This window comes from Ciconia boyciana, chromosome 3 (assembly GCF_034638445.1).
Source record: "Ciconia boyciana chromosome 3, ASM3463844v1, whole genome shotgun sequence".
Taxonomy (NCBI): Eukaryota; Metazoa; Chordata; class Aves; order Ciconiiformes; family Ciconiidae; genus Ciconia; species Ciconia boyciana.
In genome coordinates this window covers 38,946,617-39,090,795 of record NC_132936.1, presented here as the reverse complement: position 1 = coordinate 39,090,795, position 144,179 = coordinate 38,946,617, and the positions used below count along the sequence as shown (strand labels likewise).

The 144,179-nt window shown below is 40.1% G+C and overlaps 2 protein-coding genes across 10 annotated transcripts; one reads left to right on the top strand and one right to left on the bottom strand.

The window, feature by feature from the left end:
* Positions 1-35,552: 35,552 nt before the first annotated feature.
* TPBG (trophoblast glycoprotein) lies at positions 35,553-40,436 on the bottom strand. Its single transcript, XM_072855370.1, has 2 exons — positions 40,338-40,436; positions 35,553-39,927 (listed from the first exon to the last, which is right to left on the bottom strand). The coding sequence occupies exon 2, from the start codon at positions 39,746-39,748 to the stop codon at positions 38,621-38,623; it is 1,128 nt and encodes a 375-aa protein (XP_072711471.1). The 5' UTR covers positions 39,749-39,927; positions 40,338-40,436; the 3' UTR covers positions 35,553-38,620.
* A 29,900-nt stretch (positions 40,437-70,336) lies between these two features.
* IBTK (inhibitor of Bruton tyrosine kinase) lies at positions 70,337-133,604 on the top strand. 9 transcript variants are annotated; one of them, XM_072855365.1, is made up of 29 exons: positions 70,337-70,526; positions 78,713-79,380; positions 83,351-83,447; positions 84,872-84,996; positions 86,008-86,118; positions 87,363-87,533; positions 88,688-88,805; positions 90,601-90,781; positions 92,026-92,149; positions 94,411-94,588; positions 96,115-96,289; positions 97,132-97,728; positions 99,077-99,163; positions 100,124-100,206; positions 100,312-100,349; positions 102,092-102,188; positions 102,582-102,683; positions 103,322-103,439; positions 105,063-105,123; positions 105,858-105,985; positions 107,785-107,897; positions 108,544-108,692; positions 109,441-109,604; positions 111,429-111,521; positions 112,692-112,850; positions 120,730-120,882; positions 129,133-129,189; positions 129,292-129,424; positions 131,871-133,604. In XM_072855365.1, exons 2-29 carry the CDS (start codon positions 79,057-79,059, stop codon positions 131,994-131,996), a joined length of 4,062 nt encoding a protein of 1,353 aa, XP_072711466.1. In that variant the 5' UTR covers positions 70,337-70,526; positions 78,713-79,056; the 3' UTR covers positions 131,997-133,604. The 9 variants fall into 9 exon arrangements, with proteins under 9 accessions (XP_072711466.1, XP_072711463.1, XP_072711465.1 ...); XM_072855362.1 differs by having other exon boundaries at positions 105,843-105,985; XM_072855364.1 differs by having other exon boundaries at positions 96,112-96,289.
* The last annotated feature ends 10,575 nt before the right edge of the window (positions 133,605-144,179 follow it).

Below are 144,179 nucleotides of genomic sequence, written 5' to 3'. Positions count from 1 at the left end.
TCTTTTCCTATCTAGGCAAGGTCCCCTCATCAAAATTACACACTACTGTGTACATTGTCTCCTTTACAGATACATGTAAAGAATTTACATGTGCAGATGCTCACACTGGTGCTTTTGATATTGTACCTGTCTTGCAAGTAAGACATGAGCAATTTATATATTTGGAAGAATACTGTTTGTACTATCCAAATGTTTCGCTGATGATCCTCTGAGCTGGAAGCAACTTATAGGGGGGGTTTGCTAACCAAACCTAATTTCTAGGGCCTTGTTCTTTATTCTTGGAAATGAAACTGGGTTTCTCAATAAGTTGGGAAAGGCGATAATGAACATTTAAATCCTACCATGTGCATTTACATGAATGTCCATGTACACCTATCTACTCACTGTCCTGTGCATAGTGGTGTGCATCATGTTGTTTTGTATGGTCCTGCACTGTGCTGGGGTAGACTGCATGTTTCAAATCCTAGCCTAAAATGCTGAACCTTGTTCTGTTTGTAGAATCTCCCAGCCCTTCAGAAACGTGCCCATTAATGGTGTGAGTTGAGCAGAACTCCCCCACTCCCACTCTTCTTCCACAAGCTGTTCTCTTCAGCTTTGCATGGCTGGGGCTTTGCAGCCTGCAAAAGAAACAGCCAAGAGGTCATGCTGAGTATGGAGTGGCATGGAGAAGGCTGGAAACTATTGTTTATGGTCCCTTCTAATACAAGAATGAGGGGCAATTTTCAGGTGGAGCCAGAAAATTGCAGGTTCAAACAAATCAGCTGGGAGTCATGCACACAGTGCAAAGGGATGTGGAAATCCTTGCCAAAGCATGTTGGAGGTCCTAAAAGGTTGCATGGGCCTAAAAAGCAATGGTACACATTTGTGACAGAAAAATCCAACAAGGACTCCTAATTATGAACAGACCACTTGAGAATTTCAGGCTCAGGGAAGTTCCTAAACCACAAATTATTTGGCCTAGGAAGGTATGCTGGAGAAATATTGCTATAGACCTATCTTGTTGTTACACTCTTGGCATTCACTAATGTCTGCTGTCAAAGACAGGATACCGGGAGAGAGAGTTGCATGGAGGATGCTGAGGCTGGTCCACATGCACAATGATTAATTAGTGGCATCTGTAACTGATGGGATATGTTGATTTTAAAGGTACAGATTAAGTTTTGGGAAAACCAAAGAACAGAAGAGAGAGAGAAAAGGAACAGGAAAAAATCCTCAGTGTCTGGCCATGAAGAGCAGTGGTGAGGTCCTAGATGATCATCTGCCATGGGGACTGTCTCCGGTGCACCCAGTGTCAAGGATGAAGATGACAAAGAGGAGAAGGAGGATTTTTGCCATGCTTTTTCCCTAGAACTATATGTTTTTCATCAGGACGTGCCCAAAATCCCTACTGGTTGTTCCTGTTAGTGATGTTATTAGTGCTGACTGAAGTGTGCTAATGAGATGCAAATGTTGCACGTTGATCGGTTGTTAAGTTTCTGCACATACACGATTAATTACATCTAGCAGGGCCTCAGCACTACTAGGGCTAAGGCACGAGGGTCCCTTGGGCACTGGGCAGCAACATGGTGTGGAGCAGGAGGGGAGATGAGCACCTAGAGGAGAGCCACCAGGAGAGCTGACAGCAGGCAAGGAGATGTCGCTTTGAAATTACCTATGTTTTTCAGATACCAAATAATATCTCAGGGAGAGAGAGAAAAAAAACATGTTTTTTTAAAGCATTTAAGAATATTAAATAAAAGAGGAAAACTGCAGAGGCAAAAAAAGTATGTTGCACAGGATTCAATTAAGCTACAGCACCACGGTTATACATTAAATATAATAAAAAAAAGAATTAGCAATTTTAAGGATTAGTTAGCCTGTCATAAGGAAACAAATTAAATGTCCCCATTCTTCTTTTATAGAAAGACAACTGCTTTCAGAGCGATTCAAAAAGGAAAAAAAAAAGGAGTCTTTTATTTACTTACTGTCCCAACAGGAGAAAAACTAGCCAGGCTTGCCAGCTTGCCACTATGTACACTGTCTGAGCTCCTAGGTCTTGTTTTATCAAGTGTTTATATTTTCATATTGAAAAGGCTGACAGACTTGCTATTACACAAGTGCTACCAGGTGCTTAAAACCAAAATACTTCCTAATACAGCCTTATGTCAGGCTTGATGAATTGGTATCTTTTTCAAACACCAGCAAAGTCGGACTCCCACCTTCCCAGATCTCATGTGCATTCTCACTCTCACTGAGGTTTCTTCTGCAGCAGAGTACACCTAACTATGTAAGTTGAAGTCAATGAGATAATTTTTATAAGTGCCCCCCAACACAAATGGGTGCCTGCCTGTGTTTACCATCCGTGTCTGGTTTTACCATACGAGTATACAACAGGTAATACAACTTGGCTTAGTACAGGTTACAGATAAATAAAGACAAACCTTTGTGACTAAGGTCACAAAGGTCACATCAATGAGAAGCAGGAATATACACCTATGTTTGTGATATGTATAAACTGTATGTTTTTGAGTATTGTTTTGATTACTTGATTTTACAGCCTTCTCTTCTTTACACACTACAGCAAAGAAAAGCACGTAACCTTGGGCAAGGATTTCTACTTACTTTCTTAAGAAGTGTAGCCTAAGGGATTCCTTGACTGTTCTTACACCTAAGTCAGGTAAAGAGCTGTATCACAGCTCAACGCCTATGGGCTGACAGTGCTCATGAGCATACCAGACTAAAGAATCGAGATCCTGGCTTTCAGCTGAATCCTAGGTTATAATAGAGACAGAGTATATTTTAACAGGAATAGCAGTAGGAAAAGTGGAAATTTTGTTTTGATAGCTGTAAGCCAGCAGTCTCTCAAGTAAATATGAGGAGCTGAAATAATATAGATACCTGACTATATGAGTTACAGGTGTAGTAAAGGATGTTGGCTGATAAATTCTACTCCTTGTCCCACTACTTGGGAGTGTTCTGGTTTTGGCAAGTCCCACAAGAGCTGCAGAAGCTGTTTAAATATATTAGTTTAAAGAGGTAAGGTGAAATATTAATATTTTGCTTCAGAGTTGGATGGAGACAGCAATAAGAACAGGTTAACTCTATTAGTCTTCATCCAAGGAATGAAGCAGTTGGAAGCTGTGAAGGAAATGAAAGGACAAAGCACAGTGTATTGGAAAGCTCATGCTACCTCAAGTTTGGGAATAACCTGTCTTTAGCTACTTTTGGACCCAGACTTTGTTGCAGCAATCTGTTTTGCATCTGGTTTTGTGAGTGGCATGTATACCTGTTACATAGCTCAGTGCCACAATACAGCGGAATCTTTTGAAAACCCTTCAGATGGCACTAACTAACTTGATAATTCAACCTAAGAAAAGTCATAGGTTCAGGTACTGAATCCTGAATACACAAGTCTGAAGAGGATTTAGGGGTCAGAGTGAACAGACAATTCAGCGTGAAATTCCAGAGTGGTGCTGGAGCAGAAAGGATTAAGGCAGCCTTTGGCTATGCAAGCAAAGAAGTCCTGAGTCAAAGTAGGATGTCGTTTTACCTCAGTACACTGTACTGGTGAGCCCAACATTGGAATAACAGACTGGGGTTCATCAGCACTAGCTTAGGAGAGATTCATCTCATCCAGAAATAGATATGCAAGCTGGGTCCAGGCGAATTATCTGCTAACAGAAAGTATTATAAAGGGAACCTTTTAGAGGTTTGCTGACTGGTGAGACGGGTCCCATCTTTGCTGCTTATAGTTTGCTTGCAGGATGTTGAAGAGTTGGAGGCTGGTCAGAAGAGGGCCATGAAATGATTTAAGAGCAAGAGAGTTGTAGTTACAGACTCAATCTGTTTAGTTTATCAAAAGAAAACTTGGAAGTGACATGATTACAGTGTACTTTGAGGAGACAAAATATGGGCCCTAAAAGGTTCTTTATCTTAACAGACAAAGGCATAAAAAGAACTAATGTCTGTAAACTCAGGCTTGTTAAATACAAATGAGAAATTAAGAACATTCATTATTTGTAATCAATGAGAAACAAATTACTAGGGTTGGTAGCAGATTCTTAATTTTTAGATAACTTCAAATTATGACTGGATGGAAGATATACTTTAGGAGAACACAAGTTATTTGGTTTAATATAATCAATCACTCTTTATTTGCTGTTGTTAATAGGAATATTAAATCTTTTCAGTCACTAAGGTTCCAGAACGATACACTATCTACAGATCTTGCTCCCATTTCTTTTTCTATAAAATACTAAATGCAATTTTGTTGTTTGCTTTTTGATTTTTTTCAACAGTTACTGTGGGAGGAAATGTGTCTGGGAAACTACAGTATAATAAATAAATAAATAGTGCATACAAAATAAATTTTCAAACATGGCTCCACTTCCCCTCAAGAGGCTTGAATCTAATATTGGTTCCAATCTCAGCATTTCAAGTCCTTCAGCAAAATTCATGCTAATAGACCCAATAGTTTTGGATTCTGCCTCTAATACCCTGACACACTCAAGTATGTCATATTAAAACAGCAAACACAAGAGTAATTCCCATTCTTATTCCAAGCAAACAAATTGCCTCGGAACCAGTGGAACTAATGCAGATGCCATCGTAGGGATTTGTTGTCTGCATTGCTTCATTTCTCCACAACAATAACCTGGCACCTTCCCTACCCCCTGCCATGATAACCCACCAGCCGTCCCCTCAGGTCATTGCCCGGCTTCCCCTGAGTTATCTCCATTTTCCCTCTTCATTTGGGCACAGAGGGGACCCCGAATGGCCCATCATCCCACACTCATGATATGCCTATGTCTCAGTCCTGTCCCTTTCTCCGTGGCCAGGCAAGGGGCCGTGTGCGGGTAGAGTTGCACATGTGCTGACCCATCAGCCAGCCAATGCACATGATGCATTTGTTCTGACCGGGTTGCTGGCCATTGCTGTTAGACTCACTCTGCAACCTTTTCCTCAGCGCAGAACATTAATTTAGATCTCTCTCATTTGCCTGGACCCAGACTTTCATGAAATTTGTAGGAAATTATTTGTCATTGATATCTTACGTTTCTGTCAGATGGCCTTGTAGTCAGCACATGATAGATGGTTGGACAGAGACAGCAAGATCAGTAAGCTGCATTCCCCTGGGAAACCAGACTGAAAACACATAAGGTATGTGTTACAGAACACACTGGCTTAACTTTTCTGGCCTGTAAATGTGTTTAAACCATAAATCTTCCATGGGAAATACGCAAGTTAGTGAGAAGCAGAACAGAGTGAACTTGAGATGAATTCAGGATATACTGAGTGTCAGTATCTCCAGAAAGTAATTGTACTTCTTTCCACAGACAAGTACTTTATTAATATTGTTTTTTCTTTGAGTAATAGCATATCTCATACACCATTAAATATTACAAAATTTCCTAGAAATATACAAATGGATTTCAGAAGCTTCATTCTTCTACCATTTATAGTCTGAAAAATATTAACAAGTTTTCCTTCAAAAGGCTGAAAAGTCTGAGCTAAGTGTAGAGTTATGTGAAATCTATTCTTCTTTTTCATGTATTTTTCCTGAGTATCTCTGCCTACATTATTGTCATCAGCAGGACCTATGAAGGTAACAGCATGGAGCAATTGATAAGATCAGGCCTTAAATCTGCAGTGCTGCTAACTTCTAGTTTAAAAAACAGAAGCGGAGGCAACAGGAGCCTGTGATTCCCTTTGTAAACTCATTTGAATCAACTCTAAATTAATTGTTATAATTGCGCTGAGTTACCAGCTGCTCTGATAATATGTGTAGTGTTAAGAATGCAAACAATGACAATGAACTCAAAGATATGAAAGTCTGCTGTAGGCTACATGAGGAACAACTTTGTATCATATAAATCCTTTTTGGTAGACCAACTTTTGCAGATTTCTCTGCAAAATGATTGTTAAAGGTGTTAAAGTACAGATAATGAACACCACTATGAAGTTCACTTCTAAAGCAATGTCAATTGAGCCTCATGTTCCCTGAGGTTCTTGGAGGAAATGATTATAAAGTAGAGCATAGAAAATCTAGATAACTGATTTAAATGTAACTTGGATTTGAACTGGTAAGAAATAATTACTACTGTGTATAAATATGCCAACTTTACAGTTCCCTACACAGGCCTGACTGACATACAGAACTACGTGGGGCCAACTAATGTATTTTAGGTATTTCATATTCACCTTCACATTTTTACATGGTTGTATTTTTTAAAGAACTATTGCCATGGAAATGAAAATTTGTTCCCCCTTTTTATTTGATTTTTTACAGACAATTTTTTTAAATTAGAATTGGTCTCTCTCTGCTCATTAAACATTTTTTTCCTCTGCCAGACTTAATGTCAGGTAGGAGGACAAAAATATTGCATACTAATGATAATGGGTAGTATCTCTAACTCAGCTGGCATGGTAGATTATGTTTTCCTTAGAAAATGTCACCCTCTGAGGAGAAAGGCAGATAGATCCCTTCTATGTTGCACACACTAAGGAATTTTGTCTTTTTCAGTGCTTATCTGATCCTCTTCATATGATTAAAAAAAGTTATTTTGATTGCACCTGCTTCTAAAATAAGGAATAAAGAGCAGATATAGAAGAACTTTGAGAAGCCCTACCCCCAGGTGAATATACACCCGGCAGTGCTGTCTCATTTCTAGGTAGACACAAAACATAAATGTTGGAATGATTACCTGCCTCAGCCAAGAATCTTCTACAAAGTCAGACTGAGTCTACAGGGTGTAAACTGCCATGCTCATGGCTCTTCTGAGAAAAAAAAAGGAAGTTAAAAGGATGTTGATACAGCCGTAGAAGAATTAGTGAAAACTGAGTGACAGATTTGTTCAGTTGGGGTAAAGCAGACCTGTGACAATAGGTTACATGAACTGAAAGAGCTCCAGCAGGAGCCTACACCAAAGCTTAAAGCCAATTCTTATGAGTGAAGCAGAGCAGGACCTTGGGCCTTGATCTCCCACATCCCAGGAGCATCTCTAAACGACTGGGATGGCTTTCCCCGTCAACCTGTTTGGGAAAATACCGCAGGAAGATGACACCAGATCCACCAAAGTAATTAGGCTTCTAGCTCTCACTCAAAAGCTACGTAGGAGTTACAGGCTTGATGCCTTGAGAAACTGCCTCTTAGTTTAGAGTTGTGCTGCCATTCAGAGGGACCTTAACAGGCTGGAGAAATGAGCTGAGAAGAATCTCATGAAGTTCAATATGGGCAAATGCAAAGTCCTACTCCTGGGGAAGAATAACCCAGTGTACTAATACAGGCTTCAGACCAGCTTGCTGGAAGGCAGCTTGGCATAAAAAGACCTGGGGCTCCTGGTGGACAACCAGTTGACCATGAGTCAGCAATGCATCCTCACAGCAAGGATGGCCAACAGTCTGCTGGGTTGCATTAGGAGAAGCATTTCCAACAGGTCAAGGCAGGTGATCGTTCCCTTCTCTTCATTACTAGTGAGATACATAGGGAGAGCTGGGTCCAGTTCTGGGCTCCCCAGTACAAGAGAGTCATGGACATACTGGAGAGAGTCCAGAGAAGAGCCATGTAGATGATGAAGTGCCTGGAACATCTGACATGCAAAAAGAGGCTGAGAGAGATGGGCCTGTTCAGCCTGGAGAAGAGAAGGCTCAGTGGGGGTCTTAATGATGTATAAAAATACCTGATGGAAGGCAGTAAAATGATGGAGCCCAGCTTTTTTCAGTGGTGTACAGTGACAGGACAGACAATGGGCACAAACTGAAATACAGGAAATTCTGTTTAAATGTAAGAAAAACCTTTTTTTACTGTGAGGATGGTCAAACACTGGAACAGGTTGCCCAGAGAGGTTGTGGAGTCTCCATCCTTGGAGATACTCAAAATCTGACTGGACACGGCCCCATGCAACCTGCTCTAGGTGACCCTGCTTGAGCATGGGGGTTGGACAACGACCCTGTGATTCCTACTCTGGAGGCTCCTGTACAGGACTAGCAAGGCAACAATCATCGTTTTGTCTCCTGGCACATTTTTAATGTTCCATAATAAATAATGTAAAACATAGTTTAAGAAATTTTCTGTTTGTTTTTAACATCATTTCCCTCTAACTTGCTCACCAGATTTTCATGTGTAACTTTCTCAACATCCAATTAGACAGGTTTCAGGCAGAGAAGATGCATTAGGTCTAATGCAACACTTGTAATGTGAAAAGTATTATATAGCGTAAGAGCTGACAGCCCACCCTTGGGAAAATATGGAAATAGGGCTTACAGCCGCAGTTTAAACTTGGATTTTGCTTGTTAAATTCCCAGCAGGTCAGTGATTCAGTGTATGCATTCAGGTAACCAGAGACAAGATATCTTGAAAATGACACCTTGTTACTTACAGAATGGGAAAAATGGGATGAACTATTAACTTTCCTTCCTCTTCCCCCTATTAGCTTATCTATCCCATTTTTAACTCCTATGTCTATCAAGGGAAGAAGAAGGAAAAAGGGTAATATATATGCTTTTCATACTCATTGCTGTGACACGTTACAAGCACGTGCACAGACTGGATCACCTCATTAAATTCTGGCGACAGGCTGTGCTCAGATGCCTCCCAGTTCTTCACAATGCACAAGTAACCTTTTCCAGCCACTCGCCAGAAATGAATACAAGCTGGTACAAAAACCAATACCAAATAATTTTAAAAGGATTAGCAAACCTGCATAGTTTAGTGTGTCCTGCTCTGTTGGAGAGGCACATATAACTGCCTCTCATGGAAAAGGGTTATTTTCAGCTGTCTAGGAGCAGCCCTGGGAGTGTTCTCCATCATTCCCTTCCGTTGCACACTCAATATTTGTTCACAGAGAAACTGATGTCATTCCCCTTCTGAGTCCTACCTTCCAGGTAGTAAAAGACAAAATAGGTAGGATTTTTTTCTTTAGCTCCATTCTGTGTCTGTTAAATCACTGCCCACCTTCTTCTTCTCAAACGTTTTTGGTTTTGATGAACTGTGTTTATGAAAAAGACAGTGCAAGCTAGAGCTCAATGAATAATGAAACAAACTAAATTGCAAATATTTTATTTAAACTTTTGGGGAAAAATTTCCTTCTATAAGATGTGAAAGTAATGAAAAAATGAATAATGTATGGGAAAAATATCATTAAATGCATTGAGTGACTTATTTGAGGAATATTATTCAACAATCCTTAGGGAAAAGAAAATGCCCCACATGCCAAGCTTCTAACCTCATGTACACCTGCTTTCCACATACCAATTAAATCTTTAGATGCCACATTTGAGGCTGTTATTGCAGAATACCCCAGTGGACAAAAAGATAAGGTGGTAACAACTATTACAGGTGATGATTCTGGGAAAAAGAGACCCCATGCTCCTTGGAGGACATAGTTTCTTTTCTTAGCGTCTTGCATACTGGCAGAGCATTATACTGAGTGGTCATTCTGCCCTCTCTTCCCAGTATTCTTGTGAAATGATCCATGAATACCTAAACTTTGTCGCAGCCACTGGAAAGATCTCCTAGTCTCAAATCCTGGAATTCCAAATTCTATTTCTAGTTTAGTACTAGTTTAGTACTATGGACTGTTGACAGCTCCAGGGCATACTTTCTGGAGCTAGGAAGAGCAGGAATACTCATTTAAGTGCACTTGTAGATTCTGTGTTTTGAAGTCTTGATCTCCCTATATGTCAGATTTTTATCTGTAAAACATTCTCAATAGCCCTTCCTTTCTACAGTCCTTTTCTCTCATCTAATAAAACTGCAACATCTCAAGGACAAGGACTATCTCTTTTCTATACATTTGTATATCACCTAGTGCAATGGAGCCTCTGGATGCTATCATAAGACATTTTAACTGGGTATTACCAGAGTGAACTCCTAAACGATGCAGTGAAAATTAGTGTTATCCATCATAAACCTGACAGTATTACAAACTAAAACAGCATAGTCTAGAATCTGACATTGTCCTTCGAAGAAACACTTGAGATTTGATGATTGTCTTCAAGGGATGATTTAGTATGGGATTTACAAGAGATGATGCAGTGGAGATGTCTATCTGATATATTTTGGTATGAAACTAGTTAATCCCCTGATATTCATTTCTTGTTTTGCTGGTTGATGCATGAAGACTCCAGGATTTAGAGTGCATATGGCTGCTCATCCCTCCTAGCTTTCCTTTTCACTCCTCTATAAAGGATCCTTTTCAAAGCTGGGCACAGATGCTAACAGCAGGTTGACTGCAGTTAATGGCACAGTCAGCCAAACCTCTTTACCAAATACAGGTGCAACATGCTTTTCCAGGGAGTAATTAGGGAATGTTTCAGACTAGGGGCTCAGTGTCGCTGCTGACCAGTGGCTATTCCCACCTCTCACTCATTCTTGAGGAAGGCTGTGGCCCTGTCTGTGGACAAAGCCTCATGACCACCCAGAGTACTGGCTCCCAAATCACTTTTCTCTTTGCTTTCTCATGCACTTACCTACCTTTCAAATTAGCATCTTGACTTAGAGTCTGAAAGCACCTTCCTGACATCAGAGTGCTTTCCAGGACATCAGCCCACAATTAAAGCAAAGAGATCCTGAAGGGGAGAGCTGCAATTAAAGCAAAGAGATCCTGAAGGGGTGATCTGTGCCTTAGGAAAGATACGTAATATCTCATTACTTCTGGTCTCTCCTTTTACATCTCCTTCTTACATTTTTTCAATTTTTCTTGCTTGAAACAAGACAAATATTTTCTTGGTGGACCCTTGGAGGCCCAGAAAGAGGCAAAGAAGGTTGTGGGTGCTGCTGTTGGCTGAAATCCAACTCTCATTTCAAACCTCTTATTTCAAATCTACTTTTGAAGTGAGAGTCAGACTTTTGGGGGGAAAACCAAAATCTTCAAGGGTGACAGTTGTATGCCATCAAGTAATAAAAATAGTGCAAACTTCTTAACGGTTTGATTTTTTTTTAGTTGATGCTTAAAGCAATTACGACACTGTCTTGCTATAGCCTGGCCAATGTGATGTAATGTGTGTTGCTCCACAGGCAGGTTGCTGTAGCTAATTTTCTCTAGTGTTTTGCTTTGGCACCAACAGCATCCCTCATTAGTTTCTTTATTAGTACATTTAAATACCCTTTTAGCACCATTAAGTCTGAAATGTCTTTATTCTTTGTTCAGCAGTATTTGTGTTCAACATATTTTCTCAGCATTCCCTACAAGGTTCCTTACAACAGATGTTATGACGCAGTTGAAGGAACGTGAACCAAATTGTAGGTAATGGTCCATGCTTATTTGTTTTGTGTAAGCTGTGGTTTCTATAGCTACTGTACATCTGCTTCATGCCATTTGCTGATCACTTTCTGTAGCTGTCTCAGTCTAGATATTTAAAGCACGCTGTACTGATTCTGCTCGGCACAGCAATCTGATAATGGCTCGACATGTGAACCAAGCTACAAATTTGGAAACATGTTTGAAAACAGCTGTTAAGTCTACATAGTCATTCTCTATCTACTACCGGCACAATGGCCACCTCACCAAAAATTGAAACACACGGAGGTCCAGTCTCAGCAAAAGACTTGAAAATACAACTAACATGAAGTGCAATTAGGCACAGTCTCAAGCTGGTGGCTGAATTGGGCTCCTAGGGCAGGAACCCAGAGGCAGAGACAGCGAATCTCTCTGTATTCTGCACTTTTACCAAAAATCAGAAAACATCCTTGGCTGAGGGATATAATTCTGTTGGGGTTGGTAGAATTACCTAAGAGCTGCACCAAAGATAAATTTGACTTATTGTTTTTCTGTTGAAGTTTTTCCTTCTGACACAGAAGCACAGTAGCAGCGTCTTGGCCTTTCAAACTTTGCCTTTATTGAAGGAATTCCTCTTCTGTCCTGAAATCTCTGCTTCTGTCATTGAAAATAATGCTATTTGGCTTAAACTGCTGGGGTTAAAGAGAGACAGTAAGGGCTAATGTTTTGTAAATTTTACATCATTTGTGTACTTTTTTTTCCTGACACCCTCTACCAGCCATCCTAGCTGCTTTTTCTGGTTTTGGTTGGTTAGTGTGAGTTTGCTTTTCTAAGTGTATAAGGGAGGCAAAAAAGCCGAATTGGTCCATTCTGCTTTTATAGCTTACTTTCCAAAGGAAGTTGGGCTTACACGATCTGTTTTTCAGGTCTTGCTTTATAATTGTTCATATGTCAGCTAATTTCAGTTATATTTGACCAAAAGGGTAGAGGTCTCAAAGGTATTACATGCCTACAAACTACTTCTCCCTGGCTCCTTTTACCCCCACGAAACACCCAAATTAGCTCCTCCACTGAGGAAAAGGCTGCAACGCTCGGCTGCATTATTAGACAGCTGAGAATCCACCTGGGAGACAGCCTCTGGAAACAGGACCTCTGAAGTGCTGCAATACATGAATCTGCTGGTTTCGGATAATGCTAAATGCTAGTTCAACTTTCATGGTAAAACTTAGGGGATTGTATTAATTTTCAGCATTTTCTTTGCACTGAATTTTAAGGCATTTCTGGTCTTGATGGCAACACAATAAAATTTGAATCAGTTACAGTGTGTAAAAGTTTCTTTATATTCGATTAATAGGCTCATTTATTTAAAATATGATGAGAAGGTACCCGGCACATTAATTGCCTTCTGTCAGCCACTGTCATGTAATACCTGGCTGGGTTTTATTAGTTCATAATACTGGTCTTTCTGTCATAATCTGACATTATTGATTTTCTACAAAAAAATGAATAAAAACAAATGTTCCCTTACTCTCTTTTAACTTCTTCTCAAATTTCAGATACTATCCATACTTTCTTTCAGCTCCAGCAGAGCCCACGGAAACTGTAGTTTGTGAGGAAGCAAAGAATGCTTATTGCATATGAGAAGTTGTAGCTGTAAGATAAATGTAAATTAGATCCAGAGGAAAAAAGAGAAATTTTCCTTACTTTATGCTGGGAAGAGTAGAGTAAATTTATTTACTCTGGGAAGAGTGTGAAAATCAGCAAGAAGAAAAAATTACTGAGATCTTACTTCCAGGGTAGAAGGGATTTTCTAGGACTAAATATGCACATTTTAATCATGAAATGGATACGTTTCAGCTAAGCACAGCCTAAGCAAGAAGAGCCCAGCCTGCTTTGCACCTGAGCTAGAGGCATTCAGGCTTGCTCTACCTGCACAGTGCATCACCGCAGGCCATAGTTTGCACTACACACGCTGCTGCAGCAAGAACACGACTGGTTTTTCCCATTTTTCTCAGAAAAGTTTCCTTTTTCATTTAGAAGAAGTTTCCATGGCTCTGCTCCAGCAGTTTATAGCGTTGATGTGGCAATAAAGCGGCTGTCGTGCTGCTGGCAGGAGCTGCCCGAACTTCTCGCCCTCCAGGGAGGGAGCGGGGAGCCGGTGGCTGCAAAGGGAAGATAAAGCTGTCCTGTGGCGGAGGTGGCAACGAGACGGCTCCACAGGGCACAGCGGGGCAGCTCGTGAAACACCGGCTGGGTGGGAGAGGTGTGAGAGCTCTCCTCCTCCAGGCTGGGTTGTTTCTGTTTGGACGCTGGGCACGGACATGTCGGCACGTTGGGTCAGGGATGGTGCTGCTGCTGCCGGGCTGTTTGCTCCCCTCGGGAAGCAAACGGGCACTACGGCATGGGCAGCTTGAAGGAGCCATTGGCCAAGCACAGTCAGTAACGGGGCTCTTCTCCAAACACAATTATTGTCCTGGTTGCTGCTCCAGGACAAAGGATGTTAAATGTGACTAATGTACACTTGTCAACTAGTGCGTGGTTCAATATGGCAGATCAGACGAAGGGGTGGATAATGCCAATAAAATAGTATTTGCTACATGAGGCAGCAACATTGACTTGGACGCAGGGATCAGATTTAATACTTAGTCTTTCATTTTTCTCCTCCTTTAGCAGCGTTGCTTCTAATCATAATATATTATCACTTAGCCCAATATGAAAAGGTGTTAAATTAGGGAAAAAACAATGTTGGTGAGTTGGTTTTTTTTGCTTCCTTGGATGCACAGAAAATCACGGACATCATAGTTATTAAATGAATAAAGTGCATTGTGCTGCTATAGCAGCACAATCTGATTTTATGACGCTCTTTAATCCAGAATACAAGGAAGAAAAGTTGGGGGTTTTTATATAAGCAAATATGATTCAAATATCTGAAGCAAAAGTTTTTTCTTTCCTGCACATCACTGAAGGATTTAAAAGAATTGCTGAGAGGTATCTGCTTACTGAAATTCCTAACCTCACTGAAAGGGCCCATCAGCTTAATATTTTTTTTTTTTACTTCCAGTTTTTACAATACTTTACAGAGTATCTAATTACAGTTTTATAGACAAATGATAGAGGTTATCAGTTATCTGTTATATGATGTAGCAAGAAAAAAATGAGTATATTACATTTATATAAAACTCTTCCTCCAGTGCTGAGCTAATCTCACACTTTCCCTGCAGCCAGAGAGACAATGATCCAAAGCATGAACAGACTTAAATGCATTTACTTCAAGCAAAGGGTTATGACCTGGTTTAACTATATCCTGGAGACTAGTTTGACTGGCAAGCGTGTCAGAGTTTGCAGGGTTGGTGCCTTAATCCTCCAGGCCTTTCAGTGATATCTGACACTGTATTCACTCTGTCAGGGCTAATAAATGGCCCAGTGGATGATTACCTTTAAATATTATAGCTGTTGAAAGTAAATTATTGATGGACATTACCTCATTACTTTGAAGATAGCTTTTACTTCTATTGCATTAAAAAATAAACAAAATAACAGATGGATCAGCATCCTTTTTGGTCAAAGGAAAAAAGTTTCATTGAAACTGTATATACTTTGTATGTGGATGCTAATCTGAATTAGAATGCTATTTTTTGTCTTTTTTTTTTTATTCTTGTGTTTGATTTTGCAATGAAATCAAGGTATTTTTGTTCCTAAAAAAAAAAAAAAAAGACCATACACATGCTTTGGTGAATCATTTGGTGAATTAAATTTGCAAACCGTAAGTAGATGCTGTATAGCTTAGTGTTAAAATGTTGACCTTCTGGTGCAAAGTAGGCAATTTCTTCAAGAGGGTGATTTTTCTTCCTACTGTGTATTTGGAAGAGTGTAACCTGGGACTGAAGCTGTCACAAACATATAGGAACATCAGAGAAGGGAAAAAAATCTCTTACTGGCTATGAGAAAGAAGAAGAAGGTTTGAGGCAGTCAGAAGCTCTACTTTTGCCTAAATTAGGAATACAGAGAAGGAGCCAACAACCCTTGTCCTGGAAGCAGAACTAAGTAACTACCTCCTTGCTTGGGGGCAGGAAGAAACCTTAGGTTACATATAGTGAGACAGTGAAGGGCTTCAAAGTAGTGTTTGAAAATAGCTTACATACTGAGCAGAAAACCTACCTGATAAGAAAACAAGGAAGGAGAGGGTGGGAGAGGGACAGGGCTGTGCCCTTGGCTGTGGGTCACAGTGGTGAAAGCCCAGCATGATGGGTTTTGCATACAATTGGTGGGGAAGCGTAGGGAGGGCACCCAGCTCTCCAACAGCTGCGGCGTCAGGCCACCTCATGTCCATTTTTTCATGGCCCCAGGGACCTTGCATCCCTTCCTAAGTCTCTCCAAAGCTCTCAAGCTCTGAGCTCTTCACACTACCATACACCGGGGCTCAGAGCCAGCACATCCTGGGACATGGTACGGGTGCCTGCTGCTCTGGGACAGTGCACTTCATGATTTTAGTACCAGAATCACTGCTCCTTAGCACAGCTTAGAGACTCAAGAATTATGATTCTGTAGTTCAGATACCTACTCAGGAGGAATTGTGCTACAAGGAACAGCAAGGGTCCCAACAGGTGGAGAAATTTCCCCTTCTTCCCGTTCAGAAGCAGAGCAAATCTGTGCTGCTTCTCCGCACTGAAGGATGCAAGGCTTGCATTGCAGGCTTCCCTGCCTTACTGAGACCATCCATCATTTTTAGTGTATGTCGTGTATGTCATTTGTTAAGCACTGAAACAAACGGTGGCATTCAGAGTCAGAAACCTCTGTAGCTGGGGTTTCTGTTCCCAAAACCCGCCCTCCTCAATCAGTCACTCTGTGGGACCACGTCTCCGCTTCAAAGGGGGCTGAAGATGGAGAGGCATGTGAGGAATGCTGAGCTTTTAAATCACTTAGCTCCTCAGTTCATTCCTGGACCCTTGCAGCCACACTGCATATAAACTAGGTTTTGGGGTTGGTTTTTTTTTGAAGAGTGTGTGTGTCTTTTTTTTTTAATTCTGAGCTCATTTCTGAAGCAAACCAGTTAGTTCTCTCTGAAAGAAAACCCATGAACAGACCATTTCATCCCACAGTCTACTCCAGGCCAGAGTGTTGGGGTGTAAATCACACCAAGTTTGGCTCCATTCATTCATGACAGTCTTGTAACATCGTCCCAGCAAGCACTGGGAACACTGCTTGATCCTCTTTCCACACCTGGGCAGTGTAACACGTATCATTGGCACCGTATTATACACACATCTTTCCCGTGCACTGCAGCACAGACCTTCCAGTTGCTATGTGGAAAGCATTGTAGTGTGGGACCAAAGGACAACCAGACAGGACAGAAGCAAAGAAAACATAATTCCACATTAAAGATGTATATCTATAGATACAGATATATAGAGATGTTTGTGTGTGTGTGTATATATATATATATAGCCACAAGGATAAGCTGGATATTTTCACGGGGAGACTGTACTTTAACCAGTAGCAGAAACACTATTTCACATCTACATGGTGAAGAGATACCACATTTGCAGTAAGGCTGTATTTAACAAAGCTGGGCACTGTGGTGCTGTTCTAAAATAGGAGTTTGAGACATGGGCAGCACCTGCTTCCTCCTCAGCTCTTCTCCTGTTACTGCATTATATACAGACAGCAATTGCTGGTCACTCTGCCTACTTCCCTGCTTAATACACGGATTGCCAGGCCTCGCACCTACTGCTTGTGCTTGGACTAGTGGCCACAGGACTTGGTGTTGCAATATTTCAGGTGCTTTCCATTTCAAAGCAGCTGCTAGGTCTCGGTGCTAGAGGGGCACCCAGAGGAGACTCGGTGAAATGAGTTGGCAGCATGGGTATGGTCAGGCTGCTCTAGCAGGAGCCGGTCCCAAGCAGTTAGGGCACCAGCCACCCCGTACCCTCGTTCGGCCTGAGAGCAAGCACTGCTCTCTTGGACAAAAGCCTTTAAGCAGTGGCGATGTGGCCACAGAGAGCAGTCGTTCAGATGCTCAGAGCTGCCCTCTGAAGGTGTCCGTCCCTGTTGATACGATGGGAAGTCCAGAATAGCCAGCGGATAACAAAGATGTCACAAGTGGTTGAAGAAATATTAGCTCCCACCTCCCTTCTTGGTGCACTGCCTGCATAGAAAGGCAGGCAAAATCACTGTAAAAAGACTGATAGAAACGGAGTAGAAATTGCCTCTTCATTTTTTGGGCAATTTATAGGCAGTTGTGCTGGATTCTCAGAATAATCTACCTAAGGTTGTGCATTATTAAAATAATTAATCACACAACTAAACAGCTCTTCACCATTACTTTCCGTGATACATTTCTTCTGGTATTATAGGCAATTACCTTCTAGAAAGAGAATAATATAAGCTATGGTGCCTCCAGTCACCTCTTTCCCACCACTTGCTGTAAGAGATTAGTTATGCACATCTCCAGCAATGTGTGCAGTTCCTCATATGGATATTGTAGTTTCTTTGGCATGTCTGCTCTGGTCTGTTTCTTTAGATGTTAGAAAGAACAAGACCTTATCCCTCCTCACAATCTCAAGGCAAGTAAAAATAACTGCTGGCCTACCTTCTGGAGACTGATCTGGATATCTTCATCCCACATTTCTTTATTCTTCTTGCATATCAGTACAAGCCCCAGTACTCCTATTCCCATGTTTGAAACACAGGCAAAACATTGAAAAGTTTTTCAGGACCACAGTATTGATTTTAGGCATTTCTCAATACCTGAAGAAAGAGGCATCGCATTCAGGATTTGACATTTTCTTTGACACAGCAGCCAGGCCACCGGCTCTCTAGGTAGCAGTTCTCGGTTAGAGCTGGAGAGTGCTCGAAGGAGAGTAAAAAGAAGCGAGGAACTGGATTCAAGGCTGGAAGCTGTTGCTTCCCTTTGGGTAACATCCTACCCATCAGCAGCTCCAGGCAAAGCAGCGGTTCCTGGCTCTCGCTGCCTTCCTGCAGGTGCTCTGGCAAGACACCACGGGTCAGCCAACTGGCAGGAGCTCGCCTTGCTGGGCTGATGGCTCACACACCAGCCGTCTGCAGCGGGGTTGGAGGAACCTGCTGCGAAGCATTGCCCTCCTCAGCATGGTTCATTAGCTGTGCCTTGCCTCAGTGCAATGCCTCCTGGCATTGTGGAGCAGGCTGCTTGTTCCAAATGCCACTCTTTGGCTAAAAAATGAGACAAGGTGGTATTTGCTACACGTCACCCATCTCCGAGCATGGGCGATAGAGGATATAGCCCACATGAGTGCAGGAAAGCGCTTGGAGTTGAGTGCGTTGTCCTAAGGCTACTGAATCAGAGCAGTTACATCTATATCAGACAGTTCAAACAATGAAATTCTGAGCATCACTGTCCAGGCTTCCTAGAAAACAGTCTTCCGGTCACTTCCTCAGCTGTTGCTTACCATTTATGAGAGTATATGCTCTTTTGATGAATAATTCAGTAGTTACATTTATTGCAGAGCATTAGGCTCCCAGAGGAATTCAGATGTTCTCTCTCAAATTCCCAGAGCAACCTGAAGAATTCCCTCGGGTCTACCCTCCCTTAGCATCTCCACCCCAAAATTTAATACATGAATGACTTAAAGATTGTAGAAAACTATTGGAGATGCAATCATATCTTCAAGCTTAGAAGGATCAAGTTTTTTAATCCGCATTATTGAATTTCCAGCAAAGGGTTGTTTTTTTTTTTTACTCTTGCTTTTTCAGACTTGTATTAGTTATATTGTAATTTTTACCCTATGGCTGCTTTATCTTTGCTTTGATATATCATTTGAAGCAGTTAGTCTTTGAATCAATTTGTTCACAAGACCAAAGGAAAAGGGTAGCTAGATTGTGATCCTCAGACTAAGTGAGGAGACAGTGAGCCATTACCAGGTAGCAATAAATTTCTCATTATGAATCTGAGTTTGTGATTTCTCTCTCCCTAGTGTCAAACAAGACAAGCTTTGCTACTGCTCTTAGTTCTTTTGAGGAATATAATACCTTACCTTATATAAAACAGATTAATATGGAAACACATTCAAAACAACCAGTTGGAGGGAACTCATCACCGAACAAAAAAATAGTGCAGTAAGTGAAGACCAGGGCTGCTCTGAAGTTCCTCTACTGCCATGCCACTTTTTATTGAAAGGGACTGCAGTATCACATCCAAGTTTGGAGACTCTGGACAAGAAATGTGAAGTCTCCAAACTCCATTTCTTCAGTTAGAAGCATGGGCAAGGTAAAATCATGCTTGTTTGCGTCTCTGCTAGATTTATTTAGTCTGAGACGGAGCAGAAGCACTGCCTAACACTAAGGTTTCCTGTACCATGTCCTGCTCAGCCACCATGCAGCAAATCCTTCCTTGGGCATTCCTGTCACTGCTGGGAAATGAGCTACATTATCAGGAAGGGCAGTTTACCCTGTTTCTGAAGACCACTGCCTTGGCTTAATTGTAAGAGATTATAATAAAACACACACTACTTCACAGGACTGATAAATTCCTTTTTTTTTTTCCCCATTTTTCCTGAGAAACACAATGTATGGGCCTGATGCTCCAGCAGCAGGTTTGCCTCGCTACTGTGATGAGTATAGAAGAGCATTGGAGGGCATAAGAGGAAAAGCCATGCTACAGGGCTAATTCACTCCGTGTGAATACCAAAAGAGCGAGACCGACGCTGTACGGCAAATCTCCCACCGCTGCACCAGCACCAGCCCGTCTCCGCTGCGACACTGGCAGCAGGGCTCCTCTAGACTGGCACCGGGTATTCCCCCTGCTACTCCGTCTGGACCAACTCTGTCCTGGGATGTGCAAACTCGTGGGGGGAAATTAAAGGTGGATTTCTGGGCTGTAAAAGGACTCAGAATTAAAGGGTGCATGTGGAACTGTGGATCTTCAGCCTACATTATAGGGAGAGCAGAATTAAACCTTTCTAACTTTTTGTTGAGATTTTTCTGACTTAAATTCCCAGCAGTACCTAGTGTTATAGTTTGTGTTCATGAATATAAGAAATAGCCTCTATGTTATTTTTTTAAGCTAAAGCAGTTCACCGTGCAGTGCACTGGCCAATGCTGCTACCTTGTTAGAAACATGTAGGGGGACAGTGACAGGTCACACTAAACAAAGCTCTGTGAATTTTTGTACTTGGAGGACTACTTGCTCTTAGTTTCCATCACCATCTGCATCAGGAAACACATGAACTCACTTCTTTTGTACACATTCAAACCGGTCATAAATTTTTATGGCCAAGTTTACTGAACTTTCTCATACAAACACTGCAAATGGAATAACAAAGCACACCAGTTCATGTTTCAAAGGTGACTCACACCATCTAGCAATTTATCATGGGATCTTTCGCAGGCCTATTTTTGGTCTGCTCACGACGCACACAACCTTACTGAAGAGTCCCAGGTGTTCTGGCTCCGAGCGATGCGATATGGTGGGGATTGCCCTGAAACGAGTGAACATGCTCATTAAAAATGATTTCTGGTATGAAACAGAGACAAGCAGCAGTTAGAACACCTCCTTGTTGTGACCCTTCTCCTCTCTGTGGAGGTAGGATGCGCAAACGTAGCTCAGAGTAATGACAACTTGTTCTTAGAAAGAATGAGCGCAGGCTGGAGGGAGAGGAAAGATTTTTTGTTTACGCTCTGTTCAATGTATGTATCTACGTATTTGACTTGCATAACTGGAATTGCCTGATGATACTAAAAAATTTGCATTTGTGAGTACACAAGAGGAATGGCCATCGGCTAATCAAATCAATAAAATGCAGCATCTCTGTGGGAGGATTAAAATGTAATTAAAATGGGATTTCTCTTTTAAAACTATTCCTTTTAAATACGTGCCTTCAGTTGGTAAAACTTTGCATACATTAGGATGGGATATGAAACTCTTTCCTCAGGATGCCAGATTAAGAGGTGGAACTAAATGAAAATAATTCCATTTTCTATTAGGCTTTTTTTTACTTTTACACTATGCTACTAGATTTGATTAACTTTTCCTAGCAAAATTAAATAAAGTGGATGTCCTGTCATGTGTCATAGATTTCAGTACCAAGTGAGGAAATTCATGCACTGAATATGTTATTTAACTGTTTAAATACAGATTTTACTGGAAAATAAATGAAAACAGATCCTTTCATGGCTACAAAGCTACATCAGATGTTCTAACTAACTGCTTGTTTATACATCACTAGGCTCTACACTTGAAACACGAGGCTTTGTCCGCCTGGTGGTTGCACTACTCAGTTTGAAACCCAGAGACAGCTGCATATGATGAAGTTTAAAAAATACTTTTAACAATATATCTCCTATTCCTGTTTTAAATGGGAATGGCTGTTTCTACATATTTTATTGCTTTGAAATATTTTAGTTTATAGAAATGACCAAGAAAGTTGCTAACAAAAAGCCCTAAAGCATGATAATTACTGCTAACTTTCTCTGCTTGCCCCTTTCTTCACAGTGTATTTCTTCCAGCGAAGAATTCTGCAACAAAATGGAAAAGCTGAAACTTCCCCTCTGGAAGCCTTTTAAAAGGGAGGTTATAAATGTTTTATATTGCATCTCAGGGTATTATGCTGCTTCCCCAGGAGGCCAGGTCTTCAATACGCAGCTCGCAAAGGGCTGTAGGTTAGTTACCTGCTTCCTCATTTACTGTCTGCACGATCGTAACGTCCCTTACACTAACCACGCGGTAATGAGTGGCAAGGAGAGCAATGTCTTTGGCTGTACGAACACCTCTCTTAGAGACTGTTATATTTGCAAATGAAGTGATCTTTCTGTCACCAGTATTTTTTTTACATCTTGTCGCTGCTGATCAGCATGAAGAGTCTTTACAGAGAACTCCCATTTCCATCCTAAGGGTCTTTTTCTGTGGTTATTGTATGTTAAAAAGAAACAATTTTATAAACTAGTCAACCTCTTCTTCTCCCTGAAGGTCTGTCTTTCACCCTCTCTCTTTACAGACACAAAAATCCTAGTAGTTTTACACCAAAATGGACAAGCACATTATGCATTTGTCAGGTATTAGAAGAAAATTATTTTTTAAAATTTTTCTTCACTTTTCTTTTAATGTTCTACCTCTGGCTACACTGGAGGAGACACCACAGCTCTTTCTCGAGCAAAAAGAGAACTCCGAGTGAGCATACTGAGCTCCGAGCGATGCCTGCCACGCAAGCGGAGGTGCGTGTGGCAGAGGACTCATCTCCTGTGTCAGCCTAATGGTTCCCTCTGGAAAACCCAGGCCTGCCCTTGCCTGGCTCCACGTGGATCCCAACAGGCAGCTCTCCACTTCATGTGAGACCTAAATGTGCAGCACACCCTCCAGATCCCACTCCCTCTCACTTTTGCCACGTTAGGCTCTGTGCTGGTATTTTTATTGTCAAAAAACCAATTACATTTTAGAAGGCTGGCACAGATTTTGGCCATGATATTTGCAACCTGTGGCAGTCCATAAGGAACTGAATGGTTTTAAATACATCCTGGATACAGCTGTGATCATGGTAGGGAGAACTTTCACTGTTCTGAAAGCGACAGGTAAAAAGTAATTTGATATTACTGTTCAAATTTTAATAGTCTTTGTTAAGCTTCAGAGTTAACATCTACAGCTATCAATGAGGACAGTTCCCATCTCTTACAATTACTGCTTGGAAACTCCTCCGTCTGCATTTGAAGGTGAAATCTGTAACTGTAGAGGTGAGGTATTAATGAAAGCTAATTCATTAACTAATTCTATGCAGGAGCTTAAAAGGAGTTGTGGAACTACATATTGTGGTTGTATTACTGCATTAAACATTGAGCTCTGACTTGTGCAAACAGGTTTAGGTCACCAGACTATACGCAGATCTCATTGATGAAAAGGGATGGAGAATTTTATCGCATTTCACAATATCATTTCTTTAATGACAAAGTTTGGTTTAATGAACAAACCTTGTACAAAAAAATACATACAGACGAGTAATAACAGTTTCATATTTGTATAAATAAAAATGCAGCTTTTACAGTCTCATTTAACAAGTACTTTGCAAATGTTACCAGTGAAAAACTCAATGAGGGTACATTCTAATGAAACATGAACTGTATTTTACAGCATGAAGTGCTGTTTCACATAGTTTTGGAAGAACACTTTTGCATTGGATGAAACAAGCAACTTGGAACTGGCGCGATCATTTTCATGAAGAGGGACAACGTGACATGTCACTAAATAATTGTAGCGAAAACCGTGCTGATTACCTAGGTGCTCATTGGCTTCTTAACGGCATCTGTGCCACTACTCATAAAATGAAATTTTTCCATAGGGTGGTATGCCCAGAAGAAAGTAAACTGATGGCTCCTGTCCATCACCTTTTTCACCACTTAAGAAAGGTTTTTGTATATTATTTTGGAGCTGAAATTTCTATTTGTACTAGACTTCTGCTCTGGGAATGCCCTGAGAGGCTGCTCTGACAGTGTAGAGCAATAAAGTACACATATGAGCTACAGGAACACTGGGACAGTCCTCAGTGAAGACTTCCCATTACCAAAATCCACATACTGCCGAGCGTATGATCTGGCAGCTCGCTGGAGCTATTGGACTGACTCAAATGCTTCCCTCTCTGCACGAGGAAGAAGAAGAGAAATTCTTAACTGAAGACACTCTGCAGAAGGGACAAGCCATGTGTTTCCAAGCCACAGAGGGCACATGGAGCCAGTCTGTGATTAAGCACCATCGCAGTCCAACTACTACCTCATTTCATGGTTTTAACTGGCAGATCTGCATATGGACCAGGCAAAGTCATTTGGCTTCAGGCATCTAGGAAGTCGATGTCCTCATGACCTTAAAAAACTGTGAGCATTCTCTGACTGTTCTCCCTTTCCCTGTGCTCTGCACAATCCCATGGCACAGCCCTCCCACTTAAGAGTTCAGCCCCTTCCTCCGAAAGACAGCAAAAACCATGTGTCTATAGGAGTGAACTCGGGGCCAGACTCAAGTCACAGGGATGAATTTTCCAAGAGAACAACTTTGCTAGCAGAGGGTCGCAGTCGCTTGAATTTTGGTTTGCCTACTTCCTGAGTCAACAGGCAAAACAATCCCCAAACTGCATCAGTTCTCTAAGTCACAATATCCTGGAATTATTTCAGTCTTTCCTAAAGGTGTGCCTGCGCGTGTGTGTAAAATTTTTATATATATATATCTATCTGACATATAAATTTGAAACACATATATGGAAAGCAAATTTGTGTCATAATTTGATGAGCAGATTGTATTCACCTCAATGATGGAATTTTTAAGGTTGTTTAGCTGTGGTGCAAGATGAGCCTTAGGATTTACTGGGGCCTTTGGGTGATATGAAAGTCTAAAAGTCTGACATATATCACACCATTAGAGGAGTATACTAATCTCATTTTACTAAGAAAGTACTAACAATTGGGTTTAGCAGCTCATTGTATTAAACATCTTTTCTAGTGATGAGTCAGAAGAATTATGAGACAAATTACGATCTGCTCTCACAGAACAAAAAGTAATGTGAATCACCTGCTCTCTCCAAGCCTTCCTCCCCCCTCACGAATTAAAAAGTAGCATTGATGCAACATGATCACAAGCAGAATGTACTTGAGCTATTTCAAGATAATCGAGGCGCAGCGTCCAAAGAAAGCACGTCTAGCTGTTTTCCTTTGGAGCAGGTTCAAAATTTACAAGCCACAATACAAAAGGCTTGGGAAATCCATCCTCTACCTCCTGCTGCTGTGTGTTAAGCCTCTTTTACTTGTAAAAACAACCCATTACTTCGTGCTTGTGTTGCTCTGAAATTCAGGACAAGGCTATTTTGCTGGCCAGGAATATGAATAGTTTGCTCAGAGAAATCACCTGCTTTAAGTATTGGATATGCCTTACCGAGCTCTCACCTACCTTCAGAAGCTCCCACGGAAGCCCAATACAGTTCCATACACAGAACTAGACCTTGGGAAAGTTCAGCTCTTTTGAGGAGGGTAACATAAGGTGGCCAGCTGGAAAAAGAAGGGAGGAATGGAGCAGCTGCACACCTGCCTCGCTCAAAAGCCTGCTTACAAGCGCTGCTGTGTACTCAAAAGAGCTCAGCTCCTGTAGAGGATAAATATTTGTTACAGCTAACAGACATCTTTGCATAAAATTAGCACATTTGGAAGCATGTGAAAGAAAATAAATGAAAGAGAAGCAGCACAGTGTTTACGTTACTTTGATACAAATACTTCAAAGCAAACTAGCCACAGCCCTGAAGACTTACTGGGCCAGAGCATCCCTCAGAGGTTTCTGCAAAGTCTCTTGCACAGATCTTTTTATCAATTTATTTATTAAAAGAAAGCTCACGGTACGCTTCACTGCTGTCCTCCTCCATGGGGAGTTCGCCATGAGCACAGGTGCTGTGATGGCTGAGGGACTGGGCACACCTCACTGTCCCCAGGGAAGATGGCATGGCTGGGCTGGACTTTGACAAGGAGCCTTGGGCAGGGGCTGATGATGTTCAAAGTACTGATGATGTTCATGGATTCCAGCAGAAAGCCTACTTCTGGTGCAGTCTAAAGCATTTAGGATACTTTCATCCTCTTTCACCACAGTCTTTTCACAACCTCATTCTTGGTCACTAAATACGATTTTTTTAAAAATTCTTTTTGTACCGGAGTTCTGTCCTGTATTAGTTTTTTAATATTTTCTTGAAGAATTGTTATGGCAAAAAAGAAGGTATCTTTTTGTTGCTGTTGCTCTTTAAAGAGGCAGTCTCTCTGGCAGAGAAAATTCTCTTGCAAAGAGTTCTGTATTGCCACAGCTAGACTTCTCGTACACAAAGCAATGCATTTAAAGCCAACTCGGGTATCTCTGCATTAAACTGGAGGCCTTCCCCCAGTTTAGCATGCAGTATTTAGCTATCTGAAGAAGAATTCTTAAGCCTGTCTCAACTTATCTCATTTAAAAATCTCTTTCCTGGCAGAGCCCTATAATAACGTTGAGTACTTTGTGCCTACAAGGTGCTATTTACTCCATGCTAAGTATTGAAGGAGGCTCAGGCGTTTGGGGGATTTGTTACACTATTCCAAAAGCACTGGTGCTGTTAAAGCAGTAAGTGTTATTGGGGAGCTAACAAAGGAAGTGCAGCGTATCAGTCTGCACAGCACTACCATTATTTATTTTGCTGTAGCATTTGGATGCTCCTGACAGAGAATAGCAACCCAGTGTGCCAGGCAACGTGGAAATACAGAACAAAGCTACTCCCTACTCCAAAAAGTTCACAATAAAAGATGACGGCATGCTTCTAAAAACATTGTCCTAATATGTGTAGAACATCTTCCTATTCCTTCTTTACAATACATTATTGTTGAGTCATAAAGTTATCACCTGACCTCCACAAACTCCTCATTTTTGCAGTATTCACAAGTTTTACTTTGTAGCATCCACTAGTAAAAACAAAGTTGCAAATGAAATCAGGGTAAGTATGGTGCCTTCTTCCTCCCTTTTGCAAAGGCAGTCCTATGCGTTACTACTTTGTGCTACCAGGAAACTGGTAACTGATGGGCTAAAGGGAGCTCCCATGGGTGCCCAGCAAACATTTTCCTGAGTTCATGAGTCCATGAGTTCCCAGTGAACCATAGAACATTTTCCCTGTCACCACTAGAGCTCTGCCTCTCTGAGCAAATCTAAATTATCTCTGCCGAGAATGATTTATCCCCAGGGCTCAAGGAGATACATCTGAAGCTCCTGTTCTCCTTGTTGGAGTGCCCCAGGTCACACCTTGGGTCAGGCATTTTTGTGATTTTGGAATATGGATGGAGCTCTAGTCCTCCCCAGTAATCAGTCTGGTTTATGTCACTTTGTCTGTACAAAACAGCCACAAAGCCGGGATAACTGGCCACAAAAGGATGACTGGCAGTGTAGAGGGACCCTCCAATACCCATAATTGTTCCTTTGCGAGCCCACAGACAGTGCCATGGCCCCAGATGCAGGAGGGCCAAAGAGCCATTACACGATGTCTGACACAGCCTCCTTCACTCCGATGGCTCTTGAGAGTTGTGAGGCACTGGCGTAATGCAGAGGCCTCTCTCCTTTACAGCCCAGCAAACAGGCAACCCAGGACAGAAGCAACACCAGGTCCTAAGTCACCTTTCACAGAGGTGCCCCCGCTCCCCAATTGCATTTGAAGATGAAGAGCCTTTCACCTTACAGAAGCAGGACGCGACACCTGAACAATGCACTAACCATACCGACACCCTCTCACAAAGCATAAACACCTACTCTCCCATTGCCAAATTGTATTGTCTCTTGGTAATTATCCTGTCGTTGTTTTGACAAGAAAATTCAAGAATATCCCAGTCCCTTGCTCTTTTTCTCTGAAGGCGTACTGTCAGAGACAGAGCTACACAGATTTTAAGGAGGAAAAAGTGTCAAAATATTGGCAGCATCCTCGTGCTGAAGAAGCAATAAAAACAAAGTGGAGGCAAGGGAGTATTTTGTGCTAAACTATTCACCCAGGATAGGCTTCTGTCTGACTGTTTTACAAGTTATGAATTCTAAAGCTACTCACAAGACTTAATAGATGCTAAAAATTGCCATGCTAACCTGCACTATCATTCCTGTTATCAAAAGTGTTTACTGCAAAACTTTACTGCAATTAGTTCTAAAACATTAGACTCTGTTTCTTTTATCTAAAAAAAAAGTGACCAGAATATAAATAGCTTTTAATTAGCATTATTTGTAAAAGCCTGCACATGAGATAAAACTGAAATATTAGTTTCCAGCAAGAACTGCATGTCCAGCCCCACCTGTTTATAGGGAGCATGTGTTTTCATACATATATAAAAACAGTAAGAATTTTTAAATTTTACAACGCATTATATAAATCTGTGTGTATATACACACACGCACATATATACAATGAAAATATATAAAGTGACTTTTATTTGTGTCATTATGAGGTGAAGATGTGAAGAACAAATGGGTATGGGGATGTTTCCCCTTTTCTTTTAAAGGTAGCAAGAGCAAGTCACAAGATGACTAAGGTGCCTGCACATCTCCAGTTTACCTTGCATTTCCTCATGCACTTAAACTGCAAAGCTCAGATCAGTACATGCTAAATTTTGGCTGATGCAGAAAAGACATTAAAACTAACCCTGAGGTGCAAATATTGTGTGTCCAGGAAGGTAAGAGGATGAAATTCACGTGCTTTTAGCTGGAGGGTGGGACACTGCTCAGTCAGGGTAACGCAGGCAGTACCATCTGCCTCGATAAACTGAAATTACAGTCAGGAATAAACCCTCTGTGTGCAAATACAACTGTACCTGCAATGAAATGAGGGGGAGACATAGCTGACTGGCAGTTTCAGGTTAGAGAGTTCTTGTCTTCTGCACCCGGAGATAAGGATTTGGCAGGTTGGGAGAGTTGTTTTTGGGAGAGGAGAGGGAGAGGGAAAGGGAGAGGGAGAGCACCCCTCAGGCTATTAGGGCACCCACGTTTGAGAGCTTTGTGTATGGTCTGGCCTCTTGCAAAAATCAATATGGTAGCAAACTCACAGAACGGACGCAATACAAAAGTGCAAACCTCATTTCGCTGTTGAAACACTTTGCCCTGAGAGCTGACTATATCATGACACCGAGGTTTCTGCTTGGAGTGTTGCTCCGGCTACTAGGAGCAGTGGGGATGTCTGCAATGGTGTAAGCTTAAGCAGGATGCTTATGGAGGGAGTTTATTTACTGTGATGTAGTTTAAAAACTTATTTAATTGGTAGGATCTTTACTCCTTATTTTTTCACTGTTTCTAAACAATAATTTTCCTATGGAAAATTCATCATGCTCCCAAATTTGTGCACAGCTTATGTTCTACTTCCTGATGCAAAAGAAAATTTTAAGACTATTCTATTCCTTTGGAAAGATGAACATTTAGGACTAAATTAAAGAGGAGAAGAATGTACCTAACATTTTCTGCTGAAGCAGACAAAAGGCTTTTTGCACAGGAGACAAAACTTTCTCCAAGCAGCAGGCTTTCCAAAGGAACTTAATCGTCCATGAGTTAGGGAATATCACAAAGCTAATCAACCTTCTGCTTTAAGTACAAGGTGCTTTACCTTGCTTATGACTTCTCTCAGAAACATAAGGCAAGACACTGCATACACAGTCCCTTAGCCAGTGTACACGCTTCCTTCGGGAGGGAAGGAGAGAACAAGTGCTTCATGCATTACTGGAAGGCACAGAGTGCAGTGTAAAAATTATGGAAAGAAAATGTATAGCACATTCTGGCATTGATATTTTCTGGTGACCTAGATTAAATGTTGATGCGTGAATTAGCTGTGGCTCCAACAACACAAAACCCTGAATAATCCTAAATAACCTGAAACTTCTGAAAGAAACCATACCTTCCTCTACTTCAGCACCACTAACGTTGCCCTCACGGAAGAACGATGTGGCAAAAAGGACTGTCATTACAGGAGATTTTTGGCTCTACCATATTTCTTTCTCAAACAGTCTGTTCTGTCAAAGACCTTCCCTTTACTACTTCTCCCCTTCGCATGGCAGAATAATGGAAAATTAGATTGGGAGGGTCCTCAGTAGCATTTCTACACTACTCATTGGTCTCTTTGCACCAAACACTGCCTCTGCAGATTTCTGTGTTTACAGTGTCTAATGTATAATAACAGTGTTGAAAGTATAATAATGAAGAAATATGTGAAGACAATATATTTCTGTGATCAAAATTTATTGAATTATCATCAATAATGAGACCAGTAACTATTATTATTTTGAGAGATAATATTTTTGCCTATTAATTTACATTAACCAGTTGTTGTTTGTGCCAATTTGCCTTCTAAACCACAGAGCAGACATAGTTTTCTGTGAACTATTACACAACTTGTATATGAACAAACCTAGAATTGCTGTGGTGGAGGTGGTGCTTCACACCTATATTCAAAACCTTTTGGATATCCTATATTCTATATCAACTGCTAAATGATAAGGACAGTTTGTATAGCTCTCTACAGTGACTAATACTCAGTTTTGAGTCTTCTCTGGCCAGTTAAAAAAACAATTCTATCTGGTGAAAGCACCAGTACCATCTCCTCTAAGCTGGTACACCACAGCATCATCTGTGTGTGTTTGAAATAGGTCACATCAATTCACATTACTCAGTGTCATTTATGAAATCCTATCTGCTATCTCTGTGATTTTGATCAGAAAAATTGCTAAAACTACAAAATCTAGAGAGCTTTATTAAGAACAACAGTAACCCCTACTGGATTGTGACTGTCTCCCTGGAAACCTAAGAGATAAAACACCTTGTACTGCTTCGTGGAAAAGGCATACCCTGCATAACTACGATGAAGAACAAGTCATTCCTTTGCTTGCAATAAATTTCAGTGTCATCATTTCCTGGATTAAATTGGAAATCCTGCTGAATTTACACTCAAGCTTGCTGAAAGACATCTGTTCCTTGCAAATTCAAATTCAGAGCTTTTTTTTGTATTTACGGATAAGTTATGAAACCAGGCTTATGCCAGCTAGTTTGTTTCTGTTTTAAAAATTACAAGCACTAGAACCTATTTCTTTATGTGCCCGAAAATAAGGGCCTTCACGTATGATAAATATTCTAAACAAATTAGCACAATCTGCTGAATGCATGTCCTAAACTCATCTGAGTCCTCTTCAAGCACATCAGGGTGTGTGCGGGGCTGCAGGGAGGAGAAATCAGAGCAGAAGTACCATAACCTATTCTAATAAAAATCTCCCAGTCTCGTTAAACAGCACATATATCAGTATCACAAATTCAGCATTCCAGTTCTTTCTGCATATGTAGCATTTCTGACAAATGAAGAATATGTTAGCAGAGCTATTTTCAGTGACATTTTACTATCCTGTCAGAAAAGTTCGAGCACTGTTTCTGCAAGTTTTTTTCTCGACAATTGTCTCAAAGTAAGATCTCCTTTTTCATTACTGGAAATCGGAATCAGAGAGCTCCTCTGGGCTACCACAGAAGCTTTCTGGTATGCTGGAAAACTAAACAGAAAGGGACAAACAGGAAAAGAGAAAACCTGAATGAAAGTCTAACAACAAATATAACCTTATTAATTAATCTGCTTAGTGATAAACATTGATTTTATGTGTGACTTGTTTCATAGGAATTCTACTTTTGCTTACCAACATGAAGTAATCAAGCTTGGTCACAAAACAAAGGTGACGGAAAAAAGTATCTGGATTATAGAAGATTAAATAAGTGAGCTGGAGAAGAGGAAGAATATTCTGTATAGACAGTGTTACAGAGATCTCAATGAATCTGAGAAACAACAGAGACCAAAGACTGGGGAATTTCAAAAGCTCTTACAAGTATTTATATTCTCGCTCAAGTATATACTGGACACATGCCTTTTCACACTGAAAATTGTTTTTACCACATGTAGTTCAATTCACCTTAAAAGAAAAACAGTGTAATTTTCAGGAAGGTGTTCAACAACTTTTGAAAATGAAGCCCCTTTAAGCTACTTTGAAAGCAGAACCCCAAATTGTGGTCACTTCGGAAAATCTTGGCCACTCAGCACCAATTTGTGTTAACTTGCTAACGGCCGCACTGCTAACAGCCGCACTAGGTGTGCAGCAACATGAAGTATGTCTTAAGTGCTTCTCAGAGGCATACTTACTCCATTTAGGCACTTAGGTGCCCTTTCCAATGTGGGGGAAAAAAATAGTCCCCTAAGCTAGCCAACAGAATGTACTGGAGAGACTGGTGTGCCTTGGACTCTACTCCTCTTCAACCTCCTAGTTTTACATTATACATATATGTGTGTGTGTGTGTGCATGTGCAAAATGCATATATGTATACATAAAATAAAAATTATTGTTTTCTGATGTTTAGGAGCTCTCTCTTAGTCCCCTCCAGGCTAACAAAAGCACCCGCCCCTGAAAACAGGGAAACATAAAAGCACTGGGGTAAAGCCACTGACTTAAATGGATTCAAATCCACATGTATCTGCAGGATTCGGTTACTGTTTGTTCATAAGCTGTTAAGGAGAATGAATGAAGACACCTACCTGAAGAAGAAAACTGTCAATGTAGTAACGACTTCTTTTTCCATCTTCAAAACAAGCTTAAACTGCTCAAATGCCCCGAAGTTGTGTCAGTTCATGACTGCTTACAGCATTCTTGCAATAAATGGTATTTTTTCTTATTTTAATATTTCACTACCGTTACTTGATGCTTTTACATTGCCAGCATGAAGTATACACCGCATTCTGTTAAAATGTCTATCTGACATTTGACAATGTCAATTTGACAAATGAGTTCTTTATTGCATAAATGCCCATGATTTCATGTAAAGCTACCTTAGGCTATGCTATAGATAAAATTTCTACTAGAACAAATGGAATATGTGCCGTAGAATGTGTACAGATACTAAGACAGAGCAGTCCTAAGATAAAATCTAGGACAGATCAATCTGTCACATGTAACGCCAAACATCCTTCCGTGTTAGATGTCCTAAGAATGTGAAAAAACCAATAATAACAAACAACTTAGACACAAGACTAACAGAGTTATCAGCTATGCTCTTGGGACAGCCCCAAAAAATCACTCCGTCCTATTAGAATTTCAGACATCTGCAGTAGCTATCTATGAGAAGATGAAATGTCATCCTTCGCTTTGAATTTCCAGTCTAAGTATCTGCGTTAAAAAGGTTGTAAGAATAAAAGAGTTTGCCATCAGAATGCTTTTTCTCTGGAGTTCACCCTTCATTCTCTGATTCAGCAGTACGTTTCTTTAATAGTTCCTTCACAGTAAGAAAATGCACACCATCAGGAATAACAGTACCTCTATATTTCACTATGTAAATATGTATTTGAAGACTTCAAAACACACAGTTTGATCTAGCCATTAAAAACCTGAAAATCCATTACTGTTAAATTTAGAATTGGCACCTAACTTGAAAATCAAAACTGCATATATTAAAAACCAAAAAGCTATCAAATTATGTCCAAAATAACAAGAACAATTAAAACACAAGCCCTTATATTCACTGACCAAATTTCTTTCTAAAGAAATTAATCAGGCTATCTAGAAGGACGTTGCTTTTTCATTACTCTGTCATGCAAATTCACAGCACAATCATCAATTTGAGCTATAAGAATACAACTACACCTTTAGCAAAGACCTCAATATCTGCAAGGATATTGTAATTAAATAGTAAGTAAATCAACAGGGTGAACATATAACATTTATAAGCAGTCTGGTAAATATTTTCTTGTGTTTTTCTTCAAGAATAATTTTAATTAAGAAATAAAACTTAAACTGAAAAAGTTACAGCAGTTTCTTGCACATCTAAAGTTTCTAGAATATTGAAACATTCTAGAACATGAGATTTCTAACATTTTCGTCACTATGTACTCAAACAACATTGCTAATTTATTCAGATGCTTTCATGCATAATTACTAGAAAACACAAATCTGTTATTCTGTTAGTCTATCATCAGAAAGGAAAAGCTATCTAGTGAATACTTTGAGAAATATAAATAATTGCAAGTATTAAATTATTAACTGCAACATGAATACACTGTCTAAAGTACCATTTTAATTTTCTTAATAGTTCCCCTTTTCTCTTTAGGCTAACATTGGGAATGCAAGGCCTGATTTCAAGCTTTGCCTACGCGATAGATAACTTCTGGCATAGCAAGGTTTTCCAAGGATGTGACAGCACGTAAATTGTAACACTGTTGAGAAAGCAAAAGCTCTTTTTGAGGACATACTTATACCGCAAACCTGTATTCTTACAGAAGTAAGAAGGTTGGGGTTTTTTTGTTTGTTTTTTTTTCAAGGCAGGAGAAGAGTGCTGTTAGGTTTATTGTATTGGTACAAAGCACCACTTTTCTGCTACTGCTGTATTGACGCAGAAAGCTAGCAGAGTACGCTTACTTCTGTATCAGCAAAGGATCCTCTGCTCCCACGTCTCTTTAAGCATGCGTGAAATATCTAATAAATGTTCCACTCCCCAAACGGACTGCTTTCTCTCTTCCTTGGTGGGCTTTCATTGTTTGATTCCAAGCCAAGGTCTTTGCAACTAGTAAGCAGCACGTTTGCAAAATAGGATCATTGAGTTATGGGCCTGATCTAGTCACTATTAAATCATCAGGTGCTGAATTAAATTCAATCTTCTGTTACATCCCACAAAAATCTCACAGTGGAAACACCTGCATTACAAATATTATAGGACATGACTCCGCTTGTTAGCAAAATGTTTCTATTTATAGCAACAAGAAGAAATTAGAGCTGTAATCATAAAACACGACCAGACAGGAACAATTACTGATTGATTCTATTGCTAGCGTTGTGATTTCCAGTGCTGACCCATTACAAAGGGATATCTCCGTTTCCTTTGTAAGTGTCTCCCTTCAACCTTCTCTCATAGAATATAAATGTAATTTGGAAGCTTGAAACCGAAATGTTTTTCTTACCAAATGCTATTTTCCTTCATCATACGCTGAGAATGAATGGTTCTTCTTGAACATTCAGCTGCTAAAGAGAAAGAAAAAGTGCATATCAAATTTTCATTCTGTCCACTTTGACAAAGGCTCTTTTTTATTTAAGGCTTAAAGGAAAATGAAGACGCTAAACCTCGAAATATAGGCGCAGTCGGACTGATTTCTCTACCTGTGCAGATTCATGATACTCCTTTTAATGGATTTCTTGAGAAAATGAGGCAAAGAAGAAATTATGCAGATGCATAAAGAGCAGAGTATACCACAGGGAAAATGCTGGTAGAATAATGAGAGTTGGGATCCTACCGCAGTCATATTTTGAATATTTTGCCATGCCTGTCTTCAGTGACATCTCAGTCAACAACGCAATACAGGTCTGAACAGATTGCTTCGCTAGCTGGCGTGTCACTGGGATTGTCACCAGTGCTTAAAAGGTAAATTACCCTGACTGAAAAGATTTAAAGCAGTTGCGCAAAACTTCAAATCACTTTTTAGATGTCAAAATTATTGGTAATATTATGGTTTGCTGAGAATAAAAAAATGTCAGTTGATCTAATATAAAGCTACCTTGGATAAAGAAAGATTTGGGGAATTTTCTGTTTCTTACCTGGCAACAGCACTTACCCAAAGTACTTTAGGAAAATACATCAAAACTATGTCAATTCCTTGTGCTATTCTTCTAAGAAAATTTTAAGCTTCTTACAACTAAAACTAGTTGTAAGAAAGCAGTTGAACCTTGGACAAACCATCCTTTCTGCTTCTTAGCTGCGCAGCCTTCCCTGAAGATCTGCCCACTACTTCAGTCTAGCTGTTTTCTATGAAACATCAGTGACAACCGTGTCATGCAGAACTTTGGGGGTTTATGTATACAAAACACATTTTAGAGGCATTTAGTACTGCACGTGTTTTATTGAAGAATGAATGAATAAAACAGCCTTGCTAATTAAGCTGCTCCGGAAATGGTAATCAATTGAAATTTCAGGTGTCAAAGCAGAGTAAGATTACAAAATGTGCTTCAGAAGAACCCTTAAACTAATGTTATTTTAAATGTATACTTTTTAACCAAGTTCTGAAGCACTTTGGGAGCTACTTTTTAAATGTCTTCTGAGTACCACTGTAACTATTTTGTAATAGGAAAGGAAAACAAATTTCAAGCACTGTTTATGGAAGGGGATTTAAGATCAAATAATGCATTGTACAAAACACCAAAGCATTCACTGTTGGTCAAACACTGCAGGAGAACGTTATCCAACACAATACTGACACATGCTAACTGTTACATCCGAATAAATACACATGTAAGCAAATGGCAAAAATTATTTTAAAGTAGCCATCACCAGGTCTCTAATAAAATTCTATTACAATGACTTTCTATGATACAAAAATAATAATAATAATCTTTAGACTAACAGATGTAATACAACAGTTACACTTGCTCACTATACAAATACTCAGTCCATTGGTGAGAGACTGCGATTAAAGTTGTTGCCTATCCTTACACAGCTCTATAAATGCATGGCTGTTACATTAACACATCACGGATAATTGCTTTTACTGTAGTTATTTTAAAGTATCTGTTAACAAAAAACAAGAAATTGCCCAAGAAATGGCTTGGTTTGTACATATTTTATCTATTATATTACAAGAGCATCTTAAGCAAGGATGATGCTCTACTCCTCTTGGCACTGTACAAGTAAGTGTAAGTTGATAATCTCTGAAATGACCAATACAACACAGCACACTGCATAGCTATTGTAAATTCTAGCTTCTTACATAAACTCTTATGTATACCAAGTATGAACGGTTTGCATAGTTGCACAGTAACGGTTATTCACACTGGGGTTTTTACAGTATTCTTAAAATATGGGCAGCTAACATTCAGGTCAGCAGTCTGCTTTTTAAGAATCCACAAACTTAAATTCATACGCCGTTAACCAGATATTGCTCATACATTTAAATTACAGCAGGAGAAATAGGCTATCACTTAACTTACATTAATTGTAAAATACACTGATTTATCAAAAAATTAATAGTACTTAATATTAATTATTTTTTTACTTTTGAGGGCAAATGTACAAAACTACATTAAAAAAAAAAATCACTGCTATTAAATAAAGCAAATTTAAAGCAACAGAAAATTAGTCCGAACCAACTTGTGCTACTTGCTTTGTCTGAAGTTGCAAGGAGAGAAAAATGCATTCGAATAATACTGATGCCCAAAATAGATTATATTTCTTCTGATACTTTAAGGACTATTTTATATTTATGAGCTCTTACCAAAGGCGTATATCTATGAGAAAACTGTCACTTTTGAAAGCAAAGGGAATGAGCCAGTAATTCATAAAATTTCAGAGATGCTCAAGAGCTTCAAGTAACAGTGACCGTGGAAAAACCTCCACAGATATACTGATAGATACCAATTCACATCACACTTTTACAGTTGGTGTGTTTTTTTCATTAAGAATCTATAAATGGATTAGAAAAAGTGCACTAATTATTGGTGGCCATTGGAGGGTTCTTGCTAGCCTTTTCATACATCATCAGAGTTGCATATTAAATGATGCATTTTTGAAGTTTTTCTTTGCATGCTTTATCTATTTACAAGAAAATGCATTCCGAAGCAAGTAATAAGCATGAGTAACATACGATACTGAAATGCACCTGTTATAAGCTTTAAGATAAATGTAAAGTTCCATCAAGTTACTCGATGTAGACCACTACAGAACTTCACGAGTACCGAGAGCTTAAAATGAAACGGTAAGCACTTAATTTAATAAGTGCTGCATTGATTTACAAGCCTGAAGCTTGCCGACTACATGACTGAGCTGCATTTAATTTAGTTCAGGACATGAAAGTATGTTTTTTTATAATAAACAATTCCATTCAGGTAAAATTTTATTTAGCCTACAAACTCCACAACTTAATCTGAATGATTTTTTTAAATTTGGTAGAGAAGACCTTATGTAAATTCTTGTACCTTCCCAGCAAGGTAGACCCTAGCATCTGTCTCAACATTCTGCAGTTGTTTTGAGAGAGCAGACCAGGGGGTTTATGCCAAGTGAAAATGCTCTCATCATTGATTGGTGTAATTCTCCTAGCATATTTCACAAAATTGTCAAACATTTACGTCTTTAAGCTACACATTTGTATAAAATTGTATTCAGATTACTACTGCAGGGCTATTACTTCAGAGACTATAAAGCTATCCACATTCTTAGATGTCCATAAATTTCTCATCGAACAGCAAACTTCAACACAACAGTTCTTGTAAGACTGTTTATTGAATTTAACAGTTCAGATGGAGTTTAGATGCAGTTTGTATAAAAAACCCCTCTCTTTTCATGTAAACCGCAATCAAAAATAACTTTACAAAATAGTAAGAGACTTACTGAGATCGTTAAGTTTCCTAACATGTAAAACTAGAAAGTATTTGTGCATGCTCACTATTTTATTTCCTTCTTTGTAACAGAGGAGTTGTTAAAAGGAGTTTCTTTGTTTTTTTAAATCTCAAGGTAGTCTATGAAATGGAATCGTTGTCATCACAATTCGGATATACAAGATCAAAACTAGCAGAGAGGAACATAACGTTTTTTTCCCAAAAAGTTGAGGCAGCTTTTGTTGAATAGTGTCTGCATCAGTAAATTTTTTATAAACTCTGGTGGCTTTGGAGCATCAGAGAGAATCCTTTTTTTGAGATCTTGAAAAAAATTTCCCACAAGTACAGACAGGTAAGGAGGAAGAGAAGTAGCAGCTCGTTTCCTACATACAGCCCAACGCCATGCGCAGCTGCCCAGCGTCTCAAAACAAAATTGAACTTGACGTCACAGGGAGGAATATCCCCCTCATGTTACAAGCACGTCTGAGATTTCTCCAGGGAGAGGGAAGCAAGCACGAGGGTAAAGCGTAAGTCTACTTTTCATGCATAGCTACTGTGCGCTGCCCTGCGTCCGCGGCGCTTTGTCAGACATCCGAGTTGGAGCTGAGGTTTGTTAACCTGGGGTCTGCATTGATCTCGTATCTGTAGTGGTAGCCCTCCATGTGATCCCTACAGGCATCTCTGATGTTGTGCATCCACTTTTTGATTCCTTTTCGGTTCAAGTACAAAACCAGGAGGAAAATGGCCCCGATGAGAGCCAAGACTATCCCTAGGAAGACGTACGAAGTCTGTAGCTGGGAAGGCAGGTCTACGGGCACGGAGCAGTTGAGGTCTGAGACGTTGATCTTCAGCAGGGCTTTGCCCAGCATCTTGTCGGGGTAAGTGCAGGTCAGGGCTTCTTTGCCCTCCACCTGGTCGCTCTCCTTGAGCCAGGCCACCAGGTCCTCGATGGCGCAGTCACAGACCCAGGTGTTGCGGCCCAGGCCGATGCGCCGGAGGGCGGGCAGGCCACGGAACTGGTCCAGGGTGCCATTCCTCAGCACGCCCAGGGAGTTGTCGCTGAGGTTGAGGCTCTGCAGCTGGCCCAGCCCCTGGAAGGAGACGTTTCGCAGGCCCACCAGGGAGTTGTTGCTGAGGTCCAGCTGCCGCAGGGCGGGCAGGGCCGTGAACATGCCAGCGGGCAGCAGCAGCAGCCCGTTGTCGGTCAGCTCCAGGCGGCTGAGGTTGCGCAGGGCCCCGGACTGCAGCACGGCGGCCAGGCTGAGGAGGACGCTGTGGTTGCGCAGGGCCCCGCGGAGGACCAGCTCCTCCAGCGGGCTGCCGCCCTCCCCGAAGGCCTGCGGACTGAGGGAGACCAGGGGGTTGCCGCTGAGGTCCAGCTGCCGCAGGGCGGGCAGGGCCGCGAGGGCGCCGGCCTCCACGGCCCGCAGGTGGTTGCCGCTGAGGTTGAGGGCGCTGAGGTCGGGCAGGCGCTGGGCGGGGAAGGCGCCGGCCGGCAGGCGGGCCAGGCGGTTGCCGGTGATGAAGAGGTTGCGGACGTAGGAGGGCAGGTCGGGCGGCACCGCCGTCAGGTTCCTGTTCACGCACTTCACCGTCTTGGCCGTCTCGGAGCACTCGCAGAGGGCCGGGCAGCCGCCGGGCTGCTGCGCCGAGCCGCAGCCCAGCAGGACGTGCAGTAGCAGCCCCAGGCAGAGCACGCCGCGCCCCGGCATCGCGCCCGGCCCGGCCCCGCCCACAACTTTCCCCTCCGGGCGCCTTCGGCTCTGGGCGGCGAGGGGAGGCGAGGCGAGCGGCGGCTCCCGCCGGGGCGCTGCCCGCTCCGGGCAGCCCCTTCTCCGGGCGCTTCTCCTCCGGGGCTGGCTCGGCTCCGCTCCGCTTCCCGCAGCCAGACCTGCGGCAGGGGAGGAAAGGGAAAGGGAGAGGGCAGCGGCGGGGCGGCGCGGCTCCGCTCGCCCGCGCCCACCCGCCCTCCCCCGGCCCCGCACCTCGCCCCCTGCCCCCGACACGTGGCTCGCCCGGGCGGCCCCGGCCCCGAGGCAGCGCGGGGGAACCCGCCGAGGAACAAGTTTCCCCCCACAGCTTCCAGGTCACGCCGCCTCCTCTCCACCCGGCCGGCGGCTCAGCTGGCGGAGCACGGAGGGAAGGGTCTAACCCGCCGCCCCCCACCGCGTCCCGCAGCTCCCCACCTGCCGCCCCCGCCCCAGGCTCTCCCCTCCGCTCCCCGCCACGACCGGTGCAAACTCCCGCCCGCAAAACCCACCGCCGAGCCGAGCCGAGCCCCGTCCGGTCCCCGTCCCTCACCTCCCACCGCCGCCGCTCCCGCCCCGCGTCCGGAGCAAACTCCGCCGGAGCGAGCCGCCGCCGCCGACTGCCCCCGGCCCCGCCGCCAACTCCGCGCCCACCCTCGCCCCGCCTGGCCCTGCCTCCGCTGACAGGAGAAACCAACCGCCGCCCCGGCCGGGGGGAGCCACCGGCCGCGCCTGCCCCGAGGGGCGGCCCCGCCGCCGCCCGCGCCCCGCCTGGCTCCCACCCGCCGTCCAGGCGCTCTTGCTCCGCCCGCGCCGCCGGGCGGCAGCGCCCGGGAGCCCGCCGGGAGGGTCCGCTCAGCTCCCCCCCCGCCCCGCTCTCCTCACCCCCCGGCTCAGGTGGTGCTGCCGGAGGCGCACCTTGCCGCTGAGCGGGGCCGCTCCATGTGGGGCTCCCCTCGGTGCGGCGGAGGGGCGGGTGGGGCGGCTCGACTTGGCACGGAGCGGCTCCCGGCCGCCCGGCGAGGGGAGAGCCGCCGGTGGCAGCGAGCGCTGCCAGAGCCCCGTGCGCCGCTCCCCGCCTTGGCAGCGCCGTACCTGCGCTCGCCCCGACGCGGCGGCCGGGGCCGGGGCCGTCGCGCCGGAGCTTGGCCGCCGGGTGCCGTTTTCCGCTGTTTCCGCGGTCGGCGCGCTCAGGCCGGCAGGAGTGGGAAATCCCGAAGGATTTCCACGGCGGGGGAGCTGTGCCGGCTGCCGGCGGCGCGGGACCGCCCGGCCCGGCGCCCCCCGAAGCCCGCCCTGGGCCCGGGTGTGGGGAGGAGGCGAGGGGTCTCCGCCGGCCCCGGCGGGTCTTGGCGGGGAGGCGGGGGCGAGGCCGGCCGCTGCCCCCACCCGTCTATCCAGGGAAAGCGTTTCGGGGGAGGGGGGAGCACCACCGGCAGCAAAATACACCGAACAAGCTCCAAAACTAAAGCAAAAAAAACAAACCCGCCGGGATCTTTAGAGGTCCTAACATAAGTAATAATAATCATTAGAAAAGAAAAAAAGAGCCGCAAATTGACAGCTTAAGCCTGAGATTTAAACTTTATTATGGTGAGGAAAAAGCCTAAATATCTATCTGTATGTAAAATATTTAACAGTTTCAGTCGCTATGGCTGTCCCAGAACCGCCCGGGCATGGCTGAACAATCGGGTGGTACAAATGCTGTTTTGTAGATGAGTAACTCGCTTGGGTTACTCCCCAGAGGGGGTAGCTGAGGACGAGGTGAATGGTAGGAGCTATCACGGGTGCTGTACTGGGCCACTGGTCCCTATGAAGTGATTGAGATAGTTAAATAACATCTAATTAACACAGAAGACATACCAGTATATTCAAATAACCGGTTTCAGCAATGTGAATCCGAGTGCTTTGGGTCTATGACTCCTTTGGGCTTTCCTTACCCTTCTGATGACTGCTTACACAAGACTTCCTTCTCCCTGTATGTCAGAGTTACTCTCCTTCTGCTTTCCTGATCAACTAGCTTCCTTTTTTTGGTAAAGTCACCAGAAATCTTACAGTTGTCAAAAGCCATAGGGGAAATGAACAGATTAATCCAGTGTGAAGTCTTGAAAAAATCAGCCCCAGAATCTGGGGAATAATGAGCTAGAACACTGATTTCTGCAGGATTGTTTTCCCCTCTCTGGCCTGACAGTAGTTTTATGGTGCAGAAAAGTCTGGGGTTGGGGTGGCAGGCAGGGGCTGCCCAGCTGATAGACCAGCATGCTCTTTACATGAAGATTATGGAGAAAAGGAAATACAGAGTGGCTGAAGTTAACAGTGAGATCTTGGACTCACAAGCAGTTCCAGAAGTTTAGGAAGTTACTGCTTTGATGTTGAGTTAGAAAAACAGTGGCACTACACTGCAGGAGTTTTTAAAAGGTATTTGCGTTCCAGATCCACATGCCTGTCTTAGTATAATGCTTAGAAAAGTAGATAGGTAAAGATATCCCACATTTTGTAAGAGAAAGGCATGTTATCCTAATCTAGTAAAGTTCTTTGAAAAAGTCAAAGAAAAAAAAAATTGGCCAACCAGTAAGAGGTAGTTTCCAAAAGGAGACAGCTTTATAAAATAGGTAACTGATAATATTAACAAAAAATCTGAGATAAATCATAGAAAGGATACTTACTGAGCATACCCATAACCGTTTTTCATAAAATGTTTAGATACAATGTCATTTTTAATGGAATAATACAATTAAGAGCAATTACACTGATCTGCTCATTGTGCTGACCAAAGTTGTCCTAGTAGCTCCTGGCTGTCCGTGACTGTCTAGGTGGGTCTGTGCCTCTCGCCATGCACAGCAGGTTAGCAATTTTGGGCAGGGAACAGGGTTTTGTTCCATGTTTGTGGAGTGCTCGCTGACAGGTGCTTGCATGTGCTGTGGTAATGCAAATAATAAATAACAAATATTTTCCTATTGTTTCCTATTATTCTAGTAGTAAATTGCACCTACTAAGCCCGCTTAAGCTTGCAAGAGGAAGAAAAACACTTGTTAATCTGCTCTTTTCTCTTCTTGTTTAAATAGAACAACTTTTCTCAGAGGCATACTCCAAAAAGGACACAGTACTTTCTGATGAACACACTTCTGAGTGGATTTCCTGGATGTGTTTGTAATCTGTACTAGGAATATGAAGAAAAAAAGCCGATGTATTTTCAGGTCAGTTTTGGCTATTACAATTGATTGATTTGTGAATTTGCATTGCACAGCCCATAGAATCTCATCTCAATTTTTTGCATAAAGTTTATGCAAAACTTATGACTGAGTTAAAATATAGTATTTGAAAATATATCATCTTGGCTACAGGACTCAAATTGGAAGAGAATTTACCATAAGGAAACTGTTCCTGCGGCTGATATTCCTACAGGTCAACTGAGAAGCTCACGTTAAGGGGAGGGTTTGAGGCAATGCTTCAGTCTCTTGGTGGTTTTGCTGCTCCAGGCTGAGGCTGGGTGACGTGCTGGTCATCTGGAATCATGAAGGAAACTTCTGACCGTCCTCCTCCAGAAGATTAAAGCTTGCTTTATGTGTGTGGTGGTTTAACCCCAGCCAGCAACTAAGCACCACACAGCCGCTCGCTCACTCCCCCCAGTGGGATGGGGGAGAGAATCAGAAGGCTAAAAGTGAGAAAACTCGTGGGTTGAGTGAGATAAAGGCAGTTTAATAAGTAAAGCAAAAGCTGTGCACGCAAGCAAAGCAAAACAAGGAATCCATTCACTCCTTCCCATCGGCAGGCAGGTGTTCAGCCATCTCCAGGAAAGCAGGGCTCCATCAACGCGTAACGGTTACTTGGGAAGACAAACGCCATCACTCCGAACGTCCCCCTCTTCCTTCTTCTTCCCCCAGCTTTCTATGCTGAGCATGACGTCATCTGGTATGCGATATCCCTTTGGTCAGTTGGGGTCAGCTGTCCCAGCCGTGTCCCCTCCCAACTTCTTGTGCACCCCCAGCCTACTCGCTGGTGGGGTGGGGTGAGAAGCAGAAGAGGCCTCGACTCTGTGTAAGCACTGCTCAGCAATAATGTCCTGTATATAATAACATCCCTGTATTATCAACACTGTTTTCAGCACAAATCCAAGACATAGCCCCATCCCAGCTAGTGTGAAGAAAATTAATGCTACCCCAGCCAAAACCAGCACAATGTGACAGTGATGAGAACTGCTTGCTTTTCAAAATCAGTACCCCAATATTTCAGCTCCCCCCAAGTGAAAATGTGACACCTACTAAAGAAATGCAGAGAGTCATAGGGACAACCTGTGATAACTATACTGCTTGACATTTTTGGAGTCATTATACCCCTTTTAAGGCTCTCACCTTAGCAAGGAATAAAGTGGCATTTTTAGGTGCTCATGTCACTCCACTGTCCTTAGCAAAACTTGGAATATTATTTTAGACACTGAAATTTAAGGCTGTTAGTTAATTGAGATGAATCCCATCCTAAATAATCTTCACAAAGCCCCTTGGCCAGATACTAAACAATGCTGGATGCCTTTTATGAGATTCTGAGTGGCCTGACTCTCAGGAGTTGGAATAGTGGGAGTAAGACTCCATGCAATAGCTGTCATCTTTTTTAAAAAATATTTTTTTTCTTTACTGACAGGGAAATTTATGTTTCTTCTGTGCAATGTTTCTACATTGTCTCAATATTGCATGAAGATACTCAGCACTTCATAGGAAGTGGCCTTGAAAGAGTATTTATGATGTGCTAAAGATTATACACCAAGTGAGCAGTAGTGCAGAGACCAGAATTCTTCTCTTTTACCAAAAATATCTTCCCACAAAAGTGGAAGAACAAGCTGCAAGTTCCATCTGCTTCCTCACATGGAGAGATCCAGCAGGTCCTCCAAAGGACACCTTCTGTTTCCCTCGGGACTCGGCTTCGTTTGAAGAAACGCCATCAGAATTCTTAAAATGGTGCCATAAAAATACTTAGGCAACCAAATGCTGCCTTGAATTCTTGTTTTATTCAGCATTCACATGTTCACACCCATAAACATTCATGTTCCGGTTTTCTTTTTAGGTGCACTTAAACTTGTGTATATAGTTACTCATTTTTATATAAATTGAAGCAATACAGAAGACAATCTTCAAGTAATTTATTTTTTTTTTAACCTAGCACTTTGTTCCAGACACAAAAACACCCTGTCCAAATGATCTGCTGGTCTGTTCTGGTTTTCACTGTCTATATGATGAACGCAAGATAAATCCTATAATTATCTATGCATCTACATGGTGTCGTGGTTTAGCCCCAGCCAGCAACTAAGCACCACGCAGCCGCTCGCTCACTCCCCCCTGGTGGGATGGGGGAGAGAATCGGAAGAGCAAAAGTAAGAAAACTCGAGGGTTGAGATAAAGACAGTTTAATAGGGAAAGCAAAAGCCGCGCACGCAAGCAAAGCAAAGCAAGGAATTCCTTCACTACTTCCCGTGGGCAGGCAGGTGTTCAGCCATCTCCAGGAAAGCAGGGCTCCATCATGCGTAATGGTTACTTGGGAAGACAAACGCCATCACTCCAAATGTCCCCCCCTTCCTTCTTCTTCCCCAGCTTTATATACTGAGCATGACGTCATGTGGTATGGAATAGCCCTTTGGGCAGTTTGGATCAACTATCCTGGCTGTGTCCCCTCCCAGCTTCTTCTGCACCTGGCAGAGCATGGGAAGCTGAAAAGTCCTTGACCAGTGCAGCAACAACGAAAACAACTCTGTATTATCAACACTGTTTTCAGCACAAATCCAAAACATAGCCCCATACCAGCCACTCTAAAGAAAATTAACTCAATCTCAGCTGAAACCAGGACAATGGAAATCATGCAGCCATTAATCACTATACAAGATAAGACCATGTTTGCATTTTCTTATACGCCATCCATTTTTATATTGAAATATCAAAAGTCAGTCTCATACAACGAATGTTGATTTTTAATACCATGGAAACATTAAACTTTCCCAGTACTAACACAAAATAATTTTAGCTAAAAGTAACCTTTTTTTCACGTCTTTAAAAATATGTTAACTGGGTATGTGTAATAATGCACTCTCGTAAATTCTGGGGACTCCTGCATGCCTTAGGTGGATATTGAAGGGATGACAGGAGACCAAGTGCCCCCACCTGAATATGAGCAACACTGAAAACTGGTGAAACCGTAAAGACAGACTCTTTACCTTCTCACCTTGTTTCCAAAAAGTCCATCTCTACACCCGGTAGCCGTTTATTGTTAAAACCTGTTACTCAAATGAGAAGGAAATGATGGTGACTTGCTTCAGCAAAGCTGGCTACCAGAGCTGGGGTCAAGAATACACTAGGAAAAATGACTTGGGAAGAGGACCTGCTGTACTCCAGGTGCTGCCGTTGTGTGCGCATCCCTCTGTCCGTACTCCAGCTCTGCATGCTCTGACATGTAGAGAATCTGCAACAGGAACGAAGTTGAATAACCGCTTACAAGTTCATCAGAATATAATTGAGAATTTGACATGCTTAAACAGGTCAGGCTAAACTTTCAATCCTGCTTTTATTCTTTTCTTGCTCAGGAACAATGCATGTCTTTTACTTTCAAGCTACCTTTAATAGATTGCTATATGGATTTAAAACATTTTTTTTCATTAGTTTAATTTTAACAATTTGAGGTTTAGTTCTATGACCTAGACTAAGTTCCATGTAAATTCTACTTAGAATAGAGTAAATCACTACAGCCAGTAAAACTCCTCCTTCTGCAAAATAAGCCTTCTGATTTTAGTCCTTTTTGAAGGACCAAAAGGACCCGCCTTTAGATTTACTCCTTAGTCCTCCAGTTCTCTCTGCAGGGCAGCTTATGTGAGCAGGCTTCAGCTGGCAAACTTGTATATTGTTCGTGTCCACTTGGGATGTCCTTTCAAGGAGGAGCAATCTAGAAGTCTGATGGCAATGCTGGGAAGTCAGCAGAGTGGATTATCTGTTGGATTAGTGTTGCTCCCTGCCATAGTGACCTGCCTTGCTGCACACAGTCCCTCTCAGTGGATGCTGAACTCAAAATCCTGGGTTTTGGGCCAACTTGCAATTTTGTCTTAGTTATAGTGTGTGGGGAAGGCACCTGGTTGGATCAAGGTGCTGGGTTCCAGCTGACATCTACTAGTGGTATCCAGGGGACTTTTAAAAGATGGCATAGGTTAGGGCAGTTGCCTAGCTATGGTGGGGGAAAGGAAGGGAGAGCTGTAACACGGTGTTTTCCCTGCTGGCTCCGAAAGGCAGAAATCCAGATCTGCAGTGAATCTGGGCCAATGTGTTCCTCACACTTCAGATGACAGTCCCACTCGTTCCTCACTCCACAGGCTGTGCCGTGCCGAGGTTTCGCAGCCGCTCGTGGTACCAAGGGTGTTTCCCGGTTTGCCCTGCTTCCCTGGCGGGTAAGAGTGGCTGGCTTCAGCACGCAGGGCTGCAGGAGCTCTAACCGCAGAGGACTGCAAGTTGGGAGTATTTCCACATAAAGCCTTTTTCATGAAAACACGTTCATCTGTTGAAACTGAAAGTCTTTGTTGGGAGGAGCTGAATTTGATGAATTCTCCATTTTAAAAAAAAAAGGCTTATAAAAGGCTCAGCAGATTTAAGAACATATGGGATTTGATTCTCCACTGTCTTACACGTTGTGCCATTGTTTACAATCTGACAAAGCAGATGTAAAATGCCACCTCGCTGCCTGGTTAGGATTTGCCTCCACTTAGTTACAAGTATGATTGAATACACAAGTTTAAAAAACCTGGTGAATCAGTTCCCTGCTTCTTTTCCTCCATGATCGTTGATCCTTTTTACCTGCTATTGACCACCATGACACATGTGGATTTATATAGTCCTCCTCTACTGAACTCTTCCTCTTTTGCTTTGCCTTCCCAGCCTTCTCAAGCTTTATCTCAAGTCTTTGCATCTTTCTGGGTTACTACATCCCAGGTGTTTTGAAAGGAATGTGTATTTAGAAATTGGAAGGGCATGGGAGGAACAAGTAAGACAGTGATTTTTTTGTGGGGGTTGCACATTCTGTCAGCAAAGGAAGAAGATGATACTTTCCCTCTCCATTAGTACTGATGACTACACCTGAAATCCTGCATTCCATTCTGGCATCCTACGACTAGAGAAAATGACAAGAAAGAAAGAAGAGAGAAAGAAAAGAGCAGTAAAAGTGATTTGGAGACTAGATATATACTGACTTACATGGTAAGACTAAATTAACTTTAAAAAAATATGGCTTGCCCAAGCAAAAAGCCAGAGAAGATACCACTGTCTGAAAGCAAACTGTAAAACTGAGTGAAGAGGGTAGCTGGTTATAGTAATTCAAGGTGGGTGGAGATGATGGGATAAAATACAGAAAAGAAAAATGCATGCTTGATATAAAAAATAAGCTTGCCTACAATATAGAACTGTCTCCTTAGTATACTGTATTAGTGGTAGTTTACCATACCTAGTTAAAGAAAGTACTTCAGAATTCATAGTAGGTTCCCTGTGCTGTAATCAGTTGAATAAACTAGTGAAGACATGACTCTAATACATACTTATATTTCTGCCATGCTTGAAAACAGTCTCAAAGACCACAGTGGCAAGTGGGCATATGTAAATCTGTATGTATGAAAGACAAATCTTTGACTTTTCCTGACCGCTTCTTGCAGCTTTGGGAATCTCTTTCCCTTAGTTCATGGTTGTCAACAGTTAGGGGTTTTGTGCAATTTCTCACTATCACTTCAATACAAGAACGTCTCACTCGGGTCCAATCTTTGTATCCCTTGGAAGTCCACTATGTATCTGTAAGTCCACTATGGTGAGAGATGGAAAAGGAAAGGGAGTTAATGGAGTGATTGAGTGTTTTGAAAGGAATGCATGTCCTTAATTTTTCGTTTCTCTGTTGCTGTGGTGTCATGGCCAAGAATCACAAGGTCCTCTGCAATTATATGTAGAAGAAGAGTCTGTTCTGGCACTCTTTCTAATAAAATTAATGTCAGGATCAAAACACCTCAGCTTTCTCTGTCCAAGTTTGCATGCTTAAAAATATGCTAGTTTTAAGGATTTAATGCAATAATGGATCATGATGTGTGTCATCACCAGCTAGCCATTGAAAGTTAATGCTACTGGGCTTACTGAACTATTTTAGTATCCTTTATGGGTATTACGTGCATTTTACATTATAAAGTCTATTATAATTATCAGTTTGATGTCATAAATGATTTGAGCTCTGCCCCATTAGGTTTATTATTCCTGAATATAAAGTCGAAAGAACTTCAGTGCCAGAAAAAGAGCCAAAGTCTTGTTATGGCACTGGAGCAAAAGTCCGCCTAGTCCAGCATTTTGTCTCTTGTGGTGGCTAACACAGGTTGCTGAAGAAAGACATTAAATTCCATACAAACATGAACTCCCCAATGTTTTTTCCCAATCTCCAGTGATTTGTGGCTGAGGGACCTTCCAAGCAAGAGCTAGAAAAACTTCAGTACCATGAACATGAGTACTGTTAGCTGAATTTTTTCACTTGATTTTCCCATCAAAAGATTCTCCTTTTGTTGACATATTCTTCTCCTTTAACCTGAAATTTCAAAACAAAATTATGCATCCTTAATATTTTGAATGGTTTTTTTTAAAAAGTAAAACAGTTTAAAGTTTACAGCATCTCTTTTCATTTTCTAGCTCTGAAAGATTTCAATCGTAGGCGGCCAAAAGAATGGAAAAGATGGAAGTGAAGCAGTGGACCTAATTAAATCAGTTACACTCTGTGGCCAAATAGAGGGAGAGACATGAGAATGAAGGGGGCAAAATTCTCAAATATTTAAATTTGTAATTTCTGAACATAAGGAGAAACAGAAAACATTTGATTTTTTTAAAATCTATTTTTGATCTATCTTTTCCTACAATATAACTAACAGGTGACAAAGAAAGAGTATTTGAATATTTTTCTGGGAGAAATTTTTTTTGACCAATTTAGTTATGAAATTCTCTGGTCTTCTGAATATATTTATTAACATATATTTATTAAAAATATTTATTAAGGAATTCAAAACTTCCTACTCTTAAAATTCAACAGATTCCCTAATGCTAAACACGTTCATTTTAGATTTGGATATATTCGTACTGCACTTCAGCACCACAGTGTATGCTTGATGTTGTTGAATAAACTCTTAGAAACACACTTGCACAATGTAGGTCCTGCAAGGTCTCGCAGATGAAGTTGTTGGCTTGCTTCTTTGTTTTATTAGGGCCTCCTTGTGCCATATCCACAGAGCAAAAATGCCTTGAAGGGGGTAAAATGGCTTTCTGAAGCTCTTTCCCTTCCCTGGGTGCAGATGACATCCCCGGAAGTGCAGAATGGACATGGAGCACAATGAAGGGTTGTACTAGTTTCAGGGTGAACCATGTATACCCACAATTTATTTCATGGGGATTGAGGAGAGCAGAAACTAACTGAGACTGCTCTGACTCACATTTGGGACAGAACAGTCACAGCCTACAGCACAGACTAAGGCTCTCAGTCCCCATGCCCTTTTCACTACTATTCATACCCCAAAAAGGAAAAGGAAGAACAAGGTAAAAGAAATAACTGAAAATATAGCTTCCAGTTGCTGATAACCTCAAGGCAATACGAGCACACAGGGGTTCCCCTAAGTAGAAGAAATCTGATTGTACAAGTTACACACTTCTTCGAAAGACAGAATTAAAATATTTGTGTTATGCGATGTTGAAACAAACAAAAAAAAACCCTAGATGCATCACTTGAAACACAGCAGAGTGAGGAATAGGTGGCAGTGTCACAACTGCCAGCCTGACCAAGGCTCCAGAGGATGTGATGCAAGACAACGTAACAAAACTGTTCTTGCTGAGGCTTTCCTGCTTGAAGAGGTTTATGACATGAAATTAGATCGAGGCTGGCAAAAGTTGTTTCTTTTATAAGTAGGTTAAAATATTCTGAAGTTCAGGATGCTGATACCAAGTAAATAAACATGACATTTTAAAATTAATGTGGTGCCAGGGAAAATGGCCAGAAAGCAGTTGTTAAGAGGGTTAAATCATCTTTAGGTCATACTGAAAAAAAAAAAATCCCACTGAAGTTTTCAGTGCTGGGTATGTTTTATTGCTTCTAATATAAATTCACTGATGATAGTTATTACCATAACTGGGAACTGATCACACTGGGCATGGAGGTCTTGCGTGCATTTAAGCTGGGCTAAATGATACTAGGCTGTGAGTGCTTTCTTGAATGGAAAACAGTTTCAGTATTTAATAGTAGTTTCATTGTGAAAAAGCCAATTTTTAGTATTTGCAAAAATACAGAGGCATGGCTTGTTACATTTATATATTCCTATTCCAATGAATAGGAACTGCATAATACCTTGGCATTTTTGAGGCTGCAAGCAAAACTTTTTTTAAAATGTTACCATTCTACAGTGACAGAAAAGTAGCTTGCTCACTTTTTTGCACTTTCAGTATTTCATTTATTCCTTCCAGTCAACTTGTTCTTTCCGGCATGCTTAGACAAACTGCAAACTCATGTACCTTTACAGAACTGCTGCAAGCCAGGAAACAGAACCAGATGAGATAGATAGGAAAAAAAAAGGGCAGGATGCATTCATTTGTTCTTCACTGTGTTTTCAACTGAAACTCAAAGCATTACAAAGATAATAATCTATTGCTTTTACATAAAGTAGAGGTAGCTTTTATATATGCCATGACAGCTGAATCTCCAGTCAGTTGGCATTTTGTCCAGCATCTAGTATCAGTTTGAAAAATGCCTTCACTTTGCCAGTCTCACATTGCCAAGTCACAGTTCAGAGTCACAAGAGAACAAAGGCAAATTCAATAGCTGGAAAAATACAAGAGAAAAAAGAACTGGCCTTGGACAAGATTTCATTTAATGCTGCTAGGAGCTCTAGTGCTGGCTAGAACTGTTTCAAAAGCCTGTATTCTTCTGCTCTTCCTTCAGGAAATAATGTTAGCATTCCTCAAACCCAGTGGAGCCACCCAATGGAAAACTAACTATATAATGCACACACTGCCAGATGCTGTTCTTTGTAGCTATGGCTAGAGCTACAAGTATCTCAGTTAACCTGCTCTGAGATAATTCAGGTATCTCTAGCCTTACAGTGAAATCTGCAGTAAAGATAAAGGCTCTTCTAAGTTTTGTCTTCAGAAGTGACTGATATTAAGAAGCCCAAGTTTCCCCGTTTCTAAGTCTTTTTGATGTTTTTGAAAATTGTATCCATATTCTGGCAAACCTACCAAAAAGCATGCCTGTTAGCTGGTATGTAATCTGTACAGAGGGTATTGGCACTTGGGACCATAATGCACACATTAACATTAATGGACATTCTTAGATGCTCTGTCCCCTCTCCCCACCCCTTACTTTTTGAGGTCAAACATGATTGAAAGTTGATGGAGAAAATGGTTTTGGAAAATAAATGACAGGCTGTTTTTCAGCTGATCTTTAAGCACGCAAACAAGATGTATGCTTTGGAAAATACTTAAGATACAATCATACACTGATATTTCCTGAGCACATCATCACTTTCATGGTACATGTCTTTTCAAAACTCTCCTTCATGCATACATCTCTATGATTTTGCAGATACTTAGCATCATTCAAAAAATTCCTTTCTCCTACCTAAAGTTAATAAAGGGCTTCAGAAGTAGACAGAGAATCAAACTTGGTCTTCTGGAATCATTAAAGAACATTAAGTGTTGTTCACTCGTGATCAACAGAGACAAAAATCTTTCTTCATTACAGCAAAGAGAAAAAATGTTGACCATGTCATTATGGACCTTTCTGTACAGGTCTTGTCTGTTTTAGTGAATTTGTGACAGCGATGAAATATAGCTTGCAACACTTTGCCAGCCCCACTGACTAACTCTGAGGTTTCACAGACTGCCTGAGAAGCATGCAGCTCCTTGGGCAATTTAACAACCGCAATGTGGCATCCATCTCTTGCATCTCCTGAAAGCTCTGCCTCTCAGCTTCCCACGAGGATGTTCAACTCTTTTTTTTCTTCTGCTCCTTCACATACAGATACCTGCATGGCCATAACTGACTCCTTAGCTTGTGTATGTGCTGTCTGTCCCATGAACATTTCTCAGATCACAGCTTGACTTGTCTTTTACGCCCACATAGAGGTGCTTTCAATTACTTTTACCTTTCAGGCTGAACAAAGGGTTTGGCATTTTCAAGAATGCTCTTAAAATCACACTCCTTTTCAGTGACAGCATGTTACCATTTTCCAGGAGCACAGGATGACTGCCAGGACTATTGGCCACAGTTTCATGAGCCAAAGATTTTAGTGACTTGGTAGGCAGTAACAGTTCCCCAAAATCAGATCACTGAAGCTTGTGCTTTGACCTAACTCTCAGCACTTCATTCAGTGTCTCCTAAATCTCTTTGAAAAACCCAGATAAACCCCATCTGTATGGTGCCTGCTGATGGAACATTACTTACTTATATATTTGCCCTGGATGGTGTGTGATTATTTTTACAAAGTGTTGCCTGGCGTAGAAAATGAGCCTGTGTAAGCAGAGAAGGAAAACATATGTTGAAAAACTCTCAAAAAAGGCTAGGACTGGCATTTTAACCAAGATGTGCATGAGACAGACTATGTTGTAAAGTCGTGAAAGCCACAGGTAATGTGACACTCTGCAGATGTTTTTAATGGGAGCAGAAGCTCTGTAGAAATGTTTTAATCTGATTATACAATTACTTATGTTGCAAGCTCAGAATTAAATAGTTTCCCAATTCAGATAGGATGGAGTAATTCCCGGGTTTTATAGTTGCCATTTACACTGGTAGAGATACGAAACACAAAAGCTAGAACAATCATTTTGTTATCTCAGATCTTTTTCCAAAAGCATGTTAACTCTTCTCATTATTTCTTCCTCAGTTAAGGCCTTTGTTTGTTTCCTTCAGGTTAATTGATGATAGGCTAATGAATAATCCATCAGCATGTGGATTCAGATTCTGATTCTGTGTGAAGATGAATTCCTTCTTTCAGAAAAAAACCCCACTTTAGCAAATGCTAACCTCATTGTGGTTCCAGGCATTTCATTTATTCATTGTAAGTAACTAAATTCTCACATCAGAGCACTTTTTAGGACTTCTAACTATTTCTTGGTTACGGAGATATTCTCATCCCCAATACTCACAGCTGATGCCTCCACAAGGTAAATCTCTACTGTCTGCAGACTCCTGATGAGTAGAATAGCACTACTTAAAAATGAAGGTTCTATGTATAACATCAGAGTATCTCCCTTGGGAATAGGGAAAAAATGGAATTAGCATTTCTTGTTGTTGCCTAAATTTTACTATTCAGTCTACAAGGCAAAAAAAAGATATAAATGGGGTTACACTTACTAAATCTCATGTCTTACCTTGCCAAATGTAGTCTTAAAGAAGAAGGTTTATTCATTGTTCAGGCAATGCCTTTAATAGGGAAACATGAATGGGAAGAATGTATCCTGTAATTACTTTTTAATGGCAGCTTCATCTTGGAGGAAAAAAAAGAAGTGCTGTAATTATTTAATCTAAAAATAAAGATAATTTGTAGAAAGCAATACTGAGTGTGTGAAAAGGCCTAATGTTGAGCTTCAGAATAAAAAAGAGCTAAATATGTCTAGGCACGTGTTAATTGTGTATAGCAGAGGTCTTCAGCTGGATGGGGAAGAGAACTAGGTTTTAATTCAATTAATTAAAAAAACCCCTTGCCTCAAAGCTTGGAGTAGATTTGAACAAATCACCTTTTCTGTGTTTAAATTATGTTTGCTAAAGGCTGAAACTTTTTTTAAGCAAAGGGGGTTTTTTGCCTCAGTCTTTACTGGCAAGTGCTCAAACCACACCGCCCAAGTCACGGAAGGCAAAGGCAGGGACTGGGAGAATGAAGAACTGCCCACTGTAGGAGAAGATCAGGTTTGAGACCATCTAAGGAACTTGAAGGTGCACAAGTCCATGGGACCTGATGAGATGCGTCCACAGGTCTTGAGGGAACTGGCGGATGGAGCTGCTAAACCACTATCCATCATATTTGAGAAGTCGTGGCAGTCTGGTGAAGTTCCCACTGACTGGAAAAGGGGAAACATAACCCCCATTTTTAAAAAGGGGAAAAAGGAAGACCTCGGGAACTACAGGCCAGTCAGTCTCATCTCTGTGCCCAGCAAGATGATGGAGCAGATCCTCCTGGAAACTACGCTAAGGCACATGGAAAATAAGGAGGTAATTGGTGACAGCCAACATGGCTTCACTAAGGCCAAATCGTGCCTGACAAATTTGGTGGCCTTCTATGATGGGGTTACAGCATTGGTGGATAAAGGAAGAGCAACTGATGTCATCTACCTGGACTTGTGCAAAGCATTTGACACTGTCCCGCACGACATCCTTGCCTCTAAATTGGAGAGACATGGACTTGACGGATGGACCGCTTGGCGGATAAGGAATTGGCTGGATGGTTGCACTCAGAGTTGCAGTCAAGGGCTCGATATCCAAGTGGAGACCAGTGATGAGTGGCGTTCCTCAGGGGTCGGTACTGGGACCAGTGCTGTTTAACATCTTTTTCGGTAACATGGACAGTAGGACTGAGTGCACCCTCAGCAAGTTTGCCGAGGACACCAAGCTGTATGGTGCGGTTGACACACTGGAGGGAAGGGATACCATCCAGAGGGACCTTGACAGGCTTGAGAGGTCGACCCGTGCGAATCTCGTGAAGTTCAACAAGGCCAAGTGCAAGGTCCTGCACATGGGTCGGGGCAATCCCAAGCACAAATACAGGCTGGGCAGAGAATGGATTGAGAGCAGCCCTGAGGAGAAGGACTTGGGGGTGTTGGTTGATAAGCTAAATATGACCCAGCAATGTGCATTTGCAGCCCAGAAAGCCAACTGTATCCTGGGCTGCATCAAAAGAAGCATGGCCAGCAGGTCGAGGGAGGTGATTCTGCCCCTCTGCTCTGCTCTTGTGAGACCCCCATCTGGAGTACTGCATCCAGCTCTGGGAACCCCAACATAAGAAGGACATGGACCTGTTGGATCGAGTCCAGAGGAGAGCCACAAAGATGATCCGAGGGCTGGAGCACCTCTCCTATGAAGACAGGCTGAGAGAGTTGGGGTTGTCCAGCCTCGAGAGGAGAAGGCTTTGGGGAGACCTGATAGCAGCCTTCCAGTACCTGAAGGGGCCCTACAAGAAAGCTGGAGAGGGACTTTTTACAAGGGCGTGTAGTGATAGGACAAGGGCTAATGGCTTTAAACTGAAAGAGGGTAGACTTAGATTAGATATTAGGAAGAAATTTTTCACTGTGAGGGTGGTGAGGCACTGGAACAGGTTGCACAGAGAAGTTGTGGATGCCCCAACCCTGGAAGTGTTCAAGGCCAGGTTGGATGGAGCTTTGAGTAACCTGGTCTAGGGGAAGGTGTCCCTGCCCATGGAAGGGGGTTTGGAACTAGATGATCTTTAAGGTCCCTTCCAACCCAAACCATTCTATGATTCTATGATTCTATGTCAAGTGAATTTTGAGAGGAGTATTTTTAGTTTGTCAAGCCTACAATTGACTTTCTGTATCTCAGTGGCTGGCTTGTTTACCTGCAGTAATAAAACATTTCTGGTTTCGGAAAACTAACCTGTCTTATATTTATACAGTCAGGCTCATTTATATTTTTGGATTAGTACAAAACTACTTTCTCATGGATCTATGCCGCCGCTGTGTAAATGAGCATGGGGCCATGTATATACCTCCATCCTATGTGGAAGAGAGGAGATCCACAGCAGAAAGCATGTGGATATCTTAGGCTGTAACCTCATCCACTAGACAGGTTCTTTTTTTTTTGTACTAACCATTTCCTCACTGGCAGTGACATTTGCCTACCTGAAACTGGTCCTGATGCATGGAAATGTTGTTTTTTCCTATCTATAAGTTACGTTGGACTGTTCCATGCACTGTCAGATAGTTTTGGCAATCAAAGAGGTGACCACAATCTGTAGGTTTTAAGTCAATAAGAACTTTTCATTTTATTCAAAATTCATCACTTACGTTGGCTTCTTTTTTTTTCTTATACTGTTTGTTCCTTATCAACCTGCTATAGCTGTTTTCATTTCTTTTGCATACCAGATTGCTTTGACTGCGTTAATATGCTGAGACCCACCATTTTTACTGGAATGGAGTGTAATTTTTTCTTTTTTGCTACAAGCATGTCATATAAAATACCTGGCAGCTTGAGAATCCCAGAGATGCATTATGTGGAGCAGCAGTAAAAAACCTGCTTTTATTGCAATGGATGGAAATTATTTCAGGTGCAATGTTAAATGCAAATTATAGAATATATTATTTTGCTTACAAGATGGTCTTTGTATAAACACAATAATGTGAAAATAAGGAAAAGGATTATTTTGACAGCTTAAATGACTTGTTTACTGTTTCTTTTTGAAAAGTTAATATCTTTGAATAGTTTCCACTTCTGATGAGGCAGTTTTTATCATATTCTTTTTGCTAAAGTAGCATTTCTCCAACTTCAGATATGGCTCCTGTTACAGTTATGATAGACTTAATTGTAGGAAGGGAATAACTCTGCTGGGTCAGAACGGATTTAAAATTAAAGAAGCTGCTTGACTAAATTTCAATGCCGATTCTACAAACAGCTCCGTATGTTACATTTCCATTCCTAGCTGAGTCCCATGAAGTGAGCTGCACTCCAAATTGGGCACTGTCTATACAGAGACAGCAAGAAGATCAGCCCTGTACTAGCATTTGTATCAACTAAAATATTTATCCTTGCCTGTTATTCAGTGTAAGAGTAACAGAAATCTAGATCCTTGGGATAATGCAGTGCTTATTTCTCACCCCAGGAGAGAAAATTTTAGTTTAGGAAAATAGGTAATGAATAAGAAAGGACTACAGGTACTGTTTTTTTAAATAAACTATTCTGCTTTGTTCCTCTGGAAGGCACTGATTTCAATTCAAGCAGAGTTAGTGCTGAGCTCTTTTAACCCATTCCTGTCCCTTACTAGTTTCTCCTTTCCATTTCTGGACTTTTCTGGGAGCCTGATTAAAGCTATTCACCAGATTGCATTGCTTAGGTCACATCATTTTATTACTGACGCTGTTCCTTTTTGGTACTTTGGTATCCTAAATGTGTCTACAACTTTCATTGCTCTCTGATACTCCCCTTATGGACAAAGTAGCTCTTCAGCTGTTAAAAACCTTCTGTGACAATGTGTAGAGCATCCTGGAGATGTCCAATGCTTTTCTTTAACTCGCAGTAAAGAACAATCTCTAGACAGTGTAACAGATGCATTAAGTATTAATGTTTCACAGTAATCAACAGATTTATGAACCCAGTTGAATCAGTTTTTGTTATTATCAGCATTTCTCACAGGATAGCTTCAAAACTTACATTTTGAAAAAGCTGACAGCTATAACCTTGTGCAAATTTTTTTTCCTTCTTTCATTTTTATCTAAATCCTTCATAAGGAGTACTGAGATTTATATGTTTATTTCACTTTAAAGAATTAAAATGTTGATATAATTGGGCATGGGGGATAGATCTAATGGGAGACAAAAAAGTATTCAGAGGTAAAATGGCTTGTGAAAGGGTATAGCTGTAGTACTTTGAGTCAGCCCCGTTTGCTTAGCTGCACGTAGAAAGTCTGACTAGCATTGGTGTATATGATTATATTATAAGCTGTATATATGCATGTCTGAACTGTGCACAAACACTATAAATACCTACTGCTGCATGATTTTAGTACACATATTGGTAAAAAAGACCAATTAGACACATTACAGAGTCACAGACCTGAACTTTTTCCAGCAGCTGTAGTCTTATGGGGAGACTGTCACCTCCCCCAGGAGGCAAAGGACAGCAAAGGAATGCTTTCCTCTCTCCTTGTGCAAGTGGTACAGGCAGCTGTTGATAGCCTGGCTTCCTTATTCAGAAGCATTAATCTTTTCAGTACTCTCTTGCAGCATGAGAGATGCACTGGGAGTATTCTCTCTTGCGTTGAGAGAAGAAATTACCTCTGTACCAGTTTTTTCAGGTGCATGAGGCAGATGCCTAGCATTTCAGCTATATTGTTATAGGCATTGCTGTGCTTGCTGTCCACAGGTAAATACTGGTAAGTGCCATGTAAGCGTGCTATAGAATTAATCACTGCTGTTTGTTAGAGTGACCGAGTGCTCTGTTGAAGGTAACAGGATGACATTCGTTCATATGCTTTCAGGAAAAAGTCCTGAAAACATTTTTATGGACTTTCTTTCATTACATACCTACATTTTGGTATCTGAGAAAAGCAATCCTAGATGAAGTGTCCGAGTTCACTGCAGAATTTTTTTTCTGCTTCCTTGACTGATAGGAGAATAATAGTTTTGTTTATCTTCTGCTGTCCTAGGCAGGTGGTAATTCCTATTCTCCTTTTGTCTCTAGATTGTTTTTTCCTTCTGCAGGACAGATTGGAATGACAGACCTAATCTTCTCCTACTTTATATCCTATGCAGCCACTTACAGGTGTGCGTATAGTGTCACCTTACCAAAATGGCAATGCTTTACAGAGATATAAATTAGAAGGTACGAGCAGTACAAGCAATATAAAGAGCAAGATAGGAGATAATCAAGTCCCAGGGAGAGAGAGAAGCTATGTTTAAGTCTTACACCATCTGGACAAGACTTTTTGTGCGTGCTTACGAGTTTAAAATACCTGTAGGTGCTGAGGCATCTGAAGGTTCAGCGGCATATGCCATTTTTATGCAAGGAGCAGCTGAGTCCCAGATCAGAGATTTACTAGCTGTTAAGGGGAGCTACTCTTTAAGAGACTGGAGCAGACACATCAAGCTTCTTACTTTTCAGAAGCTGCCTTTATAAAAGAAGTTTTCTGTTATTTTCTTCACCTCCAGCCTGTCCTTTACATAAAGCTATGCCAGCTTTGGTGTTTGGCTATGTGTGAGGACAGGGAAAATGCGGTTGTGCAAGAATATTGCCTGTACTGGTAATACAGAGCTCTTTGTTGGAAGGAGTTGAGAAAAAGCTGGCGGTAATCTGCTCAGGCTGAAAAAGGCTGAGCACAAAGCTTTAAGTCATATAAAAGCAGGCTGCAGAAAGAAAAGGACCCTGCGGAGAGCTTGTAACAGCAATGTCCTACAGAGTAACCAGTGAATCATCACATTGACTACATGATATCATTAAACCCCATCTATTTGGACCTGTTTATTACAAAAATCATGTATTGTGTCTCATCCCTTTCACAGCTGTGCAACACCAGTCACTTGAAAATTCCTTAATGGGTCTCTAATCTCAGAATACCACATCTGAGTATCTTTTGCTCCAGCCTTGTTTTTACGTGCTTTGGTGGAAGGATAGCATAATGCCACTTAGTATAAAATGTGCCTGCATTCGTAAGAACATAATAAAGGTTTTGTTGTGCTGCCGTATAGCTGAGCCAAGACATAAGACAACGCTGAGGTGAGACACTGCTGCAAACTTTTTACTAAGGCAACTAAAAGGTAGACAAAAATAATTTCTCACAGGTCAGCTCATTAAGGATGCTACTGAAGTACAGGGAAAAACAGGCTCCTGAGTTACTTTTTTCCTTCCCTTTTCTCTTTTTTTGGGAGCTGAACCAAATTTGCTTAATGAGCTTTGGCATGAAAAATGATCTTTATTTCTTTCTTCCTACTATTTTCTATGAAAATAGAGCTGAGGGAGCAAGGAAGAGTACCTGGCAAATAAATGAGTATGTTCAGAGAGAAACGACCATTAGTGGGGAACAAAAAGTGGCAAAATAGCTCTTCCTACTCTCCCCAACCCCCTCCTCGAGATAAAACAAATGTCAGGGCGCAGTGGGGCTGGGGGCTGGAGTGGCAGGGGCTCCCCTGGGGCAGGCAGGGTCTTGCAGCCAGGGTCTTGCAGCCAGGGATCCCACTGCCCCAGCCAGCGAGCAGGGCAGCAGGCCCCTGGGGTTTTCTTAAGCACGTCATCGGTGGGTGAACTGATACCCAGCACTTATAGCTGAGAGTTGCCTCCAGACTTTCTTTTTAAAAAAAAAAACATTTTAATCTGTGAATTTTTCTTACCTAATCTTTTTCTGTACTATTTTGCAGGTCTGTACTCTTGGTGGTCCCTATTACATTTACACTGTCATTATATGAAGTGGCTGAGATAAATAGAATTAGTGTGGTGAGCCAACTTGGAGCTTCCTGGCTGTCATAGTGATTTTGAAGTATTTTACCACTTATCTGGAAAATGTTACATACTTCTGCTAAAACATCCATTTTGGGCAGTATTATGCTAGTATTCCAGTGTTACTGCTGATAAGAAAGGTGTCAGAAGGATGCTGTGAGGTGTGTAACAGGCTATGGTGCAGTCCGCAATCTTTTCTTTGTTGGCAAAGCTGGCCCATGAAATTCTTGTCTCTCCATCCTATCCTCTGCCCTAGACATTCATTCCCATGTCCGTGCTGCAGTTTGCTCAGTTGTGCTCAAGAAGGTTTGTAAGGCTCTGCTGAAAACAAGATCTGGTCTGATTTGGGTTAAAAAGAGGAGTATTTTTGAAATCCACATCACTTCAGGATGTAGTGTAGATCTAGTGATGTGGGTCTATATCTTCACTGACCTGAGCAAATACTTACCAGCTTGGTAAAAACAAACATACAGGTTAATCCAATCCTGTATGTAATCTGCCCTCACAGGTTTATTCTGTTTAAAAGGTATTTTAAAAAGCACCAAGCTGATAAGACTGTTTTTCAAGAAGTAGCAGCCACATGTTCTGGAAGCAATTTACTGCTGACCAAACTCTCAAGCAGCAACAGCTAGGGAAGATGTATGTATGGTAAAAAAAGACTTTTAAAAATGAAGAATGAATTAATGCCTCTGCTTTTTTAACATCTTTTTGAATTTCAAATACTACAGGTTTTATTTCATTTTTCAAAGTACTGAACATTCACTGAATTGCCATTACAGATTCCGAGCACAAGTCCTTTTATTTCCCTTCCAAATGATGCCAAACTAAAACAGTCTCGTGTGTGTTCAAAGTGGCATGGGAATTACAGCAGAGTGTCACTGTTTCTCAGTCGGCACTTCAGGTCAGTCTCCCTGTTCTGCTAGCCTGCCTGAGCCTGGAAACGGTCCCGCTGCCTGCAGGTACCTTGGTAGGAGCTAAGCAATATTTAGCACAAGGATAGCTGTTCAGATAACCACCAGACCAAACAAATGCGGGAGCGTGTGGACACATTCTGCGTCAGAAGGAGAACTGCACATGACTAAGGGATGATTTCAGTTTTTAAGGTCTAGAAATAGGATTGCAAATTTCCTCCAGACCCAATCAAATAGCTGGATGGAGTCCTCCTACTCCACACAGTACCTTCAGGGTAATGGGAGACTTCTTACTTTCTTCCCTACTGGGAAAAGAAGGGGGAAGAATGGTCCAGCTTATGGGTTCCTTTCTTTTTCTCCTGGCTGTTGGTTATTAGCTGTCTTTCATGTGAGAAGGAATACAGGTTTCTCAGATGAGCAAGGAAAGCATATGTTCCCAGATAAGAGGACTTTGGCAAAACTAGGGAAGAACTAACATTTTTTTCCTGGCCAAATTAAATAGAAATTTCACGTGTGACCTTCTCTCCCTAATTTTGATTCTATAATATTTGAATAGGCTTGTGATTAGGTGAAAGAAATTCACTCTGTCTCTAAATGGTACCATAACTATTTAAAACAGCTAAATACAAAATGAATTCATTTATTTGCAATAGTCTGAAAAGACTTTTCCCTGGTTCTACTTCAGGAAACTATACCATATTCGCTAGAAGTTTTAGCTTCTTCAGTTGTATTTTCCCCTCATGTTTTAAGAATAAGGCCTTCCAAAATGCTACTAACAAATATATCTTGCCATTTTTTAAATTTGGTTTTCCTGAATACCTTTGGAGAAGCAGGCTGAAAGGAGAACAAATGTGTTTCGACAGTGTCATCTAGTGGCAAAATACGCAAGAGGCCCTTGAGAGAGCAGCAGCAGCTGAGCTGAGCTGGACAGCTAGCCACCACCTTCTTTTACCCACTGATTAATGACTGATCCACAAATCTGTACTGTTTTGGGAGGCCTCCCTGCAGGCGACTTGAAAACTTTTTCCACCCAGAACAGATGAGAGTACTTCTAGCAGTTTGCACAGGAGATGATGAGGCCATCCGTGTTGCTCTAGGAGAAGAGGTCCATGCTTTTAGTTCAGTTGCTAAGAAAGATTTGCCCTTTGCACACCTAAAAATATTGCCTGTGTAGTGAAACCATAAAGGGAGATTGGTATCTTCCAAGAAAGAAGTGTTCTTTAAGCTAGCCTGACACAGAAAGTCAAACTACATGTGCATAAGGACTATGAATTTGTGCTTTGTGGGGAACTGGTATAGTGAGTAGGGAAGAGTGTTGGCTCGGTTAGCAAAGCTAATCAGAACTATTCAACCACTGGGATATTTTAAAAAAGAAAGGAAAAAAACTCCACTTTTTTTTTTTCTTTATCTGTTTTCCAAATAGCTTCACTTTGCTTATGTTTGTGCTACTGTGCTCTGGTGTGTTCACTACATTGCAAAAATCCAGCCTACCACTCATGAGGATGTGGATCATCATCTTGATTTGTCATCTGGCAGCATGAGATGTATCCTCTCCGTCAGAAGAGGAGAGAGGAGCATACCTGTAGACAGCACACATGGTTGCCCAGCAGTGTGAGTTTGGAATGTATGTAGTATACTGAAGAGTATATACTGATACCACACTGAAGAGTTTAGAATGAATATAAGTATAGGAGCTGGCTTGATTCTTGAGAGCAAACTTTTATGAAAATGAGATACAACTATGAGTGCGGTGAGATACACTACAATTGTATTCCTTGGGCTCCCTTTTTTGGAGGTCTTAGTCTCAGGCCGTAGAACCAGGTCATTGAATTTACTGTCCATTTGGGAAAGCAAGCAGAAGAGAGCAGAATGTTTTTTCTACTACTGTTGTTCAATCCATGCTGTCTCACAGGCATTTATGATCTTTTGGCCTACAGTTCTATTAACACACTCCTTTGTACCTGCAGTCTGATACTGGGTGTTCACACTGCAGCAACCAGTGCTGGTAGAGGAGACGGAAGTCCACTTCAGTCTTCATACCTGGAAGTAAAAAAAATTAAATAATTAATCACAAACAATTACATCAAACTTGGGATTGCTTTATCAAAACTTAGAAATCAGCAGTGTATGAAATCCATCAAATATTATGCATCCTCTTTGTGAAACCAGAACAAATCATACAAATGAGCATTTCCATCACGACTGCTAATCAACCACTACCCCTAATTTTATTTTCAGTAAACTTTGAATAGCATATGAAGATGCAATTTTTTATAATGGAAAATGCTCATAAATCTTCAGTATCTTTAAAGGCTATGATCACAGTTCTATGGTGATAGGTCATAGAAAAATAGTATTTATGCCCACTAGAATGGCAGTTCATAGATATACTGCTGCTTGGCTTTAGCTATTAGAAACCTTAGCAGAAACTCAGACAGATGTATCAAAATTAGAATTAACATTAAAAGCTATTAATCAAAAATCCCTAAAGCTTTTATTTTTAAAAAATAGTCTATACATTTCCTGATATATGCTGTCTGGAATACAGTGCACACATACATGGTCTTTTTAAAGTGGGCCTAAATGATAGCTGGGTAGGTTGGAATTACTTGAGAGAAAAAATGAACCTTTTTCATTTTTAAGGGCCCCCCCCAACAATTTGGCATATCTTTGTTTTAAAAATTGTAGAAAAAGAGACCCTACTCATGCCTTTTATAGTTTCACTTGCATCTTAATTTGTAATTTCATCCTACACTAAAACAAAACTGAATCTCATCTTTCAAGTACTGAAATATTTACCATTTCTTATATAGCCTTTCATTCATAGGTTTCAACACACTTTAGATAGTCCTATTCCCCCCTATTTTGCAGGGGAGTCAATGGTCAGAAACAGCTTCATACAAGGGACAATTTAAAGCAGGTAAGTTAAGTTCCTGTCTTCAGCAGTCCTAGTAGAGGAGCTTATTCTGATTCTGCGTGGAGACAGACCATGCTGGGAGTGAGGAAGGATGAATATTCTCCCCACTGCCTGACGCAATATTCAGCGAGCCACCGGCACAGCTGAGGCTAGCTCAAGAGAACTGCCTTGAGTCCTGAGCCTGCACTCGACAAGCCCCGCATGTGAAGGAAACTGCAGTGCTATAGTTTTTGTTGCAGAATTGCTCTGCTAAGCCTGCGAGCTGCTTACCAAACAATATTGTGGTGTCATCTGAGTGTCAGAAGAGTTTTTCGACTGTAGATGGCACTGCAAGGTAAATGCAAAGGTGTGTCTACTAGCTGTGGAGATTTTATTCTCTTGAGGTTTTTTATCTCCCAAACACTCTGGAATCAGTGTTCGGAAGATTAAAAAACCTCAAGAAGTTTTTAAGACCCAGAGAAGACCTAGAAAGAAGTAAGGTAAGGCCAGAGGAGACCTGTCTGGAGGTGATGTAAAGGGAATGACACGCTATCTCTGCCAACATAATATTTAATGCAGGGCTATCCCATTTTGGGAACCAACACCTCCCACAACAGTGGTGGGTCACTGCAGAGATGGACAGGAGTGGTGACTCCAGCTGCTCCTGGCATCCCTGGGTCACACAGCTGGAGCAAGACAACCCAAGTCCCCAGGCACCACTTCAGCTGGGCCATGAACTCCTGCAGAGAGCACACTGGTAGACTTGGAGAGGCAGGCTGCATCCTACTGTGCCCAGTGCTGTGAAGTGCATCGTGACCCACGGCACTTTACATGGCCCGTGGCAGTAGGTGAGCACCCTCTGCCACCCAGACTGAGCGCAGCTGGACCGTACTGGCAACAGCTATGGGGCTGCTGCTGCCAGTATGTCTGGCTCTCAGAGCGCCAGACGAGCATGCCAGATGCCTTGTTCAGGGATAGCACCAACACAGCCCAAACAGCTGCGTCTGGGCATGCAATAGCCAGAAAAAAATCAGCCGTACTGTAAACTGGATGTTTACCTACTCTTTACAAAAAGTTTTTAAAAATAACAACCTCTTTTTTCCTATCATCAGAACAAGGCAAGAAAGGCAGTTGCTCTCTGCTCCCAAAAGTTCAGAAGCTATAAACAGATCCACCCTGCCTCCTAACCACCATGACCTTGCCTCTCCCCCATCTGTGAGACAGCCAGAAGACCACCAGTGTTATTTACAATGGCTATGGAGTCTGAGATGTGCACTGGAAAGTCCCTAGGAAGCCCAAGAGAACATCCTTGATTCTCATGTCTTTCCATCCATCCTCTTGCCTCTAGAGGAGCCCGATGTTCTGAGGTAGTCTGCAGCCTTGCACCTTCTATTCAGGAAGATCAGGGTGGAGGATGTACAGGAAAGACAAACTACAAATTGAATTTTCTTGCTGCACTTATACAATAAACTCCCCACAGAATAAGAAAACACTTTGTCTAAAAAGAAAACACTTTTCTGCAAAATATTTAACACCACAAGAAATAGCATTCACTTCACATGTACTGCAGTTTCTGACTGTATTGAAGATTATACTCCAGGCACTGCAAGTAGCTGTCCCTTGAACAGTTCCCACAAATGATGGTCTTTTACTACCATTTCGTTGTACGTATGTTGTGCTCTTTTCCACCAGTTTTTGCAAAACTTTTTTTTTTTTTTTAAATGTGGCAATTCTATACCCATGTGGGACAATGCTTTCTCATCACATACACCTTGTATCACTGGTGGCAAACTATCCTTTTTGGGTATCTGGACTACTGTAATAACAGAAAATATACCTTGGACATCAGAAATGCTCCCAAGGTCTAATTAGACAAGTTGGAAATCTTATGAGTTAAAGAAGAGATGTCAGACTATCTGACAAAACACAGCTACATGGAAGTGTTCCCAATCTTGTGAGATGAAGAACCTGCTTTGCTGAAGCCATGGTTTGTTGAATGAAAGCTCCTGGGTGCTCACCACACCTCCATTTCCTACTTTACCTTCACAGGTGTTGCAAATGACTACTGCTAGTTTGGTTAAGAGGTCAAGTGCATCCATCACAACAGGGAAACTCTCAAGTTGACTGAGCAGACTTCAGGGAGTCCCCATACTTCACCATCCTCCTTTCAATGCTATTTGATCCTCGGACTTCTCCACTTTTTTCTTAGACAGTATTGGTATATGGAATTGAGTAACCTGGTCTCTTTGAGTAAGAGGATAGGTTTTCTTAAAGCAAGATGCACATATTTTTAATAAATTTGGAGATATTTTACTGGTATAAAAATGCTTCTTTTGAGTGTGTGGCTGTCTGACAAATAAATAGTCATCTGTTTTTTTTGCAAGCCTTCCCTGCTAAGAGGTGTTACACTGAATTGTCCTCTATTAGTTCTGTAATACAAGTTTCCCAGTATTTTATAATCTTTTTTCAAGTTCGTAAAAGAGAAAGATCATGAGGAACTTATTTAGTATCAGCAGAAGGTAAGCCTGGAGCAGATTAATTTTTTCTTCAGCAAAAGAAATTCTTCAGCAGTATTACTGCTGCCAATAAGAATTATTACTCAAGGCTCCAGAGGGCACTGGTAATAATTAGGCCAGATAAGGCACATAAATAGAAATGTGAAGGGGGAAATCTGTCACTCAACACTTAGTATAGCTGAAAAGGAAAAAAATAATTATTTTCATTTTTGATATATAGACTGAACTTTTTGTTACTGGCTGATAAAAGTTAAATACCGTCCTTTTTCAACATTCATAATCAATTTCAGAAATGTTATGAGATCATTACAGTGATAGCATAAAGCACAGAGTAAATTTTTTCCTTACTGTTGCTTACATCTTCTCCTCTAATTCCTCCATTAGCCTAAGTCTGATGCAGCACACAAGCCACGGAACTTTACCTCAATATTTCTGCAGACTACTCTGGATGGATGGATAGGATCCATAGGTCACCAGAAAGCTGCCTAACAGGGTAGTGTCCTCTCTATAGCCTAGATTTATCTCCCCTAGTGTTGAATGAGTATACACATTTGGAGTCAATGAACTGAGATGCATACCAAGACAAAAAATACACTCTGTAGGCTAATTAAGGCTCTCAAAATTGATGCCCTCAACTTCTGAAGATGGGTAAGTATACCACTTTTCAAGTGCTGCTCTTTCAATTTTTTGAGGGATTTTTGACTTAAACTCTAGAGCTGCTACAAAAAGTAACAACGGCGGTCAGAGACACATTTTTTTCCTGTAAGATAATTACATGTTTATTTGTGATAATTCAGACCTTTTCACCACAGACTGAAAAAAAACCAGATGAACAGTTCCTAACTGTCAGGCATGTACTACATGCTTTAGAACTCACAAATCTGGCTGTTGGACTACCCAATTAAAAAAGATTCTTCAGTGACTTGTTACTGGCTTTTCATCTCCAGTCCCTGTAATTTCTTCTGAAAGGCTTAAAATAGTGTATTTTTCCTCAACAATATTGTAATTTTCCACTAGTAAAAAAAAAACAAAACAAAATTAGTAATTTAAACAGAGGCTCAAGTTAACCTGTTTGAGCTATTTTTGTTTTACAATGTTACCTTATCACTGCAACATACCTCTGCAAATCAAACTGTATCATCCTGATTCTGTGAATGGCAATCATTAGTTGGCTGCTTTTGCAGAGGCAGCACAAGATAGCAGGAATTTCTATTACAGACTTATGAGCTGGGGACAATTAGAAAAGCCTGAACAATAAACCAATAGGTAAAGTAGTTAATATCTTATTTTTCCGTGAATATATTAAAAGTCCTGCAAAGGAGACCAAACTCTTGGACTGAAACCCATTGCTAAAAGCCTTTGGTTATTCTGTCAAGGTTTTGGCTGACTCGGAGTCCATCAGGTCCTATTCGTGACTCAGTATTATCTTCCAACTTTTCTGTGTCCTTTGCTGTAGTTTTCTATTCTTTACAGTAGTATTTTGTTTGAAAGATCTGAGTGGTAGTCCAGCTTCTTAGAAATTATTTTTCTCACATAGAATCTATTCATGTTGTCTTGGGCCTTGTTCTACTTTAAACCTCTTCATCTTTCCACCGTGCTGTTTACTCCTCCAAAGGATGCCTGTCCCAGCTATTCACTTGAATTCATTATTGTACAACAAAGCATTGTTTATGACTGACTTCAGCTGTATTTGGACCTCCTTATCTCCCCAGATGGTCATTATTGTTCTTAGGCCAGCTGGCAGCATACTTGGAGCAAGGCCACCTCTGAGGTATGCTTATGACTGAAACAGAAAGAAGCTATCACTAGGAAAAGAATGCACAAATAAATCTCACATAGCATGCAGGGTTAGTTACAATGGCAAATGACTGCTGGCAAATCCAACGTTTATACAGTGAAATACAGAAAGCAGATTGCACAATTCACATTAACTGGGTCAGATGGCATAGGTTCACCTACATACTCAATCTTCCCCAAATTGAACTGCTGCTGAAGAACACACATAACTTTTTTCAACTTCAAATGTTTTGTGGTTTAAAAAATAGCAAAGTTGTTTTGAAGTCTTTTAATGCTTGCACCACACGGGATAAAACTGTGGCTTTAAAGAAACACATAGAAACTCTGGCCATTAGCATTAATATATCATTAACATATTTCCATATGTTGGAAAAAGTGATGCATGATTTTTTAACTCTGTATTTTACATTAGGTACTGCTTGTCTTGGTTCCTAGCTTCTCACCCTAAAATGCTACACCCCAATCCTTTTCTAGATTACAGTTTAATCTATAGCACCTGTGATATCATCCAAGACATTAATTAAAAAGTAGAATTGAACTGAGCCCTCATGGAGTTTACCTGAAACACACATTAAGTGAACCATAGGTAATTACTTTACAAGAGTAGTTTTTCAAATCCTTGTGCACATACCAAGTTCTCTTATGAGACTGCCCCGAGTTGGTGTCAAAAGCCTCACAAAAATCAAGCTGTATCATATAAATTAGCCCACTTGCTCTGTCAGAGATAGATATTACATTGGTTTAAGACAATCTGCCTCGACACAGCCTTCTCAATGATTTCACTTCATTATTTCCTAGAGACCTGCAGGTTGATTATTTAACTATTTGCTTTCCAGTCCTCCTGGAGAGGTGTTGCCTTGCCAGAAACCCATCCTCCTTCACAGCCGGCCATGCTGCTTCTCTCGAGAAGACTGACAGAAAAAGGCACCGAAACACGTCAGCTTTCTCCTCTTCACCTGCTCTCTCCCCGTTATTTCCAGTCCCTTTCCTCGCTCACGACATGACATGCGTCCCCAGCCCCTCGCACCTGCAGCGGCCATTTTAGTTTACCGCTTGCACACCGCGGGACAGCCCGTCCTGGCAGGCCCCGCCCACGAGACCCGCCCCGCCCCGCCTCGCCCCGCCCCCTCGCACCCCTTCCGCCACCTGACCCGGCCTGTCAGTCAATCCGGGCTCCGCCGTGGGGAGGCGGAGCCGAGGCAGCAGTCGCAGCCAATCGGCGCGCGAAGTGCGCCGGCGCCGCGGCCAATCGGTTGCTTGCTTCTTCGGGGGTGCGGCGGCTGCTGTCCCTGCGCCCCGCTGTGAGCTGCTGGCACCGGCTGTCGCCGTCGCCGGCTGAGGTGTCGCGGTAGCCGCAGCAGCCTGGCCCTGCCCCGGTGTCACTGAGGATGAGCCCCCGCGCTGCCCAGCGCGCGTCCCGCCCTGCTCGCCCGAGTCCATTCATCTAGCGACTGGTGAGGGGAGGGCTGCGACCTGCTGATGTGTCCGGAGGGGGAGCCGGGCCTGGGGGAGGGGCAGTGTCACGGCTGGCCCTGCCGGAAGGGACGGGATGGGGCGGCGGCGGCGGCGGGGGGCCGTAGGAATGGGGAGAGCCCGAGCCGGGGAGGGTAAAGGGCCGCCGGCCACGTAGGATGGGAGGGGACCGGCTTCGAGGCGGAAGAAAAGTGGCTCGGGCGCCTGTTTTGATAAGTCTCTTCTGTCGCTCGTCGCTTCCCGGCTGCGGGGACTTGCGTAGTGAGAGTCAAAACGGCCACCTTCCCCCCGCCTGCCCCTCGCCCGTGGCTGGCTCTTTGAAACACTTCAGACCTTCCCCCCCTTGACACTGGCTGCAGTCTCTGCCAGGTTTCCTTAGCTGGGGATTCCCGGGAAGCTTGTCGTGTTTCTGGCCTTCTTGGTGATACTTGTCTGTCGCTTTTGGTAGCAGCTCACAGTATTGCTGGCTTTCAGCAGCAGCGTAAGCACCAGAGAGCTGAAATCTCGTAGTTAGCTTAAAAGGATATTTCTGTGCAGTCTTCTTAGGGGCCAACCACCTGATTTCTGAAGTCTGGCCCTTTTTTTGCTGACGTGGTCAGTGTAGTTGTCTGTCTTCATGGAAACTGACCACAATTTGTGGTTTACAAAAAAAATAATAATCACCCAACAACATCTGCTGTGGGTACTCTAATAATACTGTACCAAAAGTTCAGAGTTCATTTAGAAAAGTCAGCTTTTCCTACGACTTGATGTATTTATCTGATATAGTTTTAAGTGTGGTGAAATTCTAGAACACATTTGTGGTTCATTGCTCTTGACTTATTTTCAGGTTACCTGTTTCAATAAAAAATCCAGAGCAAGGTCCCAGTATATTGTGGAAATGCCTGTAACAGCACTCACTGTACTTTTGTTTATACCACTTTGTGTATGTTTTAATTTTTTGGATAGTGTTAAGTTATTAAATGTTAAGTAGTTTTGACTATTTCTACATAAGCCAAGCACAGTATTTCACAGTTTACTGTTTATGTACTATGATTCCTGACTAATAGGTCCGCTCTGATGCATTGTAGGTGAATTTAGCTACCAATGGTACTTTGGTGTTTTTTTCACAGATGTGTCTGCCTTTAATTGGTAGTGCTTGTTAGGAGCAAATGGATTAGAGTTGCTGGATCACTGAATGTCTCATCCTGATAAGGATTATCCTGTTGTTGCTGTGGAGGTGGAAGTTGCAGGAAGTCTGGAGAGAACCTCTAAAGGTCACCTGTGCTAGGGGTGTACCTGTGCCAAGCGGTGGCACAGAGGCCCCGGCCCAGTAAATGAAACAGCTTGGATCTGCCATGGCCCACGGGACGTAGTGGGCATGGTGGAACGTGGTGTTTTTTAAAGCAAGCTGGTTTTCCTCCATAACTTTACTTCTAGGCAGGTCACATTTATTTAAAACTTGAACAGGTTGCTTGTTGTCTAGCCCATTTTGAGAGCCTCACTAGCATTCAATTTATCACTTGAAAGTGCTTCCTGACATATCATCTTAATCTCTTATGGAATTTGAACAAACAACTACTTATCCCACTGTCAGGGGTAAAATGGACTAGAGTTTTGATTTTTCTTTTTTATGTAACAGCCACTTTATTCAAAGGCTCTGGGTGGTCTGTAGAAAACACAGCTGAAGGAGAAAATAGATCCAGTTTGCTCAGCCTGTACTCATGGGTTGTTTTGTAAACCTTCTGAATCCTAGTTGCTCTTTCAAAAGTTTTCTTCTGCTTATCTACTTCTGTTAAAACTTGATATCTGAACTAGGGGCAGCGCTTTACCTGTTTTGTTTTTGTGTATTGAGAAGAGCAGAACCCTTGCTTTCTGTGCCTTGTATTGCAATGCTCCTGTAATATAGTCAAGCAGCTACTTTTTTTAAGAGTCTATGTGGGAATTTCTGGCTACCAAACCACTCTAAGCTGCTGCATATCTTAGATTTACCCTTTTTTCCTTGTATATTCAATCACTTCTCCCCCCATAAAATATATTGTGTATTCAAATAATATCATTCAAGGGGTTGAAAAGCCTAGATTTATGCCCAGACTTCAACAAATGTGCAGGGAGTTTCTGAACAGGTTAAACTGTCTGTGGATATGTAATCTTCTGAATAGAAATTACTAGTCTAGCTGTTTTTTAAAGCCTTGGACAACGTGCTGCTTATAGCTGAAGGGTGTGTTTGCTGTTATTTATCTAGGAATTCAGCATTGTTTCCTTGAGGATATGTTACTTAATGCCAGGGCTACGTTTATTATATTACTACTCAGCTTCAATTTGCTAGTCACTTTTGTCAGATTCTAAACTATTACTTTAATATGTGTTAGGGAAAGTTGCCTTTAGGTAAGACTACAGTCAACAGAAAATCCTGGAAAATCAGTAACATGATAGCAAATTCCCATGGCTTTAATTCTGTAAGCTTTAGGTTTGTTTCTTTGATTAGCTTACTAATCAAGTAGTCTGCATGGTGAAGTTTGTTTTGGGTACAAATATCTTCAGGATTTCCATGCTGTTATGGTTACAGGTCTTTTGTGATGTTATGAAACAAGTGTGAATAGACCAGCTTGGAGAATATTATTAAATGTCAGCATACTTGTTTAAAAAACAACCCCCCTCTGAAGCTCTCCTTCCACTCCACCCTGGAAATCTTTAAGAACTCACAATACCCTTATAAGGACGGACTTAACCTTCCCAAAGGGTATGATATTGCCAGTCATATCTCTTTTCATTTAGGAACTTACTATCAAAAGGAAGAGCAAATGAATTTTGCACCTTCTGAAAAGCCATATTATTTACACTATTTTTTTTTTAAAGGAGGGCTATTAGGATTGACAAGGAAAACTCTAGGCTCCTTTTATATGGAAGATAGAAATTATTTAGTTCTGTTTTAGGAGAGCCAAATACTAGGTAGTCTTTCACCAAGTGCATCCTAGATGCAACTGGTATTTAGAAAAAAATCAGTATCACTTAAAAAAATAAATTAAAAAAAAAACAACAGAGAAACAGTGAATGGAATTAAGTTATACCAATTTAAAGATTAAATAAGGTCTTGAGAAATATGTTCTTATTAAAGCAGCCTAAAGCTGGGTTTCAAGGCCATGTCACTAATTTGACAATTAAGTTCCTTTAATGCAGTGCATGTGGAAAATGCAAAACCAGCAATCTGTCTTCAAGTGGCACTGAATTCTAACTATCTGAATCTCTTCTGTTGTCTCTTTCACTTCCATGTGAGACCATTGTCTCTATTAGGATGAAAAAACCACAACAGCAGCTACTAGCCACTCTCTTGGTACTGGTATCCACGTTAGCCAGATTTTGCTAGATCTAATACTGCGTGTAGGCTTTCATCAGGAAGAATGTGAAAGACCACAGATAGGAATTCTAGTATCAAATGTGTGCCTCCCAGATTGGCAGTTTCAATATATGTTTCTTGCATCCAACCACATGGTAAGGGTTGGTTGCTGTTTCTCTTCTGGTAGCATCCTTGTGCCTTTGAGCCAAGAGCACACAACCTCTGTGGAAATACTTTCTAGAAAAAAAGAAAATTGGGAATGTGTTGATGGAGAACGTGATCCTACAGATTTGGAAACAAGCAGTCTGGTATTTTCCTTCATCCAGTAGCTTGTGATGCCTCTGTGCTAAATGTCAGTGTTCTAGGCATCACAAAAATTTGTGCTGAATATGCTCTGCCTTCACTGGTTTGTCTTCTGAAAGACAGTGACTAAGAAACAGATATGTAGTAGGGGGTCCTAAAGCTGCCTTGGCATCATCACCTCTTTCTTCTGGCTTAATTTTTGTGAGATTTCATATAACCAGAATACAATTGATTATATATTTTTTTATCTATTCTGGGAAGCATCTTGGATAACAAAAATAGGTAAACAGAACCCTTGGACTTGAAGACCACTAACCCACCAGAAGTCCCTTGTAAGCAGCTTTGATACACAGAGAGCTTTCTGGAACTCCATAGTGGGGAGCTTCTGCCAGCTCTGTTCATTTTTCCCAATGGTTGTACAGAATGTCAGGATTTCACATCTGTCCTGTGCTGTGTGCAGGAAATGAAATCTACCATCATCATCCTTAGTCATTAAGGTATTTGTTAGCTTAGTCTTACAGATGTGTAGAATCTTAGTTAATTTCATACTTGAGAGGTGTGACAGCTTTGATTTTAGACTTTTTAGCAAAAAAAGTGCCAAATCTTTGCCTATTTATAGTGACTTCTTGAAAGAGACAGAGGTTTGTGAGACAACCACAGTAGGTAGAGAGCTTCTTTTTCAGTTGTAGGAGCTCTGACTCTGTGAGGTCAGATGACACATCTGTCACACTCCTTCTTGGAGCGCGTCTGACAGCTGCTGTGCAGTGGTGCTTTGCCCTCTCTGAGGGGAAGAGCAGAGTGAGAGGGCTCTACCTACTCGCTTCCAGGAGGCAAGATACCACAAACACTTTCTTGCTACTTAGAAACTGCTTCCAAGTTGGTTGTAATCTTTTAAGTTTTCCTGGGCTGTGAACATGTATAATAAGTAGCTCATGTCTCTAAGGGAAAATTTAGAAACCCGCTTGCTACTGAAATAAAACGTCTTTGGGATACTCTGAATACTGCTCCAATTCCTCCATTTTCTGTGACGTTTTTCTGTCATGAAAATGTTAATTAGGAATCAGTTTTTAAAAATAATTTGAATTCCAAATGATACCTATAGTATCATAAAAATGTTTAAAAGATAATAATTCTATTTAGCTATTTATGTCTTTCAATAATTACAGCATTAGGAAGACACTGGTATTATAGCATGAATATGATCAGTGCTGAGAAGCCTACAGAAATATCTGCAAATAAAAGCAGAGATACATAATCAAAAGGGCACTGCATTCTAGATATTTAAATTCAAACTTTAAAAAATGCTGGTACTGTCCTGTCTTGTGCTTATTGTAGGTGCTGATCATTCAGCTGGGACTCCATACACTAGAAGTAAGCATTTGGACAGCAATCACAAGGTTTTCACATAGATGTGAGCATCAGTTCACAATTTTAAAGTTTTAAGGTTTCAGTTAAGGACCTACTCTGTATTTAAAAATAGTCAGATCTGATTATTAACCCTTTTCAGATGTTATAATAACATGATCGTGGGTGTTATTGGTGTGCCAGTCTATTGTGGAGGGGTGAAAACTTGTTCTACAGCCTTCTGTCTCGAAATTCAAGGTGTCTATGTCAATGTACTAATATAGTATCTAGTGTTGTAATGTTTATAATAAAGGAGGGCTGGGTTAGAATGACTTATAAAGAAATAATTCAGTAGAGTCAGATTTCACATAGCTGCAGTAAATGTCACCAAAATGAAGTTAGTGTGAGGTAGGCAGGGTTGTATTTCTATCTGATCGCAGACTTAATTCTTTTAATATGTGGTTTATTGTCCACAGTATTTTGGTGTTTGGTGAGGCTAGAGCTCAGGTGCTTTAAAGAAAGTTTTCTCTGGCCTCTCTGTTCCATTCCTGTAAGGGCACAATTTTCTTTGGAACCAGGGTTTACTTCTGAATCATTTTCTCATGCAATTCAGTGTCTTAAATAGGTGTGTTCTGCATAAGGGAAGGTATGGCATGGGGCACAGCAGGACTGCTTCCTTGGGTGGTGGTGCCATTTTATACTGGTTTACCTAACAGATTAGTCAACTTCATTGTATGACTCCCCTGAGTAATTTTTCTTTATTCTTTTTAATTTTACTTTCCTTTCTTTGTAGCGCTAATAGCAATGTCTTAACAATGAATTATATTTAAGATGTGCTTTACAAGACACATGTAAAATTCATACTTCTTCCACAGCATAATTTTAGTGCCTAGTGGCATATTGATGAAATGTGACAAATTGGGTGGAGGATAATAGCACTTCAGATGTTTTTCCTATAGATCTCCAAATATATTTTTTTTAATTATTACTATTTAGAAGAGTGTTTGATGCACTGGCAATCTGAGTCTGCTAATAGCAGTCACCTGTCATGCGTTGATTCCTTGAAGCAGCAAGTCAGGCTGTGTTCCTGAAACTAGAGCTTTTTTCCAAGCTTGCAGCAGTGGTTCACTTTTCTTTATAGTCTGAAGCTTTAGAGAAGGTGAAAGAAGAGTCCACACAGGTATATGTTAACTTCTTGTGTTACTGCAGAAGTTTGCATGTTGGTTGTAAAATGCCCTGTAGGGTGAACTCAAGCTCGCTGTGACAAATGTAAGCTAAACGGTTGTGGTCAATTTTGGTCTCTGAAATATTTCAGAATGTTACTCCTGGATAGGGATGAGGGACTAAATTGTAATGAATAAAAACTACTTTTTTGTTTATCATGTGTCTGCTGTTTGAAATTGTTTTGAAGGTACATGCTGAACAACTTTGATCTGCAGATTTCCATTCCAAGTATTTAATCCCTTCTGAATGAGGTGGAAAAATAATTGTTGAAGGCTTTGTCATGAGATATTTAAATGAATACTCTTGGATTAGAATTTTTTTTTCTCGAGAGTTTAGATTCCATTACTAGTGCTTGCTCTAAACTGATTGCTTTCAACTTGGTGGAAATCTTGGTAATTCTTGAAATAGGAGGAGGATTGGGATTTCTGTTTTCTCTTCCAAACAAAGTAGTTTATCCCTGACATGTCTTTGCAGATAGAGACATTAACAAAATATGGTTATGCATTCAGTGCCTGAAAAGCAATGGAAGCTAAGATCAACAGGCTGGGAGGGGCAAGGAGTGCAGTGTGCACATGGTTACTTGTATAATGACTACTGAGCTGGAAAGGTAGCAGTTTTTGTTTGTTTGTTTTCCCAAGGATTTGCTAACATACTTAGGTTTATTTATTCATCTTTCATGGTAGCATTGTCCAACTTATTTTGGAATATTTTACTCATTGGTAAAACAATTTTAAACTACAGTTTGCATAGCAAGCAAAAACATCAAGGAGTTTAGCACATGATTGAATACACCTTCACTCAGTTTGCAATTTATGCTTGAAAAGATTGAAGTGTTAATTTTTTTGGGGCTGAATAGCAGTTCACATTAAATTATGCAGTGTATCAGTGATGTGTATAGTTCAGTTTTTCTGTTTTAGATGGGTTTATGTGTGACTTTTATACTGCTGTCTGCATTTCTTGTACTGTAACCCTTTTAAATATAACTACACGTGTTTAATAGGCTAGATCAGTGCTTCTGTCAGGCCTTCTTTACTTTTGAGAAAGATGGATATACTAGAGATGAGTATGCACAGATAAGCAGAAATGCTGTGTGCACCAGACTGTGAATATATTTTCATGAACAAGAATTTGTATCTTTGCCTCCTTTTCCTTCTTCTTCCTCCCTTACCTCTTCCAACCTAGACCTTCATTTCTTCCTGCCTGTTTCAGGAGCTTTAGACCTTTGCCCTGCATGAGTGCTAACAGTCTGAATTCACAGCTCTTGTACAAGTTTTTTTTCTTCACTCTGTTGCCATCCTTCCTCTCACATTTGTCAGTGGCTCTGGGAGTAGTGGAGAGGAGCCTTCCTGTTGATTCTGCAGGAGAGACTTAGTAGGGAGATGGGTAGGCATTCAGGCCAGGGAAGAGAAAGTAAAAAAAGAAATAATCCTTTTTTGCAGTGGCTAAGGGAAACTGTGGTGGTCCCTCCCTCCTTCTGGGTGGGACTGACAAAGCAAGCTTCTGTTAGCCAGGATCTACTCAACAGCTGTGAGGATTTTTTGGTGTGTGGGTGTTTTTTGTTTAGTGTGGTTTTTTTTTCCCTTAGCAGTCTTTTATTTCAGTCCTTGCTTTCTGATCACAAAGTAATGATATAATCAGACAGTAAACTATGAGGGTCCTAAGGACCCTAAAGCTGGGAAAGCAAACATTTTTTTTCTCTTCCGATGACTTTTTTGGATCCAGTTCACTGTGTAGCCTCCAAGATTTATGTCAAAGAAAGGGAGGAGGTGCCTTTGGAGGCTGGGATGGGGAATGAAGTCATGTCTTTTTAAACTGACTGAATGTCTGAGTATAAGCTCAGATGGCATGGGGCAGGTCAGTTAACCCTTGCCACATTGCTCCTGTACTTGCAAGCACTAGTTTGATATGCATTTAGATTGGTAGAGTTGCTGGGGAAAAGATTTTTTGTTGACTGATCTGTTCCGGTTTCTTCTCTTTCAGGTCTCCCTTGCAATTATGGAGTTTTAGAAGAATAAGGTAGTGTGGAGGGGGAATCCCCCTCTCCACACTTGAGGTAGTTCACTTTTGGAATTTTCTATGGACAAGAATATTTGTTATATAAGATGGTGAAATAAGACTTCTAAAAGTATATATTTATAAATATTTATTTGGATCAAGTGCCAAACGTAGCAGTACAAAGATTTCTAATGGCAGCTCAATAAAACTGGATTTACATCCTTGGAATTACAAGTTTTTTAAGGCACTGTGTTGTGTACTGAATTGGAGTGCCTTGATACACTTAAGGGTTGCTCCCCTTAAGGAGAGGAGCAGCTGCAGAAGTGAAGATGAGTTCTCTCATGCCAGACTGCACTTCAAAGTGTCGATCTCTACAGCATGCTTTGGATGTTATTTCTGTCGTAACCAGAGGAAGTGAAGGCCAGATCAAGGCCTTTCTCTCTTCTTACTGCTACAATGCTGCAACTATAAAGGATGCCTTTGGTAGAAATGTTATACATCTTGCTTCATCTTGTGGCAAAAAAGGTGTGCTAGACTGGTTGGCTGAGACTAAAGGAGTAGATCTGTTGGCGAAAGACAAGGAGTCTGGATGGACAGCTTTGCACAGAAGTATATTTTATGGATACATTGATTGTGTTTTGTCATTACTGAAGGTGAGTGATTTACAGCTGTAGTTTTCCTTGGTATCTACAATTTTTAGAGTTGTATTTGTTATGTAAAAGTGGGTTTTTAAACTTGCCTGAAGGCCTCTTGAGGGTTGTCTTAATACTGCATTTAGATCACAGTGCGTGGATTTACTTCAAAGTTGTCTCTGCAGTCATAAAAGATGTCTGCCTTTGCCCATGCAGAAATCAGCACTGAGTAAGGATCCCTGATTAATTGTGGACTTCCCTGAAGACTGATTTGTGTGGATGATATCAGGGTCAGGATCTTAAAAAGTGGAGAGTGATCAGATGGAAGATAGTCTAAAAATAGACTCTTCAGTACTTATACCAATTAGTGTTTTTAGAGAACACAAAATAATAAAAGCTGAAATGGAGTTATAATTAGAAATGAATCTTACATTTGAGAGCTAAGCACTTCAAGATATGGAGCATTTTATTAAGTGAATCCCCATTTCATTCATGTTTTAACCAGGGCTTTTGCTCAGTCTCTCTCATTCATTTCTTGCAATTGCTGTTTCCTTCCTACCACCTAGCAAGTTGAGTATATTTTTCAGTTGCTCTTCTGTTCCTCCTGTCCCAAGCACGGCAAAGGGAAGAGCTACATATGGTTGAGATGTTTAGGGTCCCTTTAACCACATGAGAAGATGAAATATTTGTGGTTCAGGGTTACTTAAAAAGAAACGTTTTAAGGCAGAGAATTTTCCATTTTGAGTTCAGCCTTTTAAAATTGCAGTGACTAGCCATTTGTAAGCATTAAACTCTACTTTCAACAAGCAGTTTAAGCAAAATGATTGTGGATCCAGTAGTTTTTAATTCTTGACGGTCTGGTAACTGTTAAATATAGATTTCATGTGCTGTTCCCTTACATAGCGAGGAGGTTTTCATTAAACTTCACAAAAGTAGGTGTTTGTGTGAGAATTGTACATGATTCTGTTCTCTAGAAAACTGGAAACTATATGATGTATGAAAAGTATTCAGTCCTCTAGTCTGTGTGTATATCTGTATCTTTGATACAGATATCATCATCTTTGCTTACAGGAGGCCTATACAGGTTTCCCCACACGTATTTTACTTTTCTATCAGTTGCATAAATGAGTGAGGCTTTTCTGATAGCTAGCTCTGCTGATATTCCTCTAAGAAGCAGAATGAAGCAGCTCATGGAGAGTGCTCTGCCTCCCAGTTCTTTAACTGAAGTCTCTCTGCTGTACTGCATTATAGAAAGGTATTATAGCAAGAACAGATTTATAACAACAACAGCAACAGGATTATAGAATAGAACGATGAAATAGCTGAGCTAGAAAGAGATCTCTGAAGATTGTCTAGTCCAACCCCCATGCTCAAGCAAGGTCGGCTAGAGCAGGTTGCCCAGGACTGTGTCCAGTTGGATTTTGAATGTCTTCAGGGACGGAAACTCAAACATCTCTGTTCCAGTGTTTTAATACTAGTCCAGTATATTTTTATATACATATGTATATATATGTATATATAAAATATATATACTTATATATACATATAAAATTAAATATATTTATATATATAAAGTGCCTATCGCCATATTGATAAACATTCTTTGGAACCACTGACAGCAGAGGTAAGAACAGGAGTCAGCCTGTTAGTACCTTAGCACTTCTGTTTCCAACCGATTTAAAAAAAACAAAGCCACAAGACTTTGCTGCCAGCCTGCCTGGCTGGTGTTTAATACTGCTACTCCATCAGGGTTGGAGGGAGACCTACTGTGAATGGCAACAGTTTGCACTGTGACTTCTCCAGCTGCGCTGCAGAACAGTGCAGGTGTCGCAGAAGGGCAGCAAGACACGAAGGCTCAGACCCGTTAGCAGTCAAAACATCTCAGCAGCAGGGAGCTCCTATTAGGAGAGAGCAAGCTAACTTTGCGCACAAAGCTCTCACTCTCTGTGCTTAAGGCTGAGTCAGTGATCCTTCTGGACTCCTCCCAGGTTTCAGAAGTTCACCAGACAGAAATACATGTCAGTTATAAATATATATATAGTCCAGTAAAAATGGGTTTAGGTTTAAACAGAATTTCTTATATTTCAATTGGTGCCTATTGCCACTTGTCCTGCCACTGGATATCACTAGGATCTCCACCCTCTGCCTCCAATCAGGTATTTATTATACACGTTGATAAGACATGTCCTCCACCACCGCCCCGAACCTTCTCTAGGTTAAGCATCCCAGCTCTCTCAGCCTCTCCTTGTATGTCAGATGCCTCAGTCGTTATTTTCATGGTCTTTTGCTGGACTTGCTCCTGTATGTCCATGTCTGTCTTGTACTGGGGCATCCAGACCTGAACCCAGCACTCCAGCTGTGGCTTGCCAGTGCTGAGTAATGCCTGCTGGCAACACTCCCTCATGCAGCCCTAGATGCTTTCACCATTCTTAGCTGCGAGGACGCATTGCTGGCTTGTGGTCAACTGGTTGCCCACCAGGAGCCCCAGGTCCTTTTCTGCCAGGCTGCTTTCCAGCCAGTTGGCCTCCAGCTGTATTGGTACACTGAGCTGTTCCTCCCTAGGATTTGCATTTCCCTTTGTTGAACTTCATGAGGTTCCTCTCAGCCCATTGCTCCAGCCTGTCAAGGTCCCTCTGAATGGCAGCGCAACCCTCTCGCTTAGCCACTCCTCCTGGTCTTATATCATCGTCAGCCTTGCTGAGGGTGTACTCTGTCCTGTCATGGAGGTCATTAGTGTAGATGTTAAACAGTACTGGCCCCAGTATCAACCCCTGGGGTACTCAACTAGTGTGGATGACAGACTTCTGTTGTGGGCTGGAGGTAGTCATGGCTTATTCTCAAACTGTATCTAACTACAAGTTTTGCCACTCAGCAATTGGAGTTTGTTTTTACAAATTTAGACCACATGAATATCACTGCAGCCTCTGTTCTGCTTGTAAATAACCTATGCAGCTGCTAAAGAGAAGAATATCCAGCTACCTGCTAAATCATAAAAATAGGTTGGTCTTCCTATCATATAGGGAATTGTTGCTAGTAGGGTTGCCTTTATACTTTGGAGAATGTGTGTTGCTCTTCTGGCTAGTGTTTTTCCAAATGAAGTCACAGGTTAAAATCCCTACAGCAGATGCGGCTAGCTGTCCTTATGTCATGCTTGAATGGATTGTGCTCCCTTGATTTTTTTATTTCATATGTTTACCTCTTAAGTGTGAAATTCTGTCAGGTTTTCTGTTATATTAGCCATGAGCTGTGGTACATAGGTACAGCTGTATTATCCATTACGTTCTGCTTGGGGACATCTGCAGTTCTCCCCTTCAGTGATCTGATTGATAACACTTGACTTCCTTAAAACTAGTGCTGGTGTAGCAGCACTTTTTTGTATTGAGAAAATGGTATTTACAGAGAAGATCTACCTCTCTCAAAGTTCTAAAGCAATGACCTCTTCATGCTTTGTGCTTCTGAAGCTTCCTTGTTGCTGTCTTGTCTGGCTGTTTGTGTCCTCTTGCCCTTTCTCAGAAACTGTGGACCACTGTTCCCTGCTTGTTTTCAAAGCCATAGTAGATTTTTTTGATCTTCTCACTTCTCCAGCTTGTCAAAACTGTTTCTGTAAACATGCCGATATAAGAAAATGTATTCTTCAAAGCTGGTAAATGCATTTTTGGTAAATACTTGCCCTTCCTAGATGGTGGTGCTTTATCTTGAAGTGTGTTTCCTTTGTGTTTCCCTGATTAGATCTTATTGCTCAATCAATATTCATACAATAAAATCCCAGTTATTAGATCAACATGATGTATGTGTAGTTGAACAGAACTGCACTGATTTTTTTCAGATCTGCTTACAATTTGCTTGAAAGAATCTGAAGATTTTCTTTTATCAATATTAAACTTCAATTAAAAATTTGTTTAGCTTCTTAAACATTTACCTGGCATACTTAAAGCTGTGAAGTTCAATTTTAACTTTGTTTTTTCCTTCCCCTTCTCTCCTTCTCTTTCAGCATGGCGTTAGTCTGTATGTTCAGGATAAAGAAGGCTTATCAGCCCTAGATCTTGTGATGAAAGATAGGCCAATCCATGTGGTCTTCAAGAAAACTGGTAGGAAATCAAGTAGCTTAAATTGTATTTTACAAGGAGATATGTTTCAACAATGTATTAATGTATGTACCAGTGTAAACAATCTTTTCCATTTCTAATTGGGACTGTATAAGTTATGAGATATCTGAAGATGTGGAGTCACTAATGTCATAAGACAGCAGGTGCAGAATCTTGGCAGTAGGCACAGGATGCACATGTGTAGCAAAAAGGAAGGAATAATGACTGACTTAGAGGTTTAAAAAAAAAAAAAAAAGAAAGAGAAAGTGATATAATAGGTAACCCTAAGAGGTTGTGGAGACTCCAGCCTTGGAGATATTTAAAACCTGAGAGAATATGGTCCTGGGCAGCCTGCTCTAGCTGACCGTGCTTGAGCAGAGGGGTTGGACTAGATGATCTCCAGAGGTGCCTTTCAACCTCAACTATTCTGTGATTTTTTTCTCTTTTATCTCAGTTCAGTTTATCAGAGAGACTTCAGTGTCTCTGAATTTGATAGAGTAGTTTACATCACTTCTGTGTCTTTTGTGAAAAGAGGGAGAATATGTTCTTGTATCTTCAAAATATTTTTAGGCTGGGTAGCTTGATATAAGCTAGTTACAGTCACTCTAAATACAATTTCTCCAAATAAGAAATGAGTATTTAAGAATAACTCTGAGCACACAAGGTTTTCTTTGACAGGGGAATAGTTTTTCCAGTGGTTTTATTTATTTTTATGCTGTTTTATACTTTTCTATCCCCCTTCTTTCCCCTTTTCTCCATGTCCCCAAGTTCAGTCATGTTGCACAGTGAAATTTATTATTTTCAGCATGTTTTCAGTCAATTTAAGTATTTTTGGTTACACAGATCCTGAGTTTTGGGTATTTTTAATTTTACCTTGTAAAATATGTTAAAATTATTTAATCTTTTTAGTACTAGCTCAACATGATCAAATATATGTTGATTTCAGTTTCTTACTCGTCAGAAAATGGTGTTCAGATATCGTTGTGACTGAGGGGTTATTTAAAAAATATAAAATGTTAGGTTTTGGCCACACCTCTAATTTGAAAGTGTTTATGGTTTTCATACATGACAGAATAACCTTTTTTTGGGAAAGGCTTTTTACTAAATTGAAACAAAGCATGTATGATCTAAGGTAGTAGTAATTGTGTTCTGAAAACATAACAAGTAAATTTGCTGCTGAGGAATGCTTGCATGTTCTGCAACTGGAAAATAAGTAATGTTGATCATCTTCTGTACATTGATGTTAAAATATTTTGTCATAGCACCTTCCTTCTCATAAGAATACAACTTTCAAAGGTTCAATTTTAGGTAAAAAACAGCTTTCCTCTTCAGATGTTAAATAGAAACAGCAGGAGTTGATTTTTCAAAGACATTATGCACGAGATTGGCAAATTTGCAAGCTGCAGAGAGAATTTTTTTCATTGCAGATCCCACTGAAGTCTACACCTGGGGTAACAATATAAATTTTACTTTGGGTCATGGTGGTCAACAGGGTAAACATCATCCTGAATTGGTGGACCTTTTTCCTCGGAATGGCGTGTATATCAAACAGGTATTCTGAAGGCATTACATAGGCGTGTTTCTCAGTGAACTTGGAGGGGTGTGTGTGGGGAAACAGCTGTCAAAGATGTTACCAAGTTTTGAAAATTCACATGAAAAAAAAAATTGGGTCTGTGGGTTTTTTGTTGTGTTTGGTTTTGTTACCCCTCTCTTTTTCTTTTCTTCCTAGTTATTTCTCAGCAAGCAGTTTCCATTAATCTGGCAAGCAGCTTAGAGCAGCTAAGGAATACTAGAGTAGGCCTGCTATATTATATTCTTGCTACTTCCCCCTTCCCTAATCACCCTCAGTTAAATCATGGTTGTATATTTTGGTGGGGAGAATGTTTTTTATATTATTTAGCTTGGATATATGGCTTGTATATCATTAAATAAATTCAGAAGCATGATACTTCTGTAACTGTTTTGAGTTTCTGACCTCTTGTGCAACTCCCATAGTGAACTGAAGTGGGACAATGAATCTGTTTGATACATGTTGAATTAAAATTCTTCTTGTGTTGTAAGCAGCACGTACTGTTAAGCACTCTTCCTGTAACAGTAGTTTTGTTCCTAGTAACTTCTTGGGACTTCATTTGAAGAATGTTTGAAAGTTTAAAGTACAGCTTGAACAAGCATTCAGGGCAGACAATCTGTGCTGCAGTCTTAACATGTTTCCTTCAGCTCTTCTGAGGCAGTATTGTTTCCCTTAAAACTCAATCTTTTGAGCTTCTGTTAGTCTGTAGGGCCATGCTTGAACTTATTTTAATAAATACAAACTGTAGGTCTCTTCAAGTAGGTTAAGGCAGTACGTAATAAATGTAAAGCAAATATTGTGTGTTCCCTGTGACTTCATTTGGCAGTCCTATGCTTTAATACTAGTGTCTTACTTGTATTTTCACGAACAAATCTTTATTAAAGCTGAACTTCTTCACAAAGTAGTTTTGGCAGGTGTTTTCAGATTATCCAAGAAAACTAATTTGTCTTGTACTGCCTCCTCCCCACCCCTTTTTTGCCCTTTTTCTTTCAGGTGGTACTCTGCAAATTCCACTCTGTGTTCCTTTCCCACAAAGGTCAAGTTTATACATGTGGACATGGACAAGGAGGACGCTTGGGTCATGGTGATGAACAAACATGCCTGGTATGCTATCTTATGCTATCTCGTGTAGTCTAGCATGATATTTCTTTTATTTCAAACAGCAAGTCTAAAAAGTGAATTAGAGTTTCTGTGAGTGTACTTTCAAAACCAGTTTGCTGTTGATTTCAAACAAACCCCCTTGCTCCCCACCAAATAACAGAAAAATACCTCTCCAGTACTACTAGTGAGGTGGCAGAGAGTAGAAGAATGTGCATTTAAATATATTTTAATTTAAGATAGCCAGGTACTGTGGTCAGACTTCTGTGTTATGGCCACATTGTTTTAAAGGCTAGCTGATGCCAGATAAGTGGAAGCAAATGGTTTTTGGCTGGGCTAGCTTCTTAAATAGGTTTGTGATGCCGTCTGATGAGTGTCAGGGCTGACACAAAGGAAACAGCAGTACTGTGGAGCTGTAGTGGCGTGAAAAGTGATGGTAGGGTTGCTTCTTACTAGACTTGCACAGCTATTAAGTGAAAACTCACGTATCATTTTCATTTGAATAGCACATTGTTGCAATATGCAAAAACAAAATTTGAGAAGACTAAGATATGATGACAACACAATTCTTAGACTTCAGTATCTTATCCTGTGCACACTAACTGGTAGTGTGCATTTCGTTTGCAGCACAATAGTTTTTTAAAATTTCTAATATCAAGTATCTGGTAGAACTTGATATTATGTTGCTGGATATCATAGTGAAGACTGGAGCTCAATTTTTAATGCTTTTTTTAAAAAAATGTAGTTCTATGAAATTAGAACTTTTTGCAAATTGCTGTTTTGAAATTGGGATGTTACCCAGTTGAATAAAGGAGAACTTGTGTTAGAATGCATGAAGAGTCAAAGATACAGAACTGCTTCCTTATTCTTTGGCATTTTCTTAGGATTATCCTGTGTTTTGGAGGAAGGGAGAAATCTTTATTGCTCATGTAATTTAAAAAGAAAAACAAAAGAGTTAATAGTTAATATTTGTTCAGCTGTTGTGAAGATATAGTTTCCATTTCAGAGCAGGTAGCTTAAAAATCATCTCCCCTGATTGCAGAGGATGCATTTCAAATAAAAGTAGTTCATCTTATTGCATTGGATGTGGTAATTATGTTAATGAGCATATTGTATGTTCAAATGCATTTTCATCTGTAGTTCAATATTTGGTCATGGCTTTCTGTTGGTGTAACTTTAGTTTCATAGATGGCCACTGGTTAATATCAAACTTCTTTTTTTTTTTTTTTTTTTTTTTTTTTCTTGTTCAGGTTCCAAGACTCGTAGAAGGCTTAGCTGGCCATCAGTGCTCTCAGATAGCTGCAGCGAAGGATCATACTGTTGTTTTAACAGAAGATGGATATGTTTACACATTTGGTTTAAATACTTTCCATCAATTGGGTATTCTTCCTCCTCCTGCTAATTGCAATGTTCCTAGACAGGTAAAAATAACATAAGTCAAAGCTTAGTTGTTCGTTTGTTTGTTTTAACAGAAAGTAAAATGTGAAGATTGTGGAAATAACTTTTAAACTTTTTCAGGACAATGAAGTTGAATGTGAGTTCAGATAAAATCTTGATTCTTGTTATCATATATCTGAGCCTTAAATACTTACCTGTGTCCTGATAAACGTCTTAGTTTGTAACCTGAGCTGTACTAAAGTTTGTAGTGCTAAGTATGATACAAGGTACAATTGCCAAAACCCTTTTCTTCCCCAAATTGTTCTGTAGCTGAAATGATGTAAAAGTAATAGGTATGTATTATTTGAGATTCATGCTCTTTACTCTTTTTGAATCAATGGCTGATGGATCTCAAGGTTTAATGGCTGTCTCCTTTGCTGGAAGCACTGTTGATTCTGGAGTCACAATGCCTTGGGAAGAACAGCAACAGGGAAGAGAGGGTATAGGTATCAGCAAGTTGACTATATTTCTGTGCTCAATCTATAACTTTTTCTAATTATTTTTTTTAAAGTAAATAAGATTTACATTACCTTTTATTGAAAGGAAGCTTCATGCAGAGTAGAACAACATTGCACTACTGGTGTTACAAAAGTAGGAAAGAATAATTGGCCGAAGTGCAACAGGATAGAGTTTTGGGGTATAATGGGATGCTCTTCAGTAGTGTAACAATAGCTGTGTATCCACAGTATTTGCTTTGATCTTGATCATCTTGATCTGGAAAATCAAGTTAAATTTGAAGTGTCAAATTAGTAGTATAGTATTCTGCAGTGTGTTTAGGGTGTTCGGACTTACAACCTGAAACTTCTTAGCTGACACTTTTGCAGCACCTGAGTCTTCTTTGGCTGTCTTACACATGTCCTGTGCAATCTTGTTCAACATCTTAAGTATAAAGACAGTCTCAGGAGATTTGATTCTAGTTCTGATTAGACAGTGCAAAAAGTTTACTTCTTTTTGTCAGTAGTACAGTAGTGGCCCACTTGACAAACTTCTGAAATAATCCTGATTTATTAGACTGTATGTGGATTGATACCAATGCTTTAGGAGTTACTTTAGGAGTTAAATGCTGTCAGAAGTTTGTACATGTGAAATTCACCTGTTGCTGCTTAATATTAAAGATGTACTTTGTATTTGTGCTTAGGTTCAGGCAAAAAACCTGAAAGGTAGAGTGGTGATTGGAGTGGCTGCAGGCAGATTCCATACAGTGCTATGGACTAAGGAAGCAGTGTATACCATGGGGCTGAATGGCGGCCAACTAGGTAAGGTAGAAGCATTCTGAAAGTAAAACCCAGCCATTAAAAAATGTTATTTGTACTAAAGCTGTCATCTGCTTCTTACAACAGAAGCCTGGTTAAAGCTTGCTCTTCTCTCTCTCTTCCCCCCCCACTTCCAGTCTGATTACATCATCCCTTCACACTTCTTTTGAAGAATATTTTTCATTCCTGCCAGTCACTTTCACATTTTGAGATGATGGGAGCTAGTCAGACTTAGCTCTGTTATTTGAATTCTTTATAATTCTTTTGCCTTCCATGTATCTTGTGTAGTGATGCTGCTGAAGACTTCCAGGAAACAGAATGTTGCTGTTTGTGTTGCAAATTACACCAAGGCATGCTTGTCTCCTTCCAGCAGTCTGTCTGGTACTGCCCTTAATAAATTATAAACTGGCATTCAGCTCTCCTGCCTATGTCCTTCTTTCACCACACACTATAAACATGCTACTGATAACTTTTTCCATACTAACTTTTTAAACTGAAATGCTTGCCCATATCTAGAATTTTTTTCAACAATGCCATTACCAGAATCTTCACTTAATTCAGTATTATTCTGAAGTCAAGAAGGAACCTAATAAAAACATGTTACCAACTAGTGAACTTCTTGTATGAATGGGATATTTTAATCGCTATTGTCTTTTTTAATAAACAGGTATTGCAATATTGGTTTGGATTTGCATTTCCACAGTTCTGTATCTGTGTGCAAACAAAACTTTAGCTAGCTCTGGTACTTACAGTTAATCTGCATCAGTTCTGGCATCAGGTTCAGACACTTTTTAGTGTTCCTATTTAAGATTGCAAAGGTATGTGAAAAAACTTGTCTTTGTCAGAGAAGTATCTTACTAATGAATTTTTTTGTTTGTTTCCTTTTATTGTTGTTTTTTTTAATATATATGCACCCATCATACAAGTTTTTTTGTGGTTGCTTGTGTTGTTGAGATTATTCTGGTGTGCATATGGCCCAGTGCAATACCATATGGAAACAGTAATTGGATCGTAAGCGGTATAGTTGTGTCAGCTGGACACTATGATAGACCTGTGTCAATAAACCTTGCCTCTTGAAGATGTTTGGGCATAGCACTACACTGTCATATGGCAGGGTTGCTTCCAGCTTTAGAGGTAGCTCTGCTGCTTGTTTCTGGATATTTTTGTACCCTGACCCACTCTGTGGTGCAGACATAAGTGCACACAGAGCAGGGTTATGTTAAGTATGAGATTCTTTGTGTTAGGTTTCTTGATGCAGCAGAGCAGCAATGGCCTGATTTTTTTTTTTAATATGTTTTCAGAGACCTTACATTACAGCTCCAACCTTCTCTGTTGTTTCATGTAACTGCCTGCCTTCATACCTACGTGCACTTACAGTAATTTTTATGACAAGCTTGTTTGGTATCTTCCAATGGCTGGAATAATCTATAGTTTATGCCAGTGTGATAGTGTTTCTAGTGTCTTGAACTGTAATATGATCAAATAAATGTTCTTCTTTGGAATCAAAGGCAGTACCACTGCAGAGTCTAACCACATTAAATAGCTTTCCCTGTAGAATATGCCTTACTTCATTTTTTTGTGTATCAAATCTTGAATGTTTTCTGGTGTTTGGGGTGAACTAACAAGTATGTGTGGTGGGTGTCTTATCTGTCTAATTATTTTGAAGATGAATTATCTAACTAACTAAAAAAATATTTTGGAATTTAAAGGTTCTTCAAAGTAGTGTAGCAAAGTGTCCTTTAAATGCACAGTGTGTGGAATGGCAAATAATGTTTTTGGGGTGTGTTGTATTTTCTAGGTTATCTGCTGGATCCTAATGGAGAAAAATGTGTAACTGCACCTCGCCAAGTTTCTGCTCTACACCATAAAGATATCTCTGTGTCCTTGGTCTCTGCAAGCGATGGCGCTACAGTATGCGTTACTGAAAGAGGAGATATTTATTTACTTGCAGACTATCAGTGCAAAAAGATGGCTTCAAAGTATGTGTTACTTTTCTAATTTGTCATGAAGAACAATAGGTGAAGATTTCACTATAGTCTTATATACTTGCAAGCTATTTTAAAGATTTTTGTACTTAAGAGATAATGCAGTGCTCCCCAGAGTTTTCTTCATTTGCAGTTCTTTCATATGAACTGCGGCTACCTTTTTTGTTTGTCTGTTTATTTGTTTTTGTAATTAGATGACTCTAAGGTGCCACTCTCTGTTTACCAAATATATTTTAAAAAAAAACATACTAAGAGGAAATATTTTGTGCCATTGTTTTAAAAATATTGAAACTGGTATTTTTTGTTCATCTGTTAGCCTGAATTTGTATAAATGCATCTTGGTAGAGGCATTGAAGATCTGCTATTCTATTTAGTTATGTTGTTATGATTTTGAATCAGTAATTTGGTGTCTGAATTTCATAATTAATGTGTGGATATAGTATGTTATAAAGGGTAATTTAGGTTGCAGGGAGAACCTTGTGGCATCATCTGGTCCATATGCTAAAACCTGGATGTAAAACCTGTTGAAGAAACTGGGCCCATGACTCATAAATTTAGGAAATTATTTGATCCCATTCTCTCTTACTTAGTTTGCAATAACAGATTAGAAGGGGTAATTAGCATTTTTGCCCAGCTAACTCCCAGTCAGCTTTTCAGCTTCACTTCAAATTTTAGCAGTGTTTATTGACGTGTTACAGCTTAATGATTATTTTATACCTAATTTTCTACATGGTTGTAAGTGAAGGTGCTGGCACTTGGAGAAACTTAATACCATGTATTGTGCTCTTATACTAAAGAAACTGAAAAGAGATAACTTGCATGGTTTTGATCAGGTAAAAAACAGAACCCACAAAAAAACCTGAGAAACAGCCTACTGGGGTAGGATAGGTCTTTTAATACAGACAACTAAATGATATTTACACGACTATAATTTTTGTAATGCTGAAGATCAAAGCTAAATCATATACTGGTTTTCATTTACAGAATTTTGTGAAGAACCTGTGGATATGATGTGACTTACTTAAGCAAAGCAAAAATTACAATTTACTAATAGTATTTTATTAGCAGTTATGTTAGTAATACCAGTGGGGAGAAACTAAACTTAAGTAATTTTTCAGTGTCACTACCTCAACTATATTTTTTTTACTGCTTGTCTAAATGAAAAAGGTAACTCTGTCATAAAAGCAACATCAATACACAGTGAAGAAATACTAATTTAACCTTTTGTGTTCTTTCAGACAGCTGAACCTTAAAAAAGTTCTTGTTAATGGGGGATATTTGGAATATAAGGTAGATACCCAGCATCTTAAAGAAAATGGGGGTCAGAAGATTTGCATTCTAGTGCTGGATGAAGCTGGAAGAGTAAGTTATGTCCCTAGAAATCATAATTATATAGCAAGCTGCGTGCTGATTAATCAAACTTTTAAACATAAGAAATTGACAGGTCAAAATCAGGCATAGAAAATACCCAGTTCATTTGTGTAGAGCTGCTAGTGGTTTGTTTCAGTTTTTTTGTTTTGGTTTGGTTTTTTAAAGGGCTATGGGAAGACTACCAAAGTAATGTACAGTAGTTTAGATGTTCACAGATTTAAAAATAATGGCTTTTCAGTGAAGGTGTAAACTCATTTTCTTTTACATACATAAGTGGTTATATAGTGTACATGGTCTGTTTTGTTGTTTGTTTTTTTTTTTTTCCTCCATCTCTCCTCCCACCCCACGTACCCAGTCACCTTTACGCCCTCCAGAAATAGTCTCAGAAGTAGTCTCTGGACTTGAAGTTTTAGAGCCTTTGTTGAAAAGCAGCTGTTCTGTAGATGAGATGTCCCTTTTATTGCTGAAAAGTTGGTGGGTGGCTTAGTATTTATAGTTAAGTGTAGACACTGTGTTGTCTTAGAACTGCAATACTATGGCGGATTTATTGTTTTCTTCCCTCATTCTTTCACAGAGTAAGAGTTTATAGGACCCTTCAAAACCCCAGCCTTTTCTAGATCTGCTCACTGGGAGATCTAAACCTTCAGTGCCATCTAGTGGTGTTTACAAAGAGGTTTTGTTACTGAAATGCTGCCTTAGAGAAATGTTGAAAACTGAGCTTGTATATTGAAGTAGGGAGCAGTGTGGGTATTTCCTTTTATTTCCTTGCATTTGACTGAATTATGTTTTGGGATGATCTTATCTGTTTTAATAAAGTCATTAGTTGTCTCAGAGATTATAAACTTCCAGTTCAGTATTTGTTCATGTGAGGTTTAGCCCCTAGCATCCACAGTATTGGTACTGCCCCTTCAACATCTTTGGGACACTGCTGTAGCAGTAAAATTACTTTGTCTTCCTGCATCAGTGGAACTATGTCAACCTACATTTCATATCTTTCCATGCTGAATACTGTCAAGTGCTGGAATCTTTAGTGCTTTTAGGCATTATAAATTATTGAGTAAGGAGAGGGATGGAATCTTAATACTTATATTTCCTGAATCAGTTTTTTCTGGTCTGGCTTGACTGTACTCTCTTTAAAGAGAGTACTGTTTAGCCTAGAAAAGAGAAGGCTCAAGGTGGATCTTATCAATGTATATACATACTTGAAGGGAAGATGTAAAGAAGATAGAGCTAGGCTCTTTCCAGTGGTGCCTGGTGACAGAACCAGAGGCAATGGGCACAAACTGAAACAAAGGAGGCTCAGTCTGAATATCTGGAAGCACTTTTTTACTGTGAGGGTGATCAAGATTGTGGAGTCTCCATCCTTGGTGATATTCAAAAGCTGTCTGGACATGTTCCTGGGCAACTGGCTCTGGCTGGCCCTGCCTGAGCAGGGGGGTTGGACTAGGTAACCTCCAGAGGTCCCTTTCAACCTCAACCATTCTGTGATTCTGTAGGAAATGAAATAGGATACACAAATTCTTTTGTCCCCTCCTTATGTAGGTGTTAACAGACCTGTGCAAGTCCCTCAGTGGGAGAAGACGAAAGCCCAGCTTTAGCACCACTAATGCCACATCTGTACCTTGCATGGGATTGTTGCTTCATGCTCACTTCTTTCAAACATCTACAGTATACCTTGTTAGGGTCCTGCTGTGCATGCAGGTCTTAACGTTTCTGTTGAATGTTTTGAAGTTCGTGTTTGGTCATGATCTCCATTCCAAAACCTTGGCTGCTACAGAAAAATTTGAGATATTTGTCAAACGATTAGCAGGAAATGGTTTAAATTTTTGGTGTGCTAGCTTTGAATTTTATCTGATTTATAAGCAAACCAGTTGGACAAATCTGTAAATTAAGAACTAGATTAAACTTGTTTCTTGACTTGATGACACCTTTTGCTGTCCTTGTTGAAATGTCAGTAAAAGCTGTCCTATAGATGACTGCTGTGAAGATGTTTGAATATTCAGAGAAGCTTTTTAAATGCCTTCATGGGCAAATGGATCTTGATACCATAATGGATTTTCCCTGTTTTACTTGTGGATTCTTTGTAATAGACGGTCATAACACTTTAGGATATAATATTGAAGAATGTCTTTCTCCTTTTATATGCCACTTTGAGATGGCATGTTCTTGTGTTTAAAAAAGTAGTGTGTAATATGTAACTGCTTTTATATGATATGAGGATTTCTCCTTTCTCTGAAAAAATTATATTATAGGTGTTTTGCTGGAAGTCATCTAACAACTCCATGAAGCAGTGTCGTTGGGTATATGGCCGGCAAGTCTTCATGTCCGATGTTGCTTTGAATAGGAATGAAATAATGTTTGTCACACAGGATGGTGAAGCCTTTACAGGGAAGTGGCTGGAAGAAGGGAAAAAAATTGCAGAAAAGAAAGGTTAGTTGTGATTTCTTAATTGTTTTTAAGTACTTCAAATCAATATAAAAATTTAATTGAATCTTTACAGTCTCTAACAGTATTAAGTGCTGAGTTCGTTCTTTCCTCTGTGGCTGACAGTTGGTAGCATTGACCACTACTGTTCTCTTTCCTCAATAATATCAAGATTTACTTACTTTGCAGCCTTTGGTTAACCTTCAGGTGGAGATTTCCAGGAAGAAGAGTACTTCTGAAGAGTAATAGTAGCACAAGGGTCCAGTGTAATGATCTTGTCACATATTAGATGACCAGTCCTAAGAGACTGGCATTGAACAAAAGAAGGAGCATGTACTTGCTTGCACTACTAAATCTGTGAAACCTTATCATATTTCCCAGATCCTTATCTGGGCATAATATAGGGTCCAGAGCAATTTCCGCCTTATTAACTTGGCTCATATTGCTGAGAGTAGGTTCTAATGGATTGTTTTTCTGCAAGGAAGATACCTGTCTACTATAGGACAAGATTTTAATTGAAACTGTCAGTTCTGCTCATGTAGGGGTCTTAAAATTCTGTGGATAGAAATGGATTTACTTCCAACCTGGGATGTATTTGAACTTTATAGCTTTATGTTGCAGTTCTACTTCCTTTGATACTGAGATTCCATCTGTAGTTTTATCAGTCCATTTTTGCATTCTTTCACAGCAAAAATATTTCCTCTGTTGCTCAATGCAGAGTTGCATACTAGTTTTACTCTCTTGCTACTTTATTTTATCCTACACATCGCACAGTAGTTCCCTCATTACAGAGGCACCAAACGCATCACCTTTTTGCTCTGTCCTGGTGCTGTATGTGTCTGTAGGCACTCTTTTATTTCTGCTTATTACTGTTCTTTTTGTAGTTTTAGTATCTTCAAGGAAACTTCAGAATCCGGACCTGTTAACTAGTTGAATGTCTAGCTGATGTTCATCACTGATTTGTAATGAATGAGAGCTTCTCTTCTTTTGAGAGGTTTTAATGAATGTGGTGAATGGTGTGCATGTATTCGGTTATCCAGTTCGTGAAAAATAATCCAGTATTCAGAGAGTATCACGTTTTTTTCAATAGTCTTTTGTTTGGATATAATTTAAACAGATATAAGATGAAGTCTGAAGGCAATTGTATTATATCTGCTGTAATTGATATGACAGGAAAAGAAAACAATCTTGCACTGCAATACCCTGATGCACAGCTTGTTTCATTCCACAAGAGGTTGCATTGAATGTTAGGTGGAGTGTTTTCCCTTATATGAAGAAGTGGCAAAACAATTCCACAAGAAATTCTGGATAAAAACTCTCCTATATGTAATGTAAAGTCTTATTCTTAAAAAGTCTTCCTGCATTTCAGTTAAGTGAACTGAAATCTTCAGCATAATTTAGCCTTATTCAGTGACTCCATTAATGGACTTAGAGAAGTCATAAATCTACCTTTTTGTTATATCAGTTGCATTTTAATTAGCTGGACCTTTCTGTGTTTTTTTTTTCCAATTTCTTTTTTTTTTTTTTAGCAGAACTTGTATCGAGCCTTCAGAATTCTTCATGTGATGTGTCTTGTGAACCTGATACAAACAGTGTGTATGAAAGAATTAGACTTCAGAAGCTTACTTTTGTCCACCGAGCTGTTAGTATTGCCACTGATCCTAATGGTTGCAATTTTGCTGTTTTACAGTCAGATCCTAAAACAAGGTATATTTAAAATGTCAACAACTGTAATTTTTCTCTTTTTTGTGTGTGATTGCAATTAAATAATTCTGTTTTTCAAAAACATTTTTGGCTCATACAGAAGTCACAGTAAATGTGGTTACCCATACTGCTAGAGAATAGCACTTGTTAGTAAACAGCTGTGTTGAAGTTACCCGAAGACCTCAGCTTATATATTTGCATAATTAGTATAGATAGTGTTGTTGTTTTATCTAAAGTGTTTAAGGCAAGCATTTGCAATATATTTCTTAGCACACTTTGAGCTCTAAATACTGTGGAAACTCACCCTTTCAGTAATCGCCAATAACCAGCTTTTAAATAAAAGTAAAAAGTGGATCCTTATTTGTTTGGAAAAAATGTTTAAAGTAAAATGAGTAAGTAGAATACTGAACCATGTTCCCTGCACTTTCATAATAGTTTCCAATGTATCTGATAAATAAGTAAATATTAGCTTTTTTTTTTCTTATTGCTTTGGATTGTAGTATGAAGTACAGCAAACATTTCTGTGTTTTCTTGTTGGAAAAATTAGATGAAGATAAGATAGTTCTGATAATACATATTTACTGGCTACGTTATAAAGACAAAATATTGTATTTGATATTCTGAAGCTAGACAGATCTTACCTATGTGGTTTAATTGCCTAAATACCAGATTATTAGTTCTTTTTGTAAAGAATAGGACAAGAAATGTTGAGTAGTCCAGCAATGTAAGAAAAAAACGAAACAAACCAAATGGAAACAACCTTACCCTCTTCATTAAACATACTATATAAAATTTTATGGAGCTTGTAAATAGTGGGGTTTTTGATGGATTTCCTTTTGTTCTAGTCTCTATGAAATTCCAGGTGTGTCATTATCAAGTTTTGGAGAGGATTTTGGCAAACTGTTAGATGAAACAGATGAAATGGACAGCATCCATGATGTGACATTTCAGATTGGCACAAGAACTTACCCTGTGCACAAATACATCTTGGCTGTACGCTCTGACTTCTTCAAGAAGCTGTTTGTTTCCAATGACAACCAGCTAGACACTCCAGACGTCTACCGTAAAGATGAAGATGCTGTTGGATGTGATCTTTATGTAATAGAGAAAGTTCATCCAGATCTGTTTGCATACCTTCTGCAGTTTATATACACTGATACTTGCGATCTTTTGACTCATGGTTATAAACCAAAAATCCTGCAAAAAGAAAAATCAGAAGAATATCAAGATACTTTAATTTCTAACCTGAGCAAAATGAGTTTTGATGAAAATGTTAATGGAAAGTCTGCATTTGAGATTTATAGAAATAATCAAGTGCAAGTTATAAATGAAAAACAGAAGAGCAAATCTAAAAAAGGCAAAGTTGTTGGTGAAGAAGCTAACCTCATAAAAATGTTGCAAAGTGCTGCAAAGAAGTTTGGACTCAGCAATTTAAGTGGAAGGTAGGTGAAAGGAAGTGCATTTATATTCTGGCAAGCTCTTCACAGAGTGTTTTTGTGTGAGTGGATCTAACTTTATTTGTTATTTAAAGTTGGCTAGTTGAGGTTGATAAGTTTGCCTTTTTTTGCTTGTTTTGTTGTTTGTAAGTATAAAAGTTTACAGCACATGCCGTGTCATCTCTTTAAAGCAACATCAGTTTGTTCTGATGCTCTTCGCTAAGAGAAAGCATGTATGACCTCTTCGACTAATGTCAGAAGCAGACTTCTGTAGCATGATTATGTACTTAAAGCATCATTTTTCAATAGGCTTCTGTATGATGGAAGTGTGCCGTTGACCCTTATTGTGTCCTAGAACCTCTTGGACATTTGTATTTAAAACATCTGTCCTGTGTATCTTTTAAGGCATGAACTCTCTGAGGCTTGACATCTCATGCAAATCATCTGACTTTCCAGAATGACTGTCATAAAACATCAATACTTGTTTTGTTAGAGACAGCTGATCTAATTGAGTTTTGGATTGATGATTTTCTATGCTGTGGTCCGTAGTCTAGCAGTTTTTCCGTAGACAGTGAGCGTATTTAGCGTAAAACAACACAAAGCAAGGTTAAATTCTTGTTTAACTGATGCATTTTTAATGTCACTTGGTGAAACTAACGGAACTGAGACCAAACGTCTCTGTAGGACTGTGTTACTCGGGGGGGGTTTTTTCCCCGCATTTGTCTTTTCCTTTCAAAGGAGGGAATGAGCTTTTTCAGGGCAGTTTTCTTCACTGTATTTTTTGCAAACACTAAAATTAATCAGCAAAGACGTGAAGCTGCTGCTAAAACTGAGTTCCCAAGTAAAATTTCCGTGTTAAAGCGCTTTCCGTTTGAAAGTATATTGCTTTGTAATCCACCAGCAGCACTCCTTTACCATCCCATTCACAAGCCTCCTTGATGAATTAGGGTGCTAAAGAAGCCTGTGCTGAAACATGCATCTCTACCAAACCACTGTCTTTGCTCAGATAACTGACTAGTAGTAGTATGTATAGCTCGTAGATTTTTGACCCTGTGGTTTGGGCTTTGGCCTTAACTATAGCAGTACAGCCTTCATCTAAGATAATAAATAAGGTATCTAAGATAATAAATAAGGTATCTAAGATATGGAAAGAATGTCAGTTACATTTTACATCTGTAGTGAAGACTTTCAAGTAGCAACTGGCCCTTTCTAGTTTTCTGTGATGAATGATTTTGATCCCTTTTCATATTCACAATATGAGCCCACTGAAGTGCTGTTACTTTGTGAAACTGTTCTTAATGGTTTGAACTGTATACTATTTGTATTACTTATTGCTAATGTTAATGATTTGCAGGTTGGATGGAGTCAGGTTAGAAAATGGAAAAATTAATGTTGTCAACAAGAAGAATGGGAACAAACCAAAGTTAAATCAGAAGAAATGGTAAACTTTTTAAATCAAGCTTCCCCTACCCTCACCATCTTCCTCTTATGTCATCTCTTTATCTGTTAAGTATAGGCTAAGGTTTATCAGCTGTATTTTAACTTCTAGTGTACGCTTGTCTCTTTCACAGTAACTCATGTTTGGAAGTTCTTTATAGATGCTTACAGACTGATCTATGAATTAGTAATCTGGTATAGATTATGTATGGTATATTTTTGCTTCTTTTTGCTGTACGTTAATGTGTTCTGTGGATAAACTGTGTCATAGAATAATAATGCCAGGAGAAATGTTGTGTGTAATCCAGTCAAAAGCAGTTTGACTTTTGCAAATATGCTTGCTGTGACAATAAGACTACATGGATTGGAAATAAGCAAATATATAATATTTTTTCTAATTAAGAAAATCTCTGGAATATCTTTCAATAGAAAAATTTCTTACGCTTTTATCAGAGTGATATTTGTTTTTTAATTCCATTGGTGTGATTTGGATTATTTATATCCAAGGGCTTGAATAGTCTACTTACGTAGTGAAAGCTACATTGCATAAAAGTAACTTTTTCATAGAATTTTGATTACTTCACTCTTAAAATGCATTGTCAAAGCTTATAGTAGCTACTAATGTAAAAGAAATAAGTAACTTAACATAGATCATTTAAGATTGACTAAAATTAGCCATAATTAATTTATTTGGTCATAGCAATTTTGAAACAGTAATTGACCATGTTTTGAAGGAAATACTTCAGATGGAATTTTGAGAGCTCAATTTTGGACAAAAGATTTCTCTCTTGAAACTATCTTGCCTGTACTTTTAGGTTCATTTTGTATGATACTATTAAAGTTCAGGTGTGTTTTATTTTAAAGGATAAATCCTAACTTGCTAAAGTAAGCATTTATTTGTAGAGTTTACAACTTGTAGCTGTTCTGAATAGCCACAGTTCTGATCCTATTAAATATCTTCTAGTTCGTACCTCTGCGATGTGACCCTGAAATCTTTAGATGGAAAGGAATTCCCGTGTCATAAGTGTGTACTTTGTGCAAGACTTGGTATGTGTGTGTATTTATATATATATATGTATATAAAAAAATGACGTATTGTCTTTTTTAACTGAAATTTTATTGCATCTTGAACTGAAACGCCTTTCTTTACAGATTATTTTCACAGCATGTTAAGCAGCTCATGGATTGAGGTAAGCTCGCCAATAAACGTGTGTGGTGGTATGTTTTGTTGCATCCAATAAGTGACAGCTTTTCAGTTTTTCCTAGAATAACATATCCTAAATAGTGGTGAAAAGGAAAGGCTGGATTCTTAGATCCTGTTTGCAAGAAAAAAAAACAACCCACATTTTTGGGGGAAACTGAAGTATTACTTTTGGTTTAGAGGTTTATTTTAGCTAGTTCATGGATTTATAAAAGCTGCTGTGCTGTTCTTGTGGGATACTGCTTTGGATGAATTTTCATTTTCTTTCTGTAACATATCTTTTAATTTAAATAGTATGAAGTATGGAATAGCTTTTCATATGTACTTAGTGAAAGATACAGCAGAATCAAGAGTCAATGTGTAGAATCTCTAGTTGACTTTTACTGTTAATGAAAGAGAGGATATCAAGGACTATTCCACTTAGTCACCAACTGCTGCTTCTTCAAAAGGTGTAGATCTTTTATTTGTCTTGGTTCCTATTTGCTAGCTGGGTGTCAATGCCCTGGTTGTTCCTGGACATCATAATTTCACTAAATGCCTCTGTTTAAGTATTTGAATGCTATTGATAATGCTTGTTGAAAGAGAGGAATGGTGTAAATGGAGAAGCATTTTTCAGAGACTGAAAGCTGAAGCAGTGTGCAAGCGTCTTCTCAACTTTCATAGCTTTTTGGCAATATGTAAATCTAAGAACCTGGCAAAGTACTGTCAGTTCTCTTCTGCTGCATAAGAGAACTTTACCTGTCCTCTGAGTTACTGTGCTGCCTTTTCCTCAGTCATCCCTGAGGAAACATATCTGAAATACTGTGACACAAGTGATTGATTGGGGTTTGTTGTTGGTTTTTTTTTGTGTTGAATGTCCCTGTGTGTCATTGATTTCTGTATCAGTTGTATGTAGTTCGTAAGTTATCTATTATTTCATAAGTAAATCTAAATCATACTAAATTCATAAGTAAATATTTTGTGAATCAAGTGCTTTAGATGTTGTATAAAAATCTTGACGTCTGTAAGAGGTTTTTAAACTTCAGATGGGAAATATGTCAGTACCAGTAGCATGTTCTAAAGCAAAAGAAATCTTTTATTATGAATCTTTTAGTATAAAGCTTCAGTACCACCTGAAATAAAACAAAGTTGTTAAGCAGTGATGTTGCATAAACTTGAATGGTGACAATTACATTATTTAATGGCTAATGTTTACTCATACAAAAGCTTTGCCTTAATGGTTAAGATTGTTCTTCAAATGCATGGTTTGCAGAGGACCTTGTTTTCTGAGAGATTAACAGTAATGGCTACTTTCATTTTATTCTTGCATGGGAACTTGTGATTTCACTAGATGTTTTACCCTGAAAGGAAAGCAGTTCAGTACTTGCGTAGGGGATTCCTGTAGTTCTGCTTTTAGACAATTGTGGGTGAAGTAATATAATCAAGGAGGACTGTTAGAGAACACGCTCAAACTGATGAAACACTGAACTGTGTTTCATCAGTTTCATCAATGGGTATTTTTTCAGAAGTTTGGGCAGATTTTAATTGCTCTGCTACAATCAATTCTTAATTGAACAGTTTGAACTTAATTGAACTTGAACAGATTTTGTGCAAATGCTTAAACTTTGAATATGTGACCCTCAATCCAAGTAATTTGCTAAATATAATTGCTGTCTTAATTTTGTATTTTATTCCAGGTAGTCAATATCTTTTTTGTTTGTTTGTTTGTTTTTTAATCCTTTTGCCTTTTAGGCTTCTTGTTGTTCAGCTCTGGAAATGCCAATCCATTCTGACATACTACAGATAATTGTAGATTACCTGTATACAGATGAAGCTCTTGCGATAAAAGGTGCCATTAATATATTTTCAACTCAACTGTAGCTCCTGCAATTTTTATATTTTTAAAATAGAAATTCAATAATTAGTATGTTTGCATTGAAGTTTTATGTAGAAAATCCAAATTTTTGTGACTCTTTCTTTAGATTTTTAGGTGATAACTGTGCCCCAGGCCTTTTTGTACCTTTTCTTTAGTTTGTCAAACTGCAGTTTTCCTTTTCCCTCCTTCTCTTGCTTAAAAAAAATGACTGTTTGTGCTCTTCTAAGCTATTCCTTGTGCTGTGAAAATCCCATCAAAATTTGCAAAGCCATTACATTTGTCCTTTGGTAGTATCTCATTGAAGCTCTATGTGTTATAGTTGCTTTTGACTTGCCTACAGCGTTTATGGGATGCTTTGTTTTCCAGATTCTCAAAATGTGGAATTCATATGTAATGTTCTTGTGGTAGCTGACCAACTTCTTATATCCAGACTCAAAGAAATCTGTGAAGTAGCCATTGCAGAAAAACGTGAGTCCTTCCACTTGTATTATAAAGGGTTAGAGAATAAAAAATGCTTTTTTTAGATGTTAATGTTCTTGCCTATTTCAGCATGGAATTATTTGGTTATATTCCTTTGCTCTGATTGCCTTTTGCTTTTCATTGCATAGCTGTTAACAGTTGCTTCTTTAGTCTGGGTGATGTTCTAGGTTTGCATAATCTTCCATTCCTTATGCATCACTGTCTTCATCTCACGCTCTTTAATAAAAGAAAAAAAAGTAAGAAAAGCAAAAAGCAAAAAAACCCCTAAAAACCACTACAACAAATAAATGAAACTTTTATAAAACCTTTATTTCATTGAATTCAAACTTCTTGTCTTTAAAACATGATAAAATGAATTCTATGTTTCTATTTCTGTCCTTCTATGTAGTTCTACTAGTTCTGTTGTTTGTTTGACATAATGCTGTTTCTATATGGCTGTGAAGGTCTGTCTCTTCTAGAAAATTGCTGTAATTTATGGCCTTTTGAGCATTAGCATTTTTTCTAGGAATGGAGAAGTATATGGTATGTTTCAATACCTAGATCATGCTGTGCAGTAAGTCTTAAAAACTGCTGCATGATATTGCAGCACATTACCCAATTTAGTTTGTTGTGTTTCTTCTTTGCAGTTACTTTAAAGAATGCTGCCGAGCTGTTGGAGTTCTCAGCAATGTATAATGCTGAACAGTTAAAACTGTCCTGCTTGCAGTTCATAGGACTCAATATGGCAGCTTTGCTTGAAGCAAGGTAAGGAGGAATGCAAATGTGTTCATGTAGTAGGTGTTAAATTCAAACATCCCAAAAAGGCAAAAGGGTTGAAAGAACTAGTAGGAGCAGTTAAATGTTAAAATGCATCTGAATGCTGCTAGTTTAAAGGGAAGCTCATTTTTGCCAAACAGGGAGAGAGAAACTAGTTAAATATCTGTACATATACTGTACCAGTTCTATAGTACAAAACACTGTTACAATCTGGCATGAAGGCCCTGAATTAAGAGGAAAAACCTCTTGAATTCAGTGGGCTTTGACATTAGGCCTAATCTTGTTTGGATTTTTTAAATTGTTTTTGAAGATGCATAAAATTGCTGTCATTTTTTTGTTGTTTGTTTTTCTTTTTCTCTTTTTTAACATGATAGTTACTATGCAAATTGAATTTATTTTAAGAAGGTTTATTATAGCTGGTGCATTTTCCAAAGAGGATGCGCCTGCCTTCTGGTAGTCTCTTTGCTTTAACTGTCTGCAGTGAGGGCTGAACAGATTAATTAATTACCCTTGCTTTGCACAATGATTCAGCTGGGGTTCTGAGAAGTTGAAGGTGTGCTCTGGCCTTCCTTCTCTTGATGCTTTTGGACAGGGCTTCAAGTTGCTTCCAGAGTACATATCATCTTTGCAGAGCAAGCCTTATCAGCACTGATTGAACTTCTTTTCTAGCAAAGACTTCAAAAAAAACCCAAAAAACCAACCAAACAAAAAACCCTATCTGTATTATTGATCCACTCTGTCCACTCCTAGGCTTTTTGTCATGCTTTCTTTTACTTACAGAAGTTCTCAGAGATCTGAACCAGTTCAGAATGCCAGCAGTTCATTGCTATGTCACACAATTGCTCTGCTTGTATCACAGATACAGGAATTCATTCATATTAGCAATTTTCCTCTTCACATCTTTATAAACATTTTAACCTTTGATTTTGGAGAGACGAGTAAAAATCTAATCACATAGTCCTAAGTATTATTCTGAATTCATATTTGTTTCATCTTAAGCCTGGAAAGGACATGCAACATTCTTACTACAATTAAGACTGTATCTGCATTTTAGTGAAAATCTCAAAATGTCATTACTGGGTAGCAAGACTTTTAATCTGAGACGCCTGAGACAGACAGAACTTAGTTGTGACAGCTTTGTGCAAGGAGAGCTGCTCACGTGGGCAAGACAGTTCTGTTGAGTAAAGTTTGTTGTTGCTGCAGTATTATTTTTTGGCATAAATGTCAAGAGATGTTGTGGCTGAGTTTTATAGAAGAATTTGCATAGACTTGGAGTATTAGATACATGTCAGGAAGACTTGAAAGTATGCAGAAATAGGTAAAGTAATGACCAGTTCATGCTGATTTAACTATATAGGTCTATATTGGCTGTGGCCTTAAGTAAAGGTAGGCTATCTGGACAGGTTGTGGGCTTAATCCTGCCTTACAACAAGGGCATTGACTAGTTTACATTTTGTGTTCATTTTCTTCCTTCTGACTCTGTGACCACCATGAATAGGTAATAATGCCTGTAGGTGAGATTCATCTAAAATGTTCATCTGAATTTTTCATTAATGTGATTTTTATTTTTTTTTTAAGCTGATAAGATAAATTTGTATTTAATTTTTTTAGGACTCTGGATGTCTTAAGTGATGAAGTTGTAAAGGATCTTTCTGTTTATTACAGGAAAATGGTAAGTTTTACAACTTGAGTGTACGCTGATTAGGTTTAAAATGAGAACAGATGAGTAATAAATATATACCTGCAGGGTCTGTAGATGACAGGCTAAATGTGGAACATCTGACTCAAAAGCTAAGGTTAGCTGCTGCTATTATCACTCTCATGGAGCTCATATTTCATTATTCACTAGCCACTGCTGCAACAGTATTGTGTCCTTTAAATTAATTAATTATACACATTAAATGTATTAATGTTCTGTAATTAACAATTGTTGTGTGAAAAAACATAAGCAAAACCTATGGAAAAGAGCATCTGTTACTTAGAAGAAAGGAGAAGAAAGCAAATTAGACTTCTCAAGGGTAAAGTTCAGGGTGATCATATAGATCTTAAGAAAAATAATGTGAAAGTTGAACTTTAATGCAAAGGGGAAAACCAAGGCACATTATAGTCCAGTATTCTTTAACTGTACAGTAGTAAAAGATGAATGTTTGCAAAACCTTGAAGCATTTTTTTGTCAGGAGTTACAGGCAGCTGAAACTCACTCATTCTGAGTTTGTCACTTAAAATAATTCACCTTCCGTTTTGCTTGAAGATGTAATTTAAGATTATAAGCTGGTTAAATAATTAATTACTTGATCTGTAAAAGTGTTTTAAATGACAGTCAGTTTTGATCCTTTTACAAGAGATCATATATTTGCTAGCATACAACTTAAGAGAAACTTAGTATAACAGCTTTTACAACTACAGATTCCGGCTATGGTCAGGAGAGTAATTACTCCATATCCAGATGGACCTGACATAAGTTCTTTTGAGCCTGAAGATGGAGAGAACTTTGTCTTTTTAAGGGAAGAAATGAATACAGAACAAAATTCTCAGTAAGTATCTGTTTTTCATCAACATTTTTTAATAGGTGAACTGTATATGGTATTTATCCCCCTTTGAATGGTGCCTGTCTCCCTTTGGGTTCAGAATTGAAATATTAAGAAATAGGAGAAATGGAGATTTCAAAGACTGTTCTCAGTTCCCTTAAGTATTTTAAAATGCTACAGAACTGTAGTGGAGCACTTTTTTCAATTTATAAGTAGCATGTGAGTAAATGTAGCAAAACAAGCATTCACAGTAATGTTTGGGAGTTATGCGTGTGATAAAAGTATCTGTGTATGTATGAGACCAACTGTGGAGCTCATTGAACTTCACAGAATTAGGAGAAATCAAAAGAGAAAAAAACAGACTCTAATGTATTATTGATCTGTCTGGAAAATTGTGATTATCTACATTTCTTAATATTAACAGAATTGTCATGTGAAATACGAAGTTTTGTAGCATGAGTTTTTAATCTGTCAGTTTAAAGTGGCTACTGTCTGGCTGTAGAATAACAAAACAAGCGACCTGTGTTTAAGACTTGTGTTAGAAAATGTGATCCAAACAACTGTAGATCAGGTAGTTTGGCCTTGGTGGTTTTGTGAACTCCTGGTATTCTGTCTTTGAACGTTTGTTCTGAAGACATAGAGGTGAGAGCAATAGAATCTGTGAAGTCTTGTCAGACTAACTTAATATGGTGCTTTTCTCTGACGAGCAAATAATAAAATTACAACTGCTTTTTTTTGGTACAGTTTTTAAACTGGAGAAATTGACTATGCCATCACAACTATGAAAAGTTAATTTGATAAGATTACTTTGTAACATGCTTCCAAATAGTGAAATATGATGTCATTGTGCAGATGAGACCTCACCTGCGGTATTGTGTACTGTTCTGACTGCTTGTGTCAAGAAAAGTTATGCTAAATGAACTAGTACAGATAAGGACTGGTAGATCAAGGGAACTGAGAGGCTATTTTCTATTAGACTTCAAGCCTTTCAGTGTTTTTAAAAGGTAGATTATATTAGATAGCCTTTAGGGAATAGGGCAGTCCAAGGATTAAAAAAAAACCCCAAGCATTGTAAGGTTACAGTATTGATGCAGGAATGAATAAGTATGTATATAGTTATTCCACAAAAAGCTTCTCAAAGAAGCTTTTGAAATAGGGTTACTGTAGCTGTGATTCATATAATTCTGAATTTCTAGTAGTTTTGTTAAAATGAAAGATGCCTTTTATTTGATTGTACTCTTCCTAATATCATATATAGGATCATATGGCATTTTGGTAACATAACCATATACCTGCTTTATTGTAGAAGTAGTATTATCTTGGTAGCAATATTTGCGTTGGGGAAAAATGAGACCAACTGTGGAGTTTATTAACGTTCGCTAATTTAGGAGAAATCAAGAGAGAAAAAAGTGGAGACTTGGATGTAGTTTACTTTGTCAGTTGCTGTGATGTGTAGCAGGTTTAATCTGACCTAGGTGGCAGTGCCAGCCTATGCACTGTGTCAGCAGAGGTCTTTTGTGGAGTGTACTAGACCAGAGAATAGATCTAGATTGGAAAGTATTTTTTCTCTTCCTCCTGCATTTCCCCCCCCCCCCCCCCCCCCCCAAATAATTTACTAAATAGTTGTGCCAGGGCATAAGCGGAACAGGAACAAGCAGCTAGTGACAGCTGGTGGGACCAGGTATTACTGCTTGAAGTATAACCACTGCTGCTGACTGAAAAATGTGACATTGACACTGATAGTTCTGAGGCTCAATTTCTTTGGCTTTAATCCCTGCTGGTTTTTGTTTGTTTGTTTTTAATAGGGAAGCCCTTTTCAAGAGAGCAAAAACTAAGGCAAAAAAGAAGCCACGAAAACGGTCCGACAGCTCTGGAGGTTATAATCTATCAGATATTATTCAGAGTCCAGCCTCTACAGGTCAGTGGGAAAGAGGTTCCTTTCAGGTATAAAAACAGAACATAAAGTTTAATATGCAATGCAATGCAATTTCTGTACTTCAATAAGGAAATCTTGAAAAGATTATTTCTTTTCTAGTGAACACCATAGTTGAATTTGAATAGTGAATTCTTAAGATTAAGTTTTGTTTGAAAGGGTGATTGTCATATTAAGCTTGTGCCCAAAGTTCAGATTCTGTAAGAGCATGTATTTTCTCAAATAAAGTTAATGGACACTTTCCCATGTGTTTTTAATAAGTGTAACATTTCTGCTAATGTGGGTTTTTTGGTTTGGTTTGGGTTTTTTTTTTCTGGAATATAAAAAATAAATAGTCACTGTTTATTGAAAAGATGTTACAAGCCTTCATTTTAAGAGGAAAGTGTCGGTGTTACTTCCTAAAACTGTGTATTGTGAGACAGAGAAAGAAAACTGGGAGTAATCTTATTCTGAAAAAATATTTAAGACAGTCTTAAATTTGCTTATACTTATTACAGTCTAGTATACCGGATTAGGTAAACTTCTGGTTATTTTGTATTCATTATATGGAGTGAATAACTTGGTTTTTTTAAGCATTGTTTAGTCTGGCTCTCATGATTTAATAGTTCTACTCTCTTTTCTTATTTCTTAGGCTCAGTAAAACTGGATAAAACTAACTCTGTAGAATCACTTCCAGAACTCTTAACATCTGATTCTGAAGGTAGTTACGCAGGAGTGGGTAGCCCCAGAGACTTGCAGTCCCCCGACTTCACAAAAGGATTTCATCCAGAGAGGACTGAGGTTGGATTTCTTTGTTCCTAGCAATTTATTTATTTGTGTTTATCTAGTCCATCAAAAGCAGAGTATGTATTCTGGAGTGTTTCTGAGAAGCTGTTGTCCTTAAAAAAGAGTAGACAACTTTAGTTCTTGTTTGTCTGATAAAGAAAATAAAAATTAGTATTCCTTACTAAATCTTCTAAGGTTAATTTATTCATGTGGTACCGTAACAAGAATTTTTATATGCCGTACTGTTCAGAAAACTTCAAACCAAAAGAGCAGTTATGTAAAGTCTTTATCTACTTTATTTAAAATGCAAAGCAAATCTGAAGTTCAGAAGCCAAAAAAACAAAAACAGAAGCCAAAAAACTCCAGGAAAATCCTGCTGTTCTTCGACTACTGTAGTTGGACAGAAGTATGGTCCGGGATAACTGAGGCATAACTGGCAAAGAGAAATAAGTTTGAGAGAATTGTGCCGATGTTAAGTTTTTAAAGCTTTAGAAGTGAACATCTCCAAGTGAGTTTTCCACTATCAAGATGCATATTTGGACTTAAATGATTCAGGGTGAAGTGTGAAATGGAAAAGAAAAAAAAAAAAGGTACAAATAGCAGACTGCTCAGGGATTCACTATGTTATTGCTATTTTTGAGGTATCCTTTAAAATCTTTTCACTTACACATATCATTCAAGTTGTTTGTAGCATCACTCTTTTTTGTTTCTAAATGAAAAAAATGTGAGAATATTTATTCAACATTTTTCTGTCTTTTTTTAGACAAAGGACAAAGCATGCAGCCAGGGTATGAAACCCTCTCAACCTAACAAGGAGATTAAGTCATACAAGGGATCATCAGCATTGACACAGTCTGTTCCACAGTCCATTCCCAGTGCCAAAAACAACTCTGCAAGCTCTCCCAATTGGGTGGCAACCGGTTTCAGGTGGAGTAATAGTTGTGGTGCCTACCTAACTTACATTCACTGTTCCACACTTGGTAGTGAATGCTAATAATATTCTATCCAGACTAAAAAGCTATCTGCTCTTCAAAATGATCATACATTACTTGACATGTGAATTAAAGATTTTGGTAGTTTAATAAAGCTGGTACATTTTTTAATTATTCTTTGAGAAAAGCAATTGCTAGATACTTCTTTTTTTTTAAAGTGCTACCAGTCTGGACTACTTATATCTTTTTTAGAAGGCCTGCTTGGTTAACACTTCGTAAAATACTTGGCAGTTTTTTGTAGAATCAGGCCATGCTTGAAGCCATTAGAAGCACCATTGTACTTTGACATTTTTAAGGCATGCCTTTAGATTTAAACGGTCTGTGGAAATCAACACCACAGGTTTAACTGATACAGTAATAAAAAATTGATTATTAATTTTTATCTGTAGCAGTATCTGCATATGAAAAAGGAGCAGTACTGTGATAGACTGAAGTTCTGTTTTGCCTGGTGTCCTGTCTCTGACAGTTGTCAGTAAAGGTTGACTAGAGAAGAGTTTAAGGGTTTAGGGAATCATATAGCAATAATTTCCCACAGTTTTCCCAGGCTCTGTTGGTTTGTGGCTGATGGGCTTTGTTAATGCAAGTAATACAGCTGTAAAAATTAAAAGTTGCAGCTCTGAAGCATATTGTTTAGTGAGCAGGGCCTGTTAGGAATTTGTGTTTTTGTCTCACTATGTATTTGTGCAGGCCTAGTTATGCAGAGAGGGTTCCACATCCCACAACCAACTCTTTGGTCTTTAGACTGGTTGGAAGAAGCTCCACCTTCATCTGCTATCTTAAGAGTTCTTTTCCAACGTTTTTGAGAGGATTGCATGGAAGGGGAACAAATAAAACCATAGGACTTTGTTGTAATGTCACTGTGCCCTTATGGGTTTCCCTTGTACTCTTTCTTCACTTTGTCTAGTATTGCTGGTATGATGTCAAGAAAAAGCAGGCAGCACTGTTGTGTAGAATGTTTAAAGGATTAATACTGTAGTGTATTTGGTTGAACTACTGTGGAGGAGCAGTGATGACAGGGTTTGGTGTGACGTCCCAGTGGTTAATTCACTAGTTAGTCTATGGCACTTGGGTTTATGTAGGGAGAGACCGAGGGAGTGCTGCTTTTATTTTATTTCAAAGTCTGTCCTTGAATCTAGTTGTAACACAGCTTAGTTTACAAATGCCTTTAAGTACACAGGTTTTAATTTCTAGTTTTATGTGAGGCTTGGAAATGTCTGGATTTAATTCACGTTAATTTCTGTGGAAGTTTAAAATTAGGTCATTTATGAAAAAGAAACTCATTCCTGAAGTTTGAGAATGTTACTGGTGTTTGTACAGAGCTCTAACTTTGCAAATAATGTTCTGTTGGCCATGTGAAATAATTTTAATCTTGTTCTTCAAAGAAAGATCATTCAGCCTTCATGAAAGAGCTGTGAGCAATGCCTCTCTAATACTTAGCATGAGCAGTTGACTACTAAATAAGTATCCTGGATTTAGGTATCTAATTTTTTTTAAAGTAATCATAGCTCACATCTTTTTGTTTCATAGTGTAATGAGTCTTGAAAGTATTTTTATAGTGTGCTCTTAAATATGTATATATTTATAAAAGTTTTGTCAGAAACATTCTATTTGAGGTTTGCCATAATTGAGGAAACACACATAAATTATACATCCGGTTACCAATCTTATGTATGATTTAGAGGATTTCAGTGAAGGCTGGAACTGTGGAATGTAAGTAAAAATGAATGCTTTGTAAGGTAACTTTTTATTTTTCGTTTAGCCCTGCCAGCCCTCCTGCTATGGATCTAAGAACCATCATGGAAATTGAAGAAAGTATGCAGAAATGTGGAACCATGCCAAAGGCAAATTCAAGGTTGGTAAAAAACCAAAATCTATAAAAGAAAAGTGTGATAGACCAGGCTATTATGAATTTACTTAGTGGTTCAGGCAGTTCAGAGTTTAAAAAAAGCAGGAGAAAAGTTGTCCTATTTGTTTTTGAATGGCTTTGTTTACTTCAGTTCATTATGGTGTTTTTCTGTGAGCATACAAAATTTATCCCTTTATTTTACTTTAGTTGTGTTTGGTCAACTGCTGCAAAAGCATGTCTTAGCTGTTGAAATGTGAAAGAAAGAGCTAGTAAACTAGTATCTTAAATCAGTGGCCTGCTCTGCTGAACTTTCCTATTTCCAACCAAAAATAATTAATTCTTGTCCCTAGCACTTTGGAAATTACTTGTGGACCAGTACTGTAACTGATCCTGAAGTTTGTTTCTTGTCTCGCATTCTCTGACCTCCCCCAGCACCCATGTGTTGATATTGACAATTCTTCCTCTGACAGAAGCAAGAGTGTTTCTTGCTTGGAGAAGCATCCCAAAGACACAGGGAGATAAATGTACTTTTTCAGGAGGCAGTGGATTAAACCTAGTGTTTCTTAACTGGCGACGTATGGAAGAGAACTGGAGATGACTTTCATGGCCTTTGAAGTGTGGCATTCTTGTAAAGGAGAGCTAGGACAGTAGTCCTGGAGCCTAGTAAAGGGTTGCTGGCTAGGTAGATTGAGAAGCTGTGAACAAAACAGCCAAGACTGAAGAATCCAAATAACTTAGAAAACAAATTATTACAAATAGAAAAAATGGCTATATGCTGTTGTATATGTTTCTTATGCGTGAATATTTTTGGTTTAAGGGAGCTAAGCTTCTGAGAGTCTCACAGAAGTCACAAAATCAGAAAATAGTCTTCATCTGGTGGTAGTCCATCTCTTTTGGAGACTTGATTCCTACTCTGCATGTTTTCATTTGTAGACATCCATGTGAAGAATAGTTTTATGATGCTTTGCTTTCTGTCACTCTTGATATTCATTGATCCTCCTTTTGCTCCCCAGCTATCCAACCCCTCCCCCCACCTATACTCCCCTTTTGGCACTCTAGACAAAGTATTTTGGTCTAGGAAAGAAGTATTTCTCAGTTTAATTTGCAAGATTAAAGGTGAGTCTTCTCAAAGGACACTGTTCTTACAATTTCTCTCTTTGCGATATCAATTCACAGCAGAATGGCGTCTCATGGAATCAAGCTTTCTCAGAAGCAAAGGAAAATGATTGCCCTGGCAGCAAAAGATAATGGATCAGTAACTAGCAGCACAGAGCCTACTACACTAGTAACCACACCACCCCCACCTACGAAAGTTGCAAAACTAGGGAATGCATGGTATGTTATAAATCAAATATAACTTCTTTTTCTTTGGAGGGTTTTTACATTGAATAGTCTCTTAGAAGCATTTCTTAAATAAAAATGGCCTAGGTTCTGTTCATTAAAAAGACTAGCATTGACCTATTTGTATCTACATTTGGTAGTAATTTAGAAATTCAAAGGGGGCAGGGAAATGCAGTGGTTGCAGTTTAACAGTTCTTTGAAATTTTGCTATAGTGAGTCAGAAGACTGCATCCCATCTGGTTCTTGCCTGTGTGTGATGTGGTATTTGCAGATGGTATCAAAGTGAAGCATGGAAAAAGAAGGTGGAGCACAAGCTCTGAAACTTAGTCCGGAAGAGATTATTGAAAACCATTATGTATGCTGTTTCTTCTCTGTCAAAAACATAAAGAAAAATCTTAGCTCTTCCTGGGGGAAAGGGCTAGAATGACTTTGGATAGAGTAAAAATAAACCAAAATAACAAATAACAAAGTTATGTAGGTGTCTAGGAGCTGGAGGGAGTGACGGATGCTCCTAGAATTCTTATGGTGGAAAGATGTATAATGGGTTTAAAATGACTGTTAATGCTAATTACACAAAATTTAAATGTTCAAGTTAATATCAGTGTATTGAATAGAAAAATGGTTATAATCTGTTTAATGAACTAGTGTGCTGGGTTGACCCTGGCTGGATGCCAGGTGCACACCAAAGCTGCTCTATCACTCCCTCCTCAGCTGGACAGGGGAGAGAAAATATAATAAAAGGCTCCTGGGTCGAGATAAGCACAGGGAGAGATCACTCACCAATTACTGTCACAGGCAAAACAGACTTGACTTGGCAAAAAATTTAATTTATTACCAATCAAATCAGATTAAGGTAATGAGAAAATAAAAAGTAAATCTTAAAACACCTTCCCCACCCACCCCCTTTTCTTCCTGGGTTTAACTTTACTCCTGAGTTCTCTATCTCCTCTCCCCCAGGGGCACAGGGGGACAGGGAATGGGGGTTGCAGTCGGTTCATCACATGTTGTGTCTGCCACTTCTTCTTCCTCAGGGGGAGGACTCCTCACACTCTTCCCTTGCTCCAGCATGGGGTCCCTCCCACAGGAGACAGTCCTCCACAAACTTCTCCAACGTGAGTCCCTCCCACGGGCTGCAGTTCTGCACGAACTGCTCTAGCGTGGGTCCTTTCCACAGGGTGCAGTCCTTCAGGAGGAGACTGCTCCAGTGTGGGTCCCCCATGGAGTCACAAGTCCTGCCAGCAAACCTGCTCCAGCATGGGCTTCTCTGTCCCCATGCGTCCACAGGTCCTGCCAGGAGCCTGCTTCAGTGCAGGCTTCCCATGGGGTCACAGCTCCTTTGGGCATCCACCTGCTCCAGCGTGGGGTTCTTCCATGGGCTGCAGGTGAATATCTGCTCCCCTGTTACCCTCCACAGGCTGCAGGTAGATATCTGGTCCACTGTGGACCTCCATGGGCTGCAGGGGAACAGCCTGCCTCACCATGGTCTTCACCATGGGCTGCAGGGGAATCTCTGCTCCGGTGCCTGGAGCACCTCATCCCCCTCCTTCACTGACCTTGGTGTCTGCAGAGTTGTTTCTCTCACATATTCTCACTCCTCTCTCTGGCTGCAGTTGTGCAGATTGTTTCTCCCCCTTCTTAAATGTGTTATCCCAGAGGTGCTACCACGGTCACTGATGGGCTCGGCCTTGGCCAGCGGCGGGTCTGTCTTGGAGCCATATGGCATTGGCTCTATCGGACATAGGGGAAGCTTCTAGCAGCTTTTCACAGAAGCCACCTCTGTAGCCCCCCTGCTACCAAAACCTTGCCACACAAACCCAATACAACTAGGTTTACAACAATGAATGTAATGAGGTGCTAGCCCAATTCATGCTTTGTTCATCATGTTTACAGTTGGTATTGGATGAAAGCATAAAGGCATAACTGTAAAAGTTGCCAGCTATGTAAATTTGATGTGTTTAATTACTACAGAATAAATACCTATGTGCATGCTCTTAACTTGAGGTAAATGTTGGGCAGTTCTCCCCCTTTCCCTGTTCAAGAAGTTCTAGACTTTTATTGCAGCTTGCTTCTGTACTGGTACCCTAGAAGAATGGTGAGTCAGTCTCCTCTCTCTAGAGCTTACCTGATTGTGCCTCAGTGGGAACAAAGCTTGCTGTATACCCACCACAGTTGCTCTCTTTTAAATGAAGTCTTTTTTAGACAATCTAGCTGTTTTAAATGCTATTGTAGTAGTTTTCCTTTTGTATTGGATAGATTTCAAAGTAAAATAGGAGTCTGTCTTTCAAAGGATGGGTTTATTTTTCCACAATTAGAGCCATCTCCCTCTTGTGTCTTTGGCTCTCTTTCCTTTGGTCCTTTATATGAGTTGGTTGCTCCTTTCAGAAATAAGAGTAGTAAGCATCTGCTGGAATCTTTGCCTTTCTGCTATGCTCCTGTAAGTTCAAACCAGACATGTAGCCTGTTAGCTATTTAATGAGTGTATGGAGAGAAAAAAAAATCACATCACTAGCTGGCTGAGGAAAATGTAGGCTGCTTCCTGGCAGTAGTTGCTTCCTGAGAGGCGTTCTGTGTCAAAAGGTTTAGGGTAATATCTAGAACTGCTTGCTTTTGTACTACATTTCATGTAGTTGTTACCTCATCTTTCTTTTTTGGATGGATGCTGTTATGATCAGCACCTTGAGTTTGAAGTGCCTTTAGATTTGAGATTCCACATAGGTCTGTTGGCATGCTATTATCTTAGTTTAAGACCTACTTAGTTTAAGACCCACTATTATCATAGTAATAACAGTAATATCCCAGAACATACCAATGGTAAAATAGAGCTGGTGTTCAAAATATTTATCAATAACGTATGGGAAGAACTGTGAGAGTATGTTGTAATCATCCCAAAATCATGCATTATAAATCAGATAATAATTGATTCTAAAATGGTATTCTACTTCCAGTTATGACACCAGAACAAGCTTTGCTTCTCTAGTGGACACCATGCAGTACATTCAGCCTTAAGGTTAAAGGGCTTCAGTATTTTACAGGGCTTGTCAAGGATCATGTCAGTCTGATCTGAAATGGGCAGTTGTTTGGTGAATTCAAGGTAGTGTGGCATGACATGTCCTTCAAGTAGTGATTCTGACAGTGATGGCTGGGATTCCTCCACGGGTCAGTGAAAGTAGGGACAAGAAATCCTTCTCTGTAGGCATCTGTATATCATGGGTTGATTACAACTAAAAAAAATAGTTATATGCTATGTATTTCTACGGTCCAGCTTACAAGCTATAGAGGTATGTTACTACAGTAGTTATTTACAAAAATTAACTGCCTGAGATTTTAAAAATATCCAGCACACAATATTTCAAGTGAATCTAAGAAAAGATTGAATTCTTTTGTTTTGATATATACAAGCAGGACTTAAATATCTGTCTTCTCAATTTATTTTCAACCATGTACACCTAATACCAAAATGTAGGGTCTCATTTACTCTTCTAGCTCCCAAAGTTATTCTAATATAACATTGGGCAAAGCCCACAATTTTTGTCTTCAAGAGGAAATAGAATGAGTTGCTTTGCACCTAAGGGTTCAAACTCTACCTGACCTCTGAACTGTAATTGGGGCCTTCACAATAGGAGACACAAGGTTTGCAAGATTTGTCTTCTGAATTCTAATAAGTGGATGAATTTCAGAATCCTTAACACTGATCCTCTCAGATGCTCCAAAGAACACACTACCTGCTTTACACAGGTGATGCTGCAGCTCAAGCAGCAATTTAGTTATTTGACTTAGCTAATGGAAGTGTCACAGGCGATTATAGCTCTGAGGCTTAAAATTTGCTGGGAGAGACTGACGGTTGAATCAGATGGTGACCAACACAGGAAACACTGAGTTATGCTATCCTTTATTACATTAAAAAAAAATATTCCATCTACTATTTTTAGTCTTACTACTAATGCTATAATTATGCATAAACAATATGTAACCTAACATCTACAGTGATGATGTACACAGCCTTACATACACAAATCACACTGGCTCATTCACACGCTAATTTATGCGTTGTTACAAACCCACCATCTTTCTACCCATTAGTGACTCAGTGTGGCAGCACCAGGGAAGCCATGCTCTTGTGCACTACCCAGTGGGTCACTCGGGTGTCCGTGCTGATGTGAGAGGACAGCTGCAGCTGGCCAGGGATGCTGCTAATGAGGTAGACCGGGGCCTGCATGAGTCAATCCTTTTCCTCAGGCACCCAGCAAAGTCAGGGGCATTTCTGTGATCAGTGGTCACAAGTGGGTTTTCTCTGGAGTCTTCAAAGGAACTTCCCCATACCTGCTATGCCGTGGGGTGGGCTGATGTCAGTGGTCACTGGTGTAGGCATTTCGTGAGTATTTTCAACCAGTCATCTTAAATATCATAAGTTAATTTCCTTTTTTGTTTTACTAGCCATTTTCAAGCTGCGGTTTTATACAATTGTCTCTGGCAGACTTTGGATATCAAGGGAAGGGGCTATGAGAACTCCTCCGCAGGAGGATGTTTGTATAAAGCGTCTGTCTTTCTCCAGCCTGGTCTTTCCCTTCTCCCCTCCATACACAACTTTTAGGTACAACGAAGACTGAAGTAGGTGTTGGAGGACATTGTGTAGCTTATCTAGTTATCTGGGCTTCTTCAGAAGGGTTGGGTTTTTTTTTTGCTCCTGAAGTCCTATTTTTCAGTGTAAGATAAATGACTCTTTTAAAGTATTTGTACTGATTGACTTAAGCTAGATGCCTCTAGTTAAATGATGTACTTCTTAATACAGGAAGTAAGATACTAAGAGAAGCTCTGATAAAAGGCATATAAAAATACAGAGCATAACTTCCTTGATCTGACATCTGAATAGTTTGACTATTCATGCTATTCATCTACTCTCTGATAGATAATTCTTTACCTATTGAGTGTTATTTAATTTTAAGCTACCAACTGCCTATGAACTGTTCCTTGCATTTAAAAAGTAAGTATGGACTGATTTTTGAATATGCTTAGATAACTGTCTCCAGAAAATATATTGTGCTCTTAAGGTTCTGATTAAACAGTTTTTGAAAGTAGCTGGGCTCTACTGTGTTACACAAACCATCTCAAGTGGAAAGGCCAGGGTATACTTCAGGAGGATGGAATCTAGCCTAACGCTCATGTGGTCACCACACATGATTCTGTACGTTCCTCTGCAGCGTTCCTCTGGCTGCTGATCTGGAAAATGCCGGTAGCTCAAGAGTTCAATCAAAGAACCAGTGGGAGGTATATGAATATTTAAAATTACGCCTAGCTGCTGGAAGAGAGCATTTGTTGAATAAACTTTAAGCTGCTTTAGGCAAGCCATCAATTATTTGATTGCTCCTGCTAGTTGTTCAAAGTATTTTTGTATGTAAGGTAGAATGGTGTTACTCATCTGCTCTAATATTATATTTGCAAAGTTATATTCTGTAAATTCACAATGGACTATTAGAGTGGATTTGGCAATGGATTGAGCTTTCCACGCATGCAGTATAGTCAAAGCCCTAGAACTTGTGTTCCAATGAAATAAGATATTCATCTTGGATGCGCACTGAGCACACTTGCCAGAAGGGTGTGGGACCTTCTGGCTCTTTTTTGGTTGACTAAAAGACAGAGTCTATCATACGCAATGTCCTACCTTTTGCACCAAAAGAAGCCTCCAGTTTCATAGTTTTTTGGGGGACTGAACCTATGTTTCCTCCTTTGAAGAAAAGTGGAAATTAGAAGGGAGGGGGAGAAAAATCACAGTAGTAATACTTTGAGAGTATGTCATGCAAGAAGCTAGGTGTTAACTTTATTAGTTCTCCAAACCTACTTTGATTGGGGGGGGGCCGGGGGGGGTGCTGTTTGTTTGGTTTGTTGTTTTTTTTTTTTAAGCTCAGGAGAGCCTATGGCTTTTCAAGAGTGAAGGCATAAAGAAATTTGAAGTCTCTCTTGAGAATTAACAATTGTGTATTTTAATGTCTAGGTCGTCAGTTTGTTAGTATTCCAGCTTATACTGAAACATCAACAGCTGTTTTGGAACTTCATGCTTTGATGTTTTGCAGCTACAGCTTAGAGAAACTTAGTCATATTCCACTTTTTTAAAAAATATGTATAAATTAGTTTTTATGCTACAAATTAGGTAGAAATGACAATATATGAGGCAGGACAAGCTGAAATTTAGGGTTGTTACTGTTAGGAAAATTTGTACCAGTTTAAGCCGAACCATTTTAAGGCACCGGCAATTGTTTTGGATAGGCTCACAAGCTGAGAATGATGCAGGGTTGGGTTTTTTTTTTGGGGGGGGGTGTTTTGGTTTTTTTTGGGGGGGGTGTGCTGTGTTGCAAGTGGATCTGATTGCAGTACAGTTTTCATGAAAATGGGTAGGCTACTTAAATTGTTAGTAGCAGAAGAAGCTTCTGTGACAGCAGATCCCAAGGGAACCTTTTGCTTACTCGGTATAGTAAGTTTGGGGAAGTTCTGGTTAAACACTTGCCCAGACTCCTGTGTGCCAGCTGGTGGTAGGAATAGAGGATGTGCAAAATGACTCTGAGCCCCTGCATCTGGAGGTTCCCATTCTGCTTTCTATGCCTTCTGCACTGCTCATGCCATATTAAAAAACAAACAAACAAACAAACAAAAAACCCAACAACAACAAAAAAAACCCCCAAACTTAAGCCTGACTGGTTTAGTATAGGGTTCAGACATTATATATAACTTTCAGATGCTTTTGTTGTAAGATTTCAGATACAATGTTGCAATGTTTTAATTTCCTCATGTTTGTTATCTTAAATTATATACCACATAGACGTAGTTTGAAAGTCTTTGGCTTCAAATGGTTCCCTTCTTATGGTAGCTGCACAAACAATTAGCATTGTATAGAAAGCTTGTTTTACTTCAGTAGTGTTTAGAATTAATCTCTTATTTCTGTGAGTAGATAATGAGCAAAGCTGTTCTTCCAACATGTATTTTGTGCATTTGACAATGGGTGGGACTGCTATGCTTAGTAAAGTTAAATGTAAGCAAATGTATGAAGAATTAATTCCAAAGTCTTGATGGGTAAGGGAAAGACTAATGGTAACTGCCTTGAATTCTGTAAATAAAAAGGCTTTTGGATCAGAAAGTGTTCAGAGTAGCTATGATACTAAATTGCTGTATTTTCATACTGGTTTATTTTTGAAAGATAATATGCAGGCTCTAGTTCAGTAACAGTGCACGTTATACTTGGGCAAGTATATGAATTTCACTGTGGATTAAGTGATTTATAGAGCTTCCAGCAGGTATGAGTAACTCATTCAGTATCTTGGGGAAAGAAGATCAGCTATACTTGACTTTCACGGTGGTAAACTAACAGTACTAGAATGAATGTACTAGAGCATTGTGTGATTTATGAGAATACTTTTCAAGGAATAATACTGTTAGAAAAGGTACAGCTTGTCTAAGACAAGGTGTCTATGAAAATAAAATTACTTTTTAAGAGGATGGATTGGGGGGGGGAATAGATGGAGGGGTGGTTTTTGGGTTTTGGTTTTGTTTTTTTTTTTTTTCCCTTCTAATGAAATTTCCATACTACTGGCTTGTTCTGTTCTCATAGGTATTTACTTTCTGATATTTACCTATTTGGATACCCAAAGTGACTTATTTTAGTGAATGGGGTCTAGCAGGCATAATGGTGAGATACAAAAATACAAAAGTAATATTGTATTTTTATTTTTAGTAACTGAAAACTTTGCTATCTGAATAGAACTTTGCTATAGAACTCTTTGCTATCTGAATCATGGAACAATATGAAGTCTTGGAAAATGCAAGCATAAAAGGAGGGGGTTTTTTTGTGGTGTTTTTTGGGTTTTTTTGTTTTTTTTTTTTAAAGGTCATCTTCGTTACATTCTACTTTGCCAAAGTCATTCCGTGATCTTGTAATGGAAGAAGAAAAATGTGTAAGTGCGAATAATTTACCTGGTACTGGTAGCAAAAGATCTGGATATAAAGGAACTGAGGATTCATCAGTCCAAAACACCATAAGGTAAGAGAGCAGTCTTCTCCTAATTGATCAACCATTATACAAGAACCACAATAACCTGTTTAAATTCTGCTAAAATAAGAAAGGATAAAATTGTCGTTAAAAAAAAAAAAAAATTCCTGTAAGCATTCTTTTAATGATTCTGTTAATAGGATTTATGAACAGAATACTCTTATGAATAGGAAGCTTAAATACTGAAGCAATTTAATGCCACTGCTAATATTTTGTTTGAGTTTCAAAGTGTTTGTGTCCTCCGTATATATGGACACATGTGTGTCTGTGTGTATATATATATATATGGACACAAACACTTCAGGCTCCAAACAAAATACGTGTCTGTGTGTGTGCATTTGTATATGTAGGTATGTATAAAAATGATAAACCTATATTTTCTAACTTCTGTAGAAATTAGATATTCTTTAGCATTCAGATACGCCATGCATGAAACAGAGTTTGCTTAGGAGTATTTCTGTGTCACCGCTGAATGAATAAAATCAGTTTATTCAAACACAATTTTGGCATTTCCTGATCTGAGTTTTCTTATAAGATGACTTAATTGTTTAGGTGCAATTTTTCATGGATTAAGAGGGATTACTGTAATATTGATGCATTGGTTTTGTCCGTGTATTATAATTACTGGGGAACTACAATTCTAAGGACAAAAATAACTTCTTCTGAGGTGCATGTGAATTATATGTCTAGTTATTAGACAATATCGCTCTTTGGTCAAATTGTTTTAGCCACGCATTCTCTTGCTACCTCCAATAAAAACTCTGGGTTAAAATAACTGTCTAAGCTGAGGAAAGAAATCTCAGCCTTATTCCTGAAGGTCTGCATGACTGAGTTGCCCACTCACCTGCATCTCTTCCCCCTATCATCAGTAACTTTGAATGCTATACATTTCAAATATATTTATGAGACAGAGGACCTGAAAATCTTACAGACTTTCCCACCCACCGTCTGGAAGCAGTGCAGGCCAGCTGCCCCACGGTTGTAGGGGAGCCAAGGGTGACAGCAGGACTGGCCGGATGGTGGCCTCCCTGGCAAGGGCACAGCCCCACTGTGCCGGAGTGAGGTGAGCAGGGCAGGCTCCATGGCAGAAACCAGGGTGAGCCACAGTCAGTGAGTGGAGACAGGTCCGTTGGGATGAGGCAGGGTTGAGGTCCAACCTGCAAGTCAAGTCAGGGTCAGGAACAGCAAGGCTGGGCTTGGGCATAGCTGCAGCGTAGCTCAAGAAAGGCCTAAGACTGAGGGACTGAGCTTAAATGCAGCTCCTGAGTAAAGAGGGGGAGCCCCTCTTTAAGCTCTTCCTTACAACTAACCTCTGTTCATAGCAGCCTGACTCAAGTTTACACAGCTGTGCTGAGGGAGAAGAGTTTGCAGAGCCTGCTGGTGCACAGGGAGCCCTGACACCCATTACCCCCCTTTTTCTTATGAACTCCTTTTTCTCATGAACTCCTGTTCCATGCTCCTTCAAAAACTGTCCCCTCCATAAGGAAAAGAATGTTCTGCTGGGCCTCCCTCTTGTTTGCTCAGCTTGTATAGAAACCAGTGTTTCCCTAGGACAGAAGCAGTATGTGTCCTATTGGTAGATAAAGAACAAAATGAGGGTAGAAATATAGCAACATTGTGTGTGGGATGGTGTTAGAGGAGAGAGGTAGGAGGGATTTGGAGAGTGTGTGTGACAGGTGGGCATTCTTCAGGAACAGAGGGATAAAGCTGAAGTTACTGGGGTGAGTGGAGATGTAGGGACACAAAGCACAAATCTGCAGAAAAACAGGTATAATTAATTTTGTTGCTAGCAAAATAATAAAGTTTTTTGTCATATGGGAGATGGCAAGGGCTGGTGATAAGGGAATTTGCACTGGATTATTATTATTATTAGCTTTGTCACACCTACTCTGTGATCTTCATAAAGTCATTTCTTTTCCTTTTGCATTCTTTGTCTAGTCTGTGCAGTCTGGCCAGTCTGCACGCTCTCAAAGTGGATTATTTGAGCTCAATCCAGGCCTAATACGTTAGCTGTCAGAAAATGATACATTAAGCTAGTGGGAGCCTAGATGACTAGATTGACTATAATGAGTTGGAAAAGATGGCACTTCCAGAGCTATTTCAGGTTGTTTTGAATTGTGTCTGAAGATGCTTATTTCTCTCTATTAGGTATAAAGAGCCTAGGTGACTAGTTCATCCATCTGAAAGTTAGGAGTTGAGTTTCTAGTTTGAGGTAATTTTATTCTTTGACTGTACAGTACCTGTCACAGTAGGCTCTGATTTTTGCCTGTGGCACTCAAAGGCTGTTTCTGTGAAGATTAATTATCCACACCCTTACCTCTTCCTTTTTAAGGAAAGGAAATTGCACGTGCGTAGAGCATAAATAATCCTCATCTGTTGATGTCAGACTCACTGATGGGACTCTGAAGATACTTGCATGGCTACTGTTCCTGCTTTGTCTTTTTTCTTTGGATAAACTGTGCAGTAATTAAACTGACAATTTTCTTAAGTCTCTGGATGAGGGGGTTTTGGTGGTTGCATAAACATTCTTCCATATACTGTCACCTTCCAATTTATGCAACCCAGAAATTTTCTATAGATGAACCATGTCATGAATGTGGAGATGTGAATTAGATTCAGTCCAGAGGCAGATCAGCCCAAAAGCTTGACTGTGTGGATGTGGCGGCATTGTTTCCAGGGACAGCTCAGTCTTGGGAGTTATGCTGTGCAGCTGTGCATGTGTAGCTCATGGTCCAAGCTAAAAACATAGGCCTGACATGACTTAACTTTGTTGTGGCAGCCTGGGTTGTCTTCACTGTGTTACTCCAGGGAGCAGTGAAGAGTCTTAGTGGAAACAAGTCTTTGTGGCTTCGCGTGGGAATGGCCTAGTTCTGGCATGGCTAATAATGAGCTAATAAGTAGTACATGACTCAAATGGTACAGCAAAACACAAGAGGTTCTGCAGGAGACCAGGCTTTGTGTCCCTTTTCGGAGAGCAGTCATTAAATCAGGGAGGCACTGGACCTGAACTGGCTTCAAATGAAAAAATCCGCAGGAAACAGTGGGGAGCTGAGTGCTGGGACATCTTGGTGGCTGTGCAGGAGTCATGGCAAGTTCAGCCAACTGACTTAATCAGGTTGGTTCAGTACTGATGATACTTGGCTGGTTTGTTTCCATGCAGAACCACTTATGTCTCTGCATCAGTCTTTAATTTTCAAGACTTCCAGGTTTCCAAGTTCTATATTTTTGAGGCTTTTTTTCCATTTTTTTGTATATGCTAGCTTTCCGTTTCCCGTCTGTTCCATTTCTCCTAGTTATTTTGATGCCAGCTGAGGAATTAATCTAGCATGTTGAAATATCTGCAGTTGATTTAATATCTGGACTGAGTGTCTTGCTAGCAAGAAACACAGATGTACGTATGTACAAACAGATTCAAAATATCTGAACTGCTTCCTACATTTTAAAGCCACATTTAAATTGAGAGAGATGACATGGGTATTTAAACTTAGCTTTTAATTGATCACTAGAGTGTGCTGTGACACTGGAACTATTAATTCCAGTTTTTGGAAGTTTCTGTTGTGGTTTTTTTGGTTGTTGTTTGGGTTTTTTGGTTTGTTTGTTTGTTGAGAAGTCTTACTCTGGAAAGAGCTTTTTATCTGTACTGAAACTGGTTTGTTAAGTATAACAATCTACTTTGATTAATTTATAGTAGTGCTGTGAGTTCTTTGGATTGTGAGTGGGAAGAAGAGCATAGCTGTCAAATGGGCTGGATAGGTGTTGGTTACTGTTAAATGTGCAGGAAGGTGAGCATTATTAAAACAGGTGGAAAAAGAGATAAAGTTGAGAAATTACACCTGAATAAAGGCATTTAATAAGTTGTACAAACATGCTCTTAATTAAACAAACCAGCAAGCAAAAAACTGCCTTCATCTCCTCTTCTCTTTCCTTCCTTTTCTCTGGTTCTTTCCTGCTTTTTTTTATGTTATTATCTTTAAGTGCAGTAAAAGCTGGAAGCTGATTTATCTAGACTTCAGCTAAAAAGTAGTCCCCTGCTGTTGAAATCCTAGAATAATTTAGATTCTCTAGTTCAGCCTCCTGGCTCAAAATATGTCAAACTAGATCACGTTGTTCAGGGCCTGGTCCAGTGGAGTTGTGACAGCTTCCAAGTATGAAGATACCCCAACCTTTCTGGGCAACACGTTCCAGTGTATGATTGTCCCCATAGTGGGATTTTTTTTTTCCTTATATCTGACTGGGATTTCCTGTTTTGCAGGTTGTGTATGTTACCTCTTATTCTATCACTATGCACCTCTAAGAAGATTCTTGCTGCATCTTTTCTCTAGCCTCCAGTTAGGTAGTTGAAGACAGCAGTGAGATGTCCCCTTTGCCACCTTCTTTTAGGATTAACAAAACACAGTTCTTCCTGTCGTGTGCTCCAGCCCCTAATCTTGGTGGCCCTCCACTGGACTTGTTCCAGCCTGACAGCATCCCTCTTGTATTGAGGAGCCCAAAACTAGGTATGATCTTCTGTATGTAGACTAATACAGCATAGAGGGGAAGAATGACTTCCTTTGACTGCCTGGCTACACTCTTGCTAGTACAGCCCACTATGCAGTTGGCTGCCTTTGCTGCAAGGGCATGTCCCAATTCATCTTTGACTTGCTGCCAGCTGGGACTGCAGGTCCTTCTCTGCAGAGCTGCTTTCTAGCCAGGCAGCCCCTGGTCTGTACTGCTGCGTGCGGCTGTTCTCTTCCAAATACAGGACTTTGCACATGCCTTCGAAATTCATGAGTTCTCAGTTGCCCATTTGTCCAGCCTCTTGAGGGCCTTCTGAATGGCAGCCTGGCATCCAGAATGTGGACTGCTGCATCCTCCCCACCCTCTCCACGTTCATCTGTGGCCTTGCTGAGAGTGCGCTCTGTTCTACCAAAGACGCTAAACAGGATTGGTCCCAGTATCAGTCCCTGAGGACCACCACTAGTACTTGGTTTCCAGTTGGACTTTGTACAGCGAATCCACAACCCCTGAAGCCCTTCAGTCCAGCCCATTTTTCACCCATTTTTTAGTCCATTTACTCAGTCCATATTTTTCAGGCTGAGTGTAAATATGATAACAGAACATGTCAAAGGCCTTGCTGAAGCCAAAGAATATGACATCCACTGCTCTCTGGTTGTCTGCAGAGCCTGTCATTCTATCACAGAAGGCAATCAGGTTGGTCAGACACAATTTGCTTGTGTCATAAATCCATGCTGGTTGTTCCCAGTCATCTTCTTGTCCCACATGTGCTCAGAAATTACTTCCAGAAGGACTTGCTCCACAACCTTCTCCAGAATTGAGGTGAGAGTAATCAGTCTGTACTTCCCCATATCCTCCTCCTTGAAAATGGGTATAACATTTAGCTTTTTCTAGTCATCAGGGTTGGTTGGTTTGGTTTTTTTCTTGCTAATATAGAAGCCCTTCCTTTTGTCCTGCACATCTCTCAGTTGTTTCAGCTCCAGCTGAGCATTGGCTCTTACAACTCTGTCCCTACACACAGAAGTAATATTTCTGTTTTCCTCTGGTGTAGACTGTCCCTGCTTCCACTGTTTATATGTGTCCTTTTTGAATTTGAAGTCCATGTAGGTTGCCTGTTCATTCCTGCCAACCTTCTGCCATGCTTGCTTGACTTAAGGAACATTGAAATAATCTGATTTTGTGTTTGGAGGAGGCTGTCCTTGTATATCAGCACTCAGTCCAGATACTGTCTATATGAAGTGTAGTCATTCTCTCTTGTTCTTTCCTTTGCAAGGTTAGAGATAATTTTTAGTCTTCTCTCAGAAGATGATCAGTGGAAGACTCAATATCAGTTATTCTTCTCTGCATCTATGACAGTTTAGATTACTCTTCCTTGAACCTAAGAGACCAAAACTGAAAGATCGTCCAAATAAGCTTTGTCCAGTGTGGTATAAGTTGGCAAAAGTATTTGTTTCAAATGGAAACAACTTTGTTTTTTTCCCAACCGCATACTTCTGATTCGTTATCATGATCAGTACACCCTGGATTATCCTTTTTCTCTTCAAGCTGAAAAACTCACAGCTTATAGCTACTACAGCCTTCACTTCACACAGTCTTTTGTTTTGTACTTCTGAATTTCCTTTCCCATTGCTTTATTCCACAGTCATACTGTTCATTTTTATCCTTTGCTAAATTAATAGAATCTCTTAATATTGTCTACTGGTTTGAGCTTTGCTGCTTATTGTGTCCACCAACATTAACTTAGTTATATTTATTTTAGTTAACTTATTCTTTAAAATAATGATTAACCCAGCTGTAAAGTGAGTAAGGAATTAGCTAGGTAGGAGAGGTTTGAGAAACTTGTTTAAAAAAAATAAATGGTTATGTGGCACTTGACTCAATGTCTTACAGAATTCCTATATTCGTTTATCACACTTATCTGGCATGACCCAATACCTTTCTTAAATAAAATAGGATTCTCTAACCTGCCATTGGTTTTCTTTTACCAAAGATGAAACAGAAAATCAATTTATGAAATACTAATTTTCTACCTTTTTTCCATTTTTAACTATTCTTCAACAGCTATGGAAAAAGCATTGCATATTAATGAGGTAAAAATAAAGGAACTGTAGCTTTATAGATACTCAATCTGGAGAATGGTACAGCAGATTTGACCACTCTTGCTATGGAGCGGTTGTTTCATATGTCAGTTCTTTCAAAGCTCTGGAATAGTGGTTATCTGGAAATGTCCAGTTTGGAGAGTACCAGACCTTTTTGGTTTCCTCTCTACGCTGTGTACCACTGGCTGTCCTGTCAGTGTCTGATATGATCACCACTACTGAAAATGGAGGGCAAGGATCATCTTGACTAAAATGAACTGTCTTTCCTGGTGGAAACACAGAAGCAATATGACCTGGCAGAAGGTGTATCTGTTGGGTTTGATTCAAGGGAGTGACACTGTAGAAAGCTTATTTTGAAGTCCAGTGTTATGCCCTGGCAGCTGTTGCTGCAGATATATACATACTTTTCCCTGAGCAGTTAAATTTGTGTTAATTCTGTTCTTTGAGTAGTTGGCTGTTTGGTGGGCAAAATTATGTTTTGTGACAAAAAGCTGCGCATGGTTCATTTAAATGCCATTTTTGATGATGGATGTTGCATTTCACATTTTTTGAGATCTTGCCCTCATTGCTTAGCAATAGGAATCATGGTTCTTGTTGTCCTTGGAATTGTGTTCTGGGGAAAATATTCCAGGCAGAGAACTTAGCAGTTACTGGAATTCTTTTAGCTTTCCATAGATTTTTCCTCTTTTCCAAGAGTTTGTGGCCACTTACAGAGGATTACCAAAGCCTTAAAGAAAATTGAGACTGATTTATTGAAATACCAACACCCTTAGAGTTTTTTACAATGCCATAGAATAATTCAAAAAAGTCTGCTACCATTTCATAGTATGCTGTAACACTTCTTTAGAGTTCTGGAAATTGCAAAAGTTGCAAAAGATAGGTATTAAATAATGAGAATAGGTCCCTCTCTTCCTACCGATATAGGATTTTTCTGACACATGTACTTGTCTCTTAAGGCATACAGTATACCCAATGTGACTTCTTTTTGTTGAAAGGTTAACATTTTGCAACTGAATAAAGTATCTTCCTGTTGGGAACTCTACTGATATTTCAGGATTTTTTTCCCCACATTCTATTAATTCTAGTTTTATGCTGTTCTTATGAATGTGGGAGGTGGTTGCAGGATATGTACTGAAAGTCCATAATTTCTGGGCTTACACTTGAGGAAGTAATTTACTAGTGCTATTGTAGCACTGGTTCTTTTACATGAAACACTTAATTTGAATACATGGCAGTTTGTTTTTTTTTTATCTTGAAGCCATATTCTTTTCATATTAATTGCAAACATTTATAGTCAATGCTGTTAGTGCATAACTCAGTTGACTATTTTACATCTAAAAAATACTTTTTTTTCTTTTTTTAAAGCGCCTTTGTTCAAATGCTCAAATGTTAGGAAATGCCAGAATTAATGCCCAAGTTGAAAATCCATTAAGTTCTGGTAGTCAGAAATGAGCATCAGTGTCTCTTCTAGTTACAGTATCGCACTTAAAGACAAATTCAGCATTACATCCTAATGCCTTTCTTCTGGAAAAACACTACACATTTGTAATTGCCTACTGTAAATTTGTACTTCACAGTATGATGTAGGAGAATGCTCTGTCAGTGACTTTCACTCTCTTTTCCTACCTTTTTCCATGTGCACCACTAGAAGTAGCCCAGGTCTGGAAGACCATGTTCTGGATTCTCCACAGATGGAGAGTCATAAGTAAGTTTGACAGTGGCTTAGATTCTGGAGCTTGTTTTCTGTGTGTTGTGCTGACCTTGTTCTTGATTTTGCCTCATAATGTCATTTGGGGTTTTTTTGCAGTCCTTGGTTAGCAGCATCACCAACTAGCTCTCCTGTGATAGCACCTGTCATGTTTTCAGCTATTGTAGAGGAAGAGCTCCAGCAAGAAGCTGCGCTTATTAGGAGCAGAGAAAAACCTTTGGCTTTGATCCAGGTAAAGTGCTGAGTTACTGCAGCTGTGAAGTAACACAAGGAGTTTTCAATGGCTGTTTCAGAGATCAGTTTTTAGGATTAATTATGTATTGGCACACTTAGTATCATTTACATAATGATATTAAATATGTAATAATAACTTCACATTGCTGTTTGATAAGGTAGGCCTATATTAAAGTCAAACTGACTACTGAGTCCATGATTAATGCATTCACAGAATTAGAGAATGGTTGAGGTTGGAAGGAGCCTCTGGAAATTGTCTGATCCAAACCCCTCAGAGCAGGGTCAGTTAGAGCAGGTTGCTCAAAGCTGTGCCTGGGCAGCTTTTGAATATCTGCAAGGATGGAGACTCCATGGCCTCACTGGGAAACCTGTTCCAGTGTCTAACCACTCTCACAGTAAAAAAGATTTTTATATTTAAATGCAATTTTCTGTATTTCATTCTGTGCCCATTGCCTCTTCTCCTGTCACTGGGCACCACTGAGAATAGCATGGCTCAGTTGTCTTTATTCTCTCCCATCAGATAATTATACACTTCGATAAGATCTCCTTAAGCCTTCTCTTCTCCATGCTAAACAACTGCAGTGTGCTCAGTGTCTCCTCATATGTCAGATGCTCCAAGCTCTTAATCATTTTTGTGTCCCTTCACTGGACTGTCTCCAGTATGTCCATGTCTCTCTTGTTTTGGGGAGTCCAGAAGTGGACCCAGCACTCCAAATGTGTCTCGCCAGTGCTGAGTAGAGGGGAAGGATCACCTATCTCAGTCTGCTGGCAATGCTGTCCTTCAGAGCACAGGAGGCTGTCACCCTTCTTTGCCACATGAGCACATTGCTGGCTAATAGTCAACTTGTCCACCAGGACCCCAGATCCTTTTATGCTAAGCTGCTTTCCAGCCTGTCGGACCCCAGTGTGTACTGGTGCTTGGGTTTATTCTTCCCAGGAGCTGGACCTCGCATTTCCCTTTGAACTTCATGAGGTTCCTCTTAGCCCATTTCTCCAGTGTGTCTGGGTCCCTCTGAGTGGCAGTGCAACCATCTGTTGTATCAGCCACTCCTTCCAATTTTGTATTGTCTTCAACCTTGCTGAGGGTGCACTCTGTCCCATCATGCGGGTAGTTAATGAAAATGTTAAACAATACGGGCCCTAGTCTCAGTCTCAGTATTGGTGCTAGTGACTGGCCTCTAGCTGGACTTTGTGCCACTGATCACAGCCCTTTGAGATCACCAGTTCAGACAGTTTTCAGTCCGTCTCGCTGTCCATTTGTATTGTCCCTATGTAAGCTTGTCCACTTAAGCTCTTAGTCTGTACTTAAGCTCTACCACTTTCCTAGGGATCAGGATGAAGGTAACCAGTAAGTAGTTGCCCAGATCCTCCTTGCCCTTCTTGAAGGTAGGAATGACATTTGCTTCCTTCCAGACCTCAGGAACCAACCCTTTTCGCCACAACCTTTCACAGATTTTTTTGAGAGTGGGCTTGCAGTCGTATTGGCCAGCTCTGATCTCAGGGACCTAGGATTGCTGAAGGCTGATCTTACCGCTAAAGACCAAGATGAAGGCGGCTGTTAGTTCCCTAGCCTTTTCCATGTTCTTTGTCATTCAGCAGTGGGCCCATGTCATCTTTTTGCTGCTGTAGAAGGCTTTCTTGTTGCCCTTCATGTCCCTTGCCAGATTCAACACCAGATGGGCTTTGACTTTTCTAATTCTGTTCCTGTGTGCTCAGTGTCTCTGTTTTCCTTCTGGGTCAGCTTTCTCTGCTTCCACCTCTTGTATGCTTCCTTTTTGTTTGTGTTTTGTCAGGAGCTCTTTCTTTGTCCATGCAGGCCTCCTGCCACTCTTGCTTGGCTTCCTGCTCACTGGCATGGACCATTCTTGAGCTTGGAGGAGGTGATCCTTAAAATCAACCAGCTGTCCTGGGCCCCTCTTCTTTCCAGGGCCATATCCCATGAATTTTTTCCAAGCAGATCCCTGAACAGATTATACACTTCTCTTCTGAAGTCCCAGGTTGTTATCCTGCTATTTGTCTTGTTCCCATCTCTCGGGATCCCGAGCTCCACCGTCTCATGGTCATTGCAGCCAAGGCTGCCCTCGACCTTCTCATCCCTGGACGGTCCTCCTTTGTACGTATGAGATCCAGCAGAGTGTCTCCCTTCATCAGCTCCTTAATCATCTGTGTTATGAAGTTTTCACCAATACAAACCTCCTGGAGTGCTTGCGCCCTGCTGTGTTGCCTTTCCAGCAGATATCAGGATGGCTTGTTTCCCATGAGGAGCAGGGCCTGCAAACATGAGGTTTCTTCAAGTTGTCTGAAGAAAGCCTCATCTACTACTTCTTCCTGATTAGGAGGTCTGTAGCAGATGTGCATTCAGGACCAGTAAAGCCAGTTCATAACCATGCTACTGGTATAAAGGTAGATCTTATACTGACATAAATGTTCTTTTTTCCTTCCAGATCGAAGAGTGTGCTATTCAAGATTTATTAATGCACTATGAAGCTTTTGACAACCCTGATGAATTTGTGACTGTTGAAAGGGCTCCGCAGGGACCTATAGCAGCACCTATGTGGAACAAGCACTAATTCGTATTCTTCACAGTCCATGTATGTGCACTTCTGAAGTTCTGATTCTTGTTACAAGTAAAACGGGACTGGAAGAACAGGAATCATGTAATTTTTAACATCAGCATTAAAACACTGCACATAATCACTAGGTATTTGTTAGAGAGAATGGAAATAATGTGTTCACTGTGTCCTTTACCCACAGTATATATTGTATGTATGTTTTCAGAGAATTTCTTTAACAAGACGTATTATTAGTAATGGTACATGAAGCTGTAGATTGGAAATGTATTTGCTAATCTTAAATTGTGAGGGTTTATTGTTAAATTCACAGGTGGCTGAAAAGCGAGAGCTTATTTTGTGATTTAATGTGGAATTGAATGTGCAGAATTATACGTCTTTAAAGTTTGGGGGGGGTATGTTCTTCAGAGCTTTTGGGCAAATTGGGAATATTGGAAAAAGTTTGTGCTTGAACTTCATGTAAAAATACAGTTTGATAATGCAGTTTTCCTTAAGTTATGTGTGTAAGTACTGGTTCTCTGATTGTTGCGCCCTGTACTTGTTACTGTCATGCTCCACAATGAACCTCTACGCTGTACCTAAGTGCCCTGCCATTGCCTGCTCTCAGTTCAGTTGTGCATGTTTTTTCACTGTTGTGAGACTGGCCTCTGAGCAGTCAGCTCTGTTGTGAAGTAAAGCACACAGTTGAATAGAATGTGGTGGCACTTAATTAGCTCATCTATAGTCTTATTCTGGTAAATATGGTACAGTTTTAGAACCACTGTGTTTAAGGTACAATTCACTTGAAGTGCTGAGGAAATAAAAGATCTCTGTATTCATTGTTAAAGCTATAGGGACGAATGCTTGACTGTGGAATTTGCAAACACCTAACCTTCAAAGATTATCATAGGTGGCTTTCAGTATTGTGTGTTCCAAAGTTCTCTGTGCCTGGTTTAAACAAATTTATATATGTATAAAAAAAAAAGAAAAAAAACAGTAGCCTTATCTGCAATATTCTGTCTAGTTTGTCTTTGTATAGGTGTGTTTGAACTTGTACTTTTTCAGTAGTGTCAATACTCACGAACTCTGGAAAACTGGAATTGAGAGCGCTACAGAAAATGAATGTAGAGAATTGATCACTGTGTGATAAAAGAATCTTGAAAAAACCTATGTAGATATGTTTAATGGTTTCAGGTCAAGCTACACCAAAAAATTCCCCACAAAAATTGTAAACAAATGCAATAAACCACAAAATCTTGATTTACACAAAGTTAGTATACTTTTATGTGCTGTCTATATATAATCAACGCTTTAGGTAACTATAGAGTAATCTAAAAGTTGGGGTTTTTTTTGTCTATGAAACAAGAAGTGTAGGCATTTTGAAGCTACACAGGCAAAGGAAGATGTAGCTTTTAATTCTATTTTAAATTCCACTGGTGATTTATTCACTATACTGATGAGAATACTTGCACTAAGTGCTTTACTTGATGTACTGCAGGGCCTTAGGGCCTGCTGAAACTATCCTGAATTAAAAGAAAGCTTATGTACTGTGAGAAATAGTTATAAAAGCAGTGGGACTTTCCAGGTATGAACCCAATTTGTTCTCAAATATAAAATTATTGTAAAGTTGCTAATTTGCATTTTGATTTTTTTTTTCTTTTTCAAAATTGATTAGAATATGCTGTTTAAAATGTCATTCTCCTGTCATTATAACTTGTGGTACAAATCTTGATGATACCTTCCTACCATATGCATTTTAACTGATCCCCCTGCCCCCGATTGGTAAGTCATTTACAGGTGGCAATAGGAAATTTCAGTTATAGATTCTAAAATGAAAGTATTCACAAAGGCTCTACCATAGTTTTCTGCTACGGTGAAATTATGGAACTGAACTTCTTTAAATGTTTTTGGACTTTAAATGATTTTGTGTCCCTGCTCTCCCTCCAGTTTTGGTTGGTTTTTTTTTTGTTAAATGCTTACAATAGGAAAATGATACAGAAAGTGACTCCTCGAGCTCTCTTGACAGTAGTCAACTTGAGATTTTCATTGATTGTGCTATTATTGGAATAATGTTTTGCAGACCCTTAGCAATTTGAACTCTCCCCTGCCTGAAGAATTGCTTGCTCTAATGAAATGACAAGTTAAGTCAGAAGAAATTACTGGATTATTAGATCTTGTTCTAAATATAAGGGTAAAAAAATTATATTGGAATAAAGTAATTTTAACCCTTAACCCTTGACTTCCATGATGCCATCAGAGAATGGCAATTCTTTTTTGAAGACCTTTGCAGTATTGGGAAACTGGTTAATGAAGGTATCAAATGATCTCAGAATGGATTCCTCCCATTGTACTCCAAGAAAAGTCTGTAAAACTCCCCCGAAGAGCCTGTTAGTTTAACTGAAGGGAAAATTCTTCCCTCTCTAAAATCAGATGCACTTCACCCTGGTCAAGTGAGATGTTGATGAGGCATCTGAAAGGTGAGTCCCTCCTGTCAAGGTTCTAGCTATGGCAAACCACAGAACTGCCAAGAGGGAAGGAACCTGGCATATCTGGCCAGTTGTGCACTGGAATAGAGAAATCTTTCTGACCGCTGACCAGTACTGTGGAATCTGAAACTCTGTTTTTACTGTACTCGTATGTCTGCAAATGCTTAAATGCAATGAGAGCAATGCAGATAATGTTTCTATGAATGCTCTGGAAGGATTGTTACAGGCGGGATCTGTAGATTCAGGATCAGAAGGGTGACTGTGAAAACCAAGCTAGTTCTGAGCCTCAGAGCATAAACTTTCCTAGAAAAGCATCTTTCTAGAGTCTCACAGTGGTGATTCCAATGGTACATTGGGTGCCTACATCTGTAGTGTGAGTAGGCAGTGGAACAGTGTATCTGTCCAAAGTAGTAATTGCTATGTAGTCTTGAATGGCTATTTGTGGCTCTCATTCACATTGCTATCTAGAAGAAGGTTTTCATACAGCAGCTGCGAGAAACCATGCCTAGCAAAAGACGTGTTCCACTGCCATCTTGTATGCTTTTTCCTCCCCAGCACCCTGTTATCTGCTTTTTAGGTTAAAGTAGCCTGGAACACTTGTGCTCCTTCCGGAACTATTTTTGTAGTGTTGTTTTAGGTGTCTAACTTTGAGAAGGAACTTGTTAGTTGTGGAAGGCCAACAAATTCACACACATACAATATATGTTTTAAATGAAAAAGTTTTTAATAGTGGTTCAGCAAAGGAATTCTCTGAGTTCAGGGAGTCCCTCAAATGGCTTGGGTGAGATTTTTCTTCAGTGGAAAAGTGGTGTCTGACACAAACTCTACCTAGAAAGTTTTTAGTTTCCAAGCAACTACTTCCTGCACTATGGTATATATCAAGGCACCAAAACCCCCATTTTTGTAGCAGCTTTCAGATACCTACCTGCATATTGCACTACTACTCCTCATGTTGCACTAGCGCTGCAGCACTAGGAGCCTTGAAGGCCTTGCCTGGAGGAAGGGAGTTGGGTGTGAACAAACAAGAATCTCCTAGAGATGAAGCTACCCCTCAGGTGAGCTATCTTCATTCTTCCAGCAGAGATTCTGACTTTTTTTTTTTCTTTCTCCCCTCCCCCCCCCGAAGTACATATAGAATGCTATTTCTTTAGCATGGCCTGTCTTTTTTCCCCTATTTTCTCTCATCACTTGAATAAAATGAGAAAAGAAATCGAGCAAACTTTTGCAAGGGTTTCAGATAAGGATTAGCAGTAAATACTACTAATATATAATACTAATACAAGTTGAAACTCTGCTCTGTAGGTCAGCCTTGAAGAATTTACCCAAGTTTATCAAGATGTTGCTTAAAACACGTTTTATTTCCTGTAATTTGAGTGACTGAAATGCTAACAGTTTGGTGTTTTAATGAGACGCATACAGACTTCAGGTAGAGCCTGAAACCTGAAGTTGGGCCTCAGGGTAGGTGCTATGTGACTAAGCTGCTGTTATAGACAGTAAAGAGCTGGGCAATCGAGTCAAGGGAGTGTGAAGGTCCTGGAGTGGGCTCCTGAGGACTGGTCAGTGGAGTTCTCTCCAGGCTCTGGTGCCTGCTTTGGCTGGGTCTTCTCCAGCTCCATTCAGAGCACATGAAGGTGCCTGAATTTGCATGTCTCAACCTTGACAAAGAGGGAACAAAACTCTTGGCTCATGTTTTCATGGGAACACCATGAGTTTGTGAAAAGCATAAGCTTTGTGCAAGTGCATTGTCTTTGGGTGACTCTTCTTGGAGGATGCTTTTCACTGGAAAAATCCAGTCAAAATCAAGCCCCTCTATAGGATCAGTAATCTCATGGAGTGGGAGAACAGTAGTGGTGTTCAACTGCAGCTAAGGATTTTGAGGGGAAACGTGATTCAGGAAGATCACGTTAGTTATGTGATCGTTCAGAACAGATAACCACACTCTCCTCCTTGATCTTGATTTAAATGAGTTCTTTATTGATCTATAGAATTGCTTTAAAATACGTAGTTTTAATATTAATGTTCTTTCAAATCTTGCATGAGCTTTTCAGATAACAAGGGGAATGAAACTGTTAAAAGCCTGGCTATGGTTTGGGTTTTTTTTTCTTATTTCATTTGCATAAAGGGTATCGCATGCATGAAAAACAGATAAGCAAGCAAACAAACGAAAAGCAAGTTTATATAAGAGCACCCTTAAACAGGCCCACTGCATTGCTCTGAAGTAATAATGGACAGCTGGAGGAAAGCTGAAAGTCAGCTCTTTCTCCTCTCCTAATAAAGAAATCATCATTTTCATGAAACATTCTCAAATAAGAAAGTAAGCAGGGAAAATTGATCCAAAAGCTTTTCTTATGGTTCTCAATACTTAAGATTTCTTGATTTCTTGCCCCCCCTTTTTTTTTTCTTCTTTCTATCTCTTAAAAGTTTATTCCAGGAAGACACAGAGAATGCAACACCTGAGGCTGGATTCTCAACTAATTTCTCACAGTGGTAAACCATTTATAGTTCTCTGTCTCCTCAGACTGAAGTGCCATTAAAGTAGAAGAGGAGCCTTTCTTCCTCCTCTAGTCATGTCATCGTTCTGTAATTCTGCAGTACGTTTGTCAGCCAGTGAACCCTGACTACAAGGAAATAGCTGCCTGTCTCATAGGTTATGCGGTTTGAGGTGGGAGGATGCCAGGTGCCCTTTGCTTTAAGCACAGCAGCTGCATCTGCTACGTGAGCCTGGCTATAATGCCTGTACGGTAGGTGAAGAGGTCATGAGAACTGCGCAGGGAAAACAAGCTACCTGCTCCTGCTCAGCTCGCTCCGGTCATTGTGATTCATCCCCTGTGACTGCCTTGCAGTGTGACTGAGCTTCTAGGGCTATTTTTTTGTCTAATGTTCCAGGTTTGTTCTGAAGGGGACCCTGCCACTTCTGCTAAATATCACTGACGGCAGCACAGCACTTCATTGTGAGAACTGTACTTGTGCCATCTGGTGACACAACATCTGGAACAACAAGTGGTACATTAGCAAAAAGAAAAAATATAAAGAATGTATTAAGCATAAATTTGTCTTGTGTTTTCCTTACGCACACATACAGACATTTTTGTTTATACTGCCTTCTATATGCTGCCTTTATTGCAATAGAAGGGAAAAATATGCAGAATCTTAGTCCTTTTCCCAGTGTGTGTATTTTAAGATTTTTGCAAGACACGCTGCCCACGTTCATGCATACTGTGAAGATGGAATTGAGCTGTAAGGCTATGAACGCAGTGGGGTTTTCAGGATCATGTCTTTGTATTACACAAATAGCTGATAGCATCAGGGCTGAAGGAGAATGTGTGTGTGTGCACGTGTGCATAGCTGTAACTCTTCATTTGATTTGTTTGTGGTTGTAAAATTGAATTATATTGCACCAATTCAGCAAACAGAGTTAATATGTTATCTCTTCTCTCCCATCTGTATGTACTGAGTGGTCGTGTGCCTTTTCATATGAACTTTATCTCTGCGCTTTGCAAATGTTAAAAATTAAACCTCACTATATTTGTGAGGTACAGTAACTGTGAACTCTTATCCAACTTCCAGGTGGTGGCTATCAACACACAAGTAATAAGACACACAAGTCTAAAGTTAAGCAGTAAATTTATGGTCATGTCCTGAAGGAGAATCTGGAAGTCTCTTCTTCCAGTTGCCCGTTTCAGCCCCATGCAGAGCCTGTAGCTTTTCTGGGATCAGCTATATAGAAATTCCTTTCAACCAGGACTTGTTCTTCTCTTTCTATGACCCTCTTTCTGAAGCGAGCAGCTCTGCTGCCAGGACACGCTCCTCTGGCCTGCCAGTCATTTGGTAATATCTGTTTGTTCCTGTTCTGAAGGGGCTGCAAGCCCTTCGCAAGCTGGTCAGGTCATTTTTCTCTTTTTGTTTTGTTTCTGTGTTCATGAGCAATTGCTACTCTTGTAAACTAATGTTCTTGTAAAAAGCGCTGGACCTGCTATTGGCAAGTCTATGATGATTGTTACCTATGAGTTTTAGTGTGATGATTTCACTCTAAATAGGGAAGCTTAAGTGGTTGAAGTGGTGGTGGTGAATTCCCTGGGGGAGGGCACACTAATGTAAGGCAGGAGCTGCACGGAGTAGCACAAGCCATCTGCTTGGAGAAGTGATGGGCTGACTGTGAGTGTCTAAAGGCAAGCCGCAAAGAGAAGAAAATTGAGCTTACATCCTCTGCAGTTTCTTGTTGACAGTATAGAAGTAGTTTCTAGTACATCTTTTATATATTTCTATGCATCTTTTTTTTTTTTTTTGCATTATGAGTTCAGTCCATCTCTATGTTAAATATATTGTATTATCCTAGTACTATCAAGACAAGAAAAAAGTAAAGAGAAAGTGAAGATTTTAATCACAGCTTATATTAACCTCAACATGGATATTTCCTTCTAGGTGTTTAACAGGCAACATCTTTCAGCTAACGTGTAAGAACAGGCAGTAAGTATCTTTTGAGTCTCTAAAATGTCCTCTAGTAAATCTAGGAAAGTTCTGACCTGAAATTCCTGTTATTTGAAGCAATAAAATCAAAATGATTCCCAGTAGTTATGCTGGGGGGGGGGGGGGGGCAAGGGGGTGGGTAGCCGCAGAGACACAGGGAAATGGCAAAACGGTACAATAAAAATAAAAAAGCATGAGCCTAACTTGATTGCTTGCAGGGAAAAAGAGGTATATGGTTACTTTTCAAAGCACATGATATTATTTGATATGTGTGAGCTTTCAGAGCATCCCATCAGGGCTGGGCAGCGACGCAAGCTGAGGTGGAAATTGCACTCCCAGGGCGCACTCTCTTTTGGCTGATGGCATCAAAAAGAAAGTTTTGGCTGTAATTCTGAAAACTCATTGTGAGTTGCAAGCTGCAATTGTTTATGCTGCCCTATATTCATTCTCATCTTACAATTTCCAACTCCTTCTTTCCTAGAAACAATAAACCCAGGTTTTACTCAGTCCTTTTCTCCATGCTCCTTTGCAGCTTCAGAAGGAGCAGCAATAACTGAAGGCGTAGTATTGATAAAGCTTTGGTGCACAAGGAGATGTGAAGATTTATGTAATACTGTGCAGTGCAAACTTATTCTGTGAAGTGCTATTGGATATGTTAGAAATGCACGAATTGCTGCAGAAATTGTAAGGCTTTCACCATAAGTGGCAATGACAAAATGTGTATGCAATGTTTTGGTTTTTATTGAAGAGTCGACTTGGCATAAACAGCACCCAAAGATTCTTAATGTTCCCATATAAAAGTCTTCCCTGCATAGCAGTCAGTAAGCTGTGCATTTTTTTACATCGTTCAGAGCCTGAAATTACCACCTTAACTTCAGTAATGTCCAAGTTCATGTGGTTCTGAAGCTGAATTTAATTTCTCCTGGGTTGTCCTTTTATAGCTCATGTAACTTAGAGCATGAGCAAGTATCCTGCTTTGATGATAAAAATTTAGGTCATTAAGGGAATGAGATTTATAAAATTCCCCCAAAAACTCTATATGGAGTAAGATTTACACCAAATACTGAAAAGGCTTTATGAAAACACAGTAGCAAAAAACCAGCTGGATCAGAGGCATCGTAACTACGTACTGGCTCTCAAACGCGCCTTTCTCCTTGTGACTGTAGTGCTGATAGCCTTGGCACAACGGCTGCAGTGCTGGATGTTTCAAATTGGCTCTGTCGATTTGTGAATATTTTAGTAGTTTTCTTCTGAAAGCTATGATGCTTTCAATCTTAAATACAGGAGGTGCTTGCTGATTCTCATGGGACTGAGGCAAAGGGATCAACCAAGAAGCATGACTGATGTATCAAGGGGCAGCTCCTACCTTGGGTATAGCGGAGTCCATCGCCACCACGGCTTTATAAACCTAATTTTTTTTCTGTTTTCTTCTGTCTCAAGTGATATCCAGTAGTGGTGGCATACTGCAACAAAGGTTTTAAGTCCATTGTAAAATAAAGGTAACGGCTGACCTGGTGCAAACTTTGTTACAACATGAAGTCACTTTTTACAACGTGTTATCCCATAGATACATCTTTACTAACACTTTAACACCTTGCAGAATGCTTGGGTAGCCCTCAGTGCAGATTTCATTATCTACCCCCGATTTTGCTGAGATCCACCTGTGGCAACTTGGGCTGAGCACAAAAGGGGGTTAGAAGTGCAAGTTACAAGGACTTATTTCTGGTTTTGAACATATAACAACCAAAAATTTTCCTCTTGTCAGTATTATCTTGATAATGAATATTTTTTTTCTGTTCTTGTTTGTGTAGTACTGTCTTCCTATATCTCAGTTGCATTATTTTCATGCATAAGCATGTGCATGCATGCACACATGCATGTACACACATGTGCAGACACAGAAACCTACCATGAAATTTCTAGTTGAGATCTCCACCTGCTGTAAGCTGAGCCATAATTAGAAATGCCATTGGAGGGTATGGGCAGGCTTAGACCCACCACAGGTAGTATCAAAATGCTATTGTTATTTGTGATATACCGATAGCTGCTACTCATCCTGCTATCGCAATGGTATTGAGTAAAATGACAGAATCACAGAGTGGTTGAGGTTGAAAGGCCCTTGGCTGGACTCTCTCCAGTATGTCCATGTCTCTCTTGTACCGGGGAGCCCAGAACAGGACCCAGTACTCCAGGTGTGGCCTCACCAGTGCTGAGTAAAGGGGAAGGATCACCTCCCTCCATCTGCTGGCAACACTCCTCCTAATGCAGCCCAAAAGGCTGTCAGCCGCCTTTGCCACAAGGGCACATGGCTGGCTCATGGTCAACCTGGAGTCCACCAGGGCCCCCAGGTCCTTTTCTGCAAGCTGCTTTCCCGTCTGTCAGCCCCCAGCCTGTCCTGGTGCCTGGGGTTGTCCCTTCCCAGGGGCAGGACTTTGCACTTCCCTGTGTTGAACTTCGTGAGGTCCTTGTCAGCCCGTTTCTCCAGGCTGTTGAGGTCCCTCTGGATGGCAGCACAACCCTCTGGTGCACCAGCCACTCCTCCCAGTTTTGTGGCATCTGCAGCCTTGCTGAGGGTGCACTCTGCCCATCATCTGGGAACCTCGAGGTGAACCTTTCATTTGTCTTCTGTTTCCAGGTGTGTTGAACGTTTCTGTGACCTTAGCGGAGATTGATTTTTTTATTTTTTTTAATTGTATGCGGAGTAATAAAAATGCTGTTGCTTGCATCTAAGCAAGAACTGAGGCCTCCAGCTGCTATGTCTTGTCTTGTTTTGCCAGTGGTCAGCATAGGGCTGTCCTCTCCTATTACCTTTCTGTCACATGGTGCTGGCAGTCACAACGGCCACATCTGTAGTCTAGGGGCCCTTCTTGGCAAACTAATTATCTCACCAAAGGAAAATTAAATGTCCATGCCTTTGAACTGTCTAGGAACTTTTAAGGGGCAAGCTTTCCAGTTTGAGTGCTCAGAGGCCGCATTCAAACAGTGGGATCTTTGAAGGGGAATGGTCCTAAATTTGGGGAAATACACCACTAGAACAGGTAAGTAGAATATAACTAATACCGTTAGTCTTAGTTGATCTGACTCCTTTTCATTTGCTGAGGAGAATGTTCCCTTTTCTCTCCATTTAGGGGATGTACCATCCTGCCTTTTCCTTCCCCACGGTTTGGATGGGACACCCACCACTGATGGATCAAATGGGTCTTTACTGGTCGTATTCCCCTGAGGCCTCACAACCTACTCGCCTCCGTGTTTCTGTGTTAGTGAGATGTTAGGGGGAAAGCTGTCGGAGTTCACTTACTGCCAGTGGCTTTGCTGTTTCATGAGTGGGAAAGGAGCTTTCTCTGTTTACCACCTCCCCCAAATCTGCATTTATATGTCCTTCTCAGCTTTGCTTAATGGAGTTGTGGCTAGAGAACGTTGACACTGTCAGAATTATCCTTAAACAATAGTTTAAAGCAGATTAACGTGTCATTAATCGTATAACCTTGTAAAATATGTATTGCTATTACTGTGATTCTGTGCTTGCAGTGAGGTCTTGACCAGATTCTCAGAAGCCTTTACTGCAGAGACAGAAGTATGAAAGTCCAGCAGGCTCTTAAAGCTTTGCTAGCACAAAATGTGTTGAATGTTAAATAGGAAAGGAAATTAATTTATGAGCTATTGAAGGCCATCTACTTCGGGAAGGACTTATCAGTACTATTGCAAGATGGGTATACTGGAGATAAGGAGCTCTGAAAAGAGGATTTTTGCATCAGCTATTTTTAGGCAAGGAAAACACAGGAACTTAATCTCCCTGTGTAGCCAATGTAAGGAGGTGGATGCCTTTGAAAGGAGCAATTTAGTGGATTGGAAATCAATGCTTTGCTACATCAGATTTATACTTATCGCTGCTTCTTTGTAAGGTTTTTGGCTTTGCCGAACTGGGTTCTCCCAAAGGACGGTAAGGCTGTTTTCTTTAGTAGTCTCTGGCTACGAAGTAGAGGAATATTTTGAAAAATCATTTTTTTTGGTACAATAGCTCTCTGTAAAACCTAACTTTTTGAGACTACTGCTGCACAAGCTTTGTGCATGGAAGAATCATGACCAGCCCTGACTTATGTGCCAGTCATTTGGCTATGTGGAAATAACAAACTTACAAATTCTGCTGTGTAACATGGACCTGTAAACTGTGGACTGCTTATCATGGCCACAGAGAACACTGACACTCACTAAACTATGCTGTATGGATCATGACTTGTTTTTTGGGTTCATGACCTGTTTTTTGTTTGTTTTGTTTGCTCTGTTTTGTTCCCTTCCCGCCCCCTCCCTCCTTTCCCCCTACAGCAAATGAAGTTACAGATGAGAAATGAGAGGTATAGAGACAGCTGCTCTGGTTAGGGTTGTGTATTGGCATATGAAGAGCCTTCCTACTTCAGTCGAAGGAAAAATTTGTTTAACTTAAGTAGGAGTAGGATTGAGTTATGCCTTGCATTATTATTATTTATACTCTTATTTTCAGCAAGGATGATGGGATCAGGTAAAAACTGTTGGCAATGTCACTCTGTTTTATTTTTGTCAGTTCTGGCATTTGGGAAGAGACAGGAACAGTCCCATGTTTTCATTCTGGAAACTTTGCTAACAGCTCATAGCAGTGAGTAGCACAGGAGAGTGCAAACACATTGCAATTTAAAGACTGATCATAGAATAAAAGCTGATGATCTTTTATTTATTGAGACCTAATTAATAAATGTCCATTCTGAAAGAAGGAAGATTTTATGAATTAGTATTTAACATTTCTTTAATTAACTCATTAAAAGTGACATCACTAAGCTCATGGTTGGATGTTTATAATGCTGCTTTGGACCCTGGAGCAATACGCCGACATCCAAGAGACTCAAGAATTGGCTTTTTGACTTTTACTCTTGTCTAAGTATTTTTATCTTTTTGAATACCATCTTTAATAACATCTTTTTTGGATTCTACTGCTGACAGCATAATGATGATTAATTTCAGTTACTGGGTGTTAAATTCCTTTTAGCCTTATTGAGCAGTTCATGGGGAGAGGAGCTAAGGCTTAAGTTTTGCTAAGTTCAAGTGTGAAGCAGGGGTGGAAAATGAATCCACAGAGTCCTACATCCTCTTGAGCTATACACATAAGAGTATTTCTCTTGCAGCTTCCCAGATTCAAATCAGATACCAGTTTGGCAGCCCTATTTTTCTAAAAGTATCTTTGCCTTGAAAATCTCCGGAAAGTATGGCTGCTTCTTCATGT

Bases quoted from the DNA above. Each gene is read 5' to 3' on its own strand.
- TPBG (XM_072855370.1), bottom strand. From the start codon at position 39,748: ATGCCGGGGCGCGGCGTGCTCTGCCTGGGGCTGCTACTGCACGTCCTG.
- IBTK (XM_072855361.1), top strand. From the start codon at position 79,057: ATGAGTTCTCTCATGCCAGACTGCACTTCAAAGTGTCGATCTCTACAG. The intron at 105,986-107,784 runs GTAAGTATCTGT...TGTTTTTAATAG, and splicing joins AATACAGAACAAAATTCTCA to GGAAGCCCTTTTCAAGAGAG. The intron at 111,522-112,691 runs GTTGGTAAAAAA...ATCAATTCACAG, and splicing joins ATGCCAAAGGCAAATTCAAG to CAGAATGGCGTCTCATGGAA.